A 106,262-nucleotide genomic window follows, 5' to 3' on the forward strand; every position below is an offset into this window, starting at 1 on the left:
ATAATTCTAAGGCATCAGCCTACTTTAATGAATCTTTAAGCTGTATGTTTTCTACAATGTAGCCAGTAACCATCTGCCGTCTAAAGCTAAACAAATAAGGCTTCTGTATAGGCCACAGCAGACAGGGCGCGATGCGAGAGCAGTTATTTGATATTAAATTCCGACATATTATCTGTCGTCTGACTGCGCAGCACAGTCATGTTTACCAGCCAGCTTGTATATTTCCATGCCAAAGGAAGGAGATCTGAGGTGTAGTGATGAGAGTAAACAGGTGTGCAGCATCTGCCTACCTCTAAGTTGGTATATTTACATATGTGTCAGGGTACATCTTGCGGAACAAGCACAGCAGAAAATCTTTAGTTCAGGGCTTTAACCCCTTCAGTACTTGGGATAATTTTTTCTTTCGTATTTCTGCCCCCCCAAAAAAAGTTGAATTCAGTCCAGAACTGCTGCAAAACTAGGAGGACAAAATGAACAACCTTGGGCTCCGTGATTAAGAGACCCTTGGAGAATTTTGAAAGGCAGATGGCCTGATGTGAGTTACCTTTACCAGACATTTGTCTGTGAAGGCTCTCAACCATCCAAGTCATGGTAATCCAAAAGACGTTTAAAGAAAGGCAACCGGACTTGTACAATTTCTTGAAGACGTTTTGCCACTCATCCGAGGAGCTTATTCAACGAGCTGGCTCTCATTGGGAAAATCAAACAACCCAGCCACAAATGCATGGCCCACAGGAGAGCCAGCTCATCAGGGAACGACTCAGTGGTCCACCTCCACCTGATGGACAAAGGACACTCCTTTGAAGATAGCAATGCCAAAGTCTTAGCCAGAGGAGACGGATGGTTTGAGAGAGGAGTAAAGGAAGCCATATATGTGAAATCGGAGAAACCTTCTCTAAACAGAGGAGGTGGATTGAGATTTAATCTGCCATCAATTTACAATACAGTTTTGACTTCTTCACACCTTGAGACTGGAGGCTCCCACTGAAAATGACTTTGTTAGAGCGGCATTCATAGGGTAAGTACCTTAGGCACACAGTCCCACCTTAACGACAGGTAAAGCCCCTTTTGCGTCGAACAAAAAAACTGGGCCGACGTGGCATTCCTGTTCACAGTGAAGCTGAGCCGCGCCGAGCCGATAAAATGACCCAGCAATCAACCCAGGGTTTTAACGGCTCGCCTCGAATCGGCTCAGCTTCAATGTTAACCGGAAAGTCGCGTCGACCTGCTAATTTACACTGTGACGTTGAAGTACCTGCCTGTCACTTTCTGATTTCTTTACTGGACGGCCTGTCAGACTGTGTCACTGTAGAAGCTCCAGGGCTGCGAGCAGCTCAAAAAGCCTGAAAATCCTGTGTCAACCCGCTATTTTCGACGTGTAAGAGGCATAAGTAGAAGTCAGAAACAGAAATAAGCCAAGAAAGTTTCCGATTGGTTTCACCCACAGAGTTTTCCTATTTAAAGCTAAGCTTCCCACCAGTCTCTCAGAACTGAAGAAGCTACTCGGATGAGTGGTGAAACGTCTTCAAGAAATTCTACAAGTCCAGTTGCCTTTCTTTAAACATCTTTTGGAGTGCCTCTGCCAGACCAGAGTGAGATTTCTATGCTAAACATTGTCACCTACTGCTCTACCAAGTTCAATGCAGCACACATCAAGCATAATAATGACACATCCACTTGTATTCATACTAGCACTTGTGCTCTGTAACTTAGATAGAAAAGGAAGTCTCAGCAGTATTAAAGCACCACTAATGCTCTACCACATTTGACAAATGGTAAAAAGCTCCAATAAGCTACCCAGTCTGGGTGAAAAAGCTCAAGGTATCGATCGTGAACAGCAACATCCTGATTTAAAGGTCAGCTGACCACCATTGTTGGCTGGTGTGACCCCGTTTTGGCTTCCCGTTACTGCTATTTTGCCAGAAAGGTTCTGGCTCTACAGCCTACTTTGAAGCTGCTTCATCTACACAACAATGGTGAGCCAAGCTTCTGGATCTTATATTGTTTATCTAGTAGCTTTTCCCACCTTAAAAATAGTGTAGAGATGAGTATGAATTATTTTATCTGAAAACCTCTTCCAAAGTTTTTTGAATGACTGCTATGGGCCTGGTACTTTACCTGATGTTTTCATTCAGAACACATTTATTCTCCAAGAAATTCTCCAAGACGATTTTAAATATGATTCAGAAGGTAGAAACAAATCATTGGTGGAAACGTCTCGATATCTGTCTACAATCAAATGTCTAATACATGTAAGGCCGGCTATCCCTCCTGAATTGATTCGATTCTGATTAAAAGGCGCCCGATACAATTCAGTTCATTACCAGTTCATTTGGAGATATTTCACTTTGCTACTTAAAACCAAAACTACTGTTGTCATTACTTCTGGAGATTTGTGGTATTGCCATTACAAACAAAAACCTATGTTCACCAGCTGCGTCTGGCAATCCCTGCTAGATTCAAGATGTTCATTCTCATATGCACAGTAAAAAGAGTGAAAGTCTTACGTTGGAAGACGCCATGACTGTACACAGAGAATAAAAAGAAAGACAGAAAAATCAATGGACTAAAACAAGGTGCAGAAGAAATCAATTAAATTAAATGCGTAAAACCCGACTTCAGGAAAGTGCTCTGCGCCTTGTGCTATAGATCCAGTCAGTGGGAGTGATGGGGGAGTGAGGCAGTGTTGAACTAACTGTTCAGGAAGCTGATGACCCAGGAGTACAGAAGCTTTTTTATTAGGCCACAAATACCGCCAGACAAAACCAGTCAAATAGGAAGCTAGAAAACCAGCTTTCTAATGGTAAAGTACATATTACATATTACAGACATGATTGAGTATTTTACAGAATATGTCTGTACGCACTACAGCTGGACATGCTGCAGTTCTGCCTGGGTGGACACCGTCTGTTTGTCTGTAGCCTGACACTGTCCATCTCATTCCTCTGTGTCACAGAGCTCCATTGTTGCCCAAAAACCATTAAAAATACACCAGTGAGTCACACTATTGCACTGTGTGACATGATCCTTCACTTTCATTTTGGCTCAGCCACACATACCCCATCCCACTGCCCCACACGTACACCGAACATGTTTTTTTTCTTCTTCTGGGAAATTATTAAAAATGTAACTGTATATTTGTGAGCTTTTTCTAAAAGATTTAGAGAAGCCTGAAATTATTGAAAGAGCAGCACTTACATAGAATTTCTTGACAGTAAGAAATGTTAGAGAATAAATGCAGACTCTCTTAGACATTTTCAGTGTCCTCCACTGACCCACCGTGTCTCCACCTGAGCTAAACAACAGATGTGAAACACTCCACGGTCTGAACGGACCACTTAATCTTATTGCTAACACAGGATGGATAAAGACAGAAAATGTGTAAAAAAAAAAAAAAAAAAAAAAAAAAGTTCATGGTGATAGGCCCCAGCTTCATCACACTCTCTCCATGGAGAGATTTTTGCAATTTTCACAAGTGGAAAATGAATAACAGCAGTCAAAACTACCAGGAGAACCTTTTCATTCTTGATGTGCTCTCGCTGGAAATCAAGCCGAAACGCAGCTGCGCGTGAATGAAAATACTACAATTGTTCTGTCACATTGTTGCTTCCTTCATTTTTCGCATTCTAAAGCTTACGAGGGTGTTTTTTCTTCAATGCAAAATTTTCTGTTAATGAACACATCAGGTTCACCATTATCGCTGCCACACTTCCCTGATTCCTTTTGTCTTTTTGATCACAGCTTCAAGGGGCCTGATGCTTGAGCTCAAGTTAAAAATCGCAAGAGAAAGGAAGTCCAATTAGTTCTTTTTTTCTCCCCCCTCCACATGTTCAATTAACCACAATAATTGCCTTGTCTTTATCAAAAGAAAGAAAAAACATCAGGTAAGAAATTTAGCAATTAGACAATGACGGTTTTCTCCCACTATGCAGGATGAACAGTGACAGAGGACTGCACAGCCGTTGCGAGCAGCTCAGTGTTAGTATTATTAATATTACCCCGCCCCCACTGCCATTAGTGGTGATTCATAATTTACCAACCTACTGTATGTGCAGGGAGCCCGGGGATTCTCAAGTTGAACCAAACCGCAGTAACACGCTGATTTACTTTGGCTAATGCCAGAAATGGCCAAAATCCAATTTTAATAACAAAGCACACGTGCACAGTTGCGTGATACAGGTTCGACTCTTGGATTGGGGCCCAGAAAACATCAAACCGATACTAAACATCTAGCAACAATTAAAGCTGAAACAGCCTCATGTCACCAGTGTTCGGGCCGTGAAGTTGCTCTTGAATGCAACACAAAGACTACACTCAATTGCCAGCTAGAGCGTGCGTCCTATCAAATCCTGGTTGGAGGAAGAAGCACATCCTATGAGGATCCTTTGAAAGACAGATTTTTTCCCCCCCTAGTGCAGTGTTGGTTAGGTTTTATCATTTTCTGGTAATATTTCTCAGCAGTTGCACTTTATTTCACATGTTTTGCATGAAAACACCAGCTGAGTGTTAGGAACAGCTGTTAGCGAAATGTTGTGATTGTCACGTCAGCCTTATGATTCATGCTTGAGTATGTGACTGAACAGTTTTAGTAAAACAACAACAACATAGCTAAAGCTACATCTTTTGAGTGTCTTTGAAAACTACTTCTCAGTAGTTGGATTTTTTAGTCGGTGCTCGTGCATGAAAGCACCGTTGAGTCTGTTAAAAAGGATAAAGTAACTGAAGTGAAGAGTTCTGGTTTGAGTTAAAATGCAGCTAATTGAGTGCTAATTGAGGGAATAGTTCCCTCTCTAGCATCATCTTTCTGGTTGTTTTAGTTTATCATTACATGTGGGGTTTTTTGTGTGTTTCCATACTGTGATATTATATTCTACTATCTCATTTTCTTTGATTTGGGTCGCAGCTTGTCATTAAGGGGTGATGGTGGGTCCAGAAGCCAAACCACTGATGTAGAGCACTAAAAACTTATAGTGTACCTGTAATTGATGTAACTGTGTGTATTGCATGTGTTCCATGTTCCTTTTGCAGCTGTATTAACTATTTAATTGGTATTCTGCCTTTGTCAGCCCACGCATTTGTGTGAGAGAACATGTTCCAAACCAGAGGAACAAAAGAGTATTTTAGTTTTGTGTTATTAAACAGAAGTACACATTAAGGTTTCTCCATGTTTGCTGGATGTCCAAACCATAATTTTGCCTAGGGCACAAAGCTGGCTATAGCCGGCTGTGTGTGTTTACGACTTGTTCTGGAGTCCCAGAGCGGCCCAAAAATCAATCAATTCCGCTTTAGTATCTCTTGATTGAACAGAAGCCTTCAGAACTGGTATCAAGACACACATTTGATGACTGCTACTGTGGAAAACAAATATCTCTGGAGAAGAGTTTTCTACTCATATTAATACTGTCTTGCACATCAAGGAGTGAGCGTCTAGTGGCCAATAGAGGAACTGCACCTGAGGGCACTTTAGATTTATGGATTTTCAGTCTTTTTTTTTTTAACTGCCGCTTGCTGATATTGTACTCAGTGTGCACTTTCATGTACTCATGGAGGGAAAACACCTTCGTCTTTTCCACTCACTACAGCATTTCACAGAACTTTCATCTATTTACTGTATAATATAAATATCGTCCTCTCGAATTTCTCATCTCGCCTCCTCACAATCGCTCTCCAAGTGTATTTTCCTGTGATGATCTGAGAGAGAGAATGATAGCAGGCGCAAAAGTCCAAGCCAATCAGTGTTACTGGGTTCTTTGCAAGATGTTCACTACAAGGTAGCCTGTAAAGCTGACAGAGCCAATCATCAGCAAAAGACCACGCGCACCCCGAGAACCCACCCCCACTTCCGATGCAGGCACCTTGTCATCTCCCATTAGCCCTCCTGCGAGGTGCAAAGACGTGCATGCATCCCACCGACCCGGAGTCATCTTGAGTCTAGCTTCATCTAAGGAGAGCTTTTATCAACAGGATCAACTCGCAGCGGCTCTTCAGCCCCCGAGGCAAACACTGTAACTCTTCTGAATTACTCTGTTAGACACTCACACTGCTTCAGAACAGGTAATGTCCCTCCTGAGATCGCCTAACAACCCCCTTCGTGTTATCACTTTATTTACTGTTTGAATAAAATGAATATATAGATCCAACTTGAATTTTTCTTTTTTTTTTTTACCATGAAAAAGGTAGCCTCAGCCTCAGTTTTTTGGGTACTTAAGCCACTGAAACGACTGCAAGTTCCAAAAGCAAGTTGAACTGCACCTGATTATTATAAATATATTATAGTAGTTAGTTCATATTTTGCTAAAATGTAACAGAACCTTTCCTAAGAAGTGCTATTCAGACGTAATAATGGCACATGTGAACATGATACATATGGATAAAGAACCCACTTTACACTTACATCACGTCATACTATTTAGCAGAGGTTCATATTTATTGGAGGTGATAAGATGTTTTTAATATACCCTGTCCCTCATTTGTATTTCAGAGAGTCTAACCTAACTCTAGTTACTTATTATTACTGTCCTATAGAGGGTCACCATCCAAACACTGTGTCCACCCACTTTGAGTGTAACATTGGTCGAAATTCAAATTGCATTAGAAGCACGATCCCATCTGAAGGCAACTTTTTTTTTTCTTGCAATCACATCAGTAAATCCATCAAAAATGGTAAAAGATCGCAGCTGCTGCCACAACTACAGCCAATCTACAATATATTTTCAGACAGTTATACTGAATTCCCTCCTGCCCTGTTCTTTTATATGTTTTTTTTCTTACTGATTTAATCACTAACAACGGCCCATCTAATAGCTGTGTGGTGACATGCCTGAAATGGGAATAATCTAAGTAAAATTCACCCAAATGTGCCAATCAGATGTCGTCTGTTCACCCCCCGAGGGACATTCAAATGTTCCGTAAAGGAGAGCGTCTGACCCAAAAAATTGCACCGCACTTATTTGGTTTTCAGCACAAAACTCGCATATAAAAGCTTTTTCGGAGGTAAAGGAGATTAAGGTTACTCTGACATGACATGAACACGGCAACAAAACCAGTGCACTGTGCAGCTCTGTGGAAGTGGAAAGTGTTAATGGGGCACCTTGACTCGGTCAACAGCAGCCCTTTTCAGAGCCTGCTCTTTGAAGAAGAAAACAGAAAGAAAGAAGCCAGTTGATGTTTAAAGAGTTGTGCTTGGTCATCCTCATCTCTGGCTACATTAGAACTTCTCTTCTAATCAGAATCGTCCAATCAGATTAAGAAACGTGTTCCACAGGGAGATAATGGTCTGATAGTTTCTCTCCATTTGGGTCGATCTTAATCTTCTTCTTCTATTGAATGAATTCACTGTTTCCTCGTCCTCTTATAGTTGTATCGGTCAAAGGAGCGGAAACATGGGGAGCTGGACGACTTGGGTTTCTTGAAGACATTTCATCCAAGTAGCCTCTTCAGTTCCAAAGTTCCTTTGAGGATACCAATATTCACACTTCATCCAGAGAAAACATATGGTTTGAAAGAGGAGTACAGGAATCTATCGATGTCACAGTGGAAATTTGGAAATACAGAAGGTAGACTGTCCCAACATCTGTCCCCAAGAAGATTCAGCCTTGTTCAAAACCTTAAGACTGGAGTCACTGATGGGTCATGTGAGTACTATTCATTGTGGAAAGGTTTAAAGAGCCTTAGCAATTGGTTCAGCCTTTGTCTGAGTGGATTCTACTTTGTGTTGTTTTTTTTTGGTGAATCATGTTGGCAACATTGAATGACGATGTCTGTGCCCATCAAATTCAGTCTGTTCACATCCCCGAGGGAAAGCCACATCTTAGTTTTAATTGTGCTCGGTGAAGGAGAACGTCTGACCTTCTTTCTGGGATCTTTTGTCAGCTTTTGACGCCGGCCTTTAGAACAGAAGAAGTTTTGACGTGACAGGGACACGTTTTTGGTTTGCGGCGGACCTAAAACCTAAAACGAATAACTACAAACGATGCGATCGACCCAAATCCCACCGCAACCCACATGTTCCTATTTATACCCCAACTCTGACCGGCCTTGTAAAGCTGAAGACGGTACTTGTATGAAACGTCTTCAGGAAAGTTCTTTCCCTGTTTTCGCCTGTTTTGTGGATCAGATCATTTTATTTAGAAATCATATAGGAACTAGGATTAGAATGATTCCCGTCCAGTTGGAGAGATACTTTGCCTGTAAACTGAGCCACTGGAATCACTGACTGGTTTACAGAACAGTTAAAAGGCACACATTTGTTTGTCAAATAAAATCAGTCGTAACTTACTTGTTAGAAATCTAAGGCACAACAGCACAAAAGTAAATCTGAATGATAACACCTTTAGTTCCTGGCGTGCCATTTTTATTTTGATTGATTCTTCCATCTACTGGAAAGCTCTTTTTCTCCATTTGCTGTGCATCAAAAAACACGAGAAGACGAGGCTCCAGAAGAAGGCGTTTTATCTCTCTCTGTAAGGAGCTAACACAAATATATATTTGTTGTTTTTCTCATTTTCCACTTTCTGGGGAGACGAGAAATGTGTTAATAAGAAAGACAAGAGACCGGGTAGGAGAGTGTGCCTCCGTTCCTTTTGCTTCTTTTGTTTGTTTTAGAGAAACATTGTTGTTATGATGTCTCTACAGTACGCCGCAGACAGGTCACAGCTCTCCTTGTATTTGCACATTAAAAAGCCTCGCAGTTTCCTCTCATTATTATTCATTTCTTCCCCCCTCTAACAGTGAAAAAGGTCCCTGCAGATGTTCCCTTGGCTTTTATGTCAAAAGCTATCTGACTGATACGAGGAAATGTCAGCCGGATCCAAAAGTAAAAAAAAACAAAAAAAAAAACAAGCTGATTATTCTTTTCCGCGAAAGGTCACCTGTGACACAGTATCTCAAAAATGTAAGATAAATTTGTACAACACAGGTAGGTGTACTTGGCCATACCGCAGCCGCTCACATGTGTCTATCTCTGTTCACCTTCAAACAAAAACAAAAAAGCTCGGCCGAAACCAGAGTGCATCGCGTTTGTTTGTAAAAAATCTATAGGCGTCGGATAAGCTCTGCGTAGCTGAACAGCAGCTCATTTCAGGACTTTTGCTATGGCTTCGTGGTGAGCGTACACAGCCAACACGATCTGACGTCTCCATCAGGCTGATTGTGTGCATGCAGTCATTTTGTTTTCTTCCACAGGTGACCGCTTTGCTCACTCACACAGGCAATGGAAGATGTAAGAAGATTGTTTTTTATGGATTGCATTCTGAACAGTTGAGAGTGACGGTTCCTTTTTTTTTCCCTCCTCCTCCTCCTCCTTCTCCTGCTGCCGGCTGGGATGCACTGCACAAAAACACAGTGGGTGATGGAGGTGCGTTGCTCCGTGCGTCGCTCTGTGCATCGCTCTGTGCATTGGTGAAGCGACTCTTAAAAAGGTTCTCCTCGGATGGCCGCTGCAATTTCAAGTTGCACACACATCTGTCTTTGCGGCGAAACTGAGACACGACCATGTGCGCATTCTAAAGGTTTCCTGTGTACTGTAGGTAACATTAAAGCAGGGAGCAGAGCAGGTGGATGATAACAGTATAGGCACTGGCGGTGTTTCATGTGACTCCCTGCTGAGGACCGTGCAAACTTCCATTGAACCTCTGACAGTGAACGCAGCGCAGCATGCCTCTTTCTCTTCTTGCCTAATGATGCAAATTATTAAAACGCCTTCCCTCCGCAACCTGTTTCATGTATTTTCTTCCAGAAATAATTGAGGAATCTTTTTATGTTTTCAATTAGCCGCTTCCCCCCCTCCTCCTCCTCTTTGGTTGACATTAGTTCTAATTGCTGAAGATTCAGACTTTGCCTAGAAAATGTTGCGGGGCATCAGAATACCAGGCGCTTTATTCTCCCTGTCAATCTCCTACAATGGACTGGAGAAGTGAGAAGGAGTTTACAAATAATTACTGGAAGAAAAACAGCATTTTTTTTTTCCTTTTGTGCCTGAGAAAGAAAAATACACATATCTTCCTCTCAGGGAGTAATTACACTGAATATTGACAGAGTGCAGCAGTAGGTTTTTATTTATTTATTTCTTTAACTTTTGACGTACTCTAACCTGATGCAAATACATCTCTAATCCTGCCAAGAGTGTCCTGATCTAAAACCTCTTGTTAGTGTTTCAGTACTTCAGGAGAAGCTTCATACCTGGAAACATAATGTGCCCTGTTCTAAAAAAAAAACAAAAAAAACACACACATATATATATATATACACACTAAAAATATGTACTGTATATGTATATATATATATATATATATATATATATATACACAGTACGTATATGTACTGTGTATATGTATATATATATATATATACAGTACATATTTTTAGTTTCAAACACTGCAGCCTTGAAGGTAGTTATTCAGAGCTAGTAGTTGGGTCCTTCACAGAAAACAGCTGCAGCTTGAATTCACTGCAGCTCAAATAGAAGGTGACTTAAGTTTCTCCGAAAGAACTATTATTAAATTATTAAAGCGACCATTAAAAAAAGCTCAGACCACCTCGACATGGCTCGCTGGCTATCTGTGTGCCCAGAGGTGTTGGGAGAAATTCAAGCAAAATAGTGAACGCTGGTTCCCGAACACAAAAGGAATAACTTTTGCCATTTATATTTCAATTTAATTTCAATATTTAATTATATTTAACATGAAATATACAGTGCGGTGGAAGAAATCATTTCAAACTTCAACCTAATGATGCCATTAATCAAAAAAAGTCAAGAATAATTCAGCGCAGGCCCAGGTAGGATTGATTAGCACAGATAGCACAGAGCGTGATTTAATGGCAGGTGCTGTTTGCAATTGGAAATGCACCTGTATTATTTATCTATTTTTTATTACACACTTACAATCTAATCTACATTATTCCATTTTACTGGTGTATATGCATATAAACTAATTGATCACAACTTGCAGATGCACTGAAAAGTAGCATTGCAGTGTTAGCAATTAGCTTCTGCTCCCAAAGAGACCTGTTGTAGCCTGTTGAAAACTGATTATTCTCCATCAAAGATCTTTTCTAGAGATACAAAATGAAACCTGCAGGTCTCCGCCACTTTAAAATACACTCGGCTACTTAGACTAACGAAAAAAAGTGGACATATGTGGGAGGAGGACACAAGTTGTCACACATTAACTCCCTTTTAAATTGCTTATTGACACATGCGGCAGTTAGGGAACAACATATCCATTCATCTGGTGTCACGTTTCTGCCCACGTGACAAACACAAGTCCAATACACGCTCTGTTTTTTTGATGCGCTCCTGGGGGAAAAATTAGGCTGTTTTGGCAGCTAAATTTAGGAATTATATTCACCAGCTAGTCTCTAATATTGATGTTTCCTGCTGCTGAGCAGGTAGGATACTGGGAGTTTTGAGGTTGTTTTGCTGAAAATAGCTATTTGCCACAGCCAAAAGTAGTGCTATGAGCATAGTTGTGTAACAGAAAGCTCAAACTCAACACAAAAACGGTGCATAAAGGAAAGGGATGGTGCAGTCTTATCTGTTATATGTTTAAGCTATGGTTGTTTAAATTTAGAGGTGGGAAGCAGTTATTCACAAGTAGTGACAAATGACACAACTCTAATACGAATAAAAACACCTGAGCAACACAGGTAATGTTAAAATGAACCTCCAGAGAAACACATTACATCTGTACTGGACTGTAGCTGTACATCCTGTGCAGTCCCAGTTGGTTGGTGAGAGAAAACTCCAGACTCTTGCCTCGCGGAGGTAAAAAACTAGGCTAACCTTGCTGGACATTTCCCTTGGGAGGAAGTGGCATATGTACAGAACCACACATGCACACACACATATACAACACACACACACACGCTCATAACCCAAAAGCTCTCCGGGGTTCTGTCTCAAGCCGAGCCAAAAACCCAAGCTGGGGGTAATCCCGAAGGAGCTCAACTCTACCACCGGCTCTCCCCTCAAATCCTGTTGGGTCAGAGAATCCAGACAGCTGTACCACAGAAGGAAGGAGGGGGTTTACGCGGTTGTTATGTGCATCGTCCTGCAGCACTGCTGTCCCAGCGGAGACAGTGAGGACGGGGGCCACTCAGACGGAGGGGCCGTTTCGTGACTTTGCTAGGCCCCAGCTGAGCCTGGCCAGCTGTTAACACGCGCGCTATACCATCGTTAAAAACATTCAGACTGTACACGTAAGCTGTCGACACTCTTCTGGGGTTTAGCGGCACATTAAACAGTTGCGATCCATCAGCCATGATTATGTCACGGACCAGAAGTGGAGGCAAAATCAACAGATTTTTTTTTTTCCATCTCTCAAAGCAGTCTGGAAGTACAACAATCAATTAAGGACTAATCCCATGAAGAGCTGCAGTCTTCTAATCAGAAGCGCGGCCGCAAGGTTCGCCTTGAAACATGCAACATCGCTGTGGATGCCAAGAAAAACACCAACAAGACATAATGCTGCAGAGAGGAGGCCGTTTAACAAGCCCAGATTGGAGAAATTGTCGTAAAAATCGTTGTCAACCAAGCTGGCGACCAACGAATAACGCACTATCGAACGTACTCGAGTGAAAATTAGGGAACAGTGTAATAGCCGTCAGTGACATATTGATAGGAAGTCTACATGCGTAGGAATTGCATGATGGGGAGTAATTGCAGTCAATATGATTTACAGTCATGAAATATTTACTTCTAACATCCACATGCAATCTGTGAACTGATGGAGTGGCCTAATAACACCTCGTCTCCCATCCCCCTGTGCGAAAGCAACCAAAGGTCAACATCTGCTCTCGCCAGTTTGGAAAACGCTGGGAGGCAGAGTATAAGCGGGGGTGGAGTGGGGGGAGTGTCATTAATTGTCAATTGGAGTGTCAGTGGCTCCATTCGGCCTGTTTGGTAGGTGGAAATTAGTCCCGGTGATAATGATGCAGGGATATACTGTGTGTGTTCACTACAGCGTGCAACGGGAGCTCAGACACGACATCTTGTGCCAAGATAATGTTACGAACATTAAATCTGCTTAGTTTCACAATATGAACAACATCTAGATAGATAGATAGATAGATAGATAGATAGATAGATAGATAGATAGATAGATAGATAGATAGATAGCATTCTAGCCCTTGAGCTAGCTAATGTTTTTCTCACTGTAAATTATTATGTTGTTCTTCCCTTTCAGTTTGATCGGGGGTTGGACAACCAGCATGCCGGCACATTACTGCCACCTACAGGACTGGAGTGTAGATTAAGAGATTTGCATCAGGGGTCATGACATTTTGTTGCACCACATTTTGCATTTCATTTACATCCCTTTCTCTTTCAGGGTATATGACGGGATGCACTTAGGGCTATTATTTTCAAATCCTTTGGCGTGTGCCATTTTAGGATTAGTGAGAAGAATATCTTTGGTGCAACTAGATTTCAAAATCAGGAAGGATTTTCCAACTATAGCAGTCCGAGCCCAGATTAAGTCAATCTTTTACTTGAACATTCTGGACCAGCTGTAGAACATGTCATACACTAATGAAGTGAAGTACACATGTGGCTACTCTGCTAGCATGAATTTAAAGGTAGCGGCCTCCATGTGTTCAGTACAAATTACATTTTAAGTGGTTAATTATAAGCAACTGAAAAAATGCCCGGAGGAAAGGTCACGTATGGTTCGTATGCACACAGTGGACCACTCCATTAGCCAGAACAGGGCATAATTCAATCTTCAGTCCTCCGCAGCTCAGAAAGTTCAATAATGGAGGGATAAGAACAGAAGGCGCACAGGCGGACTGGACCACATAACTGAGTAAAAACAAGAACAGACAAGAAAGCGCTGCAAGCATTACTTGAGAAATCAGCAAGGATAACCAGATACAGCTCTGCTCACACCCCATTCAAAACATAATCTAGCGCTGCTACAAAGAAAGAGGTATACAGACGACATAAACTTTTCAGATGAGTCCAATTTCAGCCTACAGAAAATGGAGCTGCGGTTTGACAAGTTTATGTGGATTTTGTGCCAAGATTCTAAGAGTTTTTTTTTCCTTTTTTTCATTTTTCCTTCAAAGGATAAGTCAAGATTATACATCTATTGTAGCTCTACATCTCCACTGCATAGTTACAGGGAAAAGAGGAGCACCGAACACCAAGCAACACAATTTCTGTTTGCTATTTGTTGCAACAAAAGACAAATGGCGCTTTGATGAATGTTCATCAAAACTGCAAATTCATTAGTTCCTTCATTCCTTCCTTCGATGCCCTTTATTCGAGATTTCGTTCCTTGTCTGCGTCCCTCTTCCGTTCCAATAAATGTATTTCCAACCATCAAAGTGAAATGACTCGGGAACATCCTCATAATCCAGCACCAGATCACCACCCACAACATTTTGTTTTTGTTTTTTTGTGGGGAAAAGTCGGTTTGGAGTCTTTCCACTGGGAAACGATTCCGCACGGCAAGGATCTGCTGGGCCATTCAAATCGTCGCGGTGATGTACAAAAGAGTAGCAGCGTCATAGTCATGCGAGTCATCTGAGTGCTGTGGATTTTAATGTATTTATCACCAAATGGCTGTGATGGCAAGTGTGTGGTTAGGTATTTTTCCTTTGTGCCGATTGAGACACGACCCATGATGAAACCCAGGTGTTAGCTGACTCATATTCTGATAAGAATAGAGCCTGGCCATGGCGTGCTAAATGTGCTGTTTCAACATAAAAAGTGATAAAATGTCAGCGTTGTGCTTGCTGCTCACGAAATGTTGAAATGAGGGCCATGAAAAAATCCAGATGTCGTGTTGCCGAGCAGGTTAATCCACCACCGCACTTAGCTGCAGAGTTCATAGAAATCCAGCATGTGTGGATAAATACACAGGGTGATAAGGTCATCTGGCATCTTGTCCCTAATGAAGAGCTTTCACTTCTGTTCAATTTCAGTCCTAAATTGCAGTTGGTGTTAACAGAATAAATGTTTGTTCTTTTCCAGAAAACACTTCTTCTTTCCATCCGCAGAGGTTGGCTGTTAGGTTGAGCCTCTGTGTCTGATGCACCACGCAACATTTATTCCAACAAAATCGTAGATACTGGATTTGATTTGCATCCCCATGTGCACAGCATGTATGGATCACTCTGCGTGGCATCTCGCATTTCACACATCTCATCTGCGCGGAGGAGAGAGACGGTCCCCGCAGCGAGGTGCTGGCAGTTTCTGCTAGGGGTTTCGCGCAGCCGCACCATATAAATAAATACACAGACACACCGGAGCACAAACACACATTCACTCCGTCATGCTGAGACACTTGCAGCAGGCTGACAGTGTTTGGCGACCGGCGTGTTGACTGACAGATAATTGCATATCTGGTCTGTGGGGCTGACAGCTGAATATCAGTTGATCCACTCTAACTCTAACTCGGGCAGGTATTACTTCTTCTCTGATGCTCCTCAGATGTGTCACGTCCAGGACAGCTCAGAACTCTTTCCCAGCAAAGTTCTCCTCCGTTTTCTCTGTGCACAAATGATCGTCTCTCCTTGCGAATTATTCGTTGAGCCAACGCCGGACAAACCGCTGGAAAATGGGAACTGAGGGAATAGTAACTAACTGTCAAGAAAGGAATTGGTCAAGCCACCTTTTTTCCCCGCCGTCTCCTCTGCCGGTCCAAGACGCTGCAAAGAAAACAAGAAAATGCTCATCAATCTTCCACGTGCTGTTGACAGATTTCGGACATCTTTGCAGTGAGATTCGGTTTGTCATTTGAATAGTTTGTGCCGCTGTTGTTGCAAGGCTGGGCCTTATCAACAATTTACAGCAGCTGTGTGGTTGCTCTCAGCGGCGTCTCATTTTGTATTTCAAACTATGACAAACTTTATGTGACAGTCGCGCCTGCAGTGTAACACTGATCCAATACAGGAAAAGTGTAAGGCCCCCCAACCTAATTTGCCTTATATGCTACCGTGGTGGCTCGGCTGTTTCTTGTGCTACAAAAAAAATAAAAAAAATAAAATAAAATAAATTGATTTATCTTTCATCTGCACAGCCTTGACTTACATTTCACCTCTCAAATCGTTTCGTATTTTGCAAACCTGAGAGGGTTTATATCGTAAATTAGTAACAGAACTAGCATTGCACAATAAGAGCCTCCTTTAGTAAAATGTATTCTTTTCTTTGTATAAAAAAGACTTTGAAACTTTCTTGAGCATTTTTTATAGTGAAAAGTCTGATTTTTTTTACTAGACAGATGCTTCTTATAGTAAGCACAAGAAGCTGAGTCATGAGTCACACAGCCAGGGCCAGCAGCTACTGCACATGTCCATCACAAGGCAAATGGCTGCTGGCATGACTGCAGTCCAAAACCACCGGCGGCAGCTAGTTACACAACAAGGAACTGTCACAAGAAAAGAGATACAGCTGACAATTAGGAAGCTGTCGCTGCCGTTCAGCCCCAAATCATTCACATATGAAACTGACCATTGGCCCAGAAACCGAGCAGTGTTTTCTCTCGTTATCTCCCATTGAAGCTACACAGATACTTTAACCACCTGTCAAATTCTAAAGGTTTGGCCATCATCCGCAACACGCAGAGGGCATCTGGCTCGATCCAACTTCACCCCTCAGTCCTGGAAAACCATCCAAGCACAGCAGACAAATCAGTAACGAAGTGGTAGGCGATTGGGACGGCGCGCCGGATGAGGTCATTTGAAAAAGCTCTGATCTTTGCACGTCTGCATTAACTCACAGTACGAGAGAGGATATGAATGAGCAGCTCTGAAGATTTCGTGATTGGGAACAAGAATGAGGCAAAGACTGCAATAACTCAAGACTGAGCTAATGCATCGCAGTAAAACACAGTTAAGAGCTCATCTGACACATCTGAGGAGCATCTGTCCTTACACATAGGGAGTGGTGTGAATACCAGAGACTTCTTTCCCAAAAACTTTTAAAAACTTTTAACAATACCAGAATCTCAAAGTGATGTTAAATCAAATGGAATCAGGACCATGTGGATGGGAATCAAATCAGCTTCAGAAACACCACTTCCACCACTTTGGTTCCTACCAAGACGTTCACCACTATTTATATCAATCAAAGACATATGGTTGAAATTAAATGTAACAAAGTTTCAAATGAATCTGGCTTCCTTTGGCTTCCAGTCTTTTTAGATTACAATAAAACGTGTCAGATATTTGAGGCGATAGTTGTTTTACCACAAACAGAAACACTTCATTCAAACTGAAGAGGTTTCATTTTCCAATGTTTGCCCAAAAAGCAAAGATTTGAGAACATTCAGATGTATATTGTACCAGTTAATTTGGTAATGTGACAGACTACTAAACTCTGCATCAAGTGAATCAACCTCACAGTGCTTTAGCTTTTAATACTTTATGTACATTTTGCTTATAATACATTCAGGCTTTTGCTTAAGCAGGATTTCATTTCAGCACTTTTGCCTGTTTTACATTGTCGTATTTGTCCTTCTACTTATGTAAGGATCAGACAACAACCAGTGGATTAATGGTTATCTCTGTATGTCGACTTACAACAATCTGTGGCTTATCTCAGTTTCCCTTTGGAATGGAGTCTTGTCTTGGCACAGGACGATAACATCTCCATTTTTAATACCTACAAAGCTCTGATTGGCTTGTGGCTCCTCCAAATGAGGAAGCAGCCATCAGTGAGCAGTGGACACTGGGTCTATCCCAGTGGTCTGGAAATCACTCAACCAATAACCACTTGATCATCAGAAAACTATTGAACGCCTTTGTAGTAGACGTTCGATAGTTTGGTTGGTAAAGTGTATTTTTGTGGTTCAGATGAATAAAGAACCATATGTTACCTCGTTTAAAGCCATCTGTTTACCTTTCACCTTAAAATAAACAGTGTAGATTATAAATTATAGATTAGGTCTTCAGTTTTTCAGGCCAAGGACCCCCAAACTGATGGAGAGATTAAGTAGGGACCCCCTAGCTACTATATGTGTTCTATATTAAACTTGACCTAATGCTATTTATAAATGTACATTATTATCATTTTGCATTTAATATTAAGCATTTCAAATAATACACAGGTGTAAATATTCATTTTTTATGAAATTAATTGACAGATTCAAGTTTGGCGTGGTTTTGATTGACAGATCTCAGCTAGTGTGGCGCTCTGTGTGAAACAGTGCTACTTGAAAGATAACAGTGCTGACTGAAAGATAACATCTTCTGCCTCCACTTATCCTTTTACTAAAATATGTTGGATTCATGTTAATGTATTTAAAGAAATTTAAATTTGTGGGGGAAAATTATAATATAAAAATGTCTAATCAACCAAAGATTTTGCAACCGCCCTGCATTACCTCTGCGGACCCCCTGTTGAAGACCTATGTTATAGATTAACACCCTAGAAAAATGAAATAAAAAATATGTGTCCTCCGTCAACACTTGAGATGTGGTCTCTGAGATCTGGTGAAAATAATTTATTACTAGTTTGTGTGTGATTGTGTCAGAATGTATTAAAGGTAGTTAAGTATCGATGGAATCATGTTAATGGAAATGAGCAAATTCAAAAAATACAAAATTCTTCACTAATAATGTGTGTATTTATTCACCTTCATTACCAGAGATTGCGGTGAGTATGGGTTCAGTTATAATCTGAGTTTTGTCTCTCAAATAACTAGATAGATATCCTTTAGGGACACACGCTGTTAGAATATTATACTGCTCCCCAAGTAGCGTCAGTGTTTAATTGCAAACAAAGGAACACAGATCAGATCTCAAGTGGGGGCTGGGGGGGATGCATGTGGAGACACATTTTAATGCTAGGAGTGAACTCAGGTACTTGAAGCTGGACACTTGATTTTGCCCAGGATGGATGTTAATGTGAGATCTCAACAGAGCCTGAGGTGAAAACAATACGAGCTCTGCTACTTCTACTTGTAACTCTGCTGTTAACGCTCCTGCTCCAGACATCTCTCCCAAATGTGATGCAACAGAAGTGACGATCAACGGGACTACAGTCATTTTAATCAAAAAAGTATAACGTCTCCAATAAGTTCGAAATGATATGCGCAGTTCTCAAAATTTTGGCAAGACGAGGACCTAAATGCGTGTAGAGCCAAGAAGCTTTTAAAAGTGGTATATTGGTGAGTGCAAACACCAGAAGCTTGCAGACAGAGGAGCTTTAAGCAAACATTGGAATAATGACTTTGTTGGGGATGATTTTCAGCAGATTAATCCGTACGGTAACATGTCAGCAACAGTGTGGCTTAATGATGTGTTTTTAATTGTTATTGGGCAATAATAGAGAACTGTGGAACACACTGTCTTCACACACAAAAAATACCAAATGTGGCACAAGCTTGTTACAGAAAGTATCTACCACAACTGAATCCAAGTACAGGATGTTGACAGCTCAAACACATTCTACAGGTCAAAATAAGGAGGTGAGGGCTACCAAAAGATGTCAGCAACACAGTGGGAAAGATACATGTGACAAAATAACACACCCTGCCCTACATTTAATGACTCCCTGATACTGTCTGCAACATTGACAGCACACACTACCATCGTCCTCATTTTGCTTTTTCCTTTCGCCTTTTATTTCCCACCTATCTATCTAGCTCTTACTTCTGTTTCATGTGTGTCTCTGCGTCTATCACGCCGCTCTAATTGTTTTCTCATCTCACTCTCCGGGGACATGTAGGCATGGCCTTATTATCCCGGTTGATCGATGTGATATATAGGTTGAGGGAGCGAGACATGCAAACTTTCTCATCTCCTGGGGATAAACCGAAGAAATCAATCACGCGCACCCGATTTGTGTGGGCCTATCCAGACCATCGGGGAAGTTCTTCGAAACGCATCGTCTAAGCTGTTCTTTTTTTCTCTCACAAATACTCAATTTAATTCCCTAGGCATGCACATGCTGAAAATGTTCTCTCTAAAGGCTGAAACACCTTTTTGTATGTCATAAAATACTATTTGGTGTGTTTTTTCTGCAGAATAATTGCACTGCGTATAGTACTGTCATGATGCATTGTTGTTTTCTCCTTTTTCCTTTCAAATATATGTGTTTTAATGCAATCAAGCTTCACTGAAGGAGAAAGAAGAAAGAATCCTGCCCGGCACACATTGACTGTAGACTTTTTTTTTTTATTGATCTTAAACATGACTCAGACTGGCTGATAATGGCTTAAGGACAATAAAAGCCTTTAAAAGCCTTTCACACACTGTAATGGATTAAAGTTGCTCGCATTTTTTCCTTTTTCTTTAAACGTCTCCTTTATCCTTGATAACCAGCCAAACTGTGCACCTGCCAGACAGGTGTGTGACGTCAAATAAAAAGCCAGTTGCCTTAGTCACAGCTTAACTTCTCGCTGGGTCGATATTGAACTGTTAAACATTCAGAGTGAGCTGCTGGGCTCGGAAGAATAAGTGAGACACGCAACGAGGGGACTCTAAATCATCTCCATCTAAGTCCACGAACATTAAAGTACATTAACGAAAACTCAGAAATCTTCCTTCTCTTAGCCCTTGGTCATTATTTCAGTATTTCCCATCGCTGTGAATTTTGCGCTCTTAACATTCAGTTTGAGGAAATGAGAGGTTGCACAACTCGGCCCAGATAGAAAACAAAACTGGAACAGTTCCAGCCTGTCCAGGTGGCAGATTTCTGTATTTTGTTCCAGCAAGTCTCAAAATCCAATGTTTCGATGAATAGTACAAATTTAACTTCTCCCGTAGAACCAAAATCACCACATCAACACAAAACAGCATACGTAACTAGAATTAACCTTCAAGTTAATGCCACTGGCAAGAGTGATAAGCAAAATTCTTCCAATTTAAGTGTGACTTTCCGTTATTTTAGTCCCACAGTGGGTCAAAGTGTCAAATCAAACAACTTGACAGTTGACAGACACAATTATAGAACCGCATATTTCCTTCTGAGGTTGGTAGGAACAGAGAGAAAGAGAGAGAAAACAAAATGGCTGCCAGGCGGCTAATTCCTGTGTTTTGTTTTGGAAAGTCTCAAAAATAATTGCTTACAGTAAAAAAAAATCTTCCACAGAAAGAGATGAATATTTAGCATCTGTTATGCACAAAATAAGCTAGACGTAGTTAACTACTGAATAAAATTCAACTTTCAGCCATTAAAGAACCAGATATTTCCTTTCGTGCTAATGAATGCTACGATTGGATGTGCAGCTTTGTAAAGTAAAAAGTGTTTGCAACTTACTGGCCTCTTCTCTCCTCTGTTATAGCTTGGGTTACCACTGACAGTGAAGGCACTAAATAAGCAAATTAGCTTAAGCCATCTCATAGTCTAAATTAAAACACCTGAAGTCCTTTAAATAAACAGTTTGTTCTGATTCATTTGTCCCATCTACGTTGGCGTAATTGTGATGATGGTTTGTGGTAGCCGCTCTCAACGTGAGGCAGTGATATATTTGTAGCGGTTAATTCACCGGATGTGGGATGGATGGCAGAGATGAAAAAGACTCACATGTTGTTTGTCTGAAGATTATATGTTTATACCGCACTGTGTACTGACAACAGCTGATGTGAGCACGCGTGTGCACAGCCAAGCCGACTTCTATTGCTCACAAAATGTTTGCAGTGGCAAGTTGTTCTGGAGTGGCTCCGTTGGGGGATTTACGCGGTGATGGACGGAAGAAGAACTACAGTGAGGACACACACGTCATCTGAGTCTCATTTTTTTTTTCTCACTGTATTGGTTAAACCGGACCCTATAATATGGATCTCAATGGATTGCTACATGACTAATATTCTGATAAGAACTGGGTATATCCGGAGCATAAGTGGTTCTGTTGGAAGTATAAAAGATGAACAATGTGTTACTAATTCCAGCAGTAGAAGAAGATATTTCCAACTTTGCTGCCCACAATGATTTTAGCTTCGTTTTATTTCTGATTGTGGGTGGAACTCTAGCGTACATGCACAAGGAGCCACTGAAGAACAGTTTTTTTTGTTTAATATGTTGATGGGGGTAATGTTTAAAAGTCTTTAAAACTATGGTAACTTCATTACAGCAGCAACTTCTGAGAAAGTCTCCAGAAAGTTATCCAAAGACGAAAAGCAGAGCAGCAGCAGAACCCTGCTGTCAAAGGCTGCATGTCCTTATCGGCCGAGTGTGCGGGCGCACCTGTTTGGCACATGTGTGCATCTGCGAACACGTGCCAAAACAACACGAATGACCACTCACGGATGAACCGAATAATATGCATTATTTCGGGCACGAGACGTGGTCTGGGATGCATTCATTAAATACAGGAAGCTGGTGACTCAACACACAACAGGCGACACATGGGCGCCTCTGGCATCAAAGAGGACATCGGAGTGGACACGAGCAGGTTTCAGATTTATCCGTTTTCAAGAGACTCAATACATTTAATTAACTCCAATTAGACTTATTTAAGGACAGTTAATTATTGACTAGCCAAGGGAGGAGGTTGGTAAATATTTACTTATTCATCATACACATTTCTCGATCTGCTCGTGATTATTTGATGAGACAATTTTTCTCGTTAATGTATCGCTTTAATGATTGCACATTCACTGACGACATTGGCTGGACCATAATCCTTTATCGGAGCTTCAGACAGCCCGATGATAAAATCCAGTAAAGATCAGGGAGCACAAAGTTAATAGGCTATCACTCCCCCTAAAAAGAAGTGATTGTACTATTTAGGAGGGTCGTGCACACGCGCGCTGAGAGGGGTCGCGGCAAAACCGAGAACAAAAAGGGAAAAAAACTGGGGTAAAGTGAGTGGAGCGAAAGAGTGTATTCTGAGTCCTGCAGGTTAATTCAGTGCCTTTCAGCCGCAATTGCCGTGTCTAAACATTCATGAGCCGTGCGGGGAGGGAGGGGGGGAGGGAGGGAGGCAGAGAAATGAGGGGAATGGATGGAGCAACAGCACAGCGCTGAGACACGAGAGGGAGAGCTGCTGCTGCGTGCGCTTGTCCACACAGCTCCGAGCAGGTAGAGCGAGCACAGGATACAAAAAGGGGGAGGCGGAAAGTGAGAGAGAGGGGGAGAGAGCGCAGGACGGAGGGCGGGAGGGAGGGAAGAAGTCAGTCTTTTCACCTGAAGATTACTTTGTCTCACACTTCACTCGCCCCGAGTGCTGGAAGGAGCAGCGAGGAGGGAGCCCAGTTGATCAGGAGGTGTCAGCTCTTCGCTCTCTCTGGTCTTCTTTTTTTTTCTTCTTCTTCTTCTTCTTCTTTGGCTGGACTTCACTCTGCCAAAAAAAAAAAAAACCCTGAGGTGATCAGACCCAACAGGCGAGACTGAGAGACAAAAAGCCAACACATCAGGGAGAAAAAGTGAGAGAACTGCGTGTAAATGGCTGCAAAGGACGAGAAGTTCTGAGCATGTGACTGAAGAATGTACTTCTGAGGAGCTTTCGCAAAGGTAAGATTTATTTCGTTGTGTTTTCCTGAGCAGATAATGCATCTGAATAGTGAACGCGTGTAACGGTCAGAAAAAACCTGCGGAGCAAGGTAAGTCAGAGCCGGACCTTTTTAATGCATGTGCATCATTAAGGACTTCAGGGAGAGGCAGCTTTAAAATAAGTGAGCATCATGCAGTGGCAGGAAGTTGAATGGAGAGGTTTTAGCAGGAGGATGATAATGGTAATAATACAGTGAAAAGAGACCGGAGAACAGTGGGAGAAACGCATGAGGAGAGTTGGACTGAAAAAGACAGATAGCGGAACAGGAGGATGAGGGATGGAGGACTGGAGTGGCGGGGGGCTTGCTGGCAGCCAACTCGGTAACCAAGGCAGCTGACATGAGGGAGAGCCAACAGGGGACAGTGGGATTTCTATTTTTCACCCTCGCCGAGATACGCCGGGGCTCTGCCAAGTCCCCTGCCTCCTCCCCCGCGGATAAAGATTTCATTGTGTGCCGCTGTGACCGAATTCATTAAGCGTCTACATGTTCTCTCCCCTGGTCGCACTACTCTCCCTTACGCTCCTCTCCTCCCTCTCTGGCTGATACTCACTCCGCCCGTCTGCTCCTCCCCTCTCGCTTTCGCGACAGTCTCAACTGACCCCCTAATCAGCTCAACTCAATGCTGCAGCAACAGTTGTATTTTTTTTTTTTTTTTTTCCTTTAAGCTCTGCTGTGAATAATAATCACACACTGAGCGATTGTCAAGGAACGGCTCCTATCAGAAGGGACGGTTTTGGCGAGACCGGCCCCCAAAGTTTATCAACCTTGGACTCAGGGTGCCACGTGGGGTCGCTCTACGCACAGATGGGGGTTCACGGGCGATTTAATAGATGGCAGCCGGGCTTGGGAAAGGACTGTGGATCCCGTTGGCCGAAAACAACTGAAACAACTGAAATGGTGTAAATGTAAGAGGTTTGTGCACCATTTCACAGGTCACATGACCTCCAGAAAGACTTTCTTCTGGACTTGTTTTGGCTTGTTTTTCTTCAACATCTTCAATATTGTAGATTTTTAGCTTGGTTTTGTCACTCTAGGAAAGCCTAGTTGGCACAGTGGAGCACTTACCAGCCAGATATCCTGTAATAACCAGCTTGGAAGCCACCTTGAGCTGCCCCACCCAGAAATGTTTTGAAGATCTGCCAGGGCAATCGAATTGTTTGGGGGAGGTTTATGCTATGATGGACAAAGGAGTAATATAATAATCCACATGTGAGCACCAGAAATTTGATTTGTTGATGGTATCTCCAAATGTGAGAAGGGTAGTTGTTTTCGCTCGAAACCTACCTCATCATGAAATAAGAATTTGGCTACGCCTGGCTAATTTCAGAGCTAAGAGGAGCTACTTTGTTAGACCAACAAATAATTTCCGGTGTCAACGCTTGTAGTTTTTTCTGCTGCCCTCTAGTGGCCAACATTTCTGAGGGTCAAACGTCTTCAAGCAACTCTAAAAGTCTGGTTGCTCTTGTCTAGATATACCATTCAAAGACACGTGACACATAGACAAAACTAATTTGCATTTTCCGGTAGTGGCAAATAAAAATGTAACTAAGCTAAAACTACTCCATAAAATTTTGATCGTATGTTGTCTCATCATGACATGACAGTTGTGCATTGTTCGTGGATATCTATAACAAAGATGTCATAGACAACTTAGTTTGGCTCCTCACCGTTTATCCTCACAACTACTAATAAAAAATTAAAAGAATGTGTTTGGAGATTCTTTCTCATTTGTTTCCTTGCAACGTTAATTGAAAATCTTTTTCCTCTTTTCAAGAGGTCACCCTGAATATAAAAAAACTAGCAAAAGGAATGACTGAGGACGCAACAAGCTGAATTTTGTGTGCATTCAGTCCACACACTGCACATTAGTCTTTTCATTCCTCCCCCCACACTGAAGACCGAGTCATCACCCCTTTAGGTAAAAGGCTGGCAAAAGGCTCCTTATTGTTTTCAAGATGTGAGACTCTACGCTTGTGGTGAAATCAATAGCCCAGTAAATTCTTAATTGAATGACTGCAGGGCTTGGGGCCTGATGGTGCTTTATGGCTACCAGAAGGCGCCTTTGAGAGCACACAAAATAACAAGGACCCTGCTGGCATTGTTGTGGTCTGGGATACGACGTCATGTCAGTCAGGCAGGCCTGGCAGGCAGCGACAGCGGCGGTGGGACGGCGTTAGCGCTTGTACACCTGCCATGCTACGCTTGAGTTGAGGCGAGTGTCACATTACCTCCACTTTTGTTTTTTTTTTCACCCCCCTCCTGCTTTGAAATTCTTTTGGCTCATCCGATCATCATGCAGCGTGTTTTCCCGGTGTTATCTGACACCGGGGAGTCGTGTCATAGCGCTGATTGAAGATGGAAAACCACCTTGAGGGCTTAAAAGTAGAAAAACAACAAGGTGTGTGTTATTTTGAAGAGGAAACACCCGCATGGTGTTGTATAGCAGAGCGAATCCTTTTCTTTTGAGCTGTAAGTCATCTGTCTGGGCTGCTGATGGATTGACTGACCTCAGGGCTCTTGCTGCCGCTTCGACAGAGGCAGAAGACTACAATGCATTCTTGTGGTCAATTTGCTGAATGTCACACTTGTTTCACGCTACAGAATTTCACCCGTGACTTTGTTAACTCGTTTGTTCACAATGGAAAACGTGTTAAGCGTTTGCGCACCTCTTTACAGCTTCAGTAATTCTCATAATATTTCCATCATTTGTAGTTTCTGACACATAAGTAAGGTAGAGTCACAAAAACTGTAACCAGCAATCCCAACCAGTGTGGAAAGAAAAAAAAAGACAATAGACTTCTCCGACACCTCTTCTGCATACTTCTGAATGTCACATCTTTATCCAGCGCAACACAGTTGGTGTTGAAATTCAGCGTGAACCAAGGATTAGTTTCTTTTCTTTTCAGTCGACTATCATTTTGGCTTGGTTAATGAGAAAAAAAAAAATGCTGCTGAGTGAATCTACTGCTCTCACTGGAACATTAAGAGTCACCATCTGAGCCAGGAATTAGGCAAGAAAATTGGAAAACCTGATGAAAGCACAACCTTTAGGTTTGTTTAAAGCATTAAATGGTGAAAGGGGGGTCTACTCGGATCAAATGAGCCTCTTAAGTTGATTTATGACTTTCATAAATGGCTTTCACCCGTCTTAAATAAGCATAAAAACAGTGTCAATGCAAAACTGAAAAACATCTCACATTTGGCTGCTTCATATATTTTGTCCAACTTTTGTTCTTCTAAAAGGTAAAAACCATTTGTCCCACCTTGTTCTCACTATTCTTTGTTCTAACTGTTGCATGGACTACAAATATTTCTAGAAGCATCTGTTTAGTGCCACAAGTAAAAGAAGAGATTTAATGGATTGAGGCATTTAAATGAACAAATCAAACTATCAATTCCAACACTGCTAATACAACTCTACAACCTTTAAGAGCAAGTAATAACTCATTCACTCATTGTCCTCAGTGTATGTATGCTGCAGTAACATTCATATGCGTAGCACATACGCGCACTCAGGTCATTGTTTGTGTGTTAGACAGAATAAATTCCTCAATGCTGGAGCCTGATCACACACCAGAAGATCCAGTTTTTCCCTATTTCATTAAGCTGCTCCTGTATCTCCCCCTCCACTCCGACAGTCAATTACTCCTTCCCCTTCTGGGTTAAAGAGCGCAATCGTGTTTTCTTCCATTCAGAGTGAGAGTTGCTTACAGTAATAGACAGAACGCCTCATCGCTAAAAATTAATTTGAATTGATTCTCCCTAGTCCCTATCCCCCAGCTCTGACAAGGTTTTGAGAAGGAAATTTCAAGGCCACATGTAAAAATCAATTTCTAAATGAAGCCGATCCAAGAGATGGGCTGCCTCTCTCAGTAGTCCTCACTGTGGCTCAAAGAAAAGTTTCTGTTCTCACATTTCTCTCTAACTGCTGTATGGAAACATACTGTATTTGTTTTCACTGAACTGGTGGGTGGTGATTTGCCATCCATTTGAGTGTTAGTGAAGCGTACCTAAACTAGAAGCGATCGACACACTGCTCATAATAATTATAATTATCAAAGCCTGACATAAGGTGTCTGTAAAGCAGAAATGAAATGTTACACAACCAAGCTATCGTCTGCTAATATCTACTGAATAAGCTTGTAATATTCCAGCCTAATGGTGTCTGATAGTTTGAGAAAGTCGAAGCTTTTGTTTGGTTGAAAAATAAATCAGAAATTTGTTTTAGTCTGCAAATGTTAGCTTAACAAAGAGAGAACATACACGATGCGAGGCCTACCACAACTTCCTAAGGATGTGTTTAATTGGTTTAGAGGCTTTTTTGATTAGCAAGCTACCAAGTTTGCTTACATGATTTGATATTTCTGGAAAATTGGAGGAAATATTACATTTAATAGTCTTCCACATGACTAGGATAAAAAGCACATGGCTACTGCTTCCTTTTGCACGAATATACTGCATGCAGCCCTTAACGAACAGACGCTAACTTGCTAGCATATCTTTGCCCAAAAAGTGGTGGCGTTTAAGTGTCAACCTCAGCTATAAGAGCATCAACGGTGGGTAACTAACTGTAGGAAACCTAAAGGCACAATGAAAGGATGAGGGTGTTGGAAGGAGTTTATCTCAAGAAAATTTTTTTAATGTGTTCTGACTAAAATAATATTTGTTAAACTTTAAATGTGGGGCTAGGGTTTTTCAGATTTCAGGCTTACATGTTTGTTTGAACGGTGCATTTAGAAGAAGATTGGAAGATCATTTTATAAATTACAAAAAAGCAGTAGCAGCTCCAGTATAAAGCTACAATTTTACATATTTGTAGACCCTCTTTGGGTGGATTACTATTACATTTTGGACTGGCTTTGGACAAACTGAAATTCAAAAATCCTGTAAAACTATTACACTGGCAACTTTTAATGACCCAGATAATGGAGCTGACATCAGAGGCTGTGCATGCATTGCATTCTTGCGACAGGGTCGGAGTGGGTCTGAGAGCAAACAGGACGATGTCAAAGGAGGATCTGAGCAGGATGTCACCTCCCCAAAATGTCACAAGCATAATTCAGGCAACAGCCAATATGTTCACTGTCAACCTGTTCAAACATCCTACCTACTCAGTTATCACACTCTGGATTAGAGCGTCAGGAAAAAAGAAAAAAAAAACATCTCAAATAAAAGTGTAAACTGTGATCTGCAATTACATCAAAATCAAACATCCTCTGTTTAATTTTTTAGCAATCCATCTCCCGGGCATAGGCAGAAAATAAACAGCTAATCGACCCTCAGTGAAGGCCAAAATGATCATCACATTGCATAAGGAATAGAGTCCGACCTTGGTCCTGGCAGACAGTGATTACGTTTTATTGGCCTAAAAAAAGAAGCCCAGTACTCACCAATGTACTGTGGCTGAATAAAACAGACCGAGATGGGGAATGAATTATAGCCTCTGGAGTCAGTGTGCTCCAGTCAACTTTTTCTGTCCTATAGCTGTGGACAGGATGAGCTGCTATAAATCTGACCCAGAAATCCATTAGGTATCTGTGCTCTGCAGCTCAGAGCATGATGCTACTCTTTCTTTCACTTTCTCTGGCCTTTTTTTTGGTGTGTGTGCGTTTTTTCCCCTCATATGCAGTATGTAGCGTCTTTTTGTAAGAGCCCGTTTTGCTAATGAAATCCTTTAATTGTTGTTTGGATGCCTGTCCAGAAAACACTGACCTAATTTGAAAGGGATCCAAAGACAGTCGGAACCCAACCAAAACGGACCCGTGGACCACCAGATGCAATTCAGATAGAGCATGAGTGACTCAAGTCAGAGGGAACATGAGCAGTCGGAGTATTTGACCTACTCACAGACTTATTTTTTGACAATCAATTTGTGAAACTGGAAACTACTCCTGTCATCACAGGAGAAACATTTGTAAATCAGGAAACTTCCCGCACCCTTGGATCCATGTGGTTCCAGTGTTAAAATTTGATTACCAGGAAACGAGATGCCACGTAATAGGAAATTTAGACAGTCATATTTATGGGCTGAGCATCGCTTAACTCTCCAGAGAAAAAGACAATTCTGGGTCTCTTCCTCCAAGGGGAGACAGCCAAGAGGCAATGTCACCAAAAGCCTCAGCTAGCCCCCTTTTGACACAGTCTTATCTAAATTGACAGTAACCGCTATGAGTTGATTGGCTGGAGAAAAAAAGAGCATTCAAATGGTGCCAGATTCAGGAGTACTTTCTAATACTTCCTTGTAGTTGGAGCATCTGGTCGTTAGCAGACACTGGTCATGTGAGTTTCTGGATGTCAAGACCCACAAAGCCCCCACAGTTTCTTATAAGCGCAGAAAGTACTTGGATAAAACGTCTTCTACAGGTCCAGTTGGTCTTGTTTTTTGGATATACAACAACCAGGATGACTGGGGACCCTCACAGACATGTTAAGGCTTCTTTTTGCGAAATTGTGCTGAAATTGACACCAAAACTAACATCATCATCATCTTTGGCTCATGGCTAAAAAAAAAGTGATTTATGTATTTTATGAGATCCTCTTTACAGTAACTGAAGCTGCTCCTTTTCATTCCCTGGCTTGATGTGATACCTGCCACTAGTGCCCTGTCCGTGTTTGTGTATACATTTCCTTTTGTCGGTAACCTGTGAATACATGTGTGCATGAGGGCGTTCATGTTTTCGCCTCAGTGCAGATTGCTCGTGAAATATGACCTCTGGAAAAGTTTCCTGTCCACAGACTCCTCTTTGAACTCCAATCCATTATCTTCAGGTATCAAATTCATCTCAACAGGTGTAGTGTGTTAAATGATATGGGCTCGTGGCAGCCTGCCACAGATACAAGGATGAAAGAGGAGAGGCGCTGCCGTGCGTTGGCCTGCTTCGCTTATGCACACACACAAACGCTCATATGCTAGCATACCTTACACTTTTCACAGAGGCCCTATACGCACTCGTTATCGCCCTCATCATCTGCAGCTGGGAGGGAAGTGAGAGTCAGTCACCTGATGAAGTCAAGTGAGTTTTCTTTCTTTTCTTTTTTTTTTTTGAAGGAGATATGACTCAAGTTTTGGAGTTATATTGCATAGTTACATAGTCTTCTTGCTGACATAGTTTTCCTTTCATATACTGAGGCATTCGATCAATATAGCGAGAGCTACAAAGAAAACAGACAGAAAACTAAGGTCTGACATCACTTTCTTTCCTGTTGTTTTCTGAGACTTGTCAAAGGTGAAACATGGCTTCACATTTTATTCCCCATATCGTACTAGAAAGAAATTTTTCAGGTTCATCCACTTGTGGCAAACACCACTACCTTGTTATGAACAGAGACAAGGTTTTTCTGCCTGCTGATTGAGTATCGGCCAACCCGAGTCCAGATCTGATCTTTTTTTATCTTACTTGTACACTCCTAGATCATGTGTGCACCGTCCGGCTGTATTAGGACCAATAAATATGACTGTCAATTTAAACGTAGCGTTGAGAGGGTAGCTCATACACTACTAAAAGTAGTAAAAGTAAAAGTACTCACTCACAACTGAATTCAGGGTTTCCGATCACTTCCATGACCACAGGTGGATAAGATCAAGCACCTAGGTATGCAGACTGCTCCTCGAACATTTGTGAAAGAATGGGTCACTCTCCGGACCTCAGTGAATTCCAGTGTGGTACTGTGAGAGCCCAGTTGTGAAATTTCCTCGCTACTAAATATTCCATGGTCAACTGTCAGTGCTTTTATAACAAAGTGGAAGCAACTCAGCCACAAAATGTCAGGCCACGTAAAATGACAGAGCAGGGTCAGCAAATGCTGAGGCGCATAGAGCACCAACTTTCTGCACAGTCAATTGCTACAGTCCTCCAAACTTCATGTGGCCTTCAGATCAGCTCAAGAACAGTGCGTGGAGAGCTTCATGGAATGGGTTTCCTTGGCCCAGCAGCTGCATACAAGCCAAACATCACCAAGTGCAATGCAAAGCATCTGATGGACCAATCTGGGTTTGGTGGTTACCAGGAGATTGGTGCATGTCTGACTGTACTGTGCCAAGTGTGAAGTGTACCTTGGCTCCTAAAAACCACATCCCCTACTATAGAAATGGACCGGTAATCCAATGCTATAAACTCTCTAATAACCCCTTGAGTGATATTTTTTACCTTGGTGCCATCAGCGGAAAATGTTGATTATCTTTTAATGTAGCATTCAGTATTGCACCATGATGGCTGCATCGCTTCACCTGCCTCTCTTCTCACCCTAATGCACCATCACTCTGGAACTCCATAAATCTGGACTCATCAGACCACATGACCTTCTTCCATTGTTCCAGAGTCCAATCTTTATGCTCCCTAGCAAATTGAAGCCTTTTTTTCTGGTTAGCCTCACTGATCAGTGGTTTTCTTAAGGCTACTCAGTTCCCTTCACATTGCATGCGTGGAAATGCTCTTTTGACCACATTTCTTCCGGTTCCCCACTATCCTTCAAGTTTTTAACAATGCGCTGGACAGCTGTTAACCCAATTTAAGTAGATTCTACTTGATGTGTGCCAATGATTTGATCCTTCTCAAGCAGACTAACATCGTTTCCACAACCACAGGATGTGTCTTTCCACATGGTTGTTTAAGAAATGAGAAGTTACTCATTCCATCAGAGTTAAATACTTCGTTGTCAGCTGAAAGATAATCACCCAGTGCAGTAATTATCCAAAAGGAGACTAGTACCTATTGTACCTGCAAGATGCTTCAGTTTTGATATAATGGCTAAAACAGCAATAAAGTTATAACTAATACTGATAACATTGAAAAGCTCGAGTATAAAGAAGAAGAAATCACAGACCTTGGTTGAAGAAGACGAATGTAACTTTGAAACTGATCTCATCATTAATGTTATGTATAAATAAAAAAGGTATCAGAGAAACTGGTGGCACGACAAATATATAGGTGATGAGGGTAGTTAGCAAAATTGAACTGAATACCAACAACAAATAATGTTTTTTGGAAAGCTGTAAGAAGCTTGCACTCAAGTAGAGTAGGTCACAGTGAAGCTTTATACATTGTGCCCATCAAACATATGGAATCATTGGATAAGTACAAGTCTGAAAAGGGTTTTAACATATTGTCTTATCTATCTTTAGCACTTGCATGCAATATTTCTTTAAGTTTTTAATCTATTTTCTTTTTGGGTAAAACTCTGCAATGATGTGTGGGAGTGGGGGGCTTTGGCATCCCCTCCCCTACGCATCAACATAGATGAGTTGTTTGATCTCACTCTACCCTGGTTCAAAAGAGATCTAACTCTCAACTGCTTTCACAATCCTAGCCCCCTCAAAAAAAAAAAAAAAACACACGCACACACACACTTCAACAGCCACCCCCCTCCATCCCTCCTATCATTATTCCTTCCTTTGAAATCACATTACCTGTGTCCTCTTTGTGAGAAGAGGAGTCTATAGTGGTAGATGAGACAGAATGGAAAATGTAGAGGAGGAGTGAAGTGAGGAAATAACTACGGCAAGAGTTCGTTATCACCCGTCTACAGGAATTCCCAGTCCGGTGGGAGGATCGGCTTCTCTTCCTGTGTTCAGGGTCTCGCACGTCTCCAGAGGAGATTTATGCGTCTCGTGTGGTAGCCATGAAATCCAACTTGAAGCAGAATCTCTAACATTTACCAGTAAGCATTTACCGTCTAGACATCTGGGTTACAACTGGAATTTAATTTGATCACTTAGAGGCAATAAAACATGCTATAATCAGCCTATAAATTTAATAAACCGGAACGTGCTGGCGTATAGTTTCAAGTTTAAATCTAGCAGACCATCAATCAACAGTCATTTTAATTTAGCATTCACTTCTGGGCATATGACAAAGGTTGATGGAATGTAAAGCAGTTGTTGTTAATTTCCGTTAGGGCAGTGGTACAAACCATAAACATGACACTGACATTGCTTCCTTGTGGTTTCCTCCTTATACGAATATGCAGTACTATAGGCAGTAATATGTTAGCCATTTTAAAACCTACAAGGTTAAAAAGCTAAAGTAACAGTTAAATTAGCATAGTCAGAATTAGAATTAGCCACGTTTGTGTCCACTCTTCATCAAGATTTTCATTTTCCCATCTTTACCTACAGGTATAAATCGATACAATTATTAATTTATATATATTGTGAGATGAGAGAAATTATGTTTTAGTGACAATAAAACTACAGTACCTTGTTAAAGTATAAAAAAGCCTGAGCTGTCTTTATTTTGTCATGGTGCCATCTACAAAAAAGAAACAAATCAGTGCTCACTGGGTTACATTTACTGTTTCAGCACATTCAGACCGCCAAACAACAGACTGCCTGAATATATAGTATCTCTGATGGGTAATCGTACAATGTCAGTCAAGGACAGGAGCGTCCGTTCTTAACTTCAGTAGCGAGCTCTTGTTGTCATATGTTTGAGTAAGTGCCTGTCTTGTACAACAACCTACCCGGCCTAGTCAAGTGGGCCCTGGGATCCGTGTTTGCAGTCACTTCAATTCTTAAGTCCTACCTTTTAAATATTTGAAGAGCCAGACACAAATTAAGAACAAGGAGAGGAGAGGCGGCACGGCGCACATGCAAGAATGGGAATGCATACATAATGAATGCGCATCAGCTCCCACTCTTCATTTATTTCGAGGCGAATGAACGTGGCGGGCGAGATCAGGGTTAGCCTGTTTTACACAACCAACATGCGACGTGAAGGGCAATTGTTTTTTTTTGTTTTTTTTTCTCGAAAAGTTGTAGTAAATTCCAGGTGCGGCCGTCTGGTACCTTTCTCTTCCTGCCTTCTGTACGTCGTCTTCAGTTTGACATTTCTGACATTTCGCCCAATGTGGTTTTGAAAAGTGCCAGACAACACGCTGTATGTAGCAGTGGGGTACATGTGAGCCTCAGTCAAGAGAAATATGGGGTCGTGTAGAGCGCCCATGTCCTGTAGTGGTATGGTCTATTGAACCCACCGTTGTCCAAGAAATTGGTGTCTGTCTATCTGTCAGTTAGCTTGAGTACATAAAAAAAAGAATAAATACACCAGCCCACAAAATAGATACATGCTCGGCAGAGAGATTTAAATGTTTCAGTCTGTACTTTGTACTCTGTACTCTGTACGACAACACATTATTTAAATAATTAGCTAATAATAAGAGAGGTCGTTTAAAATTCTGAACCACTCATAAGCAAAAACACAGAATCGCTTTCCTTTCATTCTCTGATGGGCAGGCTGACCAAAAATATAATATTTCTCTGTTTGTTTTGTGCTGGGATTTGCAAGAGTGCATAATCATGAGAGGTGCTGTTAGAAAAAAAAGGGCAGTTCAAACCTTCAGAGTAATGTTTTATTGGCTTGGTGGACACTCTAATCTGTCATTTCAACATGACAGCTTTATGCTTTTGGCGTCACTAGAAGGACTTTATGTTTATTAGAGCAACTGAAGTAAATTACTTCTCTTGAGGAAAACCCTACCGCGCACTTTATTCCCTTCTCCGACAATTACGCGGCTCCATGTGCAAAGTTTGGGTGTGAAATTCTAGTCAACTTTACATGAATATTGGTATTCAGGCACAAGGTAGAGAGAGAGCAAGGGTATCCTTGCAAAGTAGGAATAAGGGTGGGAAAAAAAAAAAAAAAAGGATGTTGAGACAGTGTGAGTAAGAAATTGACAACGAGAAAGACAGGCACAGACACATGTAAACAAAGCTGGCAGGGGAAAGGAGAGGCGGAAGCCTACGGAGTGTGAATTTGTCTCCTCGGCTCTTGGCTTGGTCTTTTTCAATGGCTGAATCAACATCTGGTGAAACTCGCAAAAAAACACAGGTATCCTAACCACACACAGAGCCGGAGACGGAGAACGAGAGGCTTATGCACTCGGCCATGTGTCACAATTGAAATGCACCTATGGAGAACAACACATGCCCCAGTGATCAAACAAACATTTTCACCACAGAGCCTATTCTGGTGGAAGGAGGGTATCATAAACAGACGTCTTGCTGTAATCACATTGTTGTTCCACGTAATGGACTATTGCTGGATATAAAAGCTCAAATTTTAGTCATTACATCACATTTACTGATCCTATCAGCAGGTCATGACTCGTATTACACATACAGCGCTGTTTGCGAGCACAGCAGAGAGCACAGGCGTAGAGGATGCAGGAAAGAAAGGTGAGAGGATTATTGGCCGAAAAACCAATTTAGTTTTGCTTATTGCCTGTTGGGGTCATGGGTGTGGTGAGCTTTTGTTCTCCTTGATCAGACTAACTGGGCTCGTTTGTCAGAGTGAGCTGAAACATGAGGAATGTGTGCAGATTTCTAAGAGTCATGCGGCCATACTGGTGAATGTTAGCTAGGTGTAGGGGAGAGTTTAGCTGAGTTTAGTCTTAGCTGGCTTTCAAGGTACAACTACAATTCAGGAGCCAACTTCATTTATTTACCGTTAAAGAATCTGTGAACATTTCTAGTGAGGCTGGGATTTCAGGAGAGCTGTCATCATTTCATGATGGTAGTCTAGATGCCATCAGATGTGCAGAAAAAAAATCTCTTCAAACTTATGCTTTTTTTTTGGTTTTCCCTTTCCACTGAGAAATGCCTCAATACCTGGACTCTGCTACCACTGAAATACAACTACTCTACCACAATTTGACCAAACAAGCTGGGGTTAGCCTTTGTGAGCGTTGCATGTCGAGCATTTCTAGTGTGCTTGCACTTGCCACTGACATTTCATGGTATTGTCCATGTAAAAAGTTGTATTATATTGTCCTTCTCAAAGTTAATCCAAGAGGCGGGGTACAATCCGGACAGGTCGCCAGTCTATCACAGGGCTGACACAGGAAGACAATTGGTTGGTTATTCTCAAATGGTAGGTTGCTTCTTGAAGTACTATAGAAATATCCCAAGCTTTAAAAAAATATTTTTTCTTTTCTTTCTTTCAAGTTATCGTGGGGGCTTTCGGGCCTTTATCACAGAGTTCTGTTAAGAGTGACTTAAAGCTGTGAGCGAGAGAGAGGGGATGATATACGGGAAATTGCACAGGCTGAGCTTGAACCTGCGCCACTGCATGGAGACCTGTAGCCTCGGTTTGCGGAGCATCGACTCGTCTGATACAGCTGACATATGATGCAAAGACAGAGCGTATTGAAACACTGTCCACGACTTTGATGAAAACAGATACACCAGCAATATTTGTATGTTCTGTTTTCGCCTAACATAAGCAGTGGGAAATACACAAGAGGGTAACCTAAGCAACCAGAGCCTGGCCCATCTGCTAGTGACCAACTTTGACCTTCAAAACGAAGGGAAAATTGCTTTTTATGAGTACAAGACTTAAGTACTGGTTTTCTTGAACCCTCGATTCCACATTTGTTAAATGCAAAGTATGTGTTACATATAACATGTTGATTTTGTAGTTTTAACCTTGCTGCTCTGTTCTGAACTGATTTTGGTAAATCCACATAATACCCTACTTATTAAAGCACAAACAGATAGCTATGTTTTTGCAGTGGGTTTATCCGTACAGTGTCCTCCAGTCATTACCTCTATTATTTATCTCTGAGTGTACACTGACCGCGAGGAGCATCATATTATCACATATTCATGCAAAGTGGCTTATATGAAGTGTGTTCAAAGGCAACAAGAGCCAGATCTCAGCAAAATCTTGAAGTACCTACTTTCCCACTCAGACCAAACCGCCAGTGAAACCACTCGGAAAGCAGATGTGCTTAATTATGAATGCAAAATTTCAGTTGCCTTTTGTTGATGTAAATCTGTTTATTTTTTGTCCCATGGAGTGACGCTGGTTGACAAGGAGTTGGATTATGGCTCTCAAATGATGATGTAGTCATGTTTAGACCTTGAGCTAACATAGTTGCCTTTGCTAAAAATGCCATGTGCAGATATGAAGCCTTGATGAGCTGAAAATTTACAACATAACAAAGTTCCTCCAACAAAAAGTGTGGTGCAAAACCGTAACATGTCCACAGAGATATTCCCAAAGGTTAATAAAAACAATTCACAGATGACCACTTTGAATGAGTGTGCAGACAGTGTTTCAGTCAGCCATCACAGGCCATCCTCAATGCATCAATCTGTTGTTCTATTTCTAGGCAGTGGGAGAGAGACGTCCTATATCAGAGCCCGCTCAGGCTGGCTTTATGGGAGACCTCCTCCTCTCGCAGTTCAAGTCAATTGTCAACATGATTTATGGAGATGTGAGCTATCTCTAGACTGGCTCCTCAATCTTCCCCTGACGAATTGGTACCATCGGCCCATGTAACCGTCGTTTGTTTTCTCCACCGGCCAATTTTCATCCCAGCTGACAAATTAAATCTGCCATGTTTTTGAGGAAGCTATTTTTCCCCTCTTTTTTCCATGTATGACCCGCTCAACAATTACCAGAGATTTGAGATGACACAGCAGCGAATGAACTTCCCAGAGCAGTTTGAGAGTCTAATATGAGTAATACCCGGGCTTTTAATGGAGGTATGGTGTCATAACGTTTAATGGGTGGGAACATGGTTTGGATGACATGCATCTCTCAAAGACACGCACCACTTATTGTCCCAATCATCTCACATAGCTCACCAACACCAATACACTACTTGATTAATGTGACTGGCTTTTATGAGCGGGATAAAAGGCTCTGCATATTACTGAGGCAATTATAATACCCTGGGAAACTCCTCTAAAAACAATGGAAAGCTCATGCAATCAACGTAAGTGGTGGCAACTTTTTAAAGTTTAGCTAAGTTTATAATTGACTTGTCTCCACCACCACTAAAAAAAGAAATGAGAGTCCAGTGAGCGATCAGCCGTATCTCTAGTCGGGAACTGCGCTGACCTGCTTCGACCTGACCTGTCTGCAGATTAGGGGAAATTAACTGCCGGTGGCGAGGTGGCGGAAAGGTTTAGAAAAACTATGAAGGCAACAGATTTCACCTTTGCATCGGCTAGGGTGTCTGTGAAAGAGACCAGATGTCATCAAAGTTTAAAATGTCAATACTTTTGAGGGGTTTTATTGAAGAACCACATCAACAACCAAAGTGGATGTTAGGCAGTAGAAATTTAAGACTAACATGCTGATGCTGATCACATGTAACACTCAGCATTTTAGTTTCGCATGTTATCATGCTGCCATTTACTAATTAGCAGTAAATCCAGCAGGAGAGCCGAGGCTGATGCGAAACTCATTAGTTAATTAGATTAGGACAAAGTGAAATCCCGTCAAGATGACGGTGGTAAATGATAAGCGGTCACAGTTCATGCGAAGAGAATGACAAATGGTTCAGCAACTCATCCAATAGTTTTTGAGAAATTTAACCGCTTAATGGTGCAAGAGGAAAAGACAGCATTACGATCCGAAATATGGATATTTTTTATTATATTTGACCAGTTAAAATCTTAATCTACCAGTGGTGCCGAAGCCATCAAGGTGCATCATGTGGAAACAACAATTAGTCCAACAGAATATTTCATTCTGAACCAACTCCTGTGGTTATAACGTTAGGTAACGATGTTAAATACCACAATTTTCTCCAAGAGGCAAATGTTAGAACCAAGAATCAAAACCATGCAAGATTCCTGTGACAACAAAATGATTAAGATGGCTAGGAATGAAAAGTAATTCACTCTTCATGATTCTGAAGTTAATGTGAATTTTATTTTGCCCGGATCCTGCTGATCCACCGCAAACACCGTCAGCTCAAACCAAATAACAGTTGTCAAAATTCATGATATTTGCTCATGTTTCTGCTGACTCTTTCCCCTTGCACAGAAGGCAAGATAATTAAAGAAAGGGGAAAAGAAAAAATGCACAAGCGTCCGTGCACAGTCCTGCTCTGGAGTATCACCAGCTGAGAGAGATGGATGGGGCGGCAGCGGTTTCTGACTTAGTCTGCACAATGTGGTGGAGTGATTTTCTCCGTGGAGCACGTCTCACTTCTATAAACCCTGCAAAGGCAAAAGCTACCCTCCAACAAACGCCAGCCTTGACTCCCCCGCCATACCCCCGACAACTTCTCCCACCACCCCCTAGCTCTCCTCGCTGCTCAGAAGATTGCCTCTCTTTTCCTGGTGTGATTGGGGTGATAACCACTAATGGATTCGGAGCCCTGGGTGCATTTAGGAGGCGAAATGTTGGTGAATCTTGCTTTAAGTCAGTAATAAGCAGCAAATACTGGTAAACATGTTAATCTAGTGCTACATGGTCTGTGTCAGAAAAGCCAGATTTAAAAGAAGCTCTAACGTTAGCATCACTTTTATCCAATTATATTCGTTACTGTCTTCCATTGATTTGTCTTCCATTCCATGGAATAAACAATAGCCTGAGATATATAATCGAATGTGTAGATAGGCAGACACAAACACAAAAAATGTGTCAGCAGGATGATCTGCGCATAGCTGGGTTGGGGCACCACCTTCATCACGTTGAATAAATGTGTCATCAAAGCTGCACTTTAAAGATCCAACGTGTCACGGTGGCCATGGGAGCGGCCACTCGCCTGGAGGCAACATGGACGAGCAGACTGGAGCAAAAGGAAGGGAGGAGGAAGAAAACAGAACTCTTGGCAGCGACAATCCTTGATATTTTACTACGAGCACTTGTAACTGCTGCTCAATACATCATGTGAGCAGCGGAGGAATGATAAATATAACAGATGAGGAGGAATAACTTTAGTCAGACTTCCAAGGCTCTTCTCTTCTGCTCATCTAAACAGCAAAATCAAAGAAATCGTGTTCGATCCCCTGTCACCCCAGTACCGCATTACTATCGACATCCAGTGGAAAATTTCAATATCTCAGAATAACCCATACAATTGGGCGGTAGTAGCTCAGGAGGCAGAGCAGTTGTTCAATGACCAAAACGTTGGTTGTTCGATTCTGCCCTATCTGTAGTCTGTCCGTTGTGTCCTTGGGCAAGACACTTAACCCACCTTGCCCCCAGTGTGAACTCCACTGGTGTATGATTGCGAGTGAGTGATGTTGGTGGTGGTCGGAGAGGCCGTAGGCGCATATTGGTAGCCACGTTTCTGTTAGTCTGCCCTAGGGCAGCTGTGACTAATGAAGTAGTTTACCACCACCAGTGTGTGGCTATGTGAGTGAATGAATAATGTATCCAATGTAAAGCGTCTTTAAGTGTCTATGATGAAGCGCTATATATTACTGATTGATTACTATTATTATTATTTATAATAAACAAACTCAGCTTTGATCACCACGTCACAAAAATCCAGAAAAGAAGCCAACAATGGCTGTCGGCAATCAGGAAACTGAAAGAACTCCACATCGCCCCCCACCTACTGTTCCCCCTTTACAAGATCATCATCCAACCAATCCTCTTCTACTGCTCCATCTGCTCCTACATCATGTTTTCAGTCATAGGACAAAATTAACATGTAATGTTTGCAGTCTCAATACACACCCACCCAAACAACATCTCATCCCACTACCATCAGGTCGGATATACCGGACTTTTAAATTCCAACGACCTCGCATTGGAAAGAACTTAATCCCTGCAGCCATAGCCAACCAAAATAACTGACTTTTTTTTTTTTTTATTCTCCTCTGTGTCTGCTATCTATGTCCACCACATTCAATATCCAATGTTGCTGTTGTGTTGAATATGTGTACCGTGGAAGCTTTCTTCCTTCTGGGACAAATAAAAGTTTATGATCAACTAAAATATACGAACTGTCAACCAACTGATCTGACACGGCTTTCCTTTTCCGTACTTCTTTGGTGTCGGTTTGGTGTGTCCTGGCCTTAACATAAGGGAGCATTAAGGAAGAAAAGCGAGGGTGTAGAGGATGCCTTTTCATTAACCTTTACTGCAATCTATCACAAACCTGTGACACTGTTGTACAGGACCTACCATAAATCCACATAATGCACCGTGCACATCGATCCTTTCAAAACCACCGTGTTTTCCAGCCACCAGTACTGATGATTTAATTCAATACCAATTCCATCCCTAGCTATATTACAGTTAGACACTAACAAATGTGACTCTGGTCATAAAATGTAATGAAGTGTTTTCAGGAATGATTAAACATCGACAATGACATATCTTTAACAAAACCACCCTCCTCAATCATCTCACAAGGAGAGACTGGTGCGCAGTCAGTGGCTAGTTTAAAGTTCTTATCAGTAATTGTAAGGTTCCAAAATGTGGAACAATCTATTTGATATTTCTACAACAGGCATTTTAACTCTGTAACTAAAGCTGATTGGAATAACATTAGAATAATAATGTGCGACATTAGAGACAGGACTTTTATTTAAGCCGGCTTGAAATGAAAACCGTGGCAACATCTGTTGCAGCGCAAAGTACCCTCCACCCTCCATCGCTGAACACTCGACAATCCGAGTAAGCTGGCGGGGGAGTCACAAATCTCAGCACCCGGTAAAGGAGCCGCTGGTGCATTTGAGGGTCATTTTGCGAAATCAGACATACTCAGTTTAAAACAAGGGAAGCACATTGTCACGGCGCCGGCATTTTAAAATGCAGCTACAGTTGTTTCCTTCAGACGAGTGACATTATCTGGCTGTGGCATCAAGATTGCATCATTTGATTCTCCTCAAACCGTAGAGCGGTGATATTATCTCATTCGACAGGCTGATTATTTCACCTGTTTTCAGAAAAAGTTTAAAGACTGTGCTACTAGATTGAAGTGTTGGTTGAGATGGCTTTTTCTTTCGCTGGTCTCCACCTGTTATCCTATTCCTATGCCCTCTTTGCACTTCTCTCTATTCCGTCCGTCTAACACACTGCCTCAGAGGGCTTTCATGCTTCAGTAGGTGTACATGCACCTCGACGGAGCTTCCTAAATGGGCAGATAGGTCAGACTCCAGCTGGAGCGGGGTATAGTCGACACAGGATTTAGGGCTGGACACGCGACCAGTGTGGCCAATTATTTCTTTCCTCGGCTCCATGCCCATTTCTTTTCCTTTCCCTTTTTCGCATGTACAAACACTTCGATGAGTCCTGCACCCAAGTAAAAAGCACACTTGTCTTGTTAAAGGCTTCCGAAAGCATGTTAAAAGAAGCGGGAAATGTGTGTTAGCAAGCTGGAAAGGTGTGGGTGGACAGGATTTTTTTTTTTTTGCGTGTCTTCGTATCAGTTTTAACCATTCTGACATGCTTCTTGGCTGTTCTGTCAAATGCCTTGGCGTCAGATGGGAAAACCAACCTGTGCTGGCCCCAGCGAGAACGAATATGTGAAAATCAATGATGTTTATATAAGTTCACTATCAGCCTTGACATCTGCTCTGCCTCCTCTTTCCCCTTTTTCCTCCATGGAGCGCAACAATGAGAAAAACAAGCCTGGGATACATTGTGTACATATGTGGACGGGCTGGATCAGAATGTGCCAGGGTGAGAGGAGGGCAGTGTGAGTTCACCGGGATGTTAAACACTGGAGAAGTTCGTGAGTAAGGTTGAAGGCTGGGGAATAAATTATCTAAATCATGATGATTTCACTCAAATCCTGAGTCTCATAGCAGCAGCGACTGTGGGAAGTGGTCAGGACCTGAGATTCCTAAAAATCAAGGCCCGGAAGGTCTGAGGTGGTGGGAGTACGGAAGGATGGAGATAGAGGCATTTGTGGTGATGGTAAATTTAGATATAAATCAATATGGTTAAAATGATTTGAATTCTGTTTTTGCCCCATTTATTTTTTCTTAATTTTGGTTTTTGAATTATTTATTCCTTAATTTTTATTATAACATATAAGTTTAAAATAAAGGATATCTAGTTTCGTCTTCATTTTATTTTTAACATTTATTGTTATTCTGCTTTATGACTTGCCAATGCTGATTTCTTTTTTCCTTTTTATTTTTGACTAATTTACAATTTTTATTCAATCCAATTATGTATATATATATGTGGTGTGTGTGTGTGTGTGTGTGTGTATTTTTTTAATGCATTATCGCTGTTTACTTGTGGAATAGAGGTACCATCAAAAAGTCAATCCATCATCTCAGAGGAGTCACATCTGCTGGTTGTAGAAACCACTTTGAAGAAAGATCAGAGAATTTATCGCAGCATTTAGGTCCAGAGCTTTATTTTATTCATTCTTCAGCCGGTCTCGATTTCAGGCGTGCCGAGAGAGGACTGAGACACAATATTCCGTCACTCCAACCTCCTCCCATTTCCTCTATTTACAGAGGCACATGAGACGTGGCAGGAGGCAGAAGATAGAAGATTCAGCTCCCGAGTGGCTGAGTAGACCTCAAATTACTGGATAGATTAGAACCGGTGTCTGGGGGACACAACAGGATTCTCCGGGATAAGAAATACCTTCCGCAAAGAGGTGCAGACCACTAGTGTGTGTCCAAGAGGCGCAACTATATGGTTCCCATCACCAGTAGCAGATGTGGAATTGCACGTAATGAGAGATGAGAAGGACTCGTTGGAGACTGGACGATGGGTTTTAAAGGGCAAGGTGAAGTACTGCTACTAGGGTTGTAAAGCGTCATGTGTAATTCACAGCAAACAGCAACTTTTAAAATTGAGAAGATAGTCCTGTTCATTAGCAGCGTGGAGAATGCCGCTGTTATGTGTGAGTGGACGGGGAGGGGGGGTGGAGCACTAAATGAGGAGTGAAGATGTAATCATGGCTGGACAGCTGTGGAGAATCTGAGGAGACAGATGACACTACAGCTGTACTGTTACAGCACTTCAGCGCTGAGTTTTTCGAGGTCTGTCGATTAGATTGTTAGTTTAACAACCTCTCAGGGACAGAGCGGCTTCATTTTCAACAAAGTTTAGAAAGTACCAAAGTTTGTGGATACTGGCACAAGTTGGGGCGGTAGGTGAGTCAAGCATCTCTTAAAAACCCAACAGTTGTCTAGGATCACGTTCACACAAGTCGGGTCAATTAATTTCTGACCACACACTTAAATATAGCATGTTATAGCATTGATCGTCCACCACCTATAGAAACAGTTGTTCCTGGGGGACTATTTTGGATGCAGTCATTACCCTGTAACCACTAGACACTCACCCTACGTAGAATAACTTCTGGTTTATATAAAATAGATACTGTATAATGGCTGGCCAACAGCAATGAAAAAATAGCTGGGGCTTCTATGAATATTGGGCAAACAGTAGTGCCCAGCTGTCTTTATTATACAAAGTTTCGTCAAACACTTTTAGGACAATTTTAATTTAGACACCATTTACTGAAGGCAAGTAAAAAGCAGGAAGGAATAAGCACACGGCGCCCTTCGAGCCTCTGGTGGTCATTTTATTCAAGGCCTGCTTGGTGCCAGTATTCCCTCCCTTTGGGCTCTATTACGGCCTTTCCCAGCCCATTCCTGCCGGCCAGATCCAAACGTAATCCCTTTGTGACATAGTAAGGAGCCAGGAGCTCGGGGCAGGGAGCATGTTTAACATCTCGATTCTTCTTATACCACTACCGAGGGGGAGGGAAAGCAGTCTTGGCAAGGCTGAGCTCCAAGATCAACACGAGGTTGACGGCCATCTGGTCTACGGTGCTGAAAATCCCCAAATGGCAAATACCACCCACTGCCTGGATTCTGCCTCCCCAGCAAACACAGCAGCAGCAGCAGCAGCAGCAGCAGCAGCAGCAGCAGCAGGCCACAACGATTAGTCAAGCAGAGCGGCCCAACATAAAGCCGAAGACACTTGGCCGAACTGGGGAGATCAGATCAAACAAACGGTCCCGTGTGTGGGAAGGTGGCACGTCTCTTTAAACAGAGAGGTGATTGGCTTTGTGTTCCTTTATTTATAGTAGCGTTTATCTGAGGAAGGAATAGACTTTGTGAAGGCCAGGAGGCTCAGTCAACCGGTGGGAGCAGGGTTTGTGAGGCAGTCAAGGCTCTCCACGGCCGATGGAGAGGAGCCGCGCGCGAGGGTTGCTATTATCATCCTTCGCTAACATGCCCTCCCTGGATCATCATTTCTATTAGAGATGCTATAAATCATTTTTACTGCAGTGGAAACATCTATTGTGATTGCCTGCCCTTCTATTGGCAAATGTCATCGTCATAATAATACCTAGGAGGGTTCGCTTTACTGTGATTATGAGTGCCACGCTGATGTGGATGGGTCTGGATGGGCACCAAATAATCCGAGTGAAGAACATCCTGGGGGGGTGGATGACTTTTATATGGCAGTGACAGGCTTGCATGAAAAGTTCTGTGAACAGTTGAATACAAACAGGTCGAATACCTGCTCTGTGGTGATGCAGAAACATTTTTTTTTTCCCTGTATTGGTTTTGTCGGATGTATTTCTGTCCACCCATCAGGACTTAGAAATGTTTGAATGAAAACACGGCAGTTTTAGGCTTCTGTTAATGAAATCAAATCACCCACCGTCCTAATAAAAAGCAGTGTAGCTCAGTCTGTCCACTTTACGTTTGATTTAGGGATGTTCCAATCAAATTCTTTGTCCCCTCATGGAAATCCCCATCATTTATTATTGAATATCGCCATATTCGAGTTTCAGTTCGATCTCAAATAAACAAAATTTCCTACCCTTGAGACTCAAAGGGGAGTCTCAAGCTAAGTCCAATAAATAGAGCTATGAAAAGTAGTACTGAAAGGGTAGCATGTATCTTGGCCCCAGAAAACCTGTGTTCTGTACTAAAGAAATGTTCTGGTCATCCAATATGACTCTGACTCTATAAGCCTCTCTGGAACATTTTTCTCCTTGGCGCTGCGTAAAGAAAACATTTCTCTTTGTTTAAACACAGGGTTCAGTGTCGTTTTGGTGCAACTGAGTCCATGTATTCAGCTCTTTTTTTTTTTTTTTTTTTTTCACGATCTCCTACTACCACCTTCTCAAACATCCACATTGCATAATAACTTCCACACTGCAGACCTATATAGTCAGATGATTTTATTTCTTCTGCTGGGTTTTTGGCAGCTTCAACACTAGACGACCATCATTAAAATACAAGTTTTGACCATACAGGGACTCTTTTGCTTTATAGCAGACCTAAATCAATTTATTACAAAACGTTGGGGTTTGGTTGAAGTCCAATCCAATCGTTTTAAAAATCCCTGGTTAAGGCCCAGATAGGGGACATCCCTAGTTTTATTGTCACTTATTTAGTCATGAGAAGTAAGATGAGTAGATACCTGGAAAAGATCCATTAACTTTCCAGTTTTCTCCTTTCAGGAAACAATAAAAGATCAATGAAACTGCAGGAAGAGAAAGCTAAATTATAATCAATTGTCCATCTTCTGGCTATTTTAAGAACTTGCAATTGCATCTCTTCTGCAGTAGATGGATGGATGGCTGCTCCTCTTCATACACATAACCTTTCAAATATGCTCGGCATTAGCATATGCTATAGAATTGGGGCAAATAAAAGCTGCTATTTGCTTAAGTGCAGTGTGCCATGTAAAACAGGCAAATCTTATAAGCCGTATGCAAAGAGAGAAATATCCTAGGTTTGAATTTTGCAGCATGCAGGAACTAGCTCCCAGCAGCTTTCTGTAAACAATATCTTGGAGGAACCTATATGTCAAACATTAGCATGCACAGCAACTGACAAGTGCACAGTGGAATTCAGTCGTTTGAGATCCGGGGTACGTCATCTTGAGTTAAGCATATGTCAGCTAAGAGGATGGCTTCTTGTTTCCCCACCACCCTTCGCTGCACCACATACATCTATGCATCTACTAACTTTCTTTCTCTTCTCCATCTTCAACCCCACAGCACATTTTTCTTTACTTGCTTTCCTGAAACCATAAACCTCATCGGATCCTCACTGCCTGTCAGGTTAGCCGCTCGTAGATCAATCTCCTGCCTGTTTAGCTAATTGTCAGCAATTGTGAGCGGCATGTAATTCTTCTCCGGGCGTGATCCATCAGCCGATCGATCGTATTGACATGCAGAAGTCTGCTCGTCCCGACATGTGTTTATCACAGTGCTGTGGAGAGCACATGCAGAGAGGCTGATGGATATTTGTCATGCTGATGGATGTGGAAGTCAACATGATTGTGATTTACGTTCTATGGAATATTGTAGGTTTCATTCTATCAAATGGCTGCTGTTGTCTTGTTGAACGGAAGGTTCAACGAAAAAACAGATAGCTTTTATTAAGATTTATACATTCTCCTTGTCTTTAGCGTCTGTGGAGTTTTTTCAAAAGGCTTTCAAGAAAAGACAGATCGAGAAATGTAAACAAGACTTTTATGTCAGACTATAACTGCATGCAATGTATATATCCACTGATGTTACTCTATACTTTTTCCATCCTTTCTTGCATTAATCCATATCATTTCCAGTAGGGCTACAACACAAACAAAAAAAAATTTTAGCATTTATATGATATCTGAACCTTTTGTACTAACCTACGCTACCCTAACCCTAACCCTAAGGCAAAAACATGCCAAACATGTTCGTTCAGACTTCTCACTTGTGACTTGTCAGATCAGAGCAAATTGAAAATATTAAGGTGGTGGACTCTTGCCAAGATATTTTTTCAGGAATGTTATGTTGTACTGTGGTATCACAGTAATAAATCCCAGCTGTCATTGGGCAAGAAGCAGAGTACACTCGGGGTACACCCAGGATAACACCCTTCCCCCTCCCCCTTTACCAGTCGCCAGTCTATCAAGGGGCTAGCACAGAGATACAGACAACCCCGCTCAAATGCACACCTATGGCAACAACCAATGAACTTAAAAAGCATGTCTTCGGACTGTGGAAGGAAGCCGGAGAACCTGGAGAGAACCCACACAGACACAGGGAGAACATGCAGACAGAAAGGCCCCAGTCGGGTAATGGATTCAAACCCAGAACCTTCCTGCTGTGAGGTATCAGTGCTAAAAAAGCAGAAAAAAAGTGTTTAGTTCAATGTACAGTCCACCAGTCCAAATAAATGTTCACCATGATACCTTTCAGTGTCCTCATTAGGTATACAGTATACACCATATACAATATACAAACAATGAACGTTTAATGGAATGAAAATAATTGGCAATGACAAGGAAAATTTATGTCAAGGACAATTCATTGTATTCTGGTAATGACAAAAATCTGTTGCAGAATGCCAGATGCAGCCCACCTCTTCTGACAGACATATGGGGGTATAGAAAGCCTGAAATTGTTCCCGCAAATCATTGTGTGAGTAATGAACAGCAGGCACAGGACTCATTTTTTTGATGGAGATGAATTACAAAGAAAGAAAGAAAAGATTGGAAGGCCAACAACGCAACGACACAAAAGCAGCAGAGACACGAACGGACAATGCAGCCTCGGCTGCTCAGATCTCAAAGTCCGAGCCCGTGATCGACAGAGATGGCGGTGTCTGCGCCGGGTGACAGGGCCGATCCATTTGGCGCGACGGGCGAAGATACAAACAACAGCTGTCTAAAGGGAGTAAGGTAGACTTCAATCAGCTAAAAGGTGATAAAACATAATTAATTCAATCACACTCTCAGTCCCACTCCCTCGCCAGAGAGGGAAGAAAAAAAAAAAAAAAAAAAAAAAAAGTAGGTATGCATTCACATTGGCAAGTTAATGGGAAGCTGCACTCAGTTTCTTTCAAAGCCCTTTCTCCCCATTATATCCGGTGCTTGCATCTAATTCTGAGCGGATTCACAATGCAGGCCATGCCATTAAACTCACACTCGCTCACGCACCCACCATTACCTGTGCCCGCGGATAAAGAGATTTATTCATACACTGCATGTTGAAACAAAATGATAAATGATGACCAGGTGACTGATAAAAGACTACAGTGTGAAAAAGTGCACGTACGTCTGTCTAAGAGACCATTAACCCACCCAACGGACGAACTTAATAGGCCATGGTGACGCAGGCTGTGGATACTGCACCCAACCACGCACTGCAACTCCTTAAAAACCAGATGGAGAAACAGGCAAGGATGGAGCAAAGAGTTGGTGGGGGCGGTGCAGCCTGAAAATGAACCAGCATCCGATTTCTTCTCGTCAGGCTGGTGTGAAATATGTGCCGGGAAAATTAGTTGTTTGTCTGTGAAGCTCATGTCGGCCTGAAGGCAGATGTGGGGAGATCAGAGGAGGGTGTGATTTGTGAGCATGAGTGGTGTTGAGAGCCACAAATGAGGAAGTGCGCGGGTAAAGTGTACAAGCGAGTCTAGATGTTCATTCGAGGAAGTGTATATCCCTGAGAACTGGTGCACCGGCGAAAAGTACAATCCACTTCCCCGAGGCGCTCGTCTACTGCTACAGCAAGGTGTGAGGGATGAGAAAAATAGCTATTGAAGGCAGAGTCATGTTTCAGCACAATTGCTACCTGCCGTAATACAAGGCCTGCTACATCCTGTCTCCCCTGACAACCAAACCCCATGCTCCAGGGACTAGTTGGTTACACAGAAGAGATTTTGTTCTCTCCGATGTCCAAAGTGATGTCAAAGAAAAACATGAAGCTCCTGTTACCAAGACAAAAATCCGCAGCAAGTGAAAATAAATCAATGACTAACTTTTCCCTCAGTTGGTCAGATTTTAGTCAGTGAGGCTTTTAAAGTGAAAAAATATTTCTGTAATATGTAGCTGCAGGTTTAGTATTTTTTATCTATTTTTAAACTCCAGGAATTAATATTAATCAACAACTACATCACATTAACAATAAATCACTGCGCATGAAATAAAAATGAACTTCTTGCAGCGAATGAGCTCACAGATAATTAGCCCATTACCAACTCTGAACCCCTGCAAAGCTTTCTGGACTCTTGTAGCTAACTCCGCTAACATTTACCATGTGTTCAGTCTCACTCCTGTCGCTTTCAGAAAGTCTGTTTAAAGCAGCAGGATGAAACAGTTTTTACGAGGCTTTGATAAACCCACTGTGCACTACCTGCTCCGAGCCAAATGACAGACTAAAGACTTGCTGGTTAAAAAAAGGGAAAAGCTACAAAGTCAGATGTTTTTCTCAGAAGTTAGTAGAAAATGAGTCGGAGCCAAATAGAGAGAGTAAATATTGGACATGCAAGCATCAACTGGGCAAAAACACAACTCAACATGAATGTTAATGTTGCTGTATCTATCAACTTTCTGATAACATATCCATGAAAAGAGGTCAGTCAGTCAACACTTAAAACATATATATAAATGAAAAATATATACGGTTTCATAGACAATTTCATATGCTCACAAAAGGAGTCACCTGTAAATAGTTATTGTCTAATAGTAACTACTGTAATAAAAATTAGGTAAACTGACTGATAAACCTGGCAAACAGGCAAAAAAGAAAAACTTAACTGCTCTAATTATGTTTTTTTTTTGTTTGTTTTGATTTGTTTTTCTTATACTGGCAAAGGGATAACATGTAGTAGGAGTAGTAGTGGTAGAGTTAGTAACTAATATTGGCCAATAAAAAATCTGAAACATTTTGCAAATAATGAGGCCCATTGGGGAAGACCAAGAACTGATACCAAACTAGCTTAAAATATGTTAGCACACGTGAGCGGTTTGTGTTTCCTAGTTTTTTTCTGTGTTAAAAATATGTGCGGCAGCTTAAGGCTTGCAGGTTGTGTAAATAAATGCTTGCCATTCAAGAGGTAACATCAGCCATACTATGCTGGACGACTGTTGGCATGTAGAAGTTTTTGAAACAGTTTAGCGAGATAACAACAGGAAAGTTTAGCTAGCATTTTGGCGCATTTAGGTCACAACTGTCCACAGCTCGACTTTCTCCAGCAAATCCCCCCTTAGACCTGCTAAATTATTAAATTAAAACATATATAAAGATTAAAACTGTTATGTTTGTACCAGGTTGTGTACATTTTCATTTCGGTTATTGATTCAGTTGCGAAGGCAAGTGGCCATTTTCAAAAACATTCTGTTTACGGTTTGCTGTTCGTTACAGCTCATGACTCAGTCTGCCGGTTCAGTTTGAAAGGCCGCTGGAATACATCGCTTTGATAAGAGAACTTATTAGCAAACAAAACATAACTGAGCAGCCAGATGAAAAGGAAAATGGAATTAAAATTTAACTGCCTCTTACACAGATTGATTTTATGTCACAAATGAATATCAGCGAACTCATACATCATTCGGAATGGATACTTCTTAGGACGTCTAAAATAAAATAATATGTAAACTTATTTTCATTTGCTTTTACTCTTCGTCCCATGATAGATCTCCACATCATTGTGCAGTGTAGCGCACTCACATGCAGGACTGCACATAATAACGCCATTACGAGCAAGTCATTTAGTTTGTATTCAGTCTTATATTTTCCTTCTGTAACCAGGTTAAAAATATCTGCCAGTGCTGATATCATATAATGAATAGGAAGCAGTCCAGTTGTATTAGGTACTAAATGCCTATTGTGAGATGTAGTAAATTGGCTTGAGGGAGGCCACACCAAAAAAGAAATAAAAAAATTAAAATGATATGGATGCTTTCCAAAATAAAAATACAGCCTTTGCTTCCATTTGTTGCACCAGTGGGTGATCATTGAGAAAAGACCTGCAAGAGGGGAAGGGAGCATAATGCTTTAAAGATCCACACAATGAGACGGAGAGCAGAAGGGAAACAGAAAGGTTTCTGTCTTAACGTGGATAATTACATTTCTACCTTTCCCTGGCAGTTGCATAGCCTTAATGTTCGTAATTAATTTCATTATTTTTGGCCCTGGCTGTTGAGTGCAGATTAGTTCTCTCCGAGTTGTGAGGATAAACACATGGTAATTGCTTATTACTCTCACAGCCCACATTAGATTATACTAAAGCCAAAGAATTAGAAAATATCCAATCACCTTTAGCTAAAATTCAAAACCTGCTGGTGTTATTGTTGTCGCTCGTTTTTATTTCCCCAGTAAATCCTTTTCAGTGTGTGTGTAACGCTGTCGATCAAACCGTAACCACGCTCCAGACCGCGTTGCTCTGCCGAGGTTCTGTTCTGTTTGCTACTATGGCCTTCTAGATAAATTAAACTGTAAAACTTTAAATAAATAATGTGCACATTTTATCTTTGAAACACATTTCTTTATATTATTTATTTATAACCTCTGCAAACATCATCTTCTCCTGCTGAACAGCTATAAGAGCAAGGATGAAGAGGTCTTCCTCAGCTAGACCTCTGATTGCTTTTTATCGGAAATTTAGCTGGATTTGAATAGAGAGCCTTCTCCTACGCTCCAGCATGTCCATATTTAGCAGGCTTATAAAACATGGTACTATGGCAGGTTTTCACCAGAAGCAAAATGATTCTTAAAAGATTATTGGGTATTAAACACCCCTAAGATGTATATATTCCCTTCATCACACCAATTAAATCTCATTAAAGTCTTGTCTTGTTGAATTGAAAATTAATTTGTGTGACGAGTCATATTCCTACCAAACATATGTTTTAATCTTGTCTCAAGACTTAAGTTTTGGTGCTTTCCAGGGATTGTTTTAAGGGATTTCCAAAGCAAGCATTGGTTGAGATCTTCTCGCTTTATTATTTGACCAGCAAGTTTGTGGAAGTAAAACAGAGTGGAAAGGGTCTCATCAGACGGAAGGTGTGACATTGTACTACTGATAAACAGCAGCAGATGGTGGAGATGCAGAGAAAAACTGGTAAACTGGTACGGAATGGAATGGAAATTCTTGCAAACACAAATTGTTCAGAACTGAAGCCAGTGTGTTGAAGCCTAAATCATCAGCTCAGGGTCAATCTCCCATGCACTAACAAAAACACTCTCCTTGCATGGTTACCTGGTGATTAACAGAAAAACATCATCACAGAGGTTGTTGGAGAAGCACAGGTTACATTTATCTGACCAGGTGGCTTTTGAAATTAATATCAAAATGGAAAAAAATAAATGTCACACCCTGGATTCTTAGTTAATTAATCTATTGTACCAAGCACCTGTTTGGTCTTACTGGAATCCTGTGTTACGGTGTTCAGATGGTACTCACCGTTACCGTTACTGTAACTGTTGTACTGTTACTGAGTTAGTTTGACACCTTCAGCAGTGTCTCGTTGATGTGGTTAAGAAGCATGTCCTCAGCCTCTGTACACGTTCAGAAGTATCCAGTAGGTTCTCAGCAGTTTGGTTTTCCCCCTCCGTCTCTGCTGGTCTACTGCTAGCACAAAGGAGCTAACTAGCAACAGTCCGCACTGTGGTCACAGTTTAGCATCAATTAAGAAGACTGATGCAAGCTTACATCGAGTCTCACTAATTGGCCTATCAAACAGATTGATTGAATAAGAGTTTCAAACTTCCCCATTGACAGAGCAAAAATTTACACAATCACCACCAGAGAACTTTCAATTTAGTGTCCATTGGTAGCACTGTACTTTATACTATGTCTTTATACTAAGGCTTTTTTAATTATGACAGAAGTTTCAAGATCTTTTGTCAATTAGGAATGAAAGTCCACTGGAACTACACTAGTTGATCTGTTTAAGCTGCTGCCCATTATAAGCGTTTTTACTACTACAATAATTAAATTTGCATCGCAGGCAGGCTATCAGCACAACAACAGGAACTCAGTCTGGTATATTTACTTAAATTCAAATATTCTGTTCCAATCAAGTTGTAATTCGATGGCCTTGTGTTCGACATAATCGAGTTTAGTGCTTTAATCGTATTTGAATGCGTTCTAGGTGGTTTTGCCCTGTATTGTCCGACCATGAGAGAGCATACTGAAAGCAGCATGGATGCCACACAGAAACCTCCATAAATCTAATATCCTGTCCAGTTCAGTGATGTAGCGGCACACACACAGCATGTGACAGAAAGTAGATTTTTAATACCATACACATAAAGTCTGACGAGTTACAGTGGGCACCGAGTAAGGTTTAGTGAAGCAAAACCGGCGGTGAACCTTGCACAGGATCCACATTTAAAATCTATCCACAGGCAGTAAATTAGTTGTAACCCACTACAACCTTCTCCCATGTTGAAAGACGAACCCCAAAAACTTTAAAGTTCTTACTCTTTTGTGACCACTTTTGTCACCTCTCTCACCCTCTGACTCGAGGCTCAACATGTGGTTACTTGTGCTCAAAGGCAGAAGCACACTTATCTGTCCTCACCAGCAGAAAATCTACCCGAGAAGCACATCAGAGGAGCAGGCTGTTATGAATGGGTCATAACTCCCGTAACAAGATCTCCACACAGACACCTTGTCTGGGTAGGAGGGTAGGACGTGCAACAATGCTCCATTGTATGTGGCTGGTTTTCAGTGCAGCTTGGTGAAAAGACGAGGTAACGAGATCTTAGCCGCCAGGAAAGTACACCAGGGGAATGGCGACCCAGTGGAAAAAGAGAGAGATAAGATGGATCACAGTGCCAAGAAAAACAAATCGTCTCCAAGAATATCTGTGAACCGCTTCTGTGTTTACTCATTTACATATTTACATAGTTGGACATTTTGACGCAATCGCTTGGGAGCTAGCAAAGCTATTGAATCTAGGAGCTGCCTTCCAGATTTTTTCATCAATTCAAATGTATTTCGCAAAACCATGAATAGAGAGAGTTTATACTGTTAATTCTGGTTTTAATATATGTTAACCCGTCATCCAATTAATATAGCTCCATGGGTCATGCTACAATCTCCACCAGTGTTGGTGGTTGCAGACATAAGTTGCACAATGTGATTTTATTGTGAAATTCTATGAAATGAAGGTTGCAAGACCATTGACGGCATTGTGTTATTGGGAAGTACAAATACATTTTACTTCACGTGAAATCAATGGCTTACTGCTCAAAGCACTGAAGATGATTTCGAACTGCTTTCTCCCGAGAAATATTGGTTGTGACACTTTACGTGATATGCATCTTTAAAGTCACTCAATCCGTAATTTTGAGTAAACAACTGAGTCTGGCGACTGAGTGTAACATGAATGGAATAGTTATACATTACTTCCCTGACAAAATGAGCAACCAGCTAGAGAAGAAAATGGAGCAATTGGCAGATATAATCCTTTAGAAGTCACATACAGTGATGGAGATGAAAGGAGAGTTAATTAACAGACGCTGCAAAGAATAGACAATATAGATCAAAATTTGATGTGCAACAACTATTAACTGACATGTTTGCCAATATCCACTGACAGCGGAGAGACACAATCTGAGAAAAACCAATACATTAGAGTATGTGCAGGTAATTATTTTACCTTTGTGTATGAAACCACTTGCATTCAGAAATAAGCGTACTGAATCATACATTTTCATCTAATCACTTGCAGGCCAACACAGTTAATGTATCTGACCACAAAAAATTTTAAAAATATAGAAAAAGTCTTCTTCTTGAGGAGCTTGACAGGCCCAAGGCAACACACACACATACACACATCAGCTTATTATGTGTAACCGGACTCAACTCAGAGATCAAATTCATTTTCTCAATTTCTAGCTGTCAAGTCCACATACACGTGCGGAGTATAGAGCGCAGAGATCCAGAGCATGTTAAAGGCCTGAGTAAATTTCTTGTGAAGGACTGGAGGAGCTCTCCTGGGATGCAGCAGCCTGGCCCTGCCACTAAAGGTAATAGGGTCAGACAGCTGCACATTAGCTGTGGATCATTTCCTTTGACACAGCCGCTGATTTCACTGGCAGTGGCAGTGCAGAGCCCGTACCTGTACCTGCCAGGCATATCTGTGCTCACTGCGGAGAGAGGGCAGCCAGCGGAGCGCCTCTTCGCTCCCTCACTTCCCAGGTACACTTCACGCCTTTCGGATTCTCCCCCCAATATCTGCATGTGAAGCACGGTAAGCTTGTTTCATGGAAAACACACAGAAGCACGTGCGTGCGCTCTCTCATCATGCGTATATACTAAGCGGCCTGTTTTAGCCGGAGAAGCATCGTTCCCCGAAGATGCGAGGTTAGGCCATTCATTTCACAGAAACACGAGCAGATCAGACTGAGAGAGCTCCCTCTCCCCAGCGCTCCTCATTTGAACAAGACAAACACAAGGCTGGTAATTAAAGATGTAACAAAAGCTCTGTCAATTGTTTCTCCTCTCATCTCCGCGGTCGCATCGCCATGCATTACAGCGCAAAGCCTGGTCTGGTGTGCTCCTGGAATCAGGGCTGCTAGCTAAGGTTCAGCTGTCCTCACATCCACTAGATGGGGGGAAAAAAAATAAATAAAAACACCTCTTCCCCTGTTGAAAGAGAAAGCAGCACTCCAGTGCCGGTGTTGTTCTTTTGTTTTAAGCTTCATAATATCAGGGATGAAGATAATGAAATCCTTCAGAGCTCATAGTGATTTATATTGCATGAGTGAGCAAGCTGGGATTTGGCGTCTCGCTCAAGGACACTTTGACAGCGCACATGGCTGTTGATGGACGTACGCTGGCTGTAGAGGGAATTGAACATGTGAGCTGATGCGAGTTCCTTTTCTGCAAACATTTTTTGAAGACGGAGCTGCTCTTAAGGCAGAAATAATCTCATTGATTAAGTTAAAGCTCAGTGGGCAGAGTCAAAGAACTTCTGTGTTACACAGCGTGTTGAGGAAACTCACAAAGGGCTCCGGTCAAAAGGAATGACTTTTTTTTTTGTCGGGCTCGCAGCAAACTATTTGTCTTAAATAGGGCTTTATGTGTTGATGGACGACAGCACTGTCACAAATGTACACGTGATCCGAGCGCTGTGGAGTTAAATTTATATCAAACAAAATGTCTCTGATTTGTTGTCGGACTATCCAATCAGTCGAAATACGCACCATAATAAAATGGAAAAACCGTGCTAACAGATTCATATTATGAACCATTGAGTCTGAAAAACACCATATTTCAAAGTCAATTTTTGAAGGACATTTTCAATTTACCTCAACATGGATACCTTTATTAGGATGTACTAAAGTTAAGTGCTAAGATGTGGGAACTTGGGGACACTGCTTAAATGCAGACATAGCCTTACAGCGATAATGCATTTAAGGATCCAGATCTTGTAATGTAACAATGACGCATCAAGATTTTTATTTAATCCTGCTGGACGTGGGCAACAAATACCTGGGAAACATGGTTGAATGACAATAAACAAACATTAAACCTTGAACACATCCAGTTGAGCGACTGTCCATATAGCTAACTTTACTATTTATTGCTGCTGTTCAGGTTTTGGGTGCACTAGCTAGGAGGACACTTCGAAGAGTTCTTGTGTCTCACTGATTCCATCTAAACAAATACTTAGTTAACAGTCAATTTCAATGTCGGACCAGAGTGATTCTTTATCTGGGACACCCTTTCATACTTATCTATGGTATTATACATTATATATACTACACCAGAGGCTCCTGCGTTAACGCAGACCCTGCGTTGACCTCGTGTAGCTGACATCCAACTCCCCAGAAATGTAACAACGTGCTGCAGCAACACAGAGAGCAAGAGTTGTGATCGGTCCACTTGGTTGTTGTGCATTTCCACTTAAGTATTTACAGTTGATCCTCCATCTCCACAATTTTCAAACTGATTGATTTGGATCAATAAAGGATCAGGAAATCAATAAAGAAATTTGAAAGTTTCAGCCGTCATTGTTGAAAGTGAAGCAGGAAGTAGAAACAAAAATCAACCCGACTGGCAAAAAAGACACAGCGCCATCTAGCAGTTGGGTGGAGTTGTTACAGTGCAAGTCAGACTGACGAGCGCACAAATATAAATGTCTCACATTTGTACAGTTCTGCGCAGTATAAATTACACATTAGGGTGCTTTCACATCTTCGATCAGCTTGTGTTTATAGAAAAATAAAAGTTCGGATACGCCCTCAACACTACGTTTTTGCAAACTGTTTTGTGATCGGTCATAATTTTTCATGAAAACCTGGACTTCAGATAGTGGGGAAATCAACAGCGAGTGTGGCCAGTGGCATTTATTGCTGTTCTGTGATTCATGCACCTGTGTTCCGTATATGAACAACGTGCTAAGGTTGATCAGGCACCTAGGATACAAGTAGTAATATGTGTTCACATTGTAAAAGAACCACTCCGGAGAGTGATTGCAATCAGGTTGAGACCACCCTATCTAATCGCTCCCTCGCTGAACACAAGTATGTTACGAATAGAATAAACAATATCCCAGGCCAGCAACACAAATGTTTAAAACAAAATGATAGGCAAATATCGATTCCTACTTCAGTCAGACCCACCAATTCCAATTTACCTAAACATTCCTGAGGCTAAAACAGTTTTATTCTTTACAACCTGTCAAATTGGTCCACCTCTACTTAGTATTTCTTTTTGCAGAAACGTGTTTCTACATGGCAGTAATTGCTTCAGGGAGCACAATGCTGTTGTTAAAAATGATCGCTAAAGATGGAAAGATCAGACCAAAGTTGTAATGAGTCCACACAGTACCGATCACATCCTTGGGTATAGAGATCAGCAAAAACAAGGTTTCAAGACGCCATCAAGGCCTTTAAAAGAAGACTACTCGAGCTTCACCACTCACTGTAGCTGTGCCACGTCTTCCATCTATAAACTTTAAACTACTTCAACACTAACTGGTACTCTGCTCCCAATACTGCCGCACGGCACACTGACTTTCTGGCTATATCATCTCAACTAAATCTTCAGACGTCAAACTGGAGGTGTCATATTATCCTTTTTTTTGCACGTAGAGGATGAATTTTGCTGCAGATAATGCACAGATCAGTCCCAGGAGTGTCACATCTTCAAAAACCCATTCATAGCAGAAGCAGAAGTGATGGCAATTAATTCCGACTTCAGGAGCTCCGGTCTGCTCTCTTCTACATTTGTCAATACCAAATGTTTCCACATTCTTCGGATAGTTTTTGTCAGCTCAGTAAATGAGGTATTAAAATTCTCCTTTGCTCTGTGGTTGTCTATCCGGCACAAAAGAAAATAAAAAAATAAAAATGACTCTCCTTTAGGAATAACTGATGGAGACGCTTTCGGCACCTTCCGGATCCTGCAGATCCCGCTTCACTGTGGAGCCGCACGCAGCAGTAGAGTCATTAGAGAAGTCTGAGACAGATGATTTCAGATCAGTCTGTCACCAACCCCTGGGTTGCCACCCCAGCGCAGCGTTAATGGGAGCATTATTAAATCAGCCAGATTTTGGTGGGATCAAGCAGCCACTTAAACCTTTGTTCATCCTTCTCGCCCACATCCTTCTTATGTTTTTTTCCCTTCTCTGTTGATACAGCTCTTTCCAACATAAGTGTAAGAACACATAAAATTCCTTTTTATTCATCCTTGGGCTTAAATATAAGTTTTTAAATTTCATAAGGTTTGATTGTAAAGCTGAAAGAGCAGAATCCCTGAAACATTTAGAATAAAGAAGCTATTGTACAAGCAGGTCTATCAACCTGAAATTAAGTGAATAATGAAAAAGGTCTAGGAGACGGTGCCCTTTAAAACTTGGATTTTTTGGCCCCATTAGCAGCTCAAACAACGGAAAAATTACACTTTCAAACAGATGGGCAAAAAAAGCCAATGTGCCCCCAAAAAATGAAACCTAATGTCCTAATGGTTATCTTTTATCTCAACTTCAACCAATAGTTTTACATGTAAAAATTAAAAAGAGAACAGAGGATAAACCTCAATATCTTTGATCATACTTTGCCTCCCCTCAAATACCAACCTGATGTAGACATTTACGAACTTCAGGGGATTAATTGGGCTGAACCCGACTTTGTGACTGACGTGTCTTTCCTGATCTTTAAATGGACTTTCATGAAAGTTGCTACGGACTCATAATGACTTTGGTTGTCACCTGATTTTTCCTCCCAGCATTACCATGAAGGTGGCATGTATGACCTGAACTGAAACATCTCAACAACTTTTGAATACTGCCTGTCTTCAAGAACCGCAACAAGAATGATATTTACAAAGTGAAGTGTAAATTAGTAAATTAGCCTGAATTGTAATGACTTTGCAATTGAAATGTCTCTCCAGCCTTTAAATGGAAAGCTGGAACAGAAACACCTAGACAACAGATCCTACCATTATTCCCTGATGTTTCTTTTAGCATTACCAATGAGACCTTTTACGACTAGAAGTGAAATATCTCAACAACTTTTGAATTTATTACCATATAATCTGGTGCAGACGTTCCATGTTCTTTGGATGAACATAAATGCAATGTACACCATAACCCAAAAAACTTAAGTAATTAACCACAGCTCTTTATATATAATTAGCCAAAGTTAACATGCGGCTAAATATCTATCAACAAAATAGCGTTTAGCTTAAAGCTGTTAATGAAGCTGTTTTTTTGCACATTGCCCTTTAAGCTAAACAAAAGCATAATTGCAAAACAACACTTTAAATGTTTACAAGATTTGAAAGACTGCATATTTTATTTTATTTCATGTGTTCAAAATGAGATTACTTCCCTTTGAATTCTTTGTAATGTGTACAGCGCCGTGATGCTTTTTATACAGATATATATATATATATATATATATCCACTCTGCCTGTGGTTTGTCATCCCTCCTCCATGATCTGGAGTCTATACAAGATCTTCAGTGCGAATGCCCTCTTGGCATACTCTCGTATGAGGGTGGACAGAGGTTGGTTGATGTTTACAAAGCTGCATACAGACATGAATTAAACACATTCACCACCCCTCCTGCAGCACCTTGTAAAGCCACCAACATGGGAGTCGTCGGCGCGATCGTTAATGCACCGGTGAAAACGTCATGTCCTTTGGTAAAAGGGTTCAGTCCAAGATCCCCTGACCTTCTGATGGTGCGTTTGTGTGAATAAAGTAGCGGCATAGCACAGGTTTTGTGGATCCAAGACCTTCTGAGACGGGTCCTTTGAAGCTTTTAGTTGCCAAGTGACAGGGGGGAAATAATGTATGCAGTGAGAGACTCCAGGTGGAGGAAGGACTTCACAACTGTACTAATAGATTTCTTTATGCGCTGCTAGTTAACGAGGAATCGGCCAAGACTGGGCGACAGCTTCATCTATGGTGCTGCACGAGTTGGAGCAAATAAAGCGGCACCTGCCGTAACTCCTGTTCTTCTCCTCTCATTGTTTTCACTGCGTTTGTTAAGCTGGAAAAGGAAACTTGTCACGCACTTTGAAAGAAGCCACAGCTTTTTCCACTGTGATAAACAGGTTTGTTTGGAGGTGGAGGGAGAGGAAAGTGGTGGACGGTGTTGTTTAAACCCCTGCTGAACCATTCCTTCCTCTGATCAGGACCAAACCACAAACACCACCAACAAAGGAGACATTTATCCTGTGTGTGTTTGTTTCTGGTTAGCTGTGGCTGCCTGTGTATACACCCCCTGCATACCAAACATCTTCTAATGGATGTTTGTTATTCAATCCAATTGTTATTCAATCGGCTCTGGGAAGTGAGTGTAGAAACTTAGTCAAACTTGTTGATATGAGTCGTGTGCGCTTGCTGCCTGGTGTTTTGAACGGCAGAGATGTTTCCATTCGGTTAAATAAATGCAGAAGTCCTTTCTCCTCGGTTGCTGCCACAGCGCTTGTTAACTCTAGAGCGCGGACGCTATTTTTTCATTTGGAGAAACGTGTTTTCCTTTCTTTTTCCCCAAATTCATTTTGTTGGCTGTATGTAAATAATTGAACAGGAATAACATCGCAGACAGAAGACATTCATAATTCAGGCATTTCTATGTTCTGTGTGCATTTTTTTTCTTCTGCGTCCGTCTTAACGCATGTGCTCGCCCTTAATTTCGACTTCAAAAGCTGTTCCGGTCTTTCATTTCCAGTGGCACAGATAGGGTCAAAGGGACAGTGCGGAGTAGGGGTTATGGGAAATGACAGGACAGGGAGGGGTAAATATCAGACGCTGTTCCTGAGGTTTGCGGTCCTGCTGCTTCGAGGCCCCGTGTCTCCTCGGCTCCTGTCAGCTCATCAAGGCCAAGTCCCTGCCTATCCCCGCTGGTAAACCGCATCAAAAAGCCCAGGGAGCCTTTTATCCCAAACAGAATGCCGCCTCATGTCACAGCGGAGGTTCGGCAACAAGCCGCACACGGATGGCAAAGTTTAACACGTCGGAGTGAAAGTCAATACCCTGCTGAGGTGGCGTCGCTCAGACACGAGAGGGGGAAATGGTGAAAAGGTCACCGGGAAAATAGGATCTTGAAAGACACAGCTTGTCTGAGACAAGAGCACGAGAAGCAGGAAGCCAGATGGAGCCAGGCAGGCACTTAATGTCACGGTTCACTCTTTCGACCCTGTGCCGATTCCGATGCCTCACAATTAAGGCCAAACATCTTAGTTTTGTCTTTTCCACCAATTACTGTAAAGGTTACTGCAGCTTGGCTTGTGTACACAAATCACCCGTTCACGTGTGTGTGTCTCCCTCAACAAAGACACAATGACTTCCCCGTCTAATTTCCCTTTGTTTCGACCCGTAGCCAAAATCAGACATGAAAAGGCTTGACTGCGCACCCCAAAGACACAGAAGAGCTCTTTGTACTCGGGCTTGTTCTGCTCCATGCCATTTCTAATCTCGGGCAGAAGGGAAGAGAGCAGCTCCTCTTATCTTAGATGACATGGAGGCTTTGCTCCCCCTCTCTGGAGCTCTCTCATCTTGTTCTTCTGAAACCTAACCCCCTTTCATGCATTCCCCTAGCGGTGGCTGTGGTGGCGAAGTGATACGCCGAACGAGACTGGCTGAATTCTGTTTAGGTTATGCCATTTGAAGGCTGTTACGCGACAAGCAAGGGTGAAGGAGCAGGGCATTACCTCCGATGCTCTGTATTTTTCATCAAGTCTGGTGCGGCCGTAACTGTTTTCATTATTTTTAATTGCCTATTTGATCCGCAGCACCATTAAGAGCTTATTTAACATTCAGTCTTGGGGCAGCAGGTCAGGTGTTTATTAACTGGTAGATTGTGTGCTTTCTCTGGAAGCAGACCTTTTGAAAATGTTCCCCCGATGAATGACTGTCTCCAAGTCAACCCGAACGTTTATTTATTTATTTTTGCTGGTACTAATTTGCATGTGGTCAAATTATGCAGGTGAGGGCAGATTGGGGTGTTTGAAATGTAGCAGCGCATAATTGCAGTAAAGAGTGGCGTGTTCCTGAAACCATCTCGATATATTTGTACAGACAGTACAGATCTTCATTTGAAACAAGAACAATCTGTGTGTTGTCCTACTGTGAGCTATTTTCATTATTAACAAATTGTCCATGTTTTATTTGTTGTTGCTGCTAACTGCGTCAAGTGACCTCAGAGCACACGGACATGGACGACTACTTAGGGTTAAAAAACAGCTGACAAGAAGCAAGTCTAACGTCCATGAAATCTGATTTCAGAAGTTCAAAGGTTTGTTGTAAGAGGTGTAAAAAGAGCTTTGAGGTGACAGAACACGTCACGGCTTTTAGAAACCTACAGCGATCAACCTTAAGAGGAGGCGTTGATCCGATGCGTAAAAAAAAGCACCGTGTCCCAATAACATCCCACATATCACCGCGAAACCAAAGTCCAGCCCCATGCAGAACACAACTGTATCCAATCTATTTCTACGGCGGATCTAGCTCTTTGTGAGGAGGCCCGAGGGGACTTGTTTTCCAGACGTCCACCTCCGTAACGGACTTTAAAAACAGACACAGGCCCTTCCATAAGTCCTAGAACTTCAATTCGTTCTGCCAATTATCATTCTCTTCGGTGCCTCAGTGACGGAAGGTGTTGTTCAATGGGCCTGAATGCCACCGTCTCCGTGGCCCGCCCCGACAAAGAGGGAGCCCCTGACTTTACTTTTTTTTTTCTCTGGGGGTCCAGTCAAGCATACGCTAACAGATCGGCCGGGGCGCTAACCAGTCAGGTCTTCAAAGAGACAAAGACGACGGGGCGGGCGACAGAGAGGGGGAGGCTCGGGTGGCAGTGGCGAAGAAGAATGACCTGCCAAATGAGAAAGAAGACATATTGAAAGGGACAGAGTGGGAGAAAGAAGAAAACATATTGAACCGATGGAGAAGTACAACCTTTTGACCATCTGGCTCAGTAGGTGACAACAGCCTTCATCTGTATTTTTAGAGCTGTACAACTCACCAAATTACTCTGTCAGGAAGATTAAGGAGAGTCAAAGGGCTGTCGAGTGGAAAAAAAAAAAAAAAAAAAAAAGAGCAAAGTCGTCTCAATGGGCTACGGCGGCGGAGAAACTTTTGCCGGCTTCAGGCTGGTGCGCCGTCGCTTTATTTGGTTTCTAAATATAATATGGAAACGGCTCAGACTGAGTTAGGGAAAAAAAAACAATATTCTCATTTCTGGTTAAACATGGTTGAGTACGTCTCCAATATGATTTCACTTTCCCGAGCCTTCCTCCTCCTCCCGGGGAGAAACCTGCAAGAGACTCGACTCTGAAAACCTCTTTTTGCTGCATTAATTCCATGATTGCTTAAATGAAACACCGCTATTTTCTCGCTCAGCGCTAAACAGGGATCTCCGTGACCATGACTAATCTTCGGCTGCACTTATTGTGCGCGTGTTGGCGCGTGCCTATTTCTTTCTGCCTTTTTTGCCAATTTGGAAAACTAATTGCTCTAACTCTGACCGGGCAAGCGGCAGAATATAATGCAGTTTAAAGCTTCATCTTTTTTCCTGCCTATAAATCCTCGCACAGATCGGGGCCGTGTACAACACCGACTCATTAAAATGTATTAGGCAGGGTTTGTGAGAGGTGATTTTTTCTTTTTTTTTTTCCCCCTCTCATCCTTTTTCTACATCGTCGGTCTGTGATCCTGCACCTCTGGCAATCTGCGCACTCCCAGCCAGCGCACGCTCGTGAGTTTCTCCCCCACGCCGGTCACTTTTATTCACTTGCAAATACACTGGAATGAAATGGGCTGCCTTTGTGGCGCGCGCAGGAGCACTTCACTCCACTGCTTACTATCTACCACCTCTCTTCTCATTCCTTCATCCCTTGCTTGCCTGATTTTGCCCCCCCCCTCCACCCCCCCTCCACCCTCGTTGCAATTTCACCCGTCTCCTGCTGTCAAACTCCACCGCCCTCCCTCCCTCCCAGTTCCTTCCTCTTCTCTGTCCACTGCTCCTTCCCATGCCGGAGGTTGTAGATTGCTGGATTACGCTGGAGCCTGGGGGAGGTCGTCCCACTGATTGTAAAGAGAGGGACAATTGGTCCTTTAGTCTGATTGGGTCCCTAGAAAGGCAACACCCGGGATGAGAGTGTGCAGACAGCACGGGAGAGGCACAGAGCGGCAGCGGCAGAACAGAGGCAGCACAAGAAGACACATATTTATTTATATGCAGACGGAAAAAGAGTGCGAGAGGGGGGGAAACTTTACAAAGAGGCCAGGGAGAGACTCGCGTGGACTCAAGGTGACTTTACGGGAACCGATGCACTGCAGGCGGCAGCTTTCGCAACTTTTACAATGGAAATTTAGCAAGCGTGCGGGGAAAAGAAGCGCACACACATAAGAGGAGAAGAAGAAGGAGCTTCACAGGAGAAGAGCCTGAGAAAGAGGAATAAAGTTGAAAAGAGAGAAGGGAAAAAGGTAAGGTGTGGATTTTCATTTATTCGTTTGACTTTCAGCGGTGACATTTGGAAAAGAAACGCCAGTAAGACTGTGTACGCGGGGAGGGATGAGCTAAAGGTGACAGGATAAAGGCCGTCTTTACAGTTTAACTGATATGCAAAGAAACAAATGAGTCAGAAGCAGGCAACTGTTCACGGGCTCGTGGCACGTTAATAAACTTTCTGTGGCCTCAGACGCGGCTCCGATTCTCAGCACGTTCGCACTGTCGCTACTTCAAACAAGTCATGCTGAAGGAGAGGAATGCCTGTCTGCCTTTTACGGACCTCTGATTGGCATTCAGACGGTCAGTCCACCGCCTGAGCCAAGGTTCTCGAGATGAGGGCTCTTCTTTTTTCTTTTTTTTTTTTTTTTTTTTTAATACTATCAAACCCATTTAGCGAACGCCCGTCTTGTAAGTCGACAAATAAGGTGCCAGATTGGAATGTGCTTCGACGCCGGAGCAGGCAGACTTTTGTTGCCATTATCAGCGAGAGGCAGAGAAGGATTCTCTGAGAGATGAGCTTCGCGCGCAGGCCTCCATATTAACAACACCTGAACGGATTCCGCGGCGGCGCTCGCCGCTCAGATATCTCGAATGACATTTCCAGCCCCTGAAACAGCTGGAACTCCCCAGGTGCAGTTAATTCTACCCCCACACCCCCCACACCAAAACTCAAAAAGAGATTATGGGTCGGATATTAATTTGAAAGGCTCCGTCCCCGAAGATGCCGCTCTTTAATTTGCGACACTGATTGCAAACTTTTCCAGATGACGCTCATGCACGGTGACATCATTCCCATGCACCAGTGGCTGGGATGAACGCCAGTTTGCGTGATTTAATTTCTCCGTAAATGACAAGGCTCCTTTTATGGCCTCCGCCGAGCGATGAGTGAACCGAATGTGCATCGAGGAGGAGAGCGGGGGGCCGAAACGAGTCCAAGCAATCGGAGAGAAAGCTGGAAATAAGTGATAGGGCAGCGCGGAGAGCGGAGCAAACTTCTGAAGGCTCACAAAGGCGAATAGAGAGCGGAGGGCGGGACAAGTAATTAAAAACACCTTACGGTAAACGAGCCGCGGGGAGGGAGGCGTTCGTCGCGACGCAGCGGTGGCGGCATGCACAGCTGCAGAGGCCGGGACCGGGGGGAGCTCCCCACAATTAGAGAGACAGGTTCAAAGCCTGCCCCATGCCAGCGTTTCTGTCCTGAGGGGGGCCATGGGTTGGAGGAATGAGGACGAATAGAGGGTAGCAGCCTGACACACACACACACACACACACACACACACAGAGGCATGCTGTGAACTCATATTCATACACGCACACACACAAACAACTGTGTGATCTTGAGAGAGTTTGGCCAGAATGCACACCTCCCTGAGCCCGAATCTGACTTTGAAGGCTGCCATCTCGCCCTGTGAGCCAGCTGAGGAAGCTGGCTCCTTGCTGTAGGCGGTGATGGTGGTGTAGACCCTCTGCTTCAGAATACACACAAGACCTGGTCAGGTTATCCATACACATACAAAACGTACCAGGCGCCATGCTGAGAAGAAGACCTGTCTATTTAAAAAAAAAAAAAAAAAAAAGTCAGTGCGGCAGCAGCAGAGTCTCGATTTAATTATGTGTAAATACGTAAATAAACATAAAAAATAAAAAAAAAAAGGATGAGGAATGTGGCTCGTCACGCTCCGTACTCGGCCCTGGAAGCAAAATTAGATTCAGAAAAGCCTTCTACATTCCGCAAACAGCACCGCTCGGCTTATTGTGCCCGGCTTATTGAAAGGCACTTTCTCATGCCGGTGCTTCTGCATCTCAAAAAACACACGTCGACGCAGCCCTCCCCTTCGCCCGGGTCGGAGATGCACAGAGCCTCCGAGCTGCCTCCACCGCCGCTTTCCAGCGACCATGCAAAATCAATTGTGGTTAACAAATTGGCCGTGACGTTTCGCCCCTGCCGGGGTGGGCGGAACCCCCTTTTCCATGGGTCCACCCCATTTTTAAGGACCTTTTCCACAGTCTGGGAGGCCTCCTTTCTAAAGCGGAGGTGAGCGGTGCACAGACATGGCCACTGTGAAATTAACACTTTATAATGCTCCACATAGCACTAAAACTGGGCCATCCCATTCTAATGTGCCACACACTGAGCTGGCCCCTGGTAACCTCAATCAGTGAATGGGAGTTTGGTGGACGGAAAAGTCTGTGGCAAGTTATTTATAGGTTCACGCCTAAAAGTAACACTTGCTTAATCTATAAATCATTTGAAATATCTTCCAAATATCTTCGAGAATGCAAAGACATCCAGTTTAAAGAGGTGGAGCTTCTGGCTGAACTTCAACAAGGTGAACAAAGGTGGCGAAGTGATATAATATAAGGGTGAAGACAGTTCGAATCTCACTTCTGACAGAAATCGTCCACGTAGTGTTACAGTGTTGTACTACCCAGCTTTTATTCCTATAAATACAAATTCCGAGCTTTTCCAGTATCGACTCCTCATTAATCTGAACAGGTGGAGTTGAACAGATTCTGTCTGTCAGTCAAACTGTTTGCTTCCTGTTTGTTTTCCTCCACTGGAAGGAAACACTCACCTCTCTCCCTCATGAAGGAAACAGTTTGATATAGTCTGTTGTTGTCAGATCGCAGTTAATGGAGCAGCAGGTGGACTTGGAATACGATGATACAACAATATGGCCCGTCATTTTCTCACACCAGCTGCTCCCCCTGACAATCACCGTCTCCTTCCACTGTCACTCAATTCCTCCTTCTCTCCTCACCTTTCCTTTCAGGGGTTTCTTTCATTTCCAGACAAACAACTGCCAAATTGGATGTTTCAATAGCTCCTTTTTTCTTGCCATTTTGATTTCATGTTACCTAGATGACTCCAAATTGTGTTATTTTTCTTCCCAACACAAAAGGCAGATTCTTCAACCGAGTGGAATGCTTCCGCCGGGTGGGAAAATACCTCGCTGCCTTAAGTCTGGAAAAGCTTTTTCATATGACTGCGCCTCCACCCTCCGCCTTGCTCCTCATCCCTTCATCCTCCCATCCCCTCTGTCCGCCGTTCGCGGTCTGTGTGGCCAGCTGCCGCCCGCTTAAACAAGCGAAATGCCGTAAGATTAGCCGAAGAAAGACGTGTGAAATGTTTTGCCAGCACAATTGCGTCGCATGTCACCTCATTAGGCACGACAAAATGGAGCAAAATGCCCGGGTGCGAGCCGTGACCTTTGGAGGGGAGGGGCCGCGAGCGGAGGCAGAGGTGCTTCTGAGAGGGAAAACGGGGCAGCTAATTTGACTTCATAATGGCAGCCAGGGCGGCTTGAATAGACAGAAAGGAGGGGAGCAGCGAGGTCAAGTGTCAGCCATCCTGGCAAGCAGCCCTCTGAGGGTTTCCTTAACACAAACACGCATGGACGTGCACGCACACACTCAGCCCGGCCTCCCGCTGACAATGCAGCCACGCCTCCCAACCTCCCCTACCTTTTGTGCCTCTTCAACAATGATTAACTGAGTTTGGCCATTCAGAGAGTCTGCAGCGGCACAATGCTCTCTCTCTTACAAAACATAATGGAGTCAAACCATGAGTCAAACAGTCTGTCTTTCTTCCGCTGTTTTTTTTTTTTTTTTTTTTAAATTTTTTTTTATTTTCCATCTCCCCCCTGCTAACAGCCGCTGTGCTTTTCTTTTTGCTTTTCCCCCCTCATTTGGCTTTCTGGCCATAAATCCGCCTATTTTCCTCCAGCCTCATTAATGCAGGAAGGAGCGAGCAGATGCAGCCGTCCTCCTAATACAAAAAACAACAACATGCAGATGGAAGGCGGCCGCGTAGCTCCCTGTGTAAAGGTATCGATTAGCTCAAGTCGATACGTTAAAAAGAATCTCCTGCAAAAATCCACAGGGTTGACCTCGGTGCTCTTAAAGATTCTTATGATGTTTGCTTCGAAAGGGAGCGATGCAGAGGAAGAGGGCATTTAGAGTCATGAAATCCAACATCCAGGAGATGCCACGGGGGCCAGCCAAACCTGCGATAGGGAAGAATAAAAAACAAAAAAAAAAACACACATGCACAGACAGAGTACACTTGTAATGAACGATGTGCAGCACCGACGGTGGGTTGTAGAACATGGTGTGAATAAAGCAGAGCTGCGGTGTTAACAGAAACACTACAATCTCAGAATATCACACCCTCGGGCCATTTACAGGAGGTGTGAAGGAGCTCACTTCTCCTCGTGACAGGAAGACGGAGAAGGAAGGGAAAGAGAGAGTGGTACATTTCCTTTTTTCCTTTTTCTTTTCTGCTGAAGCGAAACTGCCTGATGTCCCAGAGCTGAAGTTGCTTCATCACTTCTACTTCACACTGGGGCTCCCTTCAGTTCAAAGTTTTAATAAGCATCATTTTAAACACACGGGTCACACTAGATAATGAAAACAAAGGTTCACATACGTTTGCAACTGATATGTAATACTGGCTATTGTTTCTGAATAAATAAATGTACAAGTATTTGGATTCTTGCACAGATGTTGAGGTAGCTAGGTGATTAGCCTAGCGTAGCATAAAGACTGAACGCAGGGGAAACAGGTAACTTGGCTCTCTTGAATAAAAAATCTGCTCTTATTTTGCTACTAAGTAGCAAAGAAAATCTCACTTTTTTACCCAGATTCACAAACAAAATGAATACAGTGATGGTGTACCTAGTTCCCCATCGTCTCCTCCCGTGACCTCGTCACCAGCACACGAGGAAGTACAGCCTCTGATAAACCGCAGACACACAGCTCATTATAACTCAACAAAAACTCAGTAGTAGAGGGATAATCTGGTGGCAGGGAAAAAGATTGCGAGTGCGTGTCATCTCCAGGCCTCCAGCAGCGCCACAGTACACCATGAAAAAGATGTTAGCATCCAAAAAGTCGTAAATCTTAGACTCATCTCCCTCTTTTTTTAATCTTCCAGGACACCGGCAGCTGCCAAAAGGACGGGGGACCAGGAAATAACCGCCCTCGCGAGGAAAGAGGGAAAACTCTAATAAAACACTACTCTGTCCTGCACAATGGGAGAGCAACCGAATCTTCCGAGAGCATCCAGCAACTTGCTCCCTGTGGCACTCTGCATTTTGACCCTTCTACCCCACACACTTGTGGGTAAGCCAGCAGAGGAGGAAAACTCGGCGCCGCTGCAGAGGGTGAAGCGAGGCTGGGTGTGGAATCAGTTCTTTGTCCTGGAGGAGTACACTGGACTGGAACCACTTTATATCGGAAAGGTCAGTGTTAACTACATGCTGTAGGAACACGAGCACACAAGAAGGTGCAAACCTGAAGAAATGGGAAGAGTACGGGTTTCTAGCCTGGTAGGGGAGCAGGTTTGTTGCGTGACCTTTTCACTTGGTGTAGCTCAAGTGAAAGCAGCCTTACTGTAGGTGCTCTAAGTGATTTTAACTCCCAACTTTCAAACAGTGCAAACTCAGAGATCTATAGGGGAGCTCAGCAGCCCAGAGGTCATCTGCAGCTTGGCCAGAGCTGAATGCATGAATGCGAAAGAGAAGATCACGGGTGTGCTGAGGCAAGCTTCAATGAATGCATTAAATAAAAAATAAAAAAATCCCAATTTAATCCCTGGATGCACCCAGTCCACACTGAGACATCTGCCTCTCGTCTGGCCACTTTGAACCACAGCCAGACAGCAGTGATTGAGTTAACTGACTCGAACTGAAGCTTCACTTAGCCTCCGTTCCACAGAAGTGGACGGCACATCTGCAACACAACTGACGTGCTCACAAAGGGCCGCTTTGATCACTCGGCTGCTAAAGTGAACTGAACATTTGATCAATAGCTGTGAGGCCAGTCATCGTTCGGCAGGGAACAACAGAACAACCGCACAAACTGAAAAAACAATTTCCATTATGTCACTGAAAGAAGTATTGTTGCATTGTTTTGTTTTTTCCTTTGAGCCACCTCAAAACTATTGTCCTCCATAAAATAATTTTAAAAGCATGCTCATTGAGGAGAGGAGGCAACTGTTCTTGACGTCTGCAACTTCAGCAAAAGAAACAAGTTAGAGTTGGGCTTTGCTGCCTCCAGACTCGTGGGTTCTAGCTCGAACAAAGATGAAAATATAATGATAATCAGAACTTAACCAGTATTTATGGGGTGTTTTGAGTGGCTTAGTTTCACCCTTAATGTGAAAGGAATGAGCTACAGTAAACCGGTTTTCTGACTTAACTAAGGAGGTATAGTCCTATTTTATAACCAATGCAATATTAAAATGTCTAGAATAATATGTTTATCATCAGTTCTTGGGTAATTTTGTTTTTGTAGCACCCAATATTATTTGCAAAAATGTCTCTTTTGAATGGTGTAGACCTACAAAAGCTATAAAAACTAATGTTTCTACATGTAAATAGTGGATATCACTAGATAAGAACAAGAAAACCTTTAACCTTAATGTAAAATCTCTCAAAGCCCGGCCGTCTTTCCTCAAAATTCCTATAAATGTCCTCATCTCCACGCTCAAGAACAAGGCCGTCCTGCTTAATTAGTGTTGTGGAATAACTTTGCCGCCACCATTTGGGAATATGGAGGAAAATGTTGGATTCTGAAAAACCTAAGACTAGACAGAGGAGTCCTTAGAGAGCTGCAGGGGGGAAAACGCTATTTCTTCTTTTTTAGAATGAAACAATTCCTTACAGTTGCCATAGCCTATTTACTTCTATCTTAGGTCTTATTTTCCCCCCCATTTAGTGTTCCTTTATGGACTCTTTTCAGGCTAATTTTTCCAAACTGAACAGAATAAGTGATTGTGACAAGCTGGGCTGCTACCCAGAGAGCCACTCAAGGCAGAAAGGCAGATATGACAAAGCAAGAGAGAGATGTACTGTAGCATCCTTCTTTAGTTTCTTTCCCTTCTGCTCAACCCACACCACCTCTCCGCTGCTGAGGAACTTAGTATTCAGAGCTGTTGGGTCGTCGGAGGTTTGGTCTGAGGCAGAGCAGGTAATTGATAGCCCGAGTGTCGAACGCCGTCCTTTCATGGGCTTCAGAGGGAAGGAGGGGATCAGAGCAGGAGATGGCGGATGAGGCGGAGGAAAGACCCCAGCTTGAGATACATCACTGCGGGACGTGGGGCTAAAGCCCACAATGGAGTGCTGATTAAAAAATCTATTCTAGGCCAAGCTGGTCTCTGCAGGAGAGAGTGCAGGTGGAGAAACTGCATTGTCCGCTGCTCAGGAATGATGGGTTGTGTGAACGCCGCTGCTCAACCATCACCAGCATTACAAGAGCCAATTCTGTAGCAGAAAACTTTCGGCAGTTTGACAACCTCGGCCGCGTCATTACACGCAGACGAGAAGCAGAAATAAGCGTTGTGACGTATCGGGAGTGTGAATTCTGTTGTACCCTCGCTTCACACACCTGTTGATTACATACGAGACGGATGTCAATGGGGGCATTTAATTCTAGCCCTGCCAGCGTGATGGCAGTGAGCATTCATCATACACAGAAGACCCTCTAAGTACAAAGTAAAGGCTGATTGCACATCAACAGGACGTCATTTGCACTTAAAGGCCACAAAAGGCCTCTGATTGCACTGCAGGATCCATAGCAACAAACACTCTCGACTCTGTGATTAAACATCTACTTACAGACGGAGTGTTAAGGTACACACAGAACCTCTCACCGCCCCTGGACATCTACAGTTCATTTATCAAAATAGGAGGGAATGCAGTGACAATGTCACATAATAGTTAATAGAAATAACACTGTCAATATTAAACTAAATGCCCTGCACTGATGACACACACGGGCAGGCAAGCAGGGATGGATGGGCGGATGGATGGAGTGAAGCAGTAGAATGGTTGTGCACTTACATTTATTTAAAAGGAACATTTCAGCACCTCAATTGCATCATTACTATTCATGTTATAATAATCTAAAACAGCACATCAACAAACTTCCTCCGAATATTTGGAGAAATAACCAGGTCAGCACTAAATCCTCTTTTTTTCATACGGCTTGTTTTGCCTTTAGTCTGCTCTTCAGCAAGACAAACAGATGTTTAGTTGGACTGAGATCATGGGGCTGGTTTGGAATTTCCACCGTCTGGCCTCAAAAAGTCATTTGATTGTCTGGTCTTGATGTTTAGCATCTCACTGTGCTGCTGCATTGTTCTAAATTTAGGAGATGCAACCCAATTAATCATCCACAAAAACATGTCACTGTCTAATATGTTTGGCTTTACACTTGTTGTTGGTGCGGTTCAAATTGCATCCCCTTACAGGTTTTACCATTTCCCGTCATTGTACTTGTTGCGAGAACATTTGATATAAACCCGACTGACGCCTCTGCAAACATCACAGCTCCACTCCGACATGGACAAAGGTGACGGCTCCATCAAGTACATCCTGACTGGCGAGGGCGCGGGCACCACCTTCACTATCGACGATAGCACCGGGGACATCCACGCCATACAGAGGCTGGACCGGGAGGTGAAAGCCCTGTACATCCTTCGAGCCCAGGCCCGCAACCGCCTAACAGACCGGCCTTTGGAGCCTGAGTCAGAGTTCATCGTCAAGATCCAGGACATCAACGACAACGAGCCCAGGTTCCTGGATGGCCCCTACCATGCGTCTGTCCCGGAAATGTCCAAAATAGGTAAGAAAAGCTGAAAAAGCAGGGCAGATGTGCTGCTGCTGCTCTTGCTTGACACACACATCTCATGTCCCTCATTTACTGTTCATAACCGGTTTTTGAAGTACTTAAAGCCTTTGGTTTTTGTGAAGATAACCAGTGTCATCTCCTTCTCATCTCTGCGTCTTTACCCAGGAACATCTGTGATCCAGCTGACTGCCACAGATGCCGACGACCCCACGTATGGCAACAGCGCACGTGTGGTCTACAGCATCCTAGAGGGCCAGCCATACTTCTCTGTGGATGCCAAGACTGGTACGGTTGCACGCACGCCTCAGAAACTCCTTCTGAAACATTTAATCTGTAACCACGGCAACCGGCGGGTTTATCCATTACACGCAGAGGCTAGAGGTTTCAAACTTCATCAGGCACTTTAACTATTTTATGAGCTCCGAATGCATTTCTAATAAGTATGACTGATGTTAGATGATGCGATAAAGCACAAATTTGTTATTAGCAGTCCACACTTTTTGCCCCTGTGTAAACCAGCCAGCCAGCTCTGAATGTGGGAAGCACAGCATGGCTCCTGTTGTTGCTATGAGACTACCGAACATTTTCCTGATACACGGGGCTCTTTTGTTGAAACTTGCACCATTTCTACGTCCTGGCACTTGAGAAAAAAAAGATCTGCTGAACTCCAACTATGACTTCTAATGAGGCCAAAACTTTGTTGAGCAAGTACTTGGAGCCAATTTAATACACTTGCATTTACACTTACATTTTATCAAACCTCGCCGATATTCATTTCTGTTGACGATATTTGTTTTGTTGTCTTGGTCGTGTAATGATATTTTGGACGAAGGTGTGCTTCTAAATGTGTTGCACCTCTCTGTATTTGTCACTTTGCTCAATAGAGGACTTGACTCATCTGCTCTCCGCCTTACCCAACAACTTTGGGATGAGCTGAATTATCACTCCACATGAGCCATGGACTTTAGTATTGATTTTGTGGATGAATTAGAGCAAATCCCTGCAGAAAGCTGGAGTCCAGAGAAGTGGAAGCTGTTGCCGTCTATATACTTTTGGCTGCACAATCCAATAAAGTAAAAAATTTGCATGTATAAGCATGTATTCCAGACTAGCTATAAAAAAAAAGAAAGCACACAGAACATTGCAGCGTGTGGTAGCAACGTTCATAACTCAGTTACACATCCAAAAACCCATTAGTTTCACTGGCCATTGTTTAACACAGCTGTCTCATTTCCTTGATTGTCAGCACAGAAATCTGTTGCCAAACTTCCCCGGTTGCGCTGCCCATCAGCAGCCAGTCAGACTGCTGCTGCTGTAGGTTGACTCTGTGGCTATCAATCAGCCTCCGCGACTCGACTATAAGCACAGCCCCGAGACTTTTACTGGTGCCGACACGATGTAAAACTTCAATATGTACAGCTCAGTGCCCGGAGCTGTTACATGCACCCTGCAGCACAAAACATTGTTTGACCTTGACTGAAGTCTGACTGTTCTCTGTTTGTTTCCGTGGTGCAGACAAAATAAAGTATGAGCTGTCTGATAACCGATATCTGGTTGGGTTGCATGGTTGAGGCCTGTTAAATGAATTCCAAATTCGCTGTTACTGTAAAACCATCCAGTAAGAAAGGTTCTCTTAAGCTTTCTTTATTTTATAGATCACAAATATGTCCAGCGATTGAAACAAACACATTTAGTCTTCTGGGAACTACAATCCTTTAAGGTCAGTCACAAGAAAGATTGACAGTATGATTGTGCTGCTGCTAAATCTGCAGAATCTCAGGAATAACTTAATGAATGCAGAAAGTGAAGCTGGTTGAGAGCCATGGAAGGACGTGTACAGTATTAGTAGTGTTCCTAATAAAGTGCTCAGGGATGGCTCTCAGGTTCCTTACAGCCTCATACACTACACTAGTTTACTATTAGTTGGACCCTGGACCTCAGCTTTTCAGGTGATTCAACATGTTGAAGGAATACATATTACAGCCACCTGCTTGTATGATGAGTTTTTTCTCATTGGCCAACTGGATGTTGTCCTTGGAGTGCAACTTTTTGGTCCAGACACTGGTAGCAATGTCACAGTCAGCCTTCATTGCAGATGCTGATTGGTGTGTCAGCGCCTTGAAAATCTTTCATTAAAGTAGAACAGGATGAGAAGTCATCCGTCCATTTAGAGCAATGACAGTCCAGGAAAATGTCGTTCGATCCCAATCCATGTCAGCAGTCCTTGGTCGCTGACTTTTACTTCACCCCTCGTGTCTCCGTCTGCACTCTCTAACTCCCTCTTTCTCGCGGTTCCTCTCCTCAGGCGTGGTCCGGGTGTCCCTGGCAGACATGGACCGTGAGACCAGAGAAAACTACACCGTGGTCATCCAGGCCAAGGACATGGGCGGACAGCTGGGGGGGCTCGCTGGCACCACCACCGTCAACATCACGCTCAGCGACATCAACGACAACCCACCCATGTTTGACCAGAGTAAGAAACACTCCGCATCTACTTCTCAGTCCTTTTCTAATCCCTCCTGACGATCTCAAGAGCTGAAAAACGAGCAACATCGAATTTCTTTCGGTAGCAGGGAAACAAAGCAGCCAAGGAGGTACTACAGAAATAGTATGTAGTGCTAAAGACATCAACAGAAAAAGTCACACTGTGCAACTCTAAGTTTATGTTTGTCCAAAGGTTAGTGATCAATTTCTTGCCCATAAAAAGACATAAAAGAAAGGAATAAGTTTTGGTGTTGCTCTTTATAAAGATCTTCTTGTCCATTGGTGTATTTCAGCTCAGTATTATGCAGATCCATGCAGTTAAAGTAAAATGATAGTAGGAGTAAACCCTTAAAATGCTCATAATTTTACAGTGAATTCTATATTGTGTCCTGTAGCGAATCTTGAGCTTATTGCGTTGTTAAACCTCCAGCCGTAGGTGGAGTCATTTGTGGCTGACATGCATCACAAACCTCAACTCTGAGCCCTCAAATGACCCTGAAGTTCAGTTGTGTTTCAGGGTTGTTGGCCTCTCTGTGCCGTTTCAGCGCTGTTAGCCCCTCTGGCCGCTTCTGGCCACCAGTCCCCAGCCGTTTACCCTGCTGGCCTCCTTCCTCCGTCTTTCTCTCAACCACCAGACACCCCATGCTGTCCTTTTGATTATCCCCACTTCTGCTCCTCTCATTACCGTCCCCCTGAGGTCAGGGGTTGTCTAGCTGTCTGTGGTCATCTCAGCTTGGAAGACTGGTGGCTTCACTCTGAGACAAAGAAAACACCCACTGCCCACTTCCACCTCCGTCACTAGTCCCCCACCAATTAGGGCCATCAATCCGATGGAACTTTGATCGGTTGTGAAGAGCTTCAGGGATTCCCCTCTGTCAGGCACATTGTGCAGGCATTTCACTTTGGCCTTCGGGGAGAGCCACAAATTGGGCAGCTGTCACCTCTTCTTTGAGGTTAAACGGTAGATGAAATTCAAGCCAACCCACGAGACAGTATGTAACCCAATTGTGAGGCGTTTATGTGGGGAATTTATTTTACCCAGCCTGAGATGTGATTTTGAGAAGAGAAGCTGCGTGGGTGGCAGAAGAGGTCTGGCTCCATCTAGAGGAGAGAAGATGGAATCACCTTAGAGCAATGGCTTTATCCATGTATCTCCTCAGGGTTGTACCAGATGAGCGTCCCAGAGTCGGCACCCTTGGGTTCAGTGGTGGGTCGTATCTGGGCTAAGGACAGGGACATCGGGGTCAACGCTGAGATGAAGTACAGCATCATAGATGGAGATGGAAGGGACACCTTTGATATCAGCACTGATCCCACCAACCTCTTTGGCATCATCACAGTGAAAAAGGTACATAAACAAAGTGATAAAGAATATGTATATGTATATTACATGAAGGTAGCGCTATTCGAAAATAATGACTTTTATCAATAAGGAAAAAACATCTTTTGTTTGTTCATTTTTTTCATTCGCAAACCCTTTTGTAAACCGTGAAAGGGTCCTTTGTCATCCAAGGAGAATAACACAAAACTCCCTTCAAAAATGTGGCAATTTATTTTTTCCTTGAATGTAGCATACCTCACGTACCTTTTAAGTGTCGTCTGCAGCTCATCTATTCTATTCTTTAAAGTCATATTTTGCTTTTTCATCTTGACTCATCTTACCTTTCCTCCAGGCATGTCAGCACATCCTTGTATTTGGGGATTTTTTTGCACCGGTATTACGAGTTCAGATATAAACACTGCAAGTTCATTGTGCACGAGAATTATTTTTTTTTAAGTCTGTCATTTTCTCCCACATACCAGCCGCTGAACTTCGAGAACAAGCCCAGTTACACACTGAAGGTGGAGGGAGCCAACACTCACGTAGACCCGGCCATCCGACATCGCGGGCCCTTTAAGGACGTCACCATCGTGCATGTGAGCGTGGAGGACGTGGACGAGCCCCCGCTGTTCGACTCGCCGGTGTACTACGTCGAGCTGCCAGAGGACGCCGAGATTGGGATGCTGGTGAAGACGGTGTCGGCGAGGGACCCGGACGCTGCCAACAACACCGTGAGGTAAATGACGAAACTGAAGACACAATCCTGGTTTCAGGTTGTCTACAGTTGTGTGAATGTACAGCACACGTTATTTTAGCAGCAGCAGAAAGACATGAAGTACGTCAGAAGCTCAGATAATCCAAGACATTGCAGAATCTTGATGGCTCCTTCAAATTAAAATGCAATCATGCCAATCATTAAAGAATATTGCTCATTTACATCCAAATAAAATGTATGCAGAGTAAGTAAAGCAAATTATGTAATGTCACCTATTTACCAGCAGGGAGCAGCATCTTAACATCTTCTCACTGCAGACCACAACTGCAGCCTCTTAAGAAAACTGACATAACTGAGCTCGCCTTTACAAAGCTGACACTAACAGAAACAAGTCAAGAGATCAAACATAATCAGTAAAACATCCAGCGACCAGAAGCAGAAGACTTCTATTTGATGGTTTGTGCTCCTGCAGAACAGATGTTGCGCAACGGGTCCAATGTCCAGACCACACCTCTCATAAAGTAATTAGACATAAAACCTTATAATTAGGCCATTAATCATCTGCAGCAGCAGTAAAGGGGAATTTCAGAAGGCACCAGCTTGTCCCCTTTTACAACCAACTACAAGTAGCACAAAGGATGTGGATGATGTTTGCTGCCCAGTTCACCTGTCTGCACTTCCAAAGCGGTGCCATAAATTTCTTCCTGATTCACTCCTTCCTCTTCAGCAACAAGCAAACGTCGCATTAATCTACTTTCACCCATGTGAAACTCTCTGTTGACACTGTGGCCACTTCCGTTTTTACTCTCCGCGCAGTTTTTTTGACTCGTGGGCACTTAGATAAAATGGTGTAGTAAGTAAATATAGCGCATCCACCCTCAAGCTTTTTGCAACTTATCTGGGTCTGGAGCAGCGGTGGCTTCGTTTCAGAACTTTTAGCGGGCAACGCTCGCTGGGAAGAAAACAACCCACAAACAAGTTGTGCAACAAAGCCCAACTGTTGTGCAGATGGGCTGGGCTTGGTTTGCAGAAAACAGAAACCAGGGCAATAAAACTGTGACATGTTTACTCTGCGAGGAACGGAGCGCCCCTGAGCCTGCTAACTGTTATTTATACAGAAAGCAGTTTAATAATGAATAGAGCTCCTGAATAGTTTTATGTGTTCGATTTAGGAAGCACGCTCCACGTGTGAGTTTGCTGCACTTGCATGCTAGTCAGCATAAAAGGGAGTCCAGCTTTAGTTATTCGGAATAACAGACGGATTTGCCCTGGGATGCTGGGAGGAGAAGCTCAAAAACATACCTTAAAAAAGTGAGGAATAGCTCCAAGAGAGGACCCTACTCTCTCTGGACAGATAGGCTACATCCTTTAGAGAATTAAGTGTGGTGTTGGAACTATGATTAATTTGTGATCAAAAAATCTAATCTGAACTGCAGATACTTCAGTTTTATGCTATGATACCTCTTCAGGTCGTCAGGCCACAAGCCACTGCTTTACTATCTTTGGTGACAGAGGATGACAGAAGGACGCCCCTATGACAATAAGAGCAGGAATCAGAGCCACAGATGCATCTAAACTATTGTGCTTCATTGAAATCCCCCGAGCTGGTGGAGCCACAGAGAGAGATTTAAAATCAAATAAATAAATCTGGTAGACTGGCAAAACATGTTGGAGAGATCCCAAACAGTGCTTCTCTCCACTAAACACAGACAAATGCGATTTAATATTTTTCATAGAGCTTATTTTACCCCATACAGACTACACAGGATTAACAGGAATGTTTCTGTCATGTGCCAAAGATGTAAGGTAAACGAAGGAAAGTTGCTACCCGTGTGTCTGACCTGGAAGAGTTTTGGAAGTTTATTATATCGACAGTCTCAGACATTATAGAGACTCCAAGTCGTAGGGAGCTAAAGATCTGGCTCTTGGGAGATGTCCGTTGGCTCAATGCAACTGAATACAAAAAATGTTTTGTCTCACTAGCCAGAAAACCCTCCCTCGCAAAAGCACTGGCTGAACGGACTTTCATCATACTGCACGCCAGAAAAGATTCTGTACAACGTCAGGAGAAGCATATGATAGAATATGGGGCTCATTTTTAACACTTCTCCCTTCAGTCATTCCTCTCAATTGAAATATGCAAGTTTGCTCATGTACCTCTCTGACCTCTTACTATGTCTTTTTGTTTGTCTCAAATATGGAGCGTTGTGGACTGTACCATTCCATGGTGGGGGTGGGTGGGTCAGAGTTAAGCCACTGTTTTTTGGTGGTCTTGTTGTGTGTGTGCTTTTTTCTTTCTTTCTTTGTTATTCTATGTTGTACATTGTAAAAAATGTGTCAAATGTACTTTGTGCATTGGCAATAAATAAATCTTAAAAAAAAAAAAAAGAAAGAAAGAAAGAAAGCCAGTTTGGATGGGAACTACGGCACGGGGTGTCAGATAGTCGAGGAATTGGTGGCTGCAGCGAGCATCAACAACATCAGATGACAGATAACAACAAGCAGCAGGTGACCTTCAGTCTGTCTGCAGCCCTCATTTCCATTTCACATCTTTCTGTCCTTTACAGACTGCAGCATGACTGGCAGATATATCTGAACCCACACACTATTTTGTGTGTGTCCTGCTATTTTGAACATAGACACGCAGCAGCAGCAGCAGCAGCAGCAGCAGCACCCCCTCCTCGTCTCATGACTGTGGACGAGCGATATTAATAGAGATCCTTCAGGGAGATCCTTGCCAGCAGTGGATGTGCCAGTCACGACTGTTCCTTGTCGGCACAAAGTCCAGAACACACACACGCACATCGCCAACAAGCTTAGAAACACACACACGCTCGGGCGCTAATATATCAGTTTATTTAATATTTAATTCAGAAATGTAATAAGCTGTCAGATTTGTATGCTCAGGCCAGTGAATATAATGAGAGAAACACTGAACAAACAGGGAGTCTAAATGTATTGCACATAGGGAGAATTCAACTACAGATCTTAATATTTTAAACAACGTTTATTTTTTCAGTACTAGATCCAGGACTGAGTGGTGTGTCCCGCACTCTTGGCACCAGTCCGGTCGCCGATTGTTCTAATTGGCTTAGGAAGTACATGAAATGTGCCCAAAGTAAACAAAACAACGATGGTCAAAGTGCACGCGCACTGTTCTCATTCTCTGAACCTTCAAATCTACAATTATTTCCACAACAACACCATGTAAACTGATGTAAACTAACTGTCACCTCCTGCTAGGGAGCATCATTTCCTTTGTGGTGAAAAACGTGTCTTCATGATTCATTTACTTTTAGAATATTTACGTGTACAAGTGAAAAAAAAAAAACAGTTTCTTCAGTTAAAGTTTATTATCATCTAATTAGATAACTGATTTCTACAATACGAACACATCGGCCCTCCTGGAGCTGGTTCGGATGGACTAAACACTTGTTCCATGTGAGAGCTCCGTCTATATGTGAACACAGACCCCTCACAGTTACATAAACTGCTTTCTGCTCCACGGCCTGGAAGAGGATGTGCTGTACATCCTCCTCCTTCTCCCTGTGCGAGTGTGTCTGGCTGTTGTTGCATGTCGCTCTCAGAGGAGCGTTTTGGAAAACAGCCCACAGTGGCAGGAGACGAGCCAAGGCTGCATGCTGCAGGTCTGCGTGTCCCCGGCGTCTCTTTGGCAGCAGAGGCAGATACTCTGATTAAGCCTTATCTGGAGCCTCTTCTTCCTACTGTGCCTTCAAGAGCTGCCAGCCTGACGTCTTATCGCACAGCTACACGCGCGCCTCACACGCCGGATCGTATATACACGTAGTCTATACCCTCAGACATGATTACTAGCTCCACAGAAACACACAGATATCAGCGCAGATATCCATATAGCATGTCGTCTTGTGTCACCAGGTACTCCATCGATAGGTCCAGCGACCCCGAGAAGTACTTCTACATCGAAATCACTACCGGGGCACTGATGACGGTGCGTTTACTGGACCGAGAGGAGATTAGCTGGCACAACATCACCGTCCTCGCCATGGAGATGAGTAAGTCAGAAGCACTCATTAAATGAGTCTGACATGGAGCGTTAGGATTTCATTCCAAAGCTGCACTTCAATCATCAAGTTTCCATGGAAATATGTAAAAGTCATTAAATATGAAGCCAAAAATAAAAAACTATATATATTTTGAGATGTTAACACTGGATGATCTAATTACCCATTAATAACTCATAAATAAATTCTTATATCTTCAATATATACAGTTATTTCTATACAAGAACGGAAAAGACGTGTGTTTACCCAGATATAATAAAGTTTTACAAATGCAGAAGTGGCAATTTTGGAAAAACCAGCCGTGTAGAGAGTTACGTAACGCAGATCAGGAGTTGCCCTCACAAATCTTCACAGCTGGCAGCACCCAGAAGTCACCTTCATACTTCCTCCCCTGGCTTTGTTTGTCTGTGCCTCTGTTTGGTTGAAACACCTTAAAGGAGATGGTAATTGCATTAATGACTAATTAAGTAACTTCCCGCGCGGTGGCTAATTATAAATGTGACGGAGCAGGCGCAAGTAGGAAAGGCATGAAGAAAACAGCTTGGCTGGAACAAAGTAAAGCTGATTGATCTGCACAAGTAAATAAACGCCACAGAGAATAGAGAGAATTTTTAAAATTAAACAAAAAAAATATATATATATATTTGGAACTTAACGCTTATTGATTGATGGAACAATCAGTATTAACATTTTAACTGAGCTGCTTCATACTGTACTTTAACTCAGAGCAAGTGGACGTTTTCATTTAAATGCCAGCAATGTTCAGTGTTCTTTCACTGGAGCTTTGACCTCCAAGGCCAAAGTCACGCCACTGATGGATTGATTGTGGACTGAAACCTGGGGAAGTACTTACTTCCCATTAATTGTGTTTCTATAAGCTATTACACAGCTGGTTAAGGTATGCAAATCCATGATCGCTAATGGAGAGTAATAGAATTGGAACCTGAGATGTGATGTGCTGCAGACTTGCTGTAAAAGACGGCACAAACGGAGCTCAGCGCGATCTTTAAGAAGCCCGTTACTGGAGTCCGTTCAAGTCTGACCACTTATCATGTGTGTTTCCCTGCAGATAACCCCACACAGATTGCGAGTGTTTCTGTGGCCGTGAGGGTCCTGGATGTGAATGATAATCCTCCATCGCTGGCGGAGTACTTGGAGGCGTATGTGTGTGAAAACGCCAAAGCAGGGCAGGTACGGACACAAGAGTTTACTTTATTATAAGATGGATCTGTGTTGTATCGCCATTGGGAAGCAATCTGGTGCATTCACGCTAGCATTGAGAGAGTGACAAACTACAACATGAATGTTGACGATGTGAAGCGTCCAACACCGTGAAAATTGCTCCTATAACGTCAACCAGATCATATATCACCGATTGCCCCATTATATATACATTCAGTTCCCATTCTGTTGCCTCGTCAATGATGTTACCAAGCGACTAAGTAAGTTACGTAGCTTTTGCTGCTTGGGGAACTCAAGTTTATTACATAGTCACAGTCTATACCACGAAACTCCTTATTCTATTCATAAGCTTCATGGTCAATGTTGGTCAGCAATGTTGCTCAAGCTCTCAGTGACATAACGGGAAGGGGTGGAATGGAGATAACTGTTTATATAAACTACAACTTGGGAGTTGCCAGTGACACTGTTGCCAAGTCGCCTATGACCACAGGGAGGCGACTCTGCTCAAATGAAAAATGACATAGCCTGGTGAAGTGGTAGCAAGGATTTAAAAATATAGATATATACATATATATATATATCTGTTGATATATTTCAGCTGATCCAGACGGTGACGGCGGTGGATCCGGATGAGCCACTGGGTGGGCAACACTTCTACTACAGCTTGGCTCCAGAGGCCGCCCACAACCCTAACTTTACCCTGCGGGACAACCAAGGTAGAAACCCCGGACAGATTATCTGTCACACCATGTTGCTGCAGTGAGACACTAAAATGTTTAATCTGATTTGCACTGAAGCTACACGTAGACTAAAGATACTATTAGTTATTCACAGTTTCCTACTCATCCTGAAAGTGCCTGAGTGGCGATGCAGGGTCCTTCCATAATCTAAGAGTTGACTATAGCATCCACAATATAAAAGATAACGTATGAATGGGTAGTAATGTGGTGTAGCTAAAATGAATCCTGGTTTCCACGCAAGCAAATTTGTTCTGATTCTCAATATCGGAGCCTGATTCTTTAACTCAGCTTTTCCCTCACCTCTTTGACTGTTTTTCAGACAACACGGCGTGGATCTTGACACGTCGTGGAGGTTGGTCACAACAGGACCAGTCTGTCTTCTACTTGCCCATCGTCATCAACGACGGTGAGCAGCCGGTCAAGACCAGTACGAGTACGTTGACCATCCGCGTGTGCAGCTGCGACCAGGAGGGCAACGTCTTGACGTGCAACGCCGAGGCCTACAGCCTCCCTGCTAGCCTCAGCAGAGGAGCCCTCATCGCCATCCTCGCCTGTATCTTCGTCCTGCTGGGTGAGTTATGATCTATTGCCATATAAAATGGAATATAATCTGATACAGCGTCAGCTAAAACATCTTAAAAACTCGGTTTAGGCGTTATGCCAAAGGCTGTTCCTTAAGCCATACAGCCCTAAAATCTTCTCCATTCTCACGTGCTACAAGTTTTTTTATCATTATTATTATTTTTAAATGGTTCTTGCATTTAAAAGCAGCTTCCCATTCACAGCATCAGGTGGAAACAGTACAAAGTTAGCCGGAGACAGCATTTCCTATTCATGGAGCCAGCATCAATTTAAATAGCATGTTTGCTATTAAATATGCATGACAACTATCATTTTAGCTGGAAAAATCAAAAAGTCAGCTAGAAAGTCTGTTATCAACTTGAACTTGATTTAGAAAATTAGCAAAAATAAAATAAATAAATTGGTGATAGGATTAAAGAAGAGTTAGTAGCATGGAACAGCAAAGCCTGATGAAATGCAGTCTGATTTTAAACAGCTGGTGAGAAAATTTGAAGGCGTCTAGGAGCTTTAAAACTACAATAGTCACTCTTTATCAATTTTCTGATCAAGTAACTGCAGAAATTATGAAAGTCCGCCCTGATGGAGGCTTAAGTCTGAAGAGCAAAAAAAAAAATCACATCCAAACTGCATAAACTCTAAATGTCATGCAGGAAAGCAGTGCAAAAATATTCATGGTTTCTCTCACTTTGGTCGAATGCCTCATTGACAGGTCAATCGTGAAGCTGCATGAATGCAAAAAGACATCATTCAGTTGCCATTAGCAGCTGGAATATGTGGCTGGAATCCCTTCTCCTTAGCCAGACAGTATTTTCAACCTCTATTACAGGAGGCAAAAGTATTGACACATGGCGGGAGAGCAGCGAGCCTAGATTAAAATCCCTGCAGCACTTTGCGTTACATACCCTAGATATTCTTGACACCTCCTCTAGAGTGTTCGATGTTGGGGATGAACTTGGGAGGCAAAATATACAATCTACATAGGTTGTCAAGATATTTAAGGTCCTCAGAGGTTAAGAAAAAAAAGTCTCAGTTGAAAGAAAGAGGAATCTGCCAGCTTCACTGAATTGGATTAAATTTGGGTTTCCTTTCTCGCCCTGGCACAAAGTCTGGCGCTCATTAGCACCAGCTGCCCTGTAGCGTTATGCTTTCTTTTTCCTCAGAGGCTGATATGAGCCCACTTTATCTCTCCCTGCAGACCTGTAACTGTGGGCAGGAGGGCTCAGCAGGTTGACTTGCTCTGCTCCTCGGGGAGGCGGCAATAAATTTTGTTAAAACATCTCAGCTCCCTTTGTGTGTGAACTAATTCTTGCATATACATGTAGTAATTCTAGTCTCGATGGGACATTGTTCTAACGCTGTTGAACTTAAATCCCCGATCTAACTGGCTCGTGACTTCTCCCCGAGTATGATCCACGAGTCTTGAGCTTAAGAATGAAGCACAAAAATACAATCTGATGAAGCCCCAATTGAAAACAAAAAAAATAACCTTTCTTGTTTTTTCTTTACAACAGTGATGATTCTCCTCATGCTTTCCCTGCGGACTCATCGTAAGAAGCCCTACCTGTGTGACGAGGAGGAGAACGTTCACGAGAACATCGTGCGCTACGACGACGAGGGCGGTGGCGAGGAGGACACCGAGGCCTTCGACATCGCCGCCATGTGGAACCCTCGCGAGGCCCACACCCACCTGGGCAAGATGAGGCAGGACATGCTGCCGGAGATCGAGAGCCTGTCGCGTTACGTCCCCCAGGCGTGCGTCATGGGCGGCGGCGGCGGCGGGGACAGCAACGTTCACGGGTACGTGCTGGCAAAGCTCCTGGAGGCCGACATGGACCCATGCGCTCCACCTTACGACTCCCTGCAGACCTACGCCTACGAAGGGGAGGGCTCGGTCGCAGAGTCACTCAGCTCGCTCCAGTCCGGCACCTCGAACACCGACCACGAGTACGACTACCTGAACGACTGGGGGCCTCGCTTTAAAAAACTCGCCGAGATGTACGGCGTGCTTGAGACAAACAGTCCGCCAATGTGGTAGGACGACAGAACCCCTTTTTTTTTTTTAATGTGAGACGAACAAAAAAAGAAAGACAAAACACACACGTGATTAGTGACACAAACAGAAGACGCAAGAGGAAGACACAACAAAGCTGGGAGGAGCTCACACCCATGACTGTTAGAAATCAAATTCCTGCTGAGGCTGTGAGTTGGTTTTAAACCTCCCCCGGAGACGAGGCTTCAGAGACAGGGGTGGTTTTGGCAACCTCGTGGGGGCCACGCGGAGGGATAGCTTCAAAGCACATGTTAACTCCCCTGCCTCACCCAGCCACAGGCAGAACCCCTTTGGTTCAAAGTGTTGAGCGATTTATGCCAGAGATGAAAACGAGAGAGACTAACTTGCTCGCTGCAACACAGGAGACAAACTCCGAAAGACTCACGGTTTGACATTCAAGCAGTACAAGGAAGTGGGGGAAAAAAACAAAAGCGAGGAATCATTGCTGCAATTGGAGACGCTTTTTCATTTTTGTTTCATCCGTGGTCAGGTCTTAATTTATTTCTTTGTTTCACGTGCTGTATTTATATGTTTTGCTAACTTATTTGGCTCCTCCACACCGACACTGTACTTAAAACTGCCACTATGCGTCGAAATCTTCAAGAGGTCGCGTATACGTTGTAACATACATGATGTAACTTCCCATGTTTTTTCCGTCTGTGTGACAGCACTTTGTCATGCGTATCTAAATGTCACATGACTTACAGAGGAGACTGCGTCGCTGTAATCCCATGTGGGTTTCTCAAGTTGAAATGTTTATTGTATTATTGTTTTTATATATCGTTTTTATGCTCTTTTGTATTGTAACTTTGTTTCCAAAAAAAACATGAAGCAGTTATCCATTCACGAGGATAAAGAGGGAAGCCATTTAAAAAAAAAAAAAAAAAAAAGAAAAAAGAGAGAGGAGTCTTACCTGGATGTGTAGCACAGAGGAAAGGTCTGCACATGGACGAGCACACGACCCGAGTCGCCTTTCATTTTGGATCCACCATCGTGCCAGCAGGAGTCCGACGGCAGCAAGCCTCGATCTGTCCCGTCAGAGATACCGTGCTGCCACCACACAAATGTGGCTTAATCCTCCGATCCCGTGGGCTACAGAGACAATGATAATCTGCGTTAAGTGCCAAAAGCAAAAAGGACAAAAAAAAAAATAACGTGACAGTTTGGAGGAAGACAAACAAAAAGGAAAAGCAAAACACAAAAACACCAAAAGATGAAAAAGGATTTTTGCCAAACCTCAGAGGGAGGTGCAGGTACATTTTGATATTTCAATTGGGTGGAGTTTACTTGAAATCTATGTGGTCAGTCATGCTACAGTTAGTGGTATGTGAATGTAGATATTTTTTGTATTCTTGGTAATAAAAAGTTCAAAATCACGTAGCATGTGTTCCGTCTTCAAAGTATAACTGTGTTTTATTTTATGTTTATTGAGTCCCTAAAGCTCACTTTATCCTTCCGCGACGGATCTACAAATTGAAACAGAGCAGCTCAGCTTTGACTGAAATCTCGGCAGCGGGAAGACGCCCGAGTAGTTGGCGTGTAGGAGGCTGGAGGAAGGTGCCTGTCTTAGAGCTGAGGCCCTAATCACATCAAAAGTGACCCTGCTAGATCACGCTCCGTATTCAAATAAGCACAGACATCATTTGTGGCGCAGTACAATACTGTGCAAACAGCTGCCGTCTCAAAACAATCTATCTGCTGCTGTTTGGGAATCACAATGCATAAATTGTTGTGCGTGGGCCCTGACAAACAATATGATGTATGTTGTGGGACGCGATGAGCTGTTCAGTCTATCACTCGATGAAAACACACATATTAAGCTATTATTCATTTATCTCTGTTGGTTCTTAGCACGATACTCGAAACTTGAATACACAACAATAACACTGCTGTGCTGGTGATAGATGTGAAAGAAAAGCCTTTGGCAATAATGGTATATAAAGACAGTCGTGGACATGGGTCTTCTGAGGGTGTCCTGTGGTGTCTGGCAACAGAATGTTGTTACTGGGGGGCTTTGAGTTCGATAGCTTGAGGGGAGGGGCCTGTGCGGATCAGGCTTGTTCCAGTGCATCCCATAGATACTTGATCAGTTTGGGATCCAGTGAATTTGGAGGCCAGGTCAACACCTTGTGCTGCTCTTCATGTTTTTTTAGATGTTCCTAAATAGCTGCATCCTGCTGGGGGACGACTGAGTGCACAAGGAGAGTCATTGGCCAAAGGGACACTTTTCTGGGTACTTTTTAGTACCTCCTCTGTGGTCAGTCCGAAGTAGGTGAACTGGGGACGAAAATGTGACATGGAACGCTGCTTACTACTGGTTGGTCAGAAAAAACATCAGCGCCAGGTACAAGCAGGATATTTTGGTTTTGACTAGTAGTAAGCTGCTCACTTTCAACTTTCTGCTCTCGTGTCGGTACATTTTTAAATGATGACTGGAAAAGTAATGTCGCTCTGGACCAACCTGGAGGTGAGAGCTTTTCTGTCCTTGTTGGGAGAAGACAGTATACATCGGGAGTTGGACGGGACCTCTCAGAACGACAAGGTTTTCCATCAGATCACGGCCGAGATGGCCAAATTTGGCTTTATCAGGACAGTAAAACAAATGAAGGAGAAGCTTAAAAAACTGAAAGCAGCCAAGGCACAACAATACATGAAGTGCTGACCGAAAGGTCCCGAAATGGTATGAGGTCACATAACAAGAGTATGGTATGAAAAAAAATGTATAATCCAACATTTCTTTGCAACTGCTGGAGGTAGAGCAGAGCACAGTCTTAATTTAACAAAAACGTAAGTGAGTCTAGCAGTGGAGTGTGGAGGGTCATTAAAAACACAGCTCCACTCACAGACAGTACTGTTGACTAATGAACGAAAGTAGTGATGCGTCGGGCCATTTTTTTTTTTTTACAGTCTATGTGACAGACACACAACTTAAGACAGGATTAGAAGGCAGGATTGTCTTTCTACACAATTATACTAAATAGGAAAGCAGTCACAAGCGTCCCAGACAAGAATGTGGTCCGAGTAATTTGACATCAGGCCCCGTTCAGACCCTGCATTAACATTCGTCCCCAACATGGACTTAAAGCTGGCCACTTGTGGTTGGATCACTGAAGATGAATGCTAATAGCAGATCTGAACAAAGCCCAAGAGACGCGGATAAGGAACTGAATTTCCAGTCACAGCTGTTGCGCCTGTGTCGCCGAGACAGAGGCCTAATTATATATTGATTTTGGACTTTCAGCCTGTGTGGGAGATGTAGGGAAACAACACACAAAAACGAAAAATCATGTGAACGGTATTCTAGGATGACTCCCATCAGCATCGTGCAGCTTTCTAAAAATGGTTTAATATGGCTGATGTGAAAAAGCAAAAAGATATTTTCTGAACATCTTGGTTGTATTTCGTAATCATAAACTACCACTTCGGGACGCCAAGTACATTTCGCAGCCTCCCAGTCCTTTAAAAGATAAATTAGTGATGTAAAATTGTAATCATATGCTAAATTGTCCTCTAAAGCGCTACTGCAGATGATTCACTTTTCATTACAGTTTCCCTTAAAGTATTTAATTTGCTTGACTTATTTTGTTTTGCGATAATGCTCGGCATTGATTAAAAGCTCATCCCACACACCGCCTGCTGTACCTGAGCCTCGAGCCTCCGTAGCACCTCGCACAATCGTTGCGGCTGATTGCTTTCACTGTAACATTTACATGAGGGAATGGAAAACTTGCCAATGGGAGTCAATCAATTATAAACAAGAGGCTCTGCTTAATTGCTTGTGTCAATCAAAGCAATATCAAAGACAGGAAAGGCGAAATGAAGGAGGAAGGGAAAAGGCGAAAAGAAAATGAAGAAGTGATAATCTACACCGCAAGATATTTTCCGCGACTTCAAATTTCCATTTCCATTGTCAAAACAAATAAAGAAATAACTCTCTGAAATCAGCAGTTCGGGCTTACCTGCTGGGCGGCATTCAACAGTGAAATTACAGAGCCGAGGAGCCTGCAATATTTCCCCCATTTAAATTTTCACTTAAACACATTTATATCCTCTGCGTGCTGAGCACTGAACAGTGCAATTACACACTGATGACTTTGCCTGAATTTGTCTCTCCTTATTTTAACATTCAACCCGCCACAAAGGCTTTAAAACTCTTTAATATTCAGTGTGTCAGAAAACTCTCTGAAGGTCCTCGGTGGCCACGTTTACATAGACACTATGATAATTAAAAAATGGCCCAATCAGATTAAAACTACCTCATCTAACCACCTCGATGAGAGCAGAGTGGCCCATTTAGAGAGAACTTTAATCAGATTCAGAGGGGTGGTGTAAACCTTGGATAAATATTAGCTCCTAACAACCATGTAAACACTTGATCCGATGGTTTCTCTCCGGCTGGAATAAATCCATTCTTTTTGAGTTCATGTGTTGGACACAGTCATCCCTACAATCCATACTCTCACCTCATTAGTTCGATTCGCAGACAACACACGCTCAACACTTAAGTCATTTATATGCACACTGTTTGTTTAATTTAGGCTTTTATTTGATAAGTGGAGTGGACTCATTAAGTCACTTTGTTTGCTTTCTTGTAGTAATATTCGTTTGTCTTCAAGGTGCCTGGCTGTGGTGTAGTTGGGTTTAATTTGTATTAGTTTTTGTTTACCACTTTTTGTTTAATTTGGTTTGATCAGGATATGAGTCCTGCTTAATTGGTTTTGGTCAGTTTATTCAGTTCCCAGGATTGTTTTGTTGCTGTAAAGTTTTGCATATTCATGTTTTGCCTGTCTCCTTGATAGGCTTATTAAGTTTTTAATTTGTGTTGAGCGATATTAACAATAGAAATGGAAATGAGAAAATGTGTGTTGTAGTTTAAGCAGTAATGTTTGTGCCGATTGTTGACATGCAACTAGGGGTTGAACGTCTTCAGACTTTTTAAAGTCGACTTATATGTGGTGAAAGTCGACTAGACGGAGACTAATCGCCCTTTTCTGCAAGATTATTGAAGCTTGAACACGACAACGTACTGCAGCTAAAGGTTTAATAACTGTGACAATGAAATTTACCAGTAAATTGCTGATTTGCAGCGTCATTCTCTCTGTTACCGTGGGGAATTTGGTGAAGCTGTTAATTGTGGAGAAGATTTGAACCGTTCCTCTCTTAACGTTAGCTGATGCCTTTTCAGGTCGGTGTGCATTGCAGTAGTAGCTACTTTTGTTGCATTTCACCATCTACTTACATATTCTGCATGTCACGGTAGAATGCGCTTCATCTTTCGTGAATTATTTCCACACACTTGATGAATCGCTGCTAGCTGCTCGTTAACTCCTCACCTGTCTTCTCTGAGACGTCGCTGTTCTTATTGTCACATGACTGGTGACTCGTCTGCCGAAAACGTCATGGCGCACGAGCGAAGTCGACTAGTCGACTAACCTGTGCATCCTCTACATCGTTAGCTTACTGTTACAGTATGCTAAAAGCTAAAAAAAAAAAAAAAAAAAAAAAATGTTTTGTTTCCTGAAAACGTTCTAACATGATGTCAATTATGCTATTAGCCTAACGACATGCTACAATTAATATTTCTGAAGTTATTTAATATTTCTTTAGCCATTGTCCACTTAACTCAAGAGAAAATAATGGTTGAATGTGTAACATTTTCTTAGTGAGTTATTGATACCAGAAATTCGAATGAGCAACATGTACACATCCCATTGAGTCCAAGTCTGCCCAATCCCAATTTTCCCAACTATATAAGTTATCACATTATAATATGAGTTTGATAATATAACATTAAAATATGATGTCATAATGTAAGAAAAAACAACATCTTGTTATAACAAGAAACTTTTCACATTATAATATGATTCTGGTATGTTTTTTCTTCTGGCATGGCAGCGGCGCCTTTCCATAATGTCTGGATGTATCCAAGGGCTTCATTGTTCTGTAAATGTCATTCTGTCAGTTACCAAACTCTTTTCAAAGACAAGGAGGATCCACACTCGCTGTGACTTTATTTCCCATCGGTTCTCAGCATAAATTTTGTGTCAAGAGCATTTTTTCAGCTTATAGAGCTCATATCCTCCGGTGTCTTTCCTCCTCACTGCCCTTCTCTTCACTTCTCCTCCATCCCACTGCATAAATTAAATCCTAACAGCCCCTCCGACCACTCACACTCACACAGAAGCCCCATCGCATCCGCCTTACTCCTACTTCTACCCATTTTTGCCCCATTGCCAGCCTCTCTTAAGCCATTTCCAGGTCGGAGCTGTGCCATCCGAAAGCCACTGAGGGGGTAATTTTGTCTTAAGCTCCGCTGCTCTTTCTAACAGACGACAGAACTCAAACGGTAGAAGATAATAAGAAGGCTTGCAGCTCTAATCCTGCCGAGGGTAAACCGCAGCAGACCCACTGAATCATCCCCTAATGCGAAGTTGAAAAACACACTCCGCTCTGCTGGAAATTAAGGGGCGGAAAGCAAGGCAAAGTCTAGGCCCCTGGAGAGAAGAGCAAGACATGTGGAGTTAGAGAGCAAAACACATATACAGACAAAATCACTGCCAGACTTCCTCCCTCTGATCCCCTCTGTCTCTCGTCCTTCTTTATTCTTCCAGAAGTTCCACTCTTTAAGGTCTTTCCCTCATTTAAACGCCCTTCACGTCTTTTATTCTCTTCTTTCCTCCCACTTCCTCTACCTTTGTCTCTCCTTCCTTGGCCCAGCACAGGAGTGCAGCGATGGGTTATTTCCACTTTATCTCTTTAAGCTGCTACGGAACATGAGCTTTTGCTGTCAGGGTGTTTGCTCACATCATCAGGTTTGGAGTAACTTCACACTAAGACGCAGGTACTTGCGCATAGCGTTACTATTAGCCAACAATCTGCTGGTTTCTTTTGATTGTTTCCTTTGGATGATATTTTATCCATTTAATCTTAGGCTGTCCAAAAACCAAGCAGAAACAAGGGCAATTTGCGTTGGGTTTCATCCAAGTATGCAGCTCTAAAGGACTGGTTGGAGCTGGGTTTTAAATAGGAACATCTGTGGGAATCAGAAACTCACGTGACTGGGGTTTGTTAACCAACTAATACTTTTGACCTGTAACTGGAAGAAACTGTTTTGATTTGGTTTTCAGTGTTTCCACTCAAAGGTTTGCGTTAAGTTCAGTGTTTGCATGAAATTGCTTTTGCAAAAATGGATGAAACACGTTTAAAATCTTAATTTCTGCTTGTTATTTTTGCCTTTAGGTGAATTTTATGGATTTCCCTTTGACTACAACTACTCTGTGTTAAAAGATCACATGTTTTAAAAGCAGCAAACCTATGCCAAGCTCAGATCACAAGATTTCAGCTGTGATTTTTCCTGTCCAAACTGATGCTTGTTGTGGTAGAGGATCGGGGAGCTGTCCCTGGAATCAACTTGTTGGTCACAGTGATCATATGTAGGTCATGCATTCACATCTTCTGGTAGACTTTCAGAAGACTCTTCACTTACTCTTGGTAACTGGCCTCTGAGTTTCCAGGTTCCAGCTTACTTATCATCCACCATCTCAGGTCAGCTGCCCTTGTGTCTATCATTGCTAAAGGGGCTTGGTACACAATCTCAGCTGGGGATGATGATATCTGCCCCCTGACTGGTCGTCCTGGCTTACCTTTGCTGTAGCATCTGTGTTGAACTTCCTCAATCTCTAGTTGTGATAGCAGTTGCTGTTTGAGGATTTTGCAACATCACCCACTAAGATTTCTTGTATAGTAGCATTCCATCAGTTCTTTGCTCTCATCTCTCGTCCATGAATGTCTCACTTTTTTAAAACAAGCACAATTATGAATTCACACTATGTAATACTAACTACCAATTGCCAACTTTTTATCCCACAGACCTTACACAGGAGTGTTGTTTTAGCTAGCCTTTAATTCACTTACAATCTGACTAATAAGCAAGTTTAACTTACAAAAAAAGCTGAAATGTTCACTCAGATCCTTGAGGTCAATGAGAACAGTTTACAACGCAACTACTCATTTTGTAGGTTTTGACATTCCTATTTTCAGCACAAAATTCCAAAAAGGAGTATACAGGTGTATTCAGGCAGCTGTCAATTGTAACTGTCAATCACAGCTGTCTATCATCATGACATGTCCTTTTTTAAGATTCAAATAACTAACTAAAACAAAGCTAATAAAACACTTAGACACTTAAACTCTGGACTTTGTGGTGGCTAATCCACGTGTGAAAATGATATCGCATGCTCCCTGAACCACTTATTCACAATTTGAGCCCCATAACTCCCGACATTGTCATCTTGAAATATGTCCGTGCCATCAGGGAAGAAAAAAATCTTTTGATGGGATAACCTGCTCATTCAGTATATTCAGGTGAGCTCATACTTTTGGTCTAATGTTGCTGAATCTAGACCTGACTAACTGCAGCAACCCCAGATAATAGCACTGCCCACACAGGCTTGTACAGTAGACACTCGGCATACTTGGTGTATCACTTCACCTGTCTCTCTTCTTACCCTGATGCCCCATCAGTGTGGAACAGGGTAAATCTGGACTCATCAGACCACATGACTTTCTTCCATTGTTCCAGAGTCCAATCTTTATGCTCCCTATCAAACTGAAGCCTTTTCCTGGTTAGCCTCGCTGATTAGTGGTTTTCTTAAGGCCACACAGCTGTTCAGTACCAGTCCCTTGAGTTCCCTTCACATTGTATGTGTGGAAATGCTCATATTTTCCTTCATTAAGCATAGCTCTGAGTTCTACTGTTGTTTCTCTTTGATTTGAGTTATCTTTCCATTGATAGTTCTTCACCATCCTTTCAGTTTTTAACAATGCATTGGGCAGCTCTTAACCCAGTTTAGTCATTTTTACTATCTCCTTAGATGTTTTCACTGCTTGATGCATGCCAATGATTTGCCCCTTCTGAAACAGACTTAACATCTTTTCCGTGACCATGAGCTGTGTCTTTCGACAGTGGTGTACTCATTGCATCAGTTGGGGCTAAATCACTTTACATATAAATTTTAACTACTTAAAATAACAGAAACCATCTTTGAAATCTTTTATTGGACATCTGCTGTAGTGTTTTAGTGTGGCCCAAGTCTCATTGAGCCACAAGGGGGAGCTCCACACGATTTGGCTTTTTAGGAGCTGTCATGGCTTCCAGATTTTTTACAGTCTAAAGTTGTAACATGTTGTCATCTGGAGTTTTCTTTGTAGTTTTATAATATAACCTGAGGAAAATGTTGATATTCTTTTCATTATTCTGCAAAAGTTACCTAGGTACTGATTACACTAGTGGCCTGATGTTGTGATGAGAACTGAGGTCTTGTGTAACCACAAGCTCACTAGTTCAATTTCAAGGTAGCAAATCACAACCAGGAAATAGAAAGAGATGTTCATGTGTTTAAATTCATTAACATGTCGTTAGCTCTTCTGTTGATGACTTAAGTTTCTCATTGTGGCTGCCAACTCTTGTTTTTATTTTAATCCAATTATGTCAAAATTTATTTCCACAGAGGATTTATATGCTTGAAATGATCCAAGGTTTTTATTTATTTATTTATTTATTTTTTAGATTAAAATATAAAGAAAGCCTAAAATAAAACTGAGCATCAAAGCATCCCCCCCCCACCCCCCACTTCCTGAATAAAATAAGAGATGTGGCATCCTTACATGCAAGATATATACAGAAAGCATTGCAAGATTGGAAGGTACTCTCCAGGCAGAGTTGGCAGAAACATGACAGAGGAACACAAAGTACATGTTCTGCTTTATTTTTTCACAACACACAGTAAAATATTCAGAAACATCATTCTCACCCTGCATTTTGGTGGGGATTCTGCGAGATTTGTCTCTGCATTCGATCCTACCTGCTTTGCACATTTTAATGGCACTGACAGACACCTGCCATCAAGTTGACGCAGAGGGATTTTGATGTGGCCCAGGTGTTAACGGCTGCTTTCAAAAGCAATAATTTGAAGGCGCTTTACTCACTCTTATATCCTCTTATGTCAGTCTCTTGCTGACCAATTTGTTTGCTTATTTCCTTTGTCCCCAAGAGGAGAAGCCTTCTCACTGCTTTGATAAATAAAAAAAGAAGTGAAGCATGGTAGCACAAAGCAGATCTGACAAATTGGACATGGCACACGGTGTATTAGGTATCCGGGACCCTTACGATGGATGCCACTTTGTCGGAAAACATAAGGCAACTGGAAGGGAAAGTAATATGAGCAGGCTGATATGAAGTGTTTGTCAAACTGGGATATGATGCTGGTACTTCCTGTGGTTGTGTTCATTTTAAACCGTCAGTCCAGCAAATCCCAGCAGGACTCTTTGTTTACCAGCCTTTTTCATTTTGTCAGACTGTAGAGATTGCCCAGTGTATATGAAGGGGTAGATACTGTCAGGGTTAAATAAACTCTCTGTCTCCAGTTGTCTGTAGGTTGTCTTCATGGGTCCAGTTTAGAGCTATGCCACTAATGGTTTGGGAAAACTCTAGTTTGCATCTCCATAGTGATTGAATTAGAACATGTTGTCGCTGTTTTGGAAAATGGAATCTATTCAGCCTGTGTTTCCACCACAGGAACTTTCCCGTGCACTAAGAAACTTAACATGGACCAAAGTCAGAAAGATGAGGATTTCTGTAAAGGTAGCAGGTCAGATATTTTTTAGGTGCAGCCTTCAACTGATTTTCAACAGATTTCTGCAATTAGTGGTTCGATAGCATGAACTTACAGAAGAACTCAAAGGGGCTATGACAGAATCCAGGCCTTGTTAAACATTTGTCTAGTGGAAGGCTGGGACTGCAAACTATCCAGTTTACCAGATGGTTTTACGCCCAGTTTGGTAGTTTGAAGTTTCATTTGGCGGGTAAACACAGATTTGGACAAAGTGCACCTTCCTAAAACTGTGCACTGCTTGTACTTCTTTCTAAAGAACAGATAAGCTCCATTTGTCAGTCAGTAAACTACACAATGTCATTGTGTCTTTGTGGTAGCTAGATGTGAATAGTTGTGGTTGAATGCAGCAGTTTGTTCCTGAACGACTGAATGAACATTTTGTTCTGTGTAAACAGTCTGGATACTAAACATGTTATCAGTGTAATATTTTTGGTGGGTTTTGGGCTGGAAACCAATGAATGGTGTATGGCAAACCGTCGCACAGAACTGACCTCTCCTAAATCTAGATTATCACAACGTTGCACAAATATCGGTACACTCAAATGTTTATTATGAACATGTATAATGAGAAGAGCCTTCTGTTTCTCTGCTCTTAGCCTACATCAGCCAATTGCACTCCGCCGTGATTCATCATCATGTTCAGCCAGCTGCAAAGCTGCCATCAGGGGCCAGATTAGTGACATTGAGGCAGCAAAAATTGGGGCCACAGGCGCTCAATAACGGCCTGACACTGACTTGATGTGTCACTGCCCCTAAAGCCGACAATTAACCATAATATAAATGTTAGGATTTCCTATTCAGGGAAAAAAAAACAAAGAAAACCTGATCACCTGCTTAAATCCACCTGTGAAGGAAAGCCGTTTCCTGCACTGGCTGTGAGCCAGCAGTTTGCAGGTCTTCATTTGAACTAGTCCCCTCAGCAGGTGATTCCACATCAGGCGATTTCTACTTAAAGGTGTGTTAATCAGTGAAATCAGCAGGTGGAGTCTTTGGCTTAAACACAACTTTCTATCCCCAAAGGCTAAAGCGACCAAGCGCTACAGGCCGAACATCAGATGGCTGCAGATGGATAGGAAACATGCAACTTGTGTGCTTTTGGTCACGCACACATGAATAACCATGGTGTGCGGACACGGGCTGCAGTAAAAGCATATGGTTTGCATTTGTAGGAGTAGGACAGCTTCTTTTTTGATGTATTTTTGAGAAATATTGCAAAATTGTGACAAGGCACACACAATGAAATATTCAATACTGGCAAAAGAAACAAAAAAAAATGTTCAGTTTGTTTTGGCTAATCTCTGTAATATTGCAAAGCCAATATCCTTCAGCAATGTTCAGTTTGTAAGAACTTTCCCAGAACTGAACAAAACACCAATTTGACTGTAAATGTTGAATTCCTTGAAGACTGAAACCTGTCAGGACTGAAGGAGCCACTTGGAGGAACGGCAAAATGTCTTCTCAAAACTCTACGAGCCCGGTTACCGTTTGGAACCAGAACTCATTTTAAAAGTTCAATGTTTCAGCAAAGTGCAATCTGTAAGTTTTAGCTCACTATTCATGGCCGACATTCAAAACGAAATAAAGATGCGGTTTCATTTTGACTTGTGTCTCGCCTGCCTGTCAGGACACATCTCCTCTATGGAAAATTTAAATTCTGGTTCCTTTTAACTCACTTTGCTTGACACTAATCAGTTACACTTGGCTAATGTTCAGAGCCCACATGGGTTTGAATGTTTACGCATGAGCAACAGGTTTGTCCCAAAGGACTTGTCTGTACTTTTATAAAGTGGATAAACAAGAAAAAATACATGCATGAAAATACTGAGTCAGGAAAGCTTTGAACATTTAGTAACAAAGTTTACATACTGTGTCATGCCTATTGAATATGAACACGGAGGTAATAAATCTCAGTCCTTAAGAAGGTGATACATGCTGGACAAACATGGCAAATAAAACAATTGCTTCCTAAATAAACTGACCTTGTGTGGGGCCTTATTGTCACTCTTGACCCCATATGTCTGGAGTTAGGAGCTTCACCTTGATGAATCTCTGATTTGTACATATTCAACAATGCCTTTTGTCTTTACAGAACCCAGGCAGCCGAAGTGCCATATGGGTGCATTTTAGTATGTGGAAGTGGGTGAATATAAATGCACTACAGAGGGTAAAAACACCCTGGCAGTAGACAAATCTATTCCAGTGTTACTCCACATTTAGTCACATCAAAATATGTAAATCAGTTCATATTTCTTCAGCGCTGTCTGTCCAAATAGTGGTCTGTAGGTTCATAGAGCAGAAAATAACTGACGCGGCAAGTTAAGCATTTCTCTTTTACTCCTAAGGCACTTTGAAAAATCAATCTCAACAGGAAGTGTCCAAAAGCTGTTTTCCATACATACACATATATCTACCACACATACATCGGCATAATTCAATTTTTTTCTGAGTCCACAGGCTAGACTTCCAAGAGGCCTTGAGGACAAGAAGTGAAGGAAGCATTTCCCCTTGAAGCGGTGTGTTGGAGGTCAGTCATGACGAGCCCCGGTGTCCACATCCTCAAGTGGAGCGCTGAAGGGCGAGCAGCGAAGAGCGCGCCTCAGGCTACATCATCTGAGAGACGGGTGGAGAGCGGGGGCTGTCATCATCAGTCCTGGATTACTCGATACGTCACGGGTGCTGCCAGCGTACATCACTCATCGTCATGGAGATGCAGCTATATGAGCGACGAGCAGCTGCATCTGAGTTTATCTAATGAATGATGTCTGATCTGCTTTAAGTCTAACTGCAGACTGTTTTTTTGCGGTTTAATAACTATAATAGACAGATTGTTGTGCTGCATTTTGAAGTGTGTTAAAACGCTGCTTTCTGATGTTTGCATAGAGGTCCCAGGTAGCAATTAGCCTCTCAGCTCAAGCTTTGACGCAGTGTATTATTTCTTCAGCTCCTAGAAGAAGTTGTATGAGACAAACTGACATAGTTTGACTCACAACATAAAATGTTTGTGTTCCATGCAAGAAAAAAAATTCGGGGGGGAAAAAAAGCAACCTTGATAATCACAATAACATTATTCTGTTGGCAGAGTGTTCAGAGACAAATCAACAAAAGTCAATTTTTGACCTTTGTAAAACCGGTTTATATTTGCAAACTGGAGGCCTTGGACGTGCCCGAAATACAAATTGGAAGTATATTTTTATTGGAGACAATGACCTTTCCAGATGAAGACAAAATTGCTCATCAGGCTTAAAAACAGAGTGGTTGTTCAACCAGTCAGACCATTTGGTGTTTGGCGACATCATTTACCTTCACAGACCTACAAATCCAGCGCATGTTGTCAAATATTCCTTTTTCTTCCATCTCCCGTTTCCTGTTTGTAAGGTCTGCCTGGTGTGCTTGCTGTCTCACAGTGTATCTACAGTCCTAGAAGCAGACTCTCGACATCGCATTGACCTTTCTTGACTCCTTTCTCCCAGTGAGAGAAGTGAAGCGAAGCATCTCTCTTCACCTTTGACTCCACATCTATCCAACCAGCACAAGCAGCGAGAGGGCTGCAATGTTGAGGCTCCATAGACAAATGGGAACACACAGAGGAGTCGGTGCGAACTCTTCTGCAAATGCTAGTCATGGTTCTTCATTTTAAAGCAGTTTCTGATCTTTTAATTCATGTTATCACTCCACAGACTGTTTACACGGCTTCGTAACCTTGAAGATCCTGTCCGAAGTGTGTCTCCATCTGGTACCTGTCAGGCGGATGTCAGGATGGAGGTGGATTTGGGCAGACAGAAATCTGCAACAGGAGGAAGCATCTTGTCAGGGCGCTGCATACACAGACCTGCCTGATGCATATTCCCAGGATTACACACATTTGTTTTGAGTTGAGGATGACCTCCTTTAATCCGTCATCCCATCTCTCCTGCCTCCCCGGGGAATTGATTAAGGCTGAGAGGCGTAAACAGATCGATGACTTCAGAACAGGTAGAAACTGAGCATCAAACAGGGTCAAATGCAGTTGTTACTCACGTGTAAAGGCACTAAAAATGAACACAAATATGAGCTGGATGTCAAACATATTGGTACTGAGTCATAATAAAATTTGCAAATAGGAATAATTAACTGAACCATTAAGCAAAGCACATACAGCAACAAAATGGCTATTAAAAGGGGCATTTCACCAACCCTGTGTTCCATATGAAGTTGCTATTGCAATTGTGAAATATCTATAATAATTTTAACATTAGGGTCACCTCCTGCTCATCCAGACTCTGATAACTTTTTGGAGGTGAAATAATAAATTACAAGAATTTTGCAATGGTAAGGTCAGAACATTTTTCTACTTGGGTCCTTGTTTCTTTCTGTTGAAGTGCTAACTTTAGTCTGGGCTTCTTTCTGCCTCGGCCCTAATTTCTTTCTGGTAAGGTCTCTCTTGGCCAGGTCCTAGCTTCTTTCTGCTTCTAGTTCTAGCTTTTTTCTGGACAGGTGCTAGCTTCTTTCTGGTTCTAGTCTCAGCCTTCTTCTGGCCCAGTTCTAGCTTCTTCTAGCTTCTTTCTGGTCTGGTTCTGACTACTTTGGGCCAGGTCCTTGTTTCTTTCTGGTCATTTCCTGGCCTTTCTCTGGTTCTGTGTTAGCTTGTTTCAGTCGGGTCATTTTTCTCATTGGGTTCTAGCTTCTGTCTATGGAGTTGCAAGCGTCTGTCTGAGCTTCTCTCTGGTCATTAATATGACCATGTTAATATTTCACTGTGACAACATTTAGCACTCCTCAGTTATTTATTATGATCATCAGTCAACATGCCAAATCCTTTTCAGTACTAGAGGATGAAGGCTGTGCTCTTTCAAAATCAAAGACCTGAGGATTTTGTGAGATGAATTGTCACATGATGAAGGCATATCAAAAGTAGGAAAGCTGAACAGAAAATCATAACATAAAACATTCCTCTGTGGTCTGCTATTGTTTTTAAGTCTCAGCACAAAGCCAAATAAATATAGCGGCTGCTCAATAAAGTACAACATACCAGTTGGAAGAATTTGGAATATTGAACAAGAAAGGTGGACAAAAAAAATCTTATAGTATAAAATAATGATCATTTCTATGTGTACATTAGTTGTGTTTGGGCGGCAGAAAACTAGAACGAAAGGCTTTATTTATTGAGCTAGTTATTTGCAGGGATAATTCTCCGCCTTTATCTATAAAGGAATGCACACAGACTATTAGATGTATGTTTGCAAGGATGATTGCAGGGTTGTTTGGCAGTCTCAAAGTGGTATTCGTGTTCTGATGTGCTTTTTTTTTTTTTTAAAGGGAGGAAGCTCGTAAATGCACACTTCCTGCATTCCGGTGGAAAAAACGGCTCATTTTTGGTCCCTCCCAATCATGAGGGAGACTGAAACCCAGACTTAAAACCCCTCTGTTCCTGCCTAATAGGCAATTTTTGCTGCAATATAATTGTAAATATCCATTATAAAAATATATTCAAATAGAGAATCTATACATGTACGATATATTATTCTGGAGTGTATTATCTCAACACCAGAGCTGAAATTTTATCAACTGCATTTGTTTTTTTGAGTTGGCTGTACATCAAGTTCCGTCACTACTGTACGTGTCACACATAAACAACTATAGGTGCTAATACACTTGTAGACGCTGTAGAAATAAATCAATACGGTCTTTGTAACGCTTATGAATTTAAAGGAATAAGTGATCCAATACATGAAACACAAGTGAAGGCAGAAAGCTATTTTCATTCTCTGGTTTAAGGATGTCCGAGTCAATGTATTCGATTCCCACTGGACCTACTTATGATAAATTTGACAGGAAGCCTTTTTTTTCCCGGTAACGTTTGCACCGAATGGCAAAATTTACAGATACGCTCTTCCTGGATTTCATCACACACTGAGACTGACAGTTGGTACCATCGTGGTCAGGTGGTGCAAATGTCAGGGCGTCCCACCGTCAGACAGTCCATCCTGATTATATCAGAGCTGACAGGCCTGACTGACTGAGAGAGCAGGTGCGTCTTTAAAAATATATGCGTACAACTGTGTTTCTCATAAAAATGGATGAATGTGTGAGGACACTGTAACACTGTGGGGACTTGCCTTCTGGACCCCAGGAGATTTACCTTAGCAACATTTTCTAGGTGTTATTCTGTTATTTGACAGAGAGGCAGGATATATGAGGAGAAGGGAGTGAACGCATGTCACAGATCTCATCAGCTCAGACATCAATAGGTGGTGGTGATATATACAGGAAACAAGGGCACCTGAATAACAATAGAAATACACTTAAATTCAAAATCCTTATTTTACAATTTGTGTAGAGCAATGAATGTGGTTGATTATTTCTTTCAGTTAATCTATCCACTATTCTGTGAGTAGTGGTTTTATCCTTTGGTGGAATGAGGGCAATTTAAGTCAAAATGTAAGTAACTGAAAACCCACCCAGCAAAAAGCAGTTGAAAAGACATTGAAAAGACGTAACTCATGTGCGTCTAGACAACGTCTAAATTTGGTTGAAAAGTGAAAGGTGAAAAGGCGTCATTTTCATGACCTTGAAAAGACGTCTTCAAAAAGACACAAACCAATTTTCAACGACTATTTTTTGACTAAATTTGGACAAAATTGGTTTCTGGGCTAAATCAAGACTATGACAGACCGACCAGATTTAGCCTAAAAACCAACGTTGAAATGACGTCTGGTGTTTGGTGGGAATGCTTTGCACATACGCCGTAGGGAAGGACGGGACTGTCATAGTTAGGCCCAAACCAATAATCCTACTGGAGCTAACAAAAGTTACCTGTGTGTGAAAGGAGTAGAGGGCAGCCCAAACTCACCTATAGTCCACAACCTTCCACCACATATCCATTAACACCACCAGAGCACACTAGTAGTGTTAACCGCTGCAACAAGTTGAAACAATGCCTTCACAGGTGACAATAACAAGTCCAGAGTGGTGTTAAAAATCTTCCTTGAGACCTGAGGTACAGACAGACAGACAGAAGGACAGTTGGAATGGGCTCATGACTTTGACAGTGAGGGGTATTTAGTAAAAATGGCTGGCCCAGCGTTTTCTCCACAACTGATGGATTAGACAAGCCGGAGCGGGCCTGTGAAGGAAAAGGCGCCCCGTCAAGCCTCCCTCCGTGCTTCATTTCAACCGGGAGTGAAAGAAACAAGGATAGTGTGTATTTGAACTGAGGGCAGAGAACTGCAGGTGTTTGCCTGAGCACGCAAGTGTGTGTGTGTGTGTTTGTACAATTTTGCTTGTCTGCTTTTATGATTGTGAGCATAAAAAATGCACCGCTGGCAGAAGTTGGCTTGCAGGCCTTTGTGATGATGGCACAATAAAGGTTTCTACAGTCAATACTCCACTGTAGTCCAATAATTTACACAGCGCCATGCATCGCTGGGAACTATCTGAATCAATAAGCGCATAAATAAATTAAACCGGAGGTGGGACAGACGAGGAAAGACACTGCCAAACGGCTAAAATGTCAGTGAAACGGAGAGAAGAGAAAGGGCTTTGCACCTCCGGTAGCGCCGGCAGAATTAATTTCAGTTTACGCCTCTTTGAACTGTCTAAACATGCGAGGCTTTTAAGAGCTGTGTGGGTGGGTGGTGTAGAAAAGTGCAAACTAAATCCGGAAGCTCATTCCTGATGTAAAAATATGCTAATATGCATTTCCACCACCTCCAGCAAAGTTCACCTCTTGACTGCATCGATCCTGCCGGCTCGATTCACAGCTCATTTCCAGTGTCAGTAAATAATCTGCGCCACAGATCTAATTAAGAAATAATCTAATCGTGGATGAGTTGTTTCACAGGTACACAGAAGATCACCCACATGGGACAGTTGAAGATCAATATTGTCTGTCTATAGTCGAGTGTTGTGTTTTTCTGGTGCCAGATGACAACACCAACTAGACTTAGTAGGGCTTTAGGAAGATGGCTAAAGTTCACTCTAAAGTCTGGTTGAGACTGAACAAGACAAGTAGAGTGTCTGAGGTCCATTCA

General features: G+C 42.5%; 1 protein-coding gene across 2 annotated transcripts; it reads left to right on the forward strand.

The window, feature by feature from the left end:
- Positions 1-23,068: 23,068 nt before the first annotated feature.
- LOC124995859 (cadherin-20-like) lies at positions 23,069-88,956 on the forward strand. 2 transcript variants are annotated; one of them, XM_047568580.1, is made up of 12 exons: positions 23,069-23,401; positions 70,766-71,072; positions 74,163-74,457; positions 74,629-74,748; positions 76,769-76,936; positions 78,108-78,295; positions 78,751-79,004; positions 82,881-83,017; positions 84,096-84,217; positions 84,807-84,924; positions 85,268-85,519; positions 87,042-88,956. In XM_047568580.1, the coding sequence occupies exons 2-12, from the start codon at positions 70,863-70,865 to the stop codon at positions 87,563-87,565; spliced, it is 2,388 nt and encodes a 795-aa protein (XP_047424536.1). In that variant the 5' UTR covers positions 23,069-23,401; positions 70,766-70,862; the 3' UTR covers positions 87,566-88,956. The 2 variants fall into 2 exon arrangements, with proteins under 2 accessions (XP_047424536.1, XP_047424537.1); XM_047568581.1 differs by lacking the exon at positions 23,069-23,401 and adding an exon at positions 65,386-65,804.
- The last annotated feature ends 17,306 nt before the right edge of the window (positions 88,957-106,262 follow it).

Source organism: Mugil cephalus, chromosome 18 (assembly GCF_022458985.1).
Source record: "Mugil cephalus isolate CIBA_MC_2020 chromosome 18, CIBA_Mcephalus_1.1, whole genome shotgun sequence".
Taxonomy (NCBI): domain Eukaryota; kingdom Metazoa; phylum Chordata; class Actinopteri; order Mugiliformes; family Mugilidae; genus Mugil; species Mugil cephalus.

Excerpts from the sequence above, each read along its gene's own strand:
- LOC124995859 (XM_047568580.1), top strand. The coding sequence starts at position 70,863 with ATGGGAGAGCAACCGAATCTTCCGAGAGCATCCAGCAACTTGCTCCCT. Across the intron at positions 76,937-78,107 it reads CCCACCCATGTTTGACCAGA|GGTTGTACCAGATGAGCGTC; the intron begins GTAAGAAACACT and ends GTATCTCCTCAG. Across the intron at positions 84,218-84,806 it reads AAAACGCCAAAGCAGGGCAG|CTGATCCAGACGGTGACGGC; the intron begins GTACGGACACAA and ends GATATATTTCAG.